Source organism: Hippoglossus stenolepis, chromosome 5, assembly GCF_022539355.2.
Source record: "Hippoglossus stenolepis isolate QCI-W04-F060 chromosome 5, HSTE1.2, whole genome shotgun sequence".
NCBI classification, from domain to species: Eukaryota; Metazoa; Chordata; class Actinopteri; order Pleuronectiformes; family Pleuronectidae; genus Hippoglossus; species Hippoglossus stenolepis.
In genome coordinates, this window is record NC_061487.1 from 24,508,836 (window position 1) to 24,619,494 (window position 110,659).

At 42.1% G+C, this 110,659-nt stretch overlaps 2 protein-coding genes across 9 annotated transcripts in view; both read left to right on the top strand.

Annotated features, from left to right (window-relative positions):
- Positions 1-6,084: 6,084 nt before the first annotated feature.
- LOC118109333 (guanine nucleotide-binding protein G(o) subunit alpha) lies at positions 6,085-85,907 on the top strand. Of its 3 annotated transcripts, none has more exons than XM_035156381.2 (8): positions 6,085-6,862; positions 7,650-7,692; positions 26,078-26,219; positions 60,557-60,717; positions 65,690-65,818; positions 67,696-67,825; positions 73,108-73,261; positions 82,925-85,907. In XM_035156381.2, the coding sequence occupies exons 1-8, from the start codon at positions 6,745-6,747 to the stop codon at positions 83,110-83,112; spliced, it is 1,065 nt and encodes a 354-aa protein (XP_035012272.1). In that variant the 5' UTR covers positions 6,085-6,744; the 3' UTR covers positions 83,113-85,907. The 3 variants fall into 3 exon arrangements, with proteins under 3 accessions (XP_035012272.1, XP_035012271.1, XP_035012270.1); XM_035156380.2 differs by lacking the exon at positions 82,925-85,907 and adding an exon at positions 74,446-80,217; XM_035156379.2 differs by lacking the exon at positions 73,108-73,261 and adding an exon at positions 80,564-80,717 and having other exon boundaries at positions 6,087-6,862.
- Positions 85,908-97,743: 11,836 nt separating this feature from the next.
- cbfb (core-binding factor subunit beta) overlaps positions 97,744-110,659 on the top strand; it is a 27,458-nt gene continuing 14,542 nt past the window's right edge. For 2 of the 6 annotated variants that reach the window (XM_035156970.2, XM_035156971.2), the window contains exons 1-4: positions 97,960-98,492; positions 98,988-99,074; positions 105,437-105,553; positions 106,588-106,617. In XM_035156970.2, coding sequence (XP_035012861.1) covers positions 98,415-98,492; positions 98,988-99,074; positions 105,437-105,553; positions 106,588-106,617 — 312 coding nt within the window. In that variant the 5' untranslated portion in view covers positions 97,960-98,414. Of the gene's footprint in view, positions 97,884-97,955; positions 98,493-98,987; positions 99,075-105,436; positions 105,554-106,587; positions 106,618-110,659 lie in introns of those variants that run through there. The other 4 variants (XM_035156968.2, XM_035156967.2, XM_035156969.2 and 1 more) reach the window with 4 other exon arrangements.

The window sequence follows — 110,659 nt, forward strand, 5'->3', positions numbered from 1 at the left end:
ACTTCCTTCTAATATTCAATCCTTAGTGTATAAATGTTCTGTTTCTCATACTCCCGGGTTTTCAAGTTTCATTTTATAAGCAGGGGAAATGCAGTTATGCTAAATAAACAGTGTCTGTAAACAGTGAGCTGCTTTTCCGTGAGAACATTTTTAACTGCTAACAGATTAAAGAGAAGTACATGAAAGATGGTTATTTAATGATTACGGTAAAAATTTGACATAAAACATAAGCCACCTCAGGGAATTATGGGCATCACAGCGGTGTCACAGTTCGAATCCTGGGGATAAACTGTAAAGATAACGGATGGATGGAAAACATATGCAGATTAGTAATGTTGTTATTGTTTTGTGTCGCCTCAAGGGTAAAAAATGAGCCATTACTTTCTCAACAAATGCAAATCATAGTATTTTTACAGCCCTTGTGCGTTACTCCTTTTGTTATAGAGAAAACATTACATACCTGTTATATAAAGCTAGTTATTTTACATCAATTTTGTGATAAATAAGACAATCAACTGTAAAAATAACAGCCATATACTGTATTTATGGTCATACTCTAACTGTTACTTTAGGTGTTTTGAACGTTACAGTTTTCTAGTTCAACAGTTAAAATCTGGCGACAAGGGTGTGCTGTATTTTTAGACCATGTCATTAAAATTAATATATTCTCTCTCTGTTTAACGTTGCCTGTTCCATTGTTGCTGTGGCTCCGTCACTATAAACAGAAACATACTGTCACTGCTATTTTTATATAATTTTATATTACACAGGCCTGTTTGTTTTTAAAATAAGGTCACACAGGGCATCAAGTAAACAGTAATTTTCAAACCCACGCACTCGGTAACCCCCCCACACAAATGCATTAATCACATAAAATTAACAATAACAGGATTTCACACACATCATTAACAGCTGCAGGGGAATTAAATATTGAATAATCAAAATCAACATCTCTGTATTTCTTATGTAACCCTGAACCAAAAAAAAAAAAAGAATAAAGGAGGGCAAAACACAATCCCCGCTCCAGGGTGGATAGATGTGTTGTTATTCAAAGACGTGTTTGTAACGGTCCCACAACTTTCCAAACCGTCCAGGTCTTATTCAGGAAGCAGGAGTGGGTGTGTTGTTTTGGAAAGGCCCACACAGTGCAGGGCCCTCACGTCAGCCGAGGCTCTGGTGCTTTGTTTGATCGTTTATCGATGTAATAACTGCTCTGCTCTGAAACAAACAGAAAACCCTTCAGAGGAGAGAAGAGTCTGATTTGTCTTCTTATATCTTTAAAATGAAAAGGCCACGTCGGTGCCTGAGGTGGAGACGAGGGGGAGCGGACCCTGATACCTGCGATGACTGGGAAGTAAACAGGAAATGAACCCGAGGGGGCGAATGTTTAAAGTTCCTCAACGTGAAAACACAGCTAATGGAATTTAACTTAAACAGACCAAGAGGGATCTCCCACCACAGTGACATCACGTCTGCCCACTCAAACCTGGTTTGTCCTTATACAACATCTGCAGAAGAGTTTGCCGTATATCAGAGCCTATAAACGGATATGGATATTTAGGGGGTGATGCTAAGATACACCGATATTTATATATACACACTCTTATACGTATATAAATTTGGCAATAATTTGACGATGATTCCAAAGATGTCGTTATCAAACCTTTAGGAGAAAGAAATGTAATTGAGTCTTGATATTTTACAGTTTGACCGTATAACCATTTATTAACTTTAACTATAAATAAAAAGAAAACACAAATACCACCAAATATATAGAGCTTGATTTTACAAAATAAACACAATATGTGCGCAAGATGTAAGCATGAATGTTTTCCTGTGGTCAAACATAATCCTGTTGATACCAATATGTCTATTTAATATGTCTGTTTGAGTCTGTTTGTATTGTGGCTCTGCTTAAGTGACACTTGAGTCTGGAAAGAAGATGAGAACAGCTCTATTTTCCACGTCTGCATTCCCATCCCTCCTTTTTCCATTTTCTACAGTACACCACTCATTGGACCTGTCTCTTCCTTCCCCTCACATCACCCCGTCCCTTTTCATTCATCTCTCTCAATCTGTAGCCGCGTGTCTTTGAACGCTGCAGACGGAGGAATGCAGATTACCTCCCGACACCTCGAGCGAGCCCTCGTCCCAGACACTCTGCATTTTCACTGGCGACGTCAGACCCCTGCTCCTGAGCTCAGACTTTGGAACTAAGATGTAGATGTTGCTCTATCAACATCTGCACACGTTTTAATCAGCATTGGTTCTTGCGTTGTAATATTACAAGCTGTTCCAGCAATAGACCGTTCCCTTTCTCACGCAGCACATATACACCTCACAATGATCAGGGTCAGAGTTTTGAAACAGTGAGGATTTCAGACAGAGGCGTGCAGACCTAAAGCTGGTTTCTCATTTTTTACTGGCAACCCCTTTGCTTTCGCTGGTTGAGATGATTGTCGCTGGCAGATTTTGTGTCTAGATATCTAATTAAACTAATGTTGGCTCCACGAGTGGGTGAGCTCTAATTGGCTGACTTCTTTATATTTCTCCGTCTCTTTTAAAATGAATCATCAAGGGGCGTCTCCAATATGAACTTGGCGGCTACATTCATGATATCATGATAAGACTGAGACTAAACCTAACAGGTCCCTGGTGAAGGTCCTCATCAGCTGAAAAACAAGGAGATATTAGTTGTATCGTACTTAGTGCCAGTTTATTATGGAAAGAGAAATGTAATATAATTGCATCGTTCTAAATTAATTTCTGTTTGACTCCATAATTCATGTTTAGAAACAGTTTCTGTCGGGGGTTACTGGGGTTTTAATGTCCCAAATCCATAAAGTGCAGGGCATTAGTATCCAGGTGTATAGTTAAATGATGGGCTTCTTGGTTTAGTAAGAAATGCTCAAGATGAATTTGTAAACATTTGGGTACTTGTAATATATTTACCTTCAGCTATGTTATCTTTTAATTAACCTTGTTAAACGAGGGTAAAATGTCATCGCAAAATAGTTTCTTCTGTTTTATTTTGTCCCCAATCAGTGGATTCCAGCCTGAGTCTGAGGCAACAGCATCGTTCTTACATACTGCTGGAAAGAATTGCATCATATCAGCGTTGATAGTGTGCGTGTGTGTGTGTGTGCGTGTGTGTGTGTGTGCGTGCGTGCGTGCGTGCGTGCGTGCGTGTGTGTGTGTGTATGTGTGCTGCTTGTGTAACAGCAACCACAGCCTGTGTTTGTTAACGGGCTGACCAGATGTAATAAAGGAAGGAAGGAGAGAAAGAGGCTGCAACCGCATCACTCCCATATTACTGGACATGCAGTGAACATGCAGAGAACATGTCATATGCCACAACCACTGAAACTCACGCTAAACAGCTCATGATCAGGCTGCTTTAACCTTTGAATGAAGCCCTATAAGGCGTTAAGGTGTTTCCAGTCAATAATCTTGAATAATCTAACCATATCCTGTCTCTAGTCTCACATCTACATGAGCAAAACAGTGGGTTGAGCTTTTCACCGAACGCTCAGCTAGGAAACAAAAGTCTGTGTCCAACACTGTGTCGAAATGTTTCTTTCCCACAATCTTGGCCGTGAAAATTATCCTGAACACAAACAACATGTGGTGAAAATGCGCTGTCCGCCCTAATCAGGATTCCACGAAGGTTAAATTTAGTCTGCTCATTCTGAATCGGCAGCTGAGACCACGAACAAGTTCATCTTAACTCGGAGCAGAAAGCAGAAAGTTGAGGTTAGAGCTGAGGTCAGAGCGTGAACTGAAGCTGTCACAGTGACGACAGAAGATGTCACTGCTTCTGCTTTCGTCGGGTTTCTAATGTATGAAAAAATGAGACGAGATAAGATGATACTTCATTCATTTGCACTACGGGGAAATTTGCCATATCACATTAGCAATGTAGATAATAAAATGTAAAATAATAAGCATCTGTAAAAGAAAATGATATATAGACCTTTAATAATTAGTTTTTTATTTTATTTCAATTGTTTATAACACTCTAAAATGTAGCTGCGAGCGGATCAGTGTTTTTATTTATGTTTTTTAATGTACAATTCCTCTTATAGGCCCCATTAGAGTTGAATAGATTCACTATGAATGTAACCAATTGGATCAGGCCTGATCTAAATAGGGCAGAATATAGCATTCGGTTCTGTTTTCACCTTTTAGTTCTGACGTTTCGATGGAATAATGATCGTCTAACACTCACCAGGATGTGGCAGCTATACCAGTTAGCAACTGCTCGATGCTTGACTTCCTGCAACAGCCACTTGTTGTCGTTGGCTCGCTGCCGTTTCACGCTGGGCAGGGTAATGTATACTCAGCGTGTTTGAGGGTGTGTGAGGAAACAGCTGCTGGGGGTGGGGGGGGGGTTCATTAATGGGGACAGATGAGAGCCCTGACTCTGAACCCTATCATCTATGTGCAGCCCACGAAACAATCAGCTGCACAGACCGAGAAGCTCAACAGCCACACATGCACTCTTCTATCCAAAGTGTGAGAAGGATTTGGGGCATTGACTCTACCAGAGCATCTTTGATTCTGATATATTAAATGCAAGTCTTGGCAAAAACCACAACTTAAAATACGTTATGTCGACGACCATAAACTGAGCCAAAATTTGCATTGCTGCAATTTTACTCTTTGGACATGGCAATATATTATATATGAGGAAATGTGCAGTATCATACTCGCAGATGCAGTTTGGACAAATGGGAATATTAAATTCAAACAGTCTATGAATCATTCGTTAGAAAACGTTAACTAAAACTTTTGAATGTTGACTGACATAAATATTTTGCGGCTGAAATTCAACCACCCAACTAAATGAAGGTAGTTCATTTATATGAATTAATTCCTGTTTTTTCAGATTTTGAATTAATAACCAAAGATGGATTAACCACACAGAGCAACTCAGTTTTATCTTGTTTGCTGAGGTGGACAATTGATCTAAATGTGCGTAATATCGGGCTATAACAGAGGGATGGAAGCACCTTTGGGGAATCCAAGAATGTAATAATGAAACCGTGATGATGGAAATGAAACCCTTCAAATACTACAGCTGTCAGTCACACTCCAGATGTTACCAGCAGCAGTTAGCGACCCCTGGGAGAATGTTTCCCTTAAATGGATGAAAGCCAGTGTTCTCATCTTGCGGTTTCTGCCAAAAGATTATTGATCTGTTATATTGGAGGCTTCACTCTCAGGGTAATAGACATATGCACCAATCAAATCTATTATTAAAACTAACATGCTGTTAATATTGTAGCAGATCAGTGTTCATGGACTCACATTAACATGTCGTGGATTAAAATATTCATGCACTGACACAAATCAAAGCCTAACCCCTACATCAGGTTAGATCCTATACAATCTGTTTGTTGTTGGTAGCCTAAGTCGGTTATCACATATTTTTTGTTCATGGATATGGCTTTTAAAAATGAACACGGCCACATCCCGAGGTCCAGGGAACGACCTCTGTGTCAGAGGCCTGTCCGTACCTGGGTCTACGCTTCATTGTTTTTTTTAATTGCTGTTTTGACTCAAAACAGCATCATTTACACCGTGTTTTACACCCTAAAGGTCCTCTGTTGTCCTGCCCCGGAGCCACGTTATGGCCTGGACCACAGAGGACGTTTGGGCTAAGAACTTGGTGTAAATGACCTTGTGTCGAGTCGAATTTGAATGCCGGGCCTTGCGGACACTTGGATGACACCACAGGAGCAGCGTGGAGGCCTGTTTGGATTCGTTTCTGTTGTTTTCATACGTTTGAAGAAGTGGTCACCATTTACTTCTATTGTACTGGATTTGGCTGCAACGCTGTTTAACCCCTGAAGTGTTTTATGAACTCAAACACGTCATGAACATAGTGCTGAGTAGATAATGAGTGAACTTTCATTTTTCAGTGAACTAACCCTTTAATACGATCTATCACAGAAGGTGTAGTTGCACAGTTCCCGCCAGGCTGCGCCACTGGTACCACCTCTCTCTCTCTCTCTCTCTCTCTCTCTCTCTCTCTCCCCCTTCCACACTTTTTCTTCCAGCCCCCACCCCCTCCGCCCCCACCCCGTTTTGACGTCAGCAGCCCGCAATTGAGCGACAGAAAGCGAGGAAGGACCGAGCCCCTCTCCGCCGGAGCTGTTACCGGGAGGCAGTAGCGTCACACGCCGAGAGAGCGAGTCCCAGCCGCCGCCGCCGCCGCCCCGGAGAGAGAGACAGCGAGGAGCCGAGGGAAGGTCCGCCGTGAGCCGCCGCGAGAACCGAGCGATGCCCGCGCTGCTCACCGACGCCCAGTGACACACGCACACACACACACGAGTACCCGTCGACGAGCGGAGAGAGAGAGAGAGAGAGAGCGAGAGAGAGGAAGAGAACCGTGATTTTTTTTTGTTTTAAAAGAAAAAGCTGAACACACGCGCGCGCACACGGGGACGAACAGACGCGAACGCACGCCGCTCAGCTCCGGAGGCTCCACCGCGTCGCGCCCCGCGGACCAACCCGAGCGGACCGTTGGGTTCCTTTCAATGCTTTAACGGCGCCGTGTCTCCCCCGCACACCCCCGGTTCGAGTAAGCGAGAGCCACACGGGAGGAAACTAACCGAGCTGCCAGAAGAAGAAGAAGAAGACATTTTTTTGGGGGGGCTTGTTTTGGGCTTGTTTTAAATTTTGTAATCTGCTCCGTGGATCCTGGTTCCCGGTACCGCCATCAAGCTGTGTTCTCTAACCATGGGATGTACTCTGAGCGCGGAGGAGCGGGCGGCTCTGGACCGGAGCAAAGCCATCGAGAAGAACCTGAAGGAGGACGGGGTCACCGCGGCCAAGGATGTCAAGCTGCTGCTGCTGGGTAAGACTACCCCGGGGGGGGGGGGCCTGGAGAGCCCCGGCTGCTGCTGCTACTGGTGGTACTGGTGGTGGTGGTGTTAGTGGTGGGAAAAGGTGTGGTAGTCATGGTGGGCGTCTGGTAAGAAAATCCTCATCTGAAGGTGTGAAGGAATAAATCATCTTCACCACCAGCTGACGAGGAGCAGATTTTTGCTCTGATTTCCTAAAAACCCATCCTCCATCCTCCCAGTAGCCTGACAACCAGTAAAGACCAGCAGGTGAAGGTTGCTCTCCACCCTGTTGAGGCTTTTAACTCCACATCTCAGATGGTAACTGCAGATGGAGGCTGGACAGAAAAGGAAAAACATGGCAGTAGCTCTGCAGCAGGGCAGGGAGGGCCCCCCCCCGGCTCCTTCAGCTGGTTCTCTGGGTTCTTTAGGGGGTTCTGGGTGATTGATGCATTGGTTTCTTCATGGTGGGGGAATTATCTTGTGTGTTAGGTCCATAGTGGGAAGATGGAGGATGTAAGGAAAGGAAAGGAAAGGGGGTGAAAGAGTGAAGAAAGGATGTTGAGGAACAAAGGGTGCAGCAACTTTTCTGCATCTCCACCCCACTGCTGCTGTCCTTATTCACTTAGCTTTTTAACAGGCTCAATCTCTTCCTTCCTTTCTGTCTCTCTCTCTCTTTCTGTCTCCCCCACCCCTCCTCCTCTCTCTCAGTCTGTCTCCATCTTGCTGTCTTACACACACACACACACACACTCACACATGCACCCTGTTTACATTGTCTTCTTGTCTCTTATCCCTCAGGGGCTGGAGAGTCAGGGAAAAGCACCATCGTCAAACAGATGAAGTAAGTCTTTAATAAGCACGGTCTAATAACCCTATAGTGTGTATGTGGCGTCCCTTTATCACTTTTTCTGTTATGTGTCTGTCCCTCACACACACTCTCTCACACACACTCACACACACACACATATGAGTGTGTGGCTGTAGCCTTCAGCACCTTGATTCTTACATGTATTTCCCAGAGGATTAAGAGCATCTCTGTCGACCCCGCTCTACCCCTGACCTCAACCCAAGCTGTGATCGGTCTCGATAACGCATCTGAAATCCAATCGTCACTCGCTCTCAGCCCTTGTCAAGCAGCTGATGTCGCCCTGTGTGGGTGGGAGCATGATGCAGATGCACTGATTTGCTGTGTATACATGTGTTGTTTGAACATGTTGCGGAAATACATCAAGTCGCCTCTCGTATATAAAATGTTAAGTCCAATACTTCCTCTAGCGAAGCTTTTACTGAGCTTTGGAATTGTTTCAGTTTTCATCGCAAGCCTGCATCAGTGAAAGGGCTGAGGTGTGGCCCTGTCACCAGACCTCACTGGTGACGCCGGAATAAAAATGGTAATTCTCATGCAAACTTGGAACACGCATGTTCTAATCAATTTGATCTTTTAGTCACACACACACGAATCATGTTAGTAATAGTATCTGGAAAGGGAGGGGGGGGTCTTTAATTGATATTGCATAGTCTAAGTATATGGATGCCAAGGGGTCTGACAGGAAACAGTCAAACTATTGTTTCAGACATTTTATTTTTCTAATAAATTCCGCTGATTGATTGGTTCCAGCTTCTTCAATGTGAGGATTTTGTACTTGTTTTTGTATTAATGGAAATAGAATATCTGTTCGTCACGCAAAATAATTATGAGTTGAGAACGATCCTTTGTCGCAGCCATGTGTTGTTTTTAGCTCAAAATATGAACAGGCTACTTTTGGAATATGAGTTGCCACCGGCTGTTGTGGTTGGTTGTCGCCCACTGGCTGTGTCCGTCTCTTTGGCTCCATCCATACTATACTTTTGTTTTGAAACTCAATTGATCCCCGCCCACATGAGTGTTTTAGCCCTGTATCAGTATTAATCCCATATTAGTCCATATTAACGCACCTGAAAACACAGATTCAGAGACGATTCACGTACACTGGGCTGGTACATGACGGTGTAGACAGGAGGCAGATTGTATACTGTGCAGGAGACAACAGAGAAACGAGAAATGACAGCTGTGAGAAGTAGGACGAGGGATTTCTTGGACCTATGACGAGGTGGAACTTTCAGTATTTTGCGTTCATCACTGGAAGTCCAGTCTTGACTAATACGAACCAATCAGGAAGCACCGGTGACTGCGTCATCGTTTCCCAACGTCTCAGAGTTTGCTCATCTCGACTCTGCCCATTTTCACACCAAACAGCACCAGATGTGTTTCTAAACGTCTCCGTCTTAGACACTCGAACACAGCGGAGTTTAGAAACAGGAAACTCTTGCACCAGTCGTGCTCAGCTGTGAATTTAGTGGCTGAATTAGATTCTGTCAGATTTTTTATTGTCTCCTATGGCATCATGATGTGCTCCTGTTGTGACTCCTATCGGGACTTATTTGTATTATTTCCTCTTGGATTTTTTCCAGCTGCAGGGGAAGGATTTGCCTCTGCATAATGTATTTAACATAGACACTGTACTTAATGGAGAGTTAACTCTAATAGTACATGTATTTACTGTTTCACTGCAATAATTCTGTGTTATGTTGATGTTTGAGAGTTTATCTAAATCAGTGGTAATTCCTATAACACTCAAACCCTGCCCCCCCGTCCCATATAATTTTCTCTGTAATCCACTCATGACATATGGTTTTCCTTCAATCTCCTCGGCTGGGCCCTTTCACAGGCAGCTGAGTGTGTTTTAGCCGATAATAGGCTTTGGCTGTGGTCGTACACTGACACGTCACAACGACATGATCCAGTGGATCCAGATGAGCCGCTCTCTCAGCTGTTAATGGTCATTCCAGCAGCACAGCACATGGTGCACTCTGACTGGCCGACGCTCGCAGAGGGGTTCATTGAATGTACATACAGTTTAGTAGTCCATAACTCCAAGATCATCCGAAGGCACTGACGGCACTGAAGCATCGTAAATCACACATTTATATGACTTGGAGTGACACAAATGCATATGAGGTGGCTGCGTTAGTCCATATAGAAGCTGTTATGGTGTTGGTACAGATGTCAGGTGTGCTGCTTTATTGCTTTGAATTGCAACTGTTTAATGAATTTAGCAGGATTTCTTGTGAGGAGAGAGCAAATTGTCTTGTTCATCTGGTTTGCGTCACGCTCACATCTTTCAGTCATTCCAGTCATGCCACCTCCGTGTGTCTGTTGTCTCGCTGCAAGCTGTTCTCGGTCATTCTTGAGATGATGAAACTGGATCTTGTGAGACGGTGTTGTCTTGTAATTACTTAGAAATTTCAGGTTTTATGTTTATCCACCCTGTTTGCATCTCAGGGGGACGTCTTATTTGTGAATAGGAAGCAAATTAATACAACGTGCAACAGCAAATTCTCTTCCTAATAAAGAGTGCTGATAACAACGTTGTTGTTGTGGCCATTTCAGAAGCTTAAGTCAGACATTTTCAAAGTGCTAGAAGGTGTAACTACAAAACCAATAGAAAAGACACCTTTCTGTTGGAAACTTCCAAGCTGGAATAAGTTTTGAGCCGAGCTATTTGAAGGCTGGATTTATTTATTTTTTTGACAATGAATTCCAGTGTTTGTGTGTCTTCACAAAGAGCCTGTGATATTATAGAGGGAGTGAAGCAGCTTTTCAAGTGGCGGACAGCGCCCTGCCAGGGAAGCCTTTGCGTTCCTGTTCAGAGATGCTCAGCTATTTCCGGAACCGCATCAGAGGCTCGGAAAGCACTCGCTGCATTTTCTTTCACAGCGCTTTGAACATCTGGGGCGTGCTCAAGTGACCAGTTGTGTGTGTGTGTGTGTGTGTGTGTGTGTGTGTGTGCGTGTGTGTGCCTGCTTTCTTCAGAGACAGACGGAGACGCACAGGGAGGAGTGGATTAGATTTAGATTTTATGGTGTATATGTTGAAGTGTGTGACACAGCTGTGCATGTGAGCTCAGTGAGTGGAAGTGCATCACCTCAATGAGCACTATGCACACAGTGGAGAAGAATTGAAACTATGAGGAAGGCGTTTTGGGTCTTTATGGTGGGTTCTTCATGGAAATGGGCTCTTGAAGTTTCCTCTTTCTTAGTTTTGTTTCTGACAAAACTGCCTATTCTTTTTTTTTTTTTTAAGCCAGATTTTTGCTTTCTAAGATTATGCAATTTCTCGGTGGCAGTAGTCGGGGCTCCACGGAAATGTGCTGCTAATTTTAACCAGATTTACAGAAAATTGACAAAAGAATATGCAAATTCATGTGCGTTTCTTACCGCGACATTTGAGGAATTGAAATGAGTCAGTTGAAATGATAAATAATAGCAGAAGAAGAGGACGCAACATTAATAAGATTGGAAGCGTTGTTTGTTTGTTGAATTGATTGAAGTAATGTTGCCGTCTCCATGTTTTCATCCCTTCTGGAGCAGAAGCTTGATTGACATTTAAAGGCTCATTTATGCAAAAATGTCGTTAACGTTAGCATGGTTGTTAAGTAATACATCCACTAGAGGGCAGTGTAGAGTTGAGAGTTTCGGACAACAATAAACATGGCGACGTGGAGGAGCTTGTGATGATGTACCTCTTAAGAAAGAAAATAGCATTGGTCCAACTTACAACTCGCTACCAAGTCTCTCCTCAACTTGTTCTGCCATTGTTGAAATTTCATCCTCGTGTCCTACGATTGTCTCACTTGAACTCGTGGCTACACTGCCCCCCACGATTTTCTTGTGGTACTACTCCAATTTGCCTTTTTCATATGAATCCGTAAGCTTTCAGAAAGCATGCACAATTACAGATGAATTAAACGCTGAGTATTGACAGAAGGCTCCGTCTCCAGCCATGTACGTATCTAACCATGAGGCATAAGTCGTGATTCTGGTACAACATCATGTATTTGCTAAATCTGTTTCCACTGCACCTGAAAGCATTCACCCTGTATCAATACACCTACTTTTGCACCTCTCCCAAGCTTTTTTTGGCGATATTTAATATAACTCTTGCCGTATCCATAAATTGAAAATATGCATTAAAACAGATGCACGGAAACACACCTGATAACTCGAGGTACTGATAAGATCTCTGTGGTGAGCAGAAGTTTGCTGTGTGTGAGAGAGAGAGAGAGCGAGAGAGAGGGAGTAGTATAGATGAGTGAATCATCAAAGTGTGAAGCCACGACACGGTTTCATGTACGTCTACGTTTGTACGGCAAGAGTAAAATATACGACTGTGCAAGAAACTTGTTGGAGAAACTGTGAATTCATACGTGTATCATGTGATCTTCTATCATTGAGTTTAATATTTTGGCCTGCAACCCAAGGGGATCTGGTCATGTGTGAAGAACATATCTCTACCTTGTGCAGAGAGCTTGCCGTGTGTGTGTGTGTGTGTGTGTGTGTGTGTGTGTGTGTGTGTGTGTGTGTGTGTGTGTGTGTGTGTGTGTGTGTGTGTGTGTGTGTGTGTGTGTGTGTGTGTGTGTGTGTGTGTGTGTGTGTGTGTGAGACACCATCTGTTTATGAAGCCTGTGTGTGTTTAGACGTGTGCAAAGGTTTCTCTCGCTGGCAAACTGACCTCCACAGCAGGGCTCAACGTGTGTGTGAGAGAAATAAATAATGTTGTAATACTTTTATATAATCGAACAGGATGCCACTACTGGCCACGTAAAAAGCTTCTAACCTCTGGTGGGTTCAAGTGTAGCCCCTCCCCCCCTCCCCTTTCAAAGTTTCTTCGGTGACGGCAAACTTCAGAAATGGATGTAAATGTACCAGGAGAGGAATTAATCAATCCTGGTTAACTTGCTCGGTAGACATGAGATATTTTGAATGGTTTAATCCATCAGCAAGCAACTATTACAAGTATGAAGTGTGACTAAACTAGCAATATTACAGAAAGTTGGATTGCAATGGTTTTAAAGGTCTAAAAGTTTTTACCTTCACCAAAGAGGATATATTTGTTTGTTGGGTGCTTTTTCTTCATTTTTGCAAAGGGAGTAAGAGACATTTCCTGTGACAGAGCAAGAACAATGAAACTGTGAAAATGTCAAGAGGATGTGAGTTGTCGTGTTTCCATTCAAATGTGCTGAAAATTTCCACAAAATTTGTCAGAACAATTTCCAAAACAAAATGCTAATTTATGCAAGTTCCATCTTCTGTTCGGCAAAGATAAAAAGTTGTTTCGCCGAGACAAAAAGCACCCAACAAACAAACATATCCTCTTCGGTGAAGGTAAAAACGTTTAGACCTTTTAACACCATTGCAATTCCCCTAACCCCCATGTTGTCATGTATTGGCTGAATCTGTTTGAGTTAAGCAGATACGATGTGGCATCAAAGTTTAGCCGTTAGAGTCAACACTAGGGTTATGATGTCATAAACTAATAGGAAAATAGAGAGACTAGTTTAGATTTGGGAAATTTACTCTTTGTGTTGATAGTTCACTCAGTGGTGTAAACCAGCTGCCGTGAGGTCTAGACACCTTGGAAAAAATAAGCCCAGTGACTCCTCCTGACTTCTCTTAGTCACATGAGGACTTGTGACATGTTTTCATTCCTGATAAACCCTCCAAGTAATTTCTCTCTAAATCATTTACAGAGAATGACCCATATAAGACTATATAAACTGTGGACAGAAGACAGGACAGGTGCTGAACGGCATCAGTAGACATGTCTCCTATAGCTCTCACATCAATGCTGATCTGTAGTTTACAAACCAAAAGTAATTTATATCCAAAGGCTTTACAATGTTTTCACCCTTCTATTCTTTTATTTTGAAAGTTTCTTACAATGGAACATTTACTAGAACTTATGTTTCAGCCATTTTTACCCTCAAAGATAAAAAGGGGTGGATTTGCTCAAAGTTGCTATTACATTGCTGCACTGTGTCAAACATCAGCCTCATTCAGTCAGACGCTGCTTGAGTGTATAACATACAGTGCTTCTCATTTTCTTTCTCCATCTTCGTGTGTGTGTGTGTGTGTGTGTGTGTGTGTGTGTGTGTGTGTGTGTGTGTGTGTGTGTGTGTGTGTGTGTGTGTGTGTGTGTGTGTGTGTGTGTGTGTGTGTGTGTGTGTGTGTGTGTGTGTGTTTGGCTTTTTGACATGATCAGAGGCGACCGGCCCAAAGGGAGAACAAACGCTGCCCGTCCCTCACGGCTGCACTGCTTCCCACAGGCTGTTCCCACCGTGTTTGTGAGTGTGTGTGTGTGTGTGAGAGTGTGTGGGAGGGGGGTTCTCTAGAACAGGAGATAATTAGGTTTAAGCCTCAGAAGAGGAGAATAAAAGGGGGAAGGGGAGGAGGACAGAGGGAGAAAAAAGGTGGCGGTGTTCTGTGCAGAAAGGGAGAGTGGGAGAGTGGGAGACATGGAGGGAGACAGAGAGGGAGTTTTAATGAAGGGGACTAAGTGCCCAGTGCATTGAATGAAAGACAGAAAGACAGAGAGTGGTGGAAGTGAGGATGAAAAGAGAAGGAGTGGAGGAATATTGGGACGGATGAGGAGAGAGAAGTGAAAATCCTCAGTGACAGCGACACCCAGCAAAAGCAACCGGGGGAGAGAGATTCAATTTTTGCGGGAGTGTGAAAAGAAACAGGAGAGGAGAGAAGAGGGTGAAGTAAGATAGAAGGAGGGAGGACGAGTGCAAATGAAGCCGGGGAGGGAAGAGAGCGCGGCGAAGCCATTTTGAGCAAGAGAGGAGAGACATTGGCAAGTGAAAGAACATGTTCTCACTTATTGAGCAAGTTGGAGGAAGCGACAAAGAAAGACAGGTTGCCAGGGCCACGGTGCAAAGTGCGCTCCTCTCCTGGACTCTGGTCTCTTTGATAATTATTAGCCTCCTTTTCCTGGGATGGTTCCACACAAGGACAGAAAACAGAGCAAAAAGAGAGAGAGAGAGAGAGAGAGAGGGGGGGTTAAAGGGGAACTCGTGTTGGCACCAACCCAAGTCTTGCATGAAGAGACAGTCTGTAACTGGTCATCTGAAGCAGTCTGTCAGCCAGATACTCACCCTTCATTGGTTAAATATAGCCCTGGGTGTGCTCATCTCTAGGATGATTTGATTGGCTGCCTCAGTGAGCTTTGAAATAACAGGCATCATGATAGCTGTGTTTGCATGTGGGCTCGTGTTTGCATGTGTGCGTGTGATCGCCGACGCGTCCGAGCAGCCTTCAGTGCAAGTGTGCGTTTAGTGTCTGAGTCCCTTTTGCATTTTGTACATAGGAAGGTGAACGTCTTTATATTTAATATCAAGTACCACAACCTTATCGAGGCATATACACACCCACCTTTTAAAATGTGGGGTTGCAGCTGTGTACTACTCTCATGGTAAACCAGGTATAATGAATAGAGAATTGCACCTGTGGGTGTGCACCTCCGTCTCCTCTTGACAGCCTGTCAGTGACACACACAGTCAGCAGGGACAAGCAAGGCTGATATCGCCAATTGCCTTCCTGCGACAAATACACGACAATAAGCAGTTTTGGATTTCCTTGGATAAGTCTTATTTTGGGTCTTATGGAGGATGGACGTCCAGTTTGTTGTGGCCGACGCATCTCCACTTCCTCCCACTGTCCAGAAACTAAGCCAAAATATCCAGTATATTAACGCTGCCATCTACAGCTAATTGTGCCAAGTCAATAAACTGCTCTACAATGAACTACAGTTAAATGCTCATTATCAGGTTTTTTAGTATCTCTGCAAAGTATGAAATGAAAAATATTGAGTGAAGTACAAGTATCCTTTATGTAAATACTGCACTAGAATAAATATACTGAGTTACTTTCCACCCTTGAACCTGTCACCTGTTTCCATGCCATCTACTTACTGTCTTTACTGGAAACTACCTCTGCTTTCTCTTGGTCAGAGTTACTGTGTGTGTGGTCCGCACGCTAATCAGGAAGTCTTATAAAAAACAAAGGTCTTTTGTGGGAGGAAACTTTGTGTGAGTGTGTGTCTGTCAGTGTGTGTACAGCACTTATACACAGTCGACAGTGTGTGTTTTTTTTGGGGTCTATGCTTTTGTCTTTGTGCATATGTTGATGTGGTTGTGAGAGTGAGTGGTTTTTTGTGTAAGACCTATTTGGCAGATTTCATGTCAGTTCAGCACACCACAAGACAATGGAGTCTTGTTACAGTGGCCGTGCTCAGCTGATAGAGAGTCAGCTGATGGGGACTGTGGCCGGGTTTATAGCTGGAAGAGTGTTTGAATGTTGTATCACACCTTAGTGTGGAATCAAATGTTATACAATCTATTCAGTAGTGTTTTCACACTGCTGTTTTTTCACTCCTTCGTAAAGTGGAGTTGGTTTAATGTAATGATATTTTAGCAGCTACATGTCTATGATGTTAGTTTGTTTGTGTTCTAATTTAAATAATGAACTTAACATCACACATCCACTTGATCAATACAGGAGATACATTTATAGATTAGTATCATTATCAGTATTATTATAGACAAAAAGTATCTGTCCTATTGAATATATAACATTTGCAAACTAGGACTAAACACCAGGTTCTGCTGAGGCTGTATGAAGATGGCACAATTCTGGGGAGGGGTAGGGCATGACCCAAGCAAGAACACATTCAATTTTGGAGGTTTCAAATTAAGCGGGTGGATCCAGGACTTATTTTTCTTAACTTTCTAGTTGTTGAGTTTTTTCAGTCTAAATCAAAGTGGTGGACCAACATTTAGTTTGCTGTGCTAGGGCTCCAGGCCAGAGCCATCTATCTGTCTGTCCATCAATCTACTAGTGAGTCAAATTGCCGGCGACAGGACACACGGTCTGATGCTATCAGCTGCTCCTGGAAACAATTAATTTCCCTAATTGTGCTGACAACTGGAAATGCAGAACAAGAGTCACTGTTTCTTTTCCATCGCGTGATGCTAAAACGACGTCACCTCTAAACAGTTTTTACTTGTTTATAGTTGCTGATCTTCTGAATTACACAAATATAATTTGTTGAATTACATTTGCTCGGACATATTTATGTATTCTCCTTAGTGTGCTGCCAACTAAGATTACATAATATGGCTGCAGCCAAGATTTCAGGTTCCTTAGATGCAGTGAATATAAAACAGTGATAGATCTTGAGACAGTAAATGGCCTAGATTCAATTGAAAGTTTCAAGAAACTCCCAAGAAAAGCTGAACAGAGAAAAACATTGATGGGAAACTACCCCACTGTGGTCAACTGTAGCTGGTTAGCGGGAAACAGTGGCGCTCACAGCTTGTCTTTCTCTTAAAGTGAGACATGAATGTAGGTATTCTTGTGTGTGTAGAAGTTATGCAAAGTTGAAAACCCCAAAGTTTCCCCGTGAGTAGTTTGACCGATACTGCCTGGTCATCGTGATATCATGTGACATCACAATGCCCATATTTGCGTATTACACACCCAGCACAGCTAGTCGGACACGTCCCGTAACAAAGCCACGTAATAATAATACTAATAATAACGCAAATTAAACTTATCCACCTGAATGTAAGCACAATGTGTCTGCTTAATATCATTATTGTGGTTGTACCACATTCTGATTAGTTTCTTTACCGTTACTTTTAAGGGGATCTCTTGCAGATCAGCAGTTACAGATGCCAAGATTCAACCTAAAATGTGCACACCACAGCTAAAACGGCTTCGCTGTGATTGGATGAGGCAGCGAGCCAATGCTGCAAAGCCTCAGACCTCGGCAGCTGTATCGCTATAGCCAGCCAACAATAATATTGGGTAGATATTTACATTTTATTCACTCATGATTACTGATTTCTGGTCAGAGTATCTACCAAGGAACTGAGCATTTATCAGGCTTAGTCCTGAGTAAACAGTGGAGAGACGAATGCTCATCCAAAAATAAAAACCCACAATTAAATTAAAACTTCATTACAAGACATGAATGCAAAGTTTTGGGTGTGGCTGTTTCTACCTAACTGTTAATTAGGCAACAGTTATGGTTATCCACTCAAGTCACACTGAGCTTTACCAGATGAGCACCTGTGTGTGTTTCCCTGTAGAAATCAGTGACTGGGGAGGGACAAAGCTGGGCCCTTCATCTACACTGTGTTTTTTTTAATTAATAGTTAATTGCAAATGGAGAAAGGGAAGGGAGCAAGAGGAGAGCAGCACAAAGAAAAGAGGAATAAATGATTAAGAACGAGGAGTGAGAAGCGATGGAAGAACAACAGACTGACGGAGAACAAGTGTGATGTGTTCGGTAAAATGTACAGAGATGGAGAGAGAGAGTGATGGAGAGAGAGGACAGAGGAATAACAGGGGATGAAAGAAGGCCTGGCAGAGGAGAGCGGCAGATAGAGATAACATGTGACAGTGAAACAGAGAGATAATGGCAGACAGATTTAATGAGGTCTTCCTAGATGTAATAGTGAACTGTAATTATTCTGCTCTCCTGTCTGCCTGGATTTATACGCATGTGTGTGCAGCTTCTAACATCCCTGCTGAACCGGAGTGAAGCAGACTGTGTCCCTTGGCACGAGGAACCCTCCATCAGCACATGACCGAACCTGGAGCCAGGACGACTCCTCTGCATTAGGGGAGACATTGTTAGCACGAGAAAAAAAAACTCTGCAAAGGAGGAAACCCCTAATCAACCTGTAACTGTGGAAATCCTGTCTTTTAGTAGAGGGGACACGGGGGTCAAAGACATTAACTGTTTCTCGTGGGAGTTTTCTGTTTTCTGCCTTGCTTTGAACAGTTGAAGATAAGAGTTGTGAGATAAAAAAGGGATGCAAGTAAGGCATGAAGTGCAAAGATTGAGTTTGTTTATGTATTATTCATAGAGAATTGCCAGTTGTCTGGAAATAGCCTGGGACAAGAGGAAAAAAGCTTCTAGACATAATAGTCTGTGCCCCAGGTTTTTTATATATTAGAGAAGTAGATGTATGTACCAGTAAATTAGGGTTGTCTTGTAATCCCAAGAAGGAAAAGGCCAAATGCATTGACACATTTATAACAAAAATATGTGCATTTATATAGTGATGGCAACTGGAGTTGATTATTGATACTTGAATATGTTTCACAACTCATTCATCCAACTCTTTCTGGAGTTAAAAATGGGTTTTGCCTCCACCAAGGAGGTTTGTTTTAGCCTCCATCAGCTTGTTTGTCATCAGGTTAACGCAAAAACAACCTGGGCATGGATTTAGACAATTATCACAGATTTCCCAGGGAATGTTATTAGACCTTCATAAAATAAATCAGACATATTTAGGGAACTGATATCAATGAGTGACTGTTGGGCCTCGGTGGAGGTATGTGCTCTGCTGAGTGACACCTTTTTTAATAGGTTCTCATTACACATGTTATACAAATAGTGCAGTGTCAAAATGTGCCCGCCTGTAGGAACTGATTGCTTGCGTCTTTATTTTTAAAAAGGTCTACACTCCACACTGCGCTTCCATGGGCCCTGAGCAATACAGCAGCCTTGACATAGTTGTGTTCCCCTTTTTGCTCCTAAAGTGTGTCAGTGAAGTCGTATTCCAACCTTCTTAAAACACTACAATGTGCAAAATGAAAAAAATATCTGGGTGCCACCCGGCCCTCGTGGCGTTGATCCGCCCATTTCTCAGTGAAGTAACAGGAAGAAAAGTGAAGCTGTCGTGAGAAACACTCAAAACCAATCTAAACTATCTAAATACAGACGAACAGAGGTTCCTCCATTAGAAGCTAGTTTTCTGCACATGTTCGTTTCATGTATAAATAATGTCCTCAACACTCCTCACAGATGTGATGTTTTTAACTGCTGCAATATTTAGTCTCTTCAGTGGAGCAGAGGCCTCTTTGGATATTTAAGTCATATTCTTATTTAACTTCCAAGTAGCAACTGTTCTACAGTCCTTCAGTTATTTATTTTTCTCCATGTTTTAGCATTTATACTCTGACTTTTAATGTACAAAATAGAACATTTTGATAAAAACATGTTTGGAAACACACTTGATGTTTAACTGAAAACCAGACCAGGTTAATAACTCTGTGGTGGCACAGTAGAGAAATTGGAAGATTCATCCTCTGGACGCCATCAATATCCATATTACATTTCATGGTAATAATAACTGGTAGACTGACCGAGCGACTGACCGAGCGACTGACCGAGCAACTGACCATCCCTAGAGCCAGGCCACTGTCAGAATTAAATAATTGATTATATGTGTTCTGAAGAAAAAGCAGATAGAGAGCTGATGGTGTGGGAGTGTGTGTGTGTGCGAGAGTATGTGCTCAGGATGCTGCTGCTTGACCTCAAGGTGCGATGGCAAGCGAGTGGAGCCAGATGACAGAGCAGCTGATGCCTCCATCTCACTTATTGTGTGTGTGTGTGTGTCAGTCATTGTGGGTGCTGTGTTACCGACACCTCCAGTTATTTATAGCTTCTTTTTCCTGATTATCTCCCTCTTCTTTCATGCTCTCTTTCATACCCATTATCAGCCATCACATTGTTTTCCCCTCTCTCTCCTTCACCCGTTGCACTTGCTCCATCACTCACAAACACACACATATACACACACACACACACACACACACAGGTTGTGTTAGTTACTCTGTCCAGCAGTGCTGACAGGAGTTAGTCAGTTTACACTTTATCACAACTAAGAGCTCTGTCTACAAAGACCACGAAGTAAGTGTATGTACAGCATATCAATAAGAACTCATCCAAGGGTCTTGTGTGTGTGTGTGTACGTGTGTGTGTGTGTGTGTGTCAGGACAAACAGTGGTAGCTAGCAACAATGCAAAACAAAGATAAAGACCTAATTGCACAGCGCAGTGTGTAGGCTTTGTGTTCACATGAGTAGGTGTGAGGATAAAAATATGAGTGTGGGGGTAATGGGAGACAGAAAGAAGAAGAGGCTAACATGTGTGTGTGTGTGTGTGTGTGTGTGTGTGTGTGTGTGTGTGTGTGTGTGTGTGTGTGTGTGTGTGTGTGTGTGTGTGTGTGTGTGTGTGTGTGTGTGTGTGTGTGTGTGTGTGTGTGTGTTCGTTCTAATTCTCTGAGAATGATTATTATTCACTTGATGATGTTGACAGGAGTCACCTTGACATTATAGTCACTTGATTTCAGGTGTTTTTTTTGTTTTTATGTTTTCATCAGCCTTTGTTTGTCTGTTTGCTTGTTAACAGGGTTACTTAAGAACTACTGAATCAATTTCCATGAAATGTTGTCGAGGGGCAGATCCATGATTTCCCCCCTTCTTTAACGTGGCCAGATAGAGCATTAGCCTTGGCTGGAGGTGTGCCTGCTCTGAGTGCTTTTCAAGTTATGGATACATCTTTATTATAAAACCCACAGACAATTTGCTTTGTGGCCTTTCTTTGTCCCGGAGTGTAAAAGCAACGTGGACACCTGAGAGGAGGTTTTGAAGGTCGGCCTGATGCACTCCAGGTCCCAAAGGAACTGGTACCAAAGCGTAGTTGTCGTTACTTAATTGCCTATAAACTGTCCAATTGGCGTGGCTGGTTTAGCTCGCAGGCTGATGCTAATATCTGCTGATGTGGACATCGTTTTCTAACACAGTGCACCGCTCAAAGGCGGATGCACTGCTGAACAAACAGATCTGCTGAAATAGCCCATTTCAAAGAGAAGAGGCTTTCCTCCTTACTCATCATCTTAGAAAGAAAACGATGCCTTGGACCATTTAGGTTATTTACACTGCTCTTCTTCTTGTGTGATAAATGTTTCACTGTCTTTGTTAGATATTGGAACCAGAAATCTCAAAGCACAGTTGTGTCATACATTTGTTTTACACACTAATCATCAGCAGGTTTTTGACTCTATGTTCACACAGGTAAAATGCCAAAATATACCAATCCTAGAGTAGTGTGTGTATTCAATGTGGCCATTATTTTAAAATGTGCCATTGATGGACTCAAATTTCCCACAATGCAATGCAGAACAGAACTAGAGGAGCAGCTCACAGCAGGGAACATTTAAAAAAGATTACATTTAATATTGAGGCACCTCGAGAAAGATCCTGGTAATGTTCATGATTCACTTTACACTGATTTAAGTATGTCCATCTTTTTGTTTTGTGACTTTGTGGAGTTCATAACTGGAACATACCACCTGACTGGAGTTGAGGTGGGTTGAGCTTATGCAAGTCAACTGTCAGTCAACTGCCATCACAGCTCATTTGCTGCACCACGATTGAGCAGCAATGTACAGTCGAAGTGTCAAGAGCAATTGAGACTTTTTAAAGATAAACTACCAATGTTAAATAATGGCCCATAAATAAATTATCAGATTAGTTTCACACAACCAAGAAATTAAATCTAAAATTGACAAATTATAATTTGTCATGTCAAACCGCAAATATTGATAATGTTTGACTGCTTGCTGACGTCGGTCATTACACTGAACATCTGCTATTTGGCCACCAAAATGGCAGCCGTACAACAATATCATGCAATAATATCATTGTTAAATTGCCCATATGTCTGTCCCTCTGTCCATCTGTCTGCCTCAGTGTGAAACTAAACTATGTTTCAGGTCACCGTACAGATTGTGCCAAAGCTACGGGAAATTACACGCAACACACACACACACACACACACACACACACACACACACACACACACACACACACACACACACACACACACAGTGCTCTCTCTTTGCTGACAGAAGGGCTTGGAGAGTGGGTAATGAGAAAAGGTTCTCTTGCATGGACGCTCACGTCAGCACTCCTGCCAGCTCGACACACACACACACTCACACAAAAAAGCTGCGACACTGCAATACACCTTTAACAAACACTTGCCAAAACACTAATCTTAAATTTCTCCTCCTTTTATAATGTAATCTCTATATTTTGTAACTGTTCTTGTTTTTCTTGCTTGATCCCTCTGCGGCTGAATAAACCTTCTACCAAGACCAAAATTATTTATTTCATAAACACCCCACATTGAGTTCTACTAAAACTTGTTAAAGTTCATTTATCAGTTGAGTTTTTAAAAATCTGTGTTTCTTTCATCATATTTTAAAATTGCACACACATGTTTTTGTCATTACTTTAGCTCAGGTTGATATTTCATGTTGTTTCATTGCCGAGCTCCCTGGTTCCACTTTAAAGGTTATTGTTTCAAAGCCCGAAGCAGGGAGACTGTCCCCTTGTTGAAAACGACCCCGTAGGTCATGTGACCTTATTGTGACTTAATTATGTTTAATTGTTCGACAGCCTCCAGGGGCTTTAGTAATTCTGACAGAAACGAAATGAGGAAGTCAGGTGACGTAGTTCAAAGAGCTATAAAGTGTGTGACGGGAGGAGGTCGGTGTGGACGGACGGATCAATAAAACATAGAACTTTCACTCGGGAGATCCACTTCTCTTAATTGGATGCTTGTCCTTTTTTCACCTTTGTGGTGCCGAGAAAGATGGAAGGAAAAGTGTCAGGTTGGCAGGTCATTAAAACTGAGTGAGACGAGGGAGAGAAGACTAAAAGTCTGGGCGGCATATTTAGAGGTGCAGAAAAGATGTGGGATCGTTTTTGATGCTGTGATGCAGGTTACGTCCATGCAGGGTCATACTTGAGCCCTGTGTAGAATTCTGTCGGACATGTCAGCTGATGTGCACATGGTACAGATACATTAGGGATATACTTATATATATATATATCCTAGTTCCAGTGTATAGATCTGTCCTTTGGCCCTGTGTGTGAAAGTCACCGATGTAAATAGAAGCCTGGTGTATTTATATAGAACTGGCACGCTGCCTGATTGATCTGAAACGTTACACTGCCCAACAATCTTCTGTCCATGAGACCACAAATACACACACACACACACACACACACACTTGCATACAGGTGTATAGTGGCACGTGTTTTCCAGTTGTCAAGACACGCGCTCAGAAAGACTCAGATGTGTACGAACTACACAGCAGCTGAGGTGCTATGGATACAGAGAGCTGTGTGTGTGTGTGTGTGTGTGAAAATCCTTCTGTTCCCACTATTTCAAAAATGCCATCTTGTTTCCATGTAAGATAATATCATTTTCTTTAGAGATATTTATTTCAGTTTTTAAATGTATTTGTAATTGTGACCGAGAAGCATATAACCAGCTAAAAAGGACAAATTACACAACTTTGGTTTTTGTACGTGTAGATTTAAGAAATAAGAGTCAGTTCTGTGATTTGTTAACTAGAGACCAACCCAGATGGATTTTTAGGAGCCAATGCGATAACAATATTAGGACGTAAAGAAAATACTCTCTGCTGATTTATATATAAAATAACATTTGCCACTGTTTCCCTGAAACGCTGTCAACAAATCCTCAATCCTCCATCCTGACAAAGAAATGTACGGCTTCATATTTCACAGTTTAAACATAAACCTAAATAATAATAATGGTCAAATTACTGTGGATTAAAAGAAAACACAAATGCAACCAAATATATTCAACAACATTTTTTTTTTTTTTTTTACTACAAAAAATAGGAACCACATGTTCTGCCTTGTTGTTTGTGTGGAATAAATGTTTTCATTCTTAAACATAATCGTTGTTGCCAGTAAGTCTGTGAAAGTCTGATACCAGCCAATATTCACTAAATCGATCCGTCACACTTCACCCCCCCCCCCCCCCCCCCACCCCCCACCCCCAACCACCACCACCATCATTACAGCTGAATTTCTCAAGTATGTCATGAATTAATTGGTTAAATCTCCATGCTTCTGATTTGTGTTGGTAAAAAAAATGTCCTTTGTAATTTCTCAAAGGACAGAAAATTCTGATTATTTTTAAACGGTTGCTCTGGGGCTCAGCAGTGCTGCACATGTGGGCCGGCTACAAGGGCTGCATTTGTTCCTTTCAGTTGTATTAGTTTAATTTTAGTTTCTTTTGGTTTCCTGGGTTTTGTACTTGGCCTTTTGCTTCTTCTTGAGCAACACTTGTGTCCTAAAACGCTCTGTGAATTTTTATTATTTTTCCAAAGACTTTGAATTTGTGACACCCGAGCTTTGTTCGAAAGCACGGCTGGGTGTCGTGGTACTTGTATCCGTCCTGACACTAGCTCATTAGCATCCCGTCAGTCAGCTCGCTTGTTTTGAGATGTGGACGGGTTATCGGCTGCCTGGCTGACATCTAATAGGCAGGTGACCAAAACAGTATTTCTTTCACCATAGAGATTAGTGGGTGGTGTGCCCATCGGCTAATCTATGTGCTGTGTCAGGCGGTTTCAGGAGGGCAGAGCCACAATAATAGTCATTTATAGCAGAGGATGGTGAGCGAGCCAGCACTGCAAGTGTGATGGAGCTATTTGGAGTTGTGTTTGATCGTCAGTCCAGCACTTGTTCACCCTGATTAATGTGTGTGTGGGGGTTGTTGTTGCATCATCATGGTCCCCAACCCATATCTGTCCGTCTGTATCAGAGGATTGTTTTCTGGTGTCCTGTATATTGTCCTCTCTCGTTTCTCTCCCACTTTGTCCATCTGTCCGTCTGACTCTGTTTCTGTGGGTCGGCCTCTCGGTGGGTCCTTAGCTGCAGTAAAAGATAGCATGACATTTAAAACAGCAGGATAGGCTGCTGCTGGGCACTGTGTGCCTAAATGTCAGCTTAGCCTACTGTTTATGGACCCTCCCCTGCCTCCCCCCAACCTCCCCCTGTCCTGCTCTCTTGCCTTTGTGTTTTTGTTGTAACCCTCCTCCTTCAACCACCTGTGCTTCTGTGCAACCTCCCACCTCCATTCTCCCAAACCCTTTATTCATCTAACCTTTCTAATATACCTCCACCTACCTTATTTTCAGGCTAGCACACTTTCTGTCTACTGATAATTGAGAGTCTGGTTTAGTAATATTACTGGATTTATTGGTTATTATTGGCTGATATGAGACCAATGTACAGACATATTAGGGTTTATGTTTGCAGATACAAACGTATGTGACAGAATATATAACGTGGAGAAGATTTGCATTTATGTTTATATTTGACTGAAAAAGTGTTTGTTTTCTTAATTCAAGGTTTATATTTGGTTGTATATGTGTATTTGTGTTTTCTATTTATTTGTAATGAAGTTTGAACTGTCAAATTTCAAGTCTCAATTACATTTCTCTGTCATTAGGGTTTGATAATGACATCTTTTTTATATATTCATTGGTAAATATATCGGTATTGTAACTGTTTTACTCCCTAATATCGGCTGAGCTCCTCAATAATCCATATCGGTCAGGATCTGTTTGTTACAGTGTCACTGTTAATGTGTACAACAGCACAGTTCAAAGTCTGTGACCCACTGACTAATGTGTGCGTGTGTTTCTGTGCATTCAGGATCATCCACGAGGACGGCTTCTCTGGTGATGACGTTAAGCAGTACAAGCCTGTCGTTTACAGCAACACCATCCAATCCCTGGCTGCCATCGTCCGTGCCATGGACACACTGGGGCTGGAGTACGGAGACAAAGAACGCAAGGTCAGCACTCGTTGAGTCCTCTTTCCAGTCACGTCTACCATGCACACACACAATGGAATCACACACACGCACAATGATGACTACAGCAAACTTAATTTCCCACATTTATGGTGTTTAATGACGTGCAGCCACAAGGAAATCATCACAGATTGTTGATATTCTCCAAATGTCCTGAGCTGTGAACTGAACAAAGCTGATTGAAGAAGTCAACATGGACGACTGAGCTGAGGCTCCAAATGCTCAGCTTCCCGTCCTGAATGCAGCAAGTAGCCACTGGACGGGTGCCATAAGAACTGATGGAGTTCAGGGAGAGGGCACTGTGTGCTTTATACAGAGTTACTGTCTTTCATACAAAGTACCCGGAGTCCAGCTCTTGTATTTGCCCTGGTAACATATCTCTGAGCCAGACACCAATCTCTTCCAGCACCGGGTCCTTGCTACGACCTCTTGGAAAGTGATATGTCACATAATGTTGATTGGATCAGTTTAATAGTGCTTCTGTCACTGCCGAAGCAGAAAGATGCTGGAGTTAAAACACAAATTAGCTTGTCCCTATGTGCAGTGGCAATGGGTATGGTACATGTATACAGTACGCACGCAGTGACCTGTAGGTGGAAGGTGTTGTTAATGTTACAGTACTTTGTTATGGAGAGATGAAGGATGGTGTTAGATCCTCACAACATTACTGTTTCTTCATCACCCAGACTGAAATGTTTTTCTGCAACAGAAGTTACTTTGAAGTTCTCATTTTCTATTAGTATTTAGTGATAGTAATAGTAACAGTAATAAGAAAAATGTTGTCTGTGTCATTAAAGTTAACCTGAGACAACAGACATAAAAAAGTGGGTTTGGAAAAACAGCATATTGTCAATTTATACTTTTCACTATTGATTTGAGACCAACCAATTTTATAAGAAGATATTGTCATTACACAGATACATCGGTATTGGTCTATATGTTGTTTGATTTACACTGATATGAAAAGAAATGAGATGTTTCACACCATGTTAAGCTAGTTTGTTGTCCCTTGGCAGGAAAACAGAAACAATATAAACCAGAGCAACAACTTCTCTCTTAAATCAGTATCGGCATCATCCCCAGAAATCTGTTATCTGATGATGGTGGTTGCAGAGAAAGTCATGCCATTTTGAAAATATTACCTAATCCTATGCTTTTACGTCACATTTTAAAGGTCACTACAGTCTTTCCCTCTTGCTGGACTTGAGCATGAGCAGCTAACTGTGGCCTTGACTTCATTATTGAGTGTCAGCTCTTCCTCATCAGCCAGAGTCTTTCATTTATTAATCTGTCTACATCAGCACTGATACAGAAGTTAATGGGACCGGCTGCCAACCAACCTTGTCCTCCTTGTGCCAAAATTCCTTCATTCTAAGTTAGCTGTGCCTCTAAGTCCTCTAAATCCCAAAGCACACAAGTTCAGTGTACGTATGATACGCTAATTGAGGATTATGAGTGTAATCCACCGAAGAGCATCAGTTGTATCTCAACACAGAGCAATAGAAAGAGGTTAATTAGGTGTGTAAGGGTCATGGAGACGCAGTGTTGCATTACAGCGCCGCTGTCCCTGGGTTCCTGTACCACACGCCACTAGAGTCTTCAAGACATTCATTTAGTGTACGAGTGAGAAGGGACGTTTAAAATGGATCGCAGTTTTTTTAATGCATAGACTATGTTTTTGCAGCTCACATTTATAAACTTGTCTGAAAACTAAAGATTAACTTTTATGTATGAAGAGGCACATTCAAATGCATTCATGTGTAGTATGCGACTTCTTTAATCATGTTCATATAATAGTATGTAAAGGAAGTGTTGGATGATAGAGAGCTTATAACTATAACATGAAAACCTCCTTCCTATGGGAAATACTCAATTATATCAACAAACAATGTACTGTATATAACACCGTTTTATTTTATTTAAAGCAACATGATATATGTATATTCTGTTTGTCCTCTCTGGATTGATGGACCGATTTTTCACACACTCACATCCGGCCTTCATTGGCCTTAACCTTATCCAAAGGCACAGTATATTTTTAATCACAATGAAGCTATTGATACTGAGAGTAGAGGGCTGAAATAACAGTACACCTATTGATTAGGAAATGGTGTGTGTGCGTGTGTGTGTGCGTGTGTGTTTAATATCTCGGTATTGTATTTCTACACTGAGATGCAGCAGTGGATCTAAGGCTGATGAATCCATCCATACTAATGCCTTTTATCTTTAAAGCCTTTATAAGTTCAACGCCCCTAAAACGCTGCTGAAACAGCAGAATAGATTGTGGCGAACGCTGGTGGTTGTGTCATTAAAGTTTCTGCCAATTCAGATACAATACAACGCTGCATTAAGAAGCTGTGTGATATTGTATATTCTACACAGGGGAGTTCTGCTCTATTGTTTTTCATCACTCTTGCTAAAGATATTGTTAAAACCTTGAAATCTTGGACAGAAACCTAATAACCTGTTTACCTGCTAATATAATGGAGATTATGGTCCAAGGAGAAGCAAGTATTTTGATTTCATTCATCATATTTCCCTGTTCTGATACGTATTACAATTTTTTTATGTTAGTGATTACAGTTAATAGTATTCTGTTGAGTCACACAACAAAATAAAAAAACAACTAGTGTTCTAACTAGTTACTGCACTAAGCATAAAGGTGAAGGATGACAGAAAAATGTCGGACAAAAATAAAAGCAAGTGCTAAAGGAGAGAGACGTATTGTGTTGGATATCAAAGCCAGGAGGAATCGCAGGGAACGAGGAAAGAAAGCTGATTATTTACGAGAGAATGGAGAGAATGTGACAGCGGACGAGAAGCAGACAGAGACCAGCCTGAGCCGTGTTTAAACTTCGCTCTACGTTTGACTTCCCCTTAAAGTAACCAGGAGACGTCGAGACATCCTCCTCACACCAAGAAAAGATGCAGAGTATAGACGCCTACTAAATTCATAAAAATCCAGATCTTTTCAGATGTTGTACGTTTGTTCAAATTTGTGAAAATATTCCTCAATTTCTTCTTGCAGTTCCCTTCCTCCCACTTCAGTTTCCAGTCTCTCTCTAACTATCTTCCTCACCCTTTCTTTTCTCTCTTCCAATATTATTCAACTCCATCTGTCCCACCTTTTTTTTTTTCTCTTGCTTGCTTTCACCTCGTCTCATGATAGCACCCACCACCACCCCACCCCCATCTGTTTCCCCCGGTCTTGGCTAGTTGCTGTGGCAACCCAGTGTTTTGCCTTCCTTTCAACACATTCCGCAAGCCCATGTCCAAGGGCGGTGTGACACATACTGTAGAGACACACACGCGGTGATATCAGGCTTGAAACAGGATGCTTGTTGTCGCCGATGTTTGAATCTTTGAAGCAATTTTTACTCAGTTGTCATAGAAGAAGTTCCTCCAGCCATTTTTGACTAATTGTTAAAGTCTCATCATGTCTCGTGCACTGTGACGATATACTCACTGATGAATTGAGTCGTATATCCTGGAGAAATCCTTCATTTTTATTAGTGGTCGCACTGTGGGACCTGCAAAATAACACGTGTTATTGGGAACAAGAGTTATTGGGAACGACTTTTAACTTTATCATCCTCTCACCGTGGTCTGACAACACAACAGCGTTCGGCTGCTTTATGTGAACATTTGTACCGTTGGACGTCTGTAGGCAGCGAACAAGTCACAAGTGCCTCTAACCCTCGTTCCTCCGACAGAATTATGCAGTTCACATTTTGTCTTTTTAACTTTGGTGATTGTTTTTTTTTTTTACTCGAGTTTCAGTATCCTAACTGTCAATTTAAAACCTGGAGTCAGACACAATACACAAAAAATAGGGGACACATATAAATTGAAATAAATCAGCCTATTGTACATTTTATCCATTAATTATTACATTTAATGTTGACAAATTTGCATATTTTCTTAATTCAAATTCTATATATTTGTTTGTATTTGTGTTTAGCTGTAAAAAAAATCAAGTCTTGATTACATTTTTATGTCATAAGGGTCTTTGCCATATAGGCTGATGTATCAGTGTCACACTTTATCTATATTGGCCCCCAAATCGGCCCCATATCAGATGTCTGTACAGTGGTGCCTAATTAATTTGAGAGCTCTCTTTCACCTCGACTGTACTGGTTGTACAGGACTGCAGTTTAATCGTCTGTACTTCGAATCCTCTGAATAGCATCAGTGGACTGTAAGAATGAGCCGAGGGCAAAATCTAGCTTTTATTTATTTATTTTCCTGTTTGTGTGCCATCACTGCCGCATTGGCCTCAGGCGTCATTTTCTGTTGGAATGTTTCAATGCTCCCTCACAATTCACCAGCCTTACATTATGTGTTCACATATACACTCAGCCTCATTTGTTCAAGGTCGGTAGACCTACTTGTAGAAATACATGAAGTCAGCGGTAGACACACACACACACACACACAAACTGCACAAACTTGAGTTCAGGATCAACTACATATTGTTGCTGCGTCAAGAAAACACATTCTTTCATTAATATCTGTATCATTTTGTCACATCAGCTTTTCCGGTGCTGTCTGGCAACACGACAGAAATAATGGGGGACAAATTGTTTGCAGTATAATTTGCTCCTACCACTCGTTTCTGTCCTCGTCATTACAAGGGCTATTGTGGCATCTGGTACACAATTGTAAGATTGGAAGACTGATGAAGAGTAGGATGCAGCTGCGGGATTCACACACACACACACACACACACACACACACACACACACACACACACACACACACACACACACACACACACACACACACACACACACACACACACACACACTGATAACAGAAAAACACTTTGTGTCTCAATGGACTCATGAAGGGAGAGAGGGGGAAGCAGACAGGAGGGAGATGGAATGAACAGAGGGTGGAGATGAAGTGGCAGAAGAAGCAGACGAGAGACAGTCAGAGACAACGGGAGGGAGGGAGGGACAGAGCGAGCTGGCAGACAGGTTGCTGCCTGTTGTTGTGGAAACCAACTAGTTATCCTCATGGGTTGGTCTGTGTGTGTGTGTGTGTGTGTGTGTGTGTGTGTGTGTGTGTGTGTGTGTGTGTGTGTGTGTGTGTGTGTGTGTGTGTGTGTGTGTGTGTGTGTGTGTGTGTGTGTGTGTGTGTGTGTGTGTGTGTGTGTGTGTGTGTGTGAATGGTAAGGTGGGGGTATGGGAACAACGCCCCTCTGATGACAATGTTCCCTCTGCTCGTTATCAACCTGCACATGAACACACTTTAGTGTTGTTTAAAGTGGAGGTAAGTGTGACAGGTTTACTGCCTCCTGTGTTTTAGCTGAAACACAAACATTTACCAAGATTCAGTCATTTATCTCTGTATCAACCGAACAGCAGCTCGACAATAACAAACATAATCAACACACCGCACAATTAACAACAGCAATCAACACAAGTTACTACAAAAACAGGGGTTAGGGATTGGGTTACAATACCAATATTAATGCAGTTGGTTCAACTATAAACTCCGTGCCTTTTAAGTGCCAGATTAAAGTGGTTGAGTGAAGCCTTAAGGATTGCAGATTGCTTCTGTGAAAATCAAATGTTCTCACTTACCAATATTTTAATGACTCAATAGAGAGTTTGCCTGGTTTAAGAAGTCCTTCAAATTTCCCAGACCATTTTCTTTAGTATAAACTCCTGATGAGGTGTGTGTTGTGCCACATATTGCAGTGCAAGTCATGTTTCTACGGATTATAAAGACTGAATACAAACCAACCAACCCACATCCATTATCCATTCATCCATTAACAACAACCTCAAAGTGCTTAAAATTATAAGAATAAAATCATAAATCTAGAACCATTTGCTGCCTTACCAATATACAGTTAGAGAAAATGCTTATTATTGAGCGAAAGAGACACTTTTTTCATTTTTCCATTACACTGATTTTTAAAAGTGGATATTTCCAAGTGCCATAATTGTAAGGAACAAACACGACATTCATACAAGCTGTGTATAGATTTAAAAGGTTAAAGATGAACATTGATTAGGCAGCATGTGACTTCTGCTCTCAGCACAGCCTCGTCATCATAACAGAGCACGAGCGTACTGCTGTACACCAGGCTCAATGCCTTGTGTGTGTGTGTGTGTGTGTGTGTGTGTGTGTGTGTGTGTGTGTGTGTGTGTGTGTGTGTGTGTGTGTGTGTGTGTGTGTGTGTGTGTGTGTGTGTGTGTGTGTGTGTGTGTGTGTGTGTGTGTGTGTGTACTTAAACCAATGACACACACATTTTTGGTTATTGATTAGTGCATGTGAAGCTTTGAATCACCTTGTGCTGCATGTGTGTCACTATAGATTCCTTCCCGCTAGGTTAAGAAGGTCATTGTATGGACAGAGCTTCCACTCACCCCCTTTCAGATGTTGGACCTTTTTGTGTGTTTGCATGTGTTTGAAGTGTGCATCAGTCTGCCTACCTTCCTGCAGTGCCGAGCACGCTTTGATTTTCCCTGATCCTCTCTCTCTCTCTCTCTCTCTCTCTCTCTCTCTCTCTCTCTCTCTCTCTCTCTCTCTCCCTCCCCCTCCTTTTGTTATTTTCAGCTTCCTCCTTTTGTCTTTCCCCACTTCACTTCTTCTCACCTTCCTTCATTCCTCTCTTCCCCTTTTTCTCATCTTATTTCTTCTCTCTCTTTATCTCACTTCCCTCCTCATATCCCCATGTCACCTTTTTCCCCTCTTGTCCCGCACATCTCAATCTCCCTCCTCTCTCATATTACATCTATCTCTTGTCATTTTTCCCTCTCTCTCTACATCGTCTCTCAATTCACACACACACACACACACACACACACAAGCACAAACGTGTGTGTGAACAGAGAGATTGGGAGAACAAAGATTCTGCATCTAGAAAGTGAGATCGTCGTGGCTGAGAAATGAACCGTATCCTAGCAACAGAAAGGACCATGATCCCATACCTGAGATTTGGGGGGGGGTTTGTTTCTTTAATTATTTCAGTGTGTTTTAATACAAAGTTTCCTTCCCGGTTAGAGATTCCGATACCTGGACAACTTCGGTTAATACCAAGTACAGATGTGATTTGCATTTGAAAAAATAACAGCTCGCTTTAGCAGCTGTAATCATTATTGTTTGGCCTAGCTCAGGTAAACACCCTTTGGAAAACAAAAATCATAGAACTCCTTTTATCATCTAGTTTGACAGTCATAACTGTAACAAAGTGCTTTTTGAGATTGCTCGTGTTGTAGTTTGCGACACTGGGGCCACTCCTCGAAACTGATGTCTTGCATACGCTGCATGTCGCCGTTGTGGGACTTCCCATTGTGAAATAACTCTGGCTAAAGCAACATTACCAGAAATCTCCTTTTCTTCACTGCTCTAACTTACTTACATAGATTTGCATCCTCACCCATGTCAGCCCAGCATTTCAGTACAGTATCGTACACATATCATTTTAGTGTTCACAGAAGAAGAGATGGCTGTTTTTGGCTCAATGGCAATCTACTTCCATTCCAGTTCAGATAAACAGCTTAGAGAGTGGAAGCTGCCTCTCTGTGCTGAAGCATCATGGCTTGCTTCATTGGCTTGTCTCTGTCTGGCTGGAACCTTCTTGTGTACAGTTGGCATCTTCCATTGTCCAAAGACATGCAGATTTGGTGAGCTGACCACTCTGAATTGCCTGTAGGTGTGAACGAGAGTGTAAATAAGTCTTTTTGTGTGTGCCAGCCCCTGTGATAGACTGGCAACCATTGAATTCTGGGATAAAATCCAGCATCCTGTGACCTTGAACAGGCTAAGCGGTTTAGAAAATGGTTGCACGTCTGACTCAGTAACATCTCAGTGACACTGCCTGAGGAGAAACCAAGCACTAAACATTCCACCGAGTGTGTGAGTTATTCAAATGTTATGTCCGGTGACCTGTTGAGCATCTGATTTCGTTTTACTTCAGTTTGGACACACTGGATGCGGTTAGTTACTGCATTGATTGCAATTAGTCATGCTCGCAGAGTGGATTGCCATGTAATCTTCTACACTGTCAGTGATGATCCCCAGATGGTGAATCCTAATGACGTGAGTGGTCCTCTGACTTTTCTTCTGGCTTCTAGAATTGTGAGCATGTTTGTATGCTAATGTTAGCATTTAGCACATAGACACAGCGCACAGCCTCACTGAGGTATTTGCACGGCTGTAGACTCATAGTGTGGTTGAGTGTTTCTCGCGTTTCAATCTTGTTATTCACTCAGTGGGCAAAATGCATCCATCCATTATCTGGATTCGATCCCAGCTGACTTTGGCCGAGAGGCAGGGTGCACCGTGGACAGGTCGCCAGCGTATCGCAGGGCTGACACATGGAGACAAACAACCACTCACTCTCACATTCACGCCTACAGGCAGTTTACAGTCTCCAATTAACCTGCATGTCTTCGGACTGTGGGAGGAAGCTTGAGTGCTCAGAGAAAAAACCCACACAGACAAAGGGCAACAACTCCACATAGAAGGTCCCTGGTCGGCCGACAGTTTCGAACCCAGAACCCTCTTGCTGTTCTGCAGTGCCAATCATTGCTCACTGTTCCGCCCCAGGCCAAAGCCAAGAATTTAATATTACTTATTCCAGAGAAAAGCATGAAAAATGCACATTGCACAGTCTGGAAGACATGTATTTTGATTTCTGTTTTTAAAATTATTTTGACTATTTAATTAATGAAGTAATCAGTTCTACACAATGTATATTAGAGGGGGAGTCTTATTAAATTGCTACAGTGCGTTCAGGTTTGATGTGAGACAGAGTTAAACTATGGAAGTCAGGAAAAGTTCCTAAGACAGAATTGTGCTTCTTATTCCTGCTGTTATCAACCATGGAGGGCAAGACTAGTTCTGAGAAGAAACACATGGTGTGTATGTGTGTGTGTGTATGTGTGTGTTGTGTTGTAACCCCACTTACTGTAGCTACAGCCTCTCATTGCTTTGCCCCCGTATCTTCCCTATGTGTGTGTCTCTGTGAACCTACAGTGCCTTTTAGATGAAGTCTGCGAAATATGTCAGAGTGAATAACATCAGACATGCTCAGAGAAGGCCCTTTAGGGGAGGCAACATATACACACTCACAAGCACACACCGCTAGTTCTCTACCAGACCTTCATAAATTACCCTGTAGCTCTCTGAAACCACAGATACACTCTCACACACACACATTTAGCACAAACCCTCTTTCCCACTAACCTCCTCACTGTGTTTCCAGACTGGTGCTGCCAGCATCATATGACAGGCACATGGACCTGTCTCACCTCGCCAAGCCACAACACTGCGCTGCTGAGAACAGGAGCTAAGAAATGAACTTCTGTTCATTTATAAAATCTCTCTTTCTCTTAGCTAACATGAATGAGCTGTAAATAGGAACAGGAATCATCCGAATACCTGAGTCATCTTTGGTCTTTGAACTATAGGGATGTTCCTAATGACAGATTTACTCGTTGATTAAAAGAAAATGCCATTGGAGCAGAGTATACTTACTTGAATACTTCCAAACTGCCCTGGTTTTACAAAACGTCATCAGCCCCACATTTTCCCCCTCGCTGCTTTGAAAGATCTGGGCATTAGCGCGGGCAGAGGAGGGCTGCAGCCCCAGCTGGTGTCGATTGGCTGTGTAGCATCTCAGACGCAAAAGTTAACCAGTGTAAAATAATATTTAGTTTTCCTGACTATTATATCTGGTGCTTACTAGCACATCCCTAATATCCACTGACTTAATACTGTGATTTAAACTGAAAACCTTCTCAATAGATACGCCGACTTCTAGAGGGGAATTTAAAGTTTTAGCTAAACTCAGATTAAGGACATGAAGAGAAAAAGGTGTTAGATTAAGTATATAAATATATCTGTTATCATTTGCTGTCTTTCTGACGACCCTATCAACAGAACACAACATAATTGTTTGGAAGGTTTATTCAATGTATAATACATTGCTTATTGGCTTGTGATTAGTCAGTCATGAGCTGGCATTTACTTATGTGTGCGTCCTGTAGTAGAGTTTTCTCCGGGGATGAGTGTAAGTGACCTCAGGGATTCGGATCTCAGGTGCTGAGAGAGACAGAACATGGACCCTACTCCCCTGAGAGGGAGAGGTGGGGGGGGGAGAGAGAGAAAGAAGAAGCTGAAATGGTTTCCCTCAGGTGTAAAGCCTGATGAATAGAGTGACGGAAAAGAGCACAGGGAGGGAGGGAGGGAGCAAGGGAGATGCTCCTGAGGGGTTAGCACAATGCCACACCATGATGCCACTATGTCTGTGTGTGTGTGTGTGTGTGTGTGCGTGTGCGTGTGTGTGCGTGCCTACGCAGAGTGGATTTGGTTGATCAAGCAACCTGCATTGATGTCATCACATTTCCATTCCTCTGCAAAACAGCCAAATGTCATTATTTGCTGCCTCAGTTCAGATACAGTGTACTGCTCCGTATACATTAGACGCTGTTTGCAAACACACACTGACACACACACACACACACACACACACACACACTCTGGGTTTGAGCGGTGGGATGATAAATGCCATGAGGTGAAACACAATTATCAGCTGATAGCTTTTGACTTACTCTCAATACCAAGCTAGCTACGGCTTTAGTCGCTCAGGTCGTTTGAGGCCATTGTGAGCAGGGTTTTACTGCATTTTAATCAATGTAATGAGTCCACTGGATTTCTCCGATTGAATTCACTGGATTACGTGAAAGCACATAATGTTCCCCATGTGGAGAATTCATACTGTAACCCTCTTTTTAGTATTTGAAATATTTTATTTTCGCATTTCTTTCATTTCCGTTATGTACTGTATACTGTATATGTGCGTATTGACAATTTGGAACAAGAATTTTAGGGTAAGCAAAAAATGAAGTAGAGTGTATGTTACACTTCTTGTATTTCATACAGTTATGAACCAACATTCTTCTGTGTTGTTGTGACTGAATTCTTCTCTGTTCTGTGTTCAATGTGTCGGCCAACTGCTGGTGCAGCTAATTAGGCCAGGCTAAAAATAGACACCTGCTTATAAGATATATCATCTCTGTCATACAAAGCCTCGGAAGTGTAGATCTCCTGCCTCCTGGCTGGTCAGTACTTATAGCGAGTGGCTAACCACATCGCCTCTTTTTGAATTGATTTGTTTAAATATATAATCAAAATAAAATGAGAAAATACGGATTTTTTTGTATCATGTATGTAAGTTTTGACAAAGTGAATTAGCAGATAGTATGGCACTCAGTAGGGTGAATACCACCACCAAGGCCCAATAGACCCCAATCAAGTTGCATACGCTCATTGTTCTCCAAATATTCCTGTTATTTTTCATCCAGATCTGTGCAATATTCCCTCGGGAATCTGTGAAAATGTCAAAAAACACAATGTTAAAGAAAGAAAGTAGGTTTCCTGGATCCAGTCCAAACTTTAATTGATTGTTATGAAGCCCAGAATCCTTCCACCAAATTTTGTGGAAATTAGTTTTTGCGTAACGCTGCTGATAAACAAACAAACAAACCAACAAAGAAACGATCAGACAGGGGTGAACACATAACCACCTTGACAGTGGTAAAAATATCCATCCATGGCAACTTTAATATACTTGAGTGTGCGCTAGCAGTTTCCCTTAAATAGCCCCATACTGTTAAGAACCAAGTTAGCCAGTTAATTATACCTGTCTCAATATAAACCCTAATGTAATTAAAGTATGGTGCTGTGGCAGCTCAGTGCTTTCTGCTCTGATGGCTCAAAATGGCTAAAGCAGGTACACACGAGGAAATGCTGAACAACTGACGGCTCTGTGAGGCTTTACCTTCGCACACCTGTGGTTTAAGCTCTATGCTAACGCTAGCAATGCGTAAATGCAATGACAATGCTAACATGTTGATGTTAAGTCAGTATAATGTTCACCATGTTAGTTAAGTGTGCTAGAATGCTAACATTTGCTTAATGTTAAATAAATTTGGGCCCGGTGGGAATGTTAGTTTTGAAGGTATTTCTGAATCAAGCGAAGCGTTTGAGAAATACTCACTTTGATTAAATGGTGGCGCTAGAGGTCAATTCAAGTGACTACCTGTGTAATTATAATGCATCCGGAGGGAGACATTATGTTATCATATTCCATGCATAGATATAGATATAAAAATGATGTTTCTGTACTTTCCTCTGTTGTGTCCTAGTTTTGCTGCCTGGTGACGTAAATATTTCCCTGTACACACAATGTACACATACACACATACAGTGCATACACTGAGGGCAATGGAAGTGTGGGTAAGTGTGTGTGTGTGTGTGTGTGTGTGTGTGTTTGCCTGCTGTGTCTTGTAGATGTAAATTATGCAGGACATTTGAATCTATATTTGATGAAAGCCTCTTATTTGGAAACCAGGCATTTGGCAGAGTGCGGTGGCTACTGTGTGTGTGTGTGTGTGTGCGTGTGCGTGCGTGCGTGCGTGCACATAAATGGTCCTGTGTGCCATTTCATGTGTATGAGTGTATGTACGTGTCTGTTTATAGGAAGTTAGGTAGTAAAAGGTAACAGCTGTTGAATTTATCACTCGTTGTTGTGTATTTTTGTGTTGTGAGGTCACCACAGAGACTTGTTTGGTCATGCAGGCACCAAATGGAGATATTTTCTTTTTAGTAGTGAAGGACTTTGCAGTGAAACCCGGCACAACCAAGTTTCAGTTGTAAATATAAAATAGAGTTTCAACTGTTGATTAGCTACTTTACGAAGTCCAGCTTCTGTGGTCAATCACCAATCAAATCAAAGGTTTAGACATGAAAAGCTGAAGTAGGACCTGCCTCTGCCGGGGGAGTTGTGAAACTCTGGGGGACAGAGGGGTGAGGCAGGGGCCCTGTAACACCAGGAATCTACTTTCTTCTCTGAGTTGCTGTAAGTCAGAACTGAACTTCTGGTGACCTTGATGGCCTTATCACTCTCGGCTGCCCAGGAAGGAGAGAGCTATTCTCTGCTTCTGTCTTCATTATCTGCAAGAAGGCTGAAGATTTCTAACTGTCCTCGGCTTGGCCAGTAAAGCTGGTGTAGTGAGGTGGACTGCATGTCCAGGGCCAGAGGTGAGTATTCTCATCTGCTTCTCAGACGACTGTAGGGGCACGAGGAGCTTGATCCATGAGCTGATTGTGGACAAGCTGACACTGAGAATGTGGTGGCTTGTTTTCCTGGGGACTGGAGTATGGATTTTGTGGCCTGGCCGCAGATTTGTGTTGGAGGCTGCTTTGGAAATTGTCTTTTAGTCGTTTGTTTCTGGATCATGTGGCGATCATGAGAGTCTCAGCCTGGGATATGGTTGACCTCAAGAGACTGAACTAATTATTTGGATAATTATTGTTTGGAAGGTCTCGACCTGCCTCGGGATAATGTATGCTATGGTTTCTATTCAAATAATATTGAATTAAGACACGCGACAAGAATACACTTGATGAGGCTAAATTTGAACTGGTGTAACAGGCTACGGTCACAGTAGCTGAGTGAGTGACTTAAAACTGATTAATATAGAGGACAATGTGAACTATAATAATTCTTATGATCCAGCTGTTACAGAGAAAAAGCACAGGACAAAAGCAGGAAGAGAAACTTCATAATTCAAAACATTAAATGACTTATTTGCAACATTTCTTTATTTTCTCAAAGCTTAAAAACTAAGTCCATCTTTCTGTTCATCACATACGTTAAGTTATGAATTAAATTGGTTGTTGAAGTTTTTGCCATCTCTGAAGTTTAGTCTGCTGTTAGAAAACTGACCAATAAACTATGTGTGTGTGTCAGGCAGCATAATGTATGTGCTTGGTCTTGGCTCTGTCTCTCTGTCACGTAATGAAACTCTGACTCAGTTGTTTTCCAGCGAGGCTCTGTCTACCCTGATCTATGGCCACACACACACACACACACACACACACACACACACACACACACACACACACACACACACACACACACACACAGAGAGGCTTGCACGCGCTGACAAAGTGATTCACTCAAATTTACACCCAATGTCAGAGGTGACATAGTAACATACACAAGGACAGGCACATAACTGTACAGGACATGTAATGTTGATGTACTGCTACAGGCTTACACATGCTTCCAGCCAGATTTACACCCAGTTTACCTCTTCATTCATGCACAGACACACGGTAACACAGTCAGCATGCTATTAATTCTGTTTGTCGAAAGCCACATTCTTTCTCTTCCAGGGTAAAAGCCAGACAGATGGAGAGCTTGAGAGGATAGAAGCTATAGAGAAAGATAACAAAAGATGGAGGACGGCGGTGATAAAGATGTTGAGACAGTGAGAGGCGGCTGGAGGCAAACAAAGCAAAGCAGACCAGACATGTGACGTGTCTTATACCTGCAAAATCTATAGAGTTAATGTGAAGTCAGTAAAGCTAAGATATGTTCCTCTCTGAGGAGTGTGATTCACAAAGACATTTAGTTTTATGGTCAAGTTGAGATTCCCAATTGGACAACTGTCTTCATTATAATCTAAACTAAAGATGCTCAGGCACTCATTTTGAATTTTCAGTATAATGCAATGGTCAGAGGTTTCCCAAGCAGCACACAGGTTAAAAAAAGTAATTTATTTTTGAAGAATAGTCAGTGATATTTTTAAAGAGAGCAATTTGAGTGCAGTAGCATGTCATGCAGCTTCATTGAATTCTGTCCAAAAGATTTGAATTGTTCAGCACAATTCATTTTCCTAGTCCTTGGAAATGGAAATCGGGAGGGCGATGTGATTAACTCATAGAGGAAAGGTCCAGCATAAACAAATTCAGAATAAAGAACAGCCTTCAGAGTAGACTGTGTCAGAAAGAGGTGTTAAAGATTTATCTGATATTAAAAAGCATTGCGTTATTCACGAGCAGACAGAAGCAGGAAGTGACATATTAACTGCTCTGCGGATATCACATGATTTTCCTGACAACACACAGACACCGGTGTCAGCTCGTATCATCACAAACTCTCTACACATCTCTGTCGGTGTCTTCTACGTGTGTGTCACCGCTTTGTCACCAGCAGATTTTAGTTTTCTCGAGTATGTCGCACGTTGGAAGCATCAACACTCGCTCGCGGTGAATCCAGCGGGGGTCCCCTGCTGTGTTCACACATCAGATCTTCCTGGACATTATACTTGGAGCCCAGGTGGGGAACGTCTGCAGAGACTGAGGAGCGTCTCACTCAGACACTCATGCGTTCACACATGCGCCTCCTCCAGAGAAAATATGGTGGAACTGCGGCGTCCAGTGCACGTCTGGAAGCAGCTTATGCTTGTCATGCAATATTGATGCACTATGTGGGGACTTGTATTGTGGCTACAAGCTAAAAGAGAATCGATTCTTATTTTTTAACCTCATTTCGTCAATTGTGTCCATGAACATCTAATTCCCTATGCATTCATCTGTACCTGCGCACGAGTGTGAGTGTTTGCACACTGCTCTGGCATTTAGAGGCTAATCAATGCCCTGCTGACTACCGCTGCTAATTGAAGGTTAGCAGATACCATCAGCATGAGCCCCCTCTCTCTATTTCCCTCTCTCTCTCTCTCTCTCTCTCTCTCTCTCTCTCTCTCGCTCTCTCTCTCTCTCTCTTTGCCGTATCCCTCTCTATTTCTCTCTCTCCCTTCTCCCCCCTCTCAGTCTCTTTCTGCCCTTCTCTCTTCCTGTCTTTGGTCGATAGAGCTGTTTGTCCATCTCAAGAGCCACATTATCCAACTGCGAGCACACACATGCTCACAAACACTCACATAGTGACGCACAACACTTTAGCTTGCTATTAGGGACACATCTTTCTTTCTACAAACTGGACGTACCGGTGTCACACGCACTGTCCTCAATCGGTAGCATCACACTGTTGGTTGTGCTTCTCCTCCACAGAGGCACTTCACTGCCACAGCACTGAGTGTTATGTGTTAATACATGAACATCTCCATCAGCTGGAAATTCCACTGGGGTTTGGTCGACAGCAGCGTGATGCAACTGTAGCGTTACTCTGCCCTTTCACATTTCACACATCGCTGATTAGTCCCGTTTGTTTTTCAAATAAATGTGATAACCATCAAGTAAATGTTCCACAGCGATTTAATGACGTAAACCCTCTTTACATGGTGACGTTTAAATGTGAAATATTATAAGTTAATGGGTCCAAACGGCTGAGACCACTTTTCCATTTGGTTTGTTTTTACGACTCAGTGCGTGTGTATGTGCGTCTTCACCGTGGCTGCGAGAGAACAGAGCACTCTAGGTGATGGGTGAGTAATTCTGATGTCTGCTGTTGCCATGGTACCAAGGACACCTGAGAGAGGGAGAGAGAGAGAGAGGCTGGAGAGAAGATGAAGATGACCAATGTTGATGTGGAAAAAATGAAGAGGGAGGTCAAGGGACAGAGAGATAGATGAGAACTGAAACATACCCTAATCCCACCTGACATTAAAATACGTTCCCTGTGATTGTGATGCATACAAAACACATTGAGGATTTATTTTTGATCCCATCAGCCAAATAACCCCCAGAAGAAATCGTGTCATCGATTGATATTCAACAACTATGTGGCCCAATATTTTTTAACACGGCTGTTTCAGATTGTTTCAGATTTTGCAGCCAGCAAAACCCACAAAGCAGTCCTCTCCCCAGCCCTAAACGGTGGACATTATTCAAGACACTCGTAGACAAGAAGCTGGCAAACAGAATTATGCAGCTTCATGGATACGATCATCTTCTATCCTCCTTCTAGTATCTATTTTTGTATTTCAAACCCATACAAACAAGAAGAACATGTGACGTGAGCTGGACGCAGCAATCAGATTTCGATCACATCTCAATGTTGACTCAAAATAAAACGGGTTGTAAATGTAATCAGGTCAAAATCGTATCAAGATACTAGATCTGGACATGAGACGCTTTTTAATTCCAGGTGTCCATGCACACGCATAGATGAGGGAAGGAGGCCAGTCCTCCATTTTGATTTGATTTAATGTAAACTGCTCTGTGAAAAATAGCATCTCTACTTCCTCCCCCCCCACCCCTCTTCGTCTCCCCCTTCTTCCCCCATGTTCTCTCCAGTCCTTCCCCTTTTCCTTCCCCAACCCTCTAATTCATATTTCTTCAATTATTAACATCATAAAAAGCAGCATCTGTCTATTCATAAATAATTTAGCCTTAAATGGGGTGTCCCGTGTGTATGTGTGTGAGAGAGAGAGAGAGAAAGAGAGAGAAAGAGAGAGAAATATAAGACTTGGTCCCTTGTGAACATGTGAGCTAGAAAACATCCATCTGTGTCTCTGCCCTGTCCATCTATCAATCCGTTGATGTATCTGTGTATCTCTCCCTCTATCCAGCCGTCCATCTGTCTAAGAAATGCTCTGTATTGTGTCTAAATGGACACTGATATTCGAATATCATTGAGTACGTGGTATGTGTGCACACACTGCCGACTGCAAATGAGGATTTAAGTGGCACTTACTGTTGGATCAGTTCTAATTCTTCCCCAAAAGCCTCCCTTACTCTCCCTCCAGCTCTTTTTGTGCTGCAATCTTAAGTGCTGCTTCTATTGATCAGCTCGGGGGGGAAAGGCTCAAGGGTTTGTGTGGGTATTTGAGTTTGTGTGTGTACGTGTGTTAGGAAATCACATAACAAGGGCCCCAACGTGTCTGGACTTTTAATGGATACCTCTCTACCGCCATTGGTTGCTTCCCTCTTCCCCTCTGTCTCAGTCTGCCTCCCCCCTTCTTTCTCCCTCTCCTTCATCATCTGTCCTCTCTTCTCTCCTCCTCTTTTTTTAGTCCTCCTTCAAACTTCCCTCTCCAATCAGAGAGTTGGCTTTGGAATTCAATCTGTGCCAGGATTGCTTTTTTTTACTGTCATATACACAACCTTACCTGCTCCCTGACCCTCCCGGCTGAGGGTTAACATTCAGTTAGCCACATTGGTTGTCTCCACCATTTTCTGCTAATTAGTAGAGCAGTAGTTGTATTGATTTCAGGTTGTCTTTGTCCTCATCGTCCAGGGTTTCCCATTAGATTGGATCTGTGGCAGTAAAGTGGCGACTGGGGTCAGGCTGATGAGAGTATATGATTGTTATTGGCCAGTGATTACTCACGCAATGTGCTGTCATGTGAACTCAAATGACAGGTACACAGAGAGGGCAGGAGTTTCAAGCGCGTCACAGGAACATGCACAGTGTTCTCTGTGATTTCCCAGTATTTTAAATGGAACAATTTTGCAGTAATATCTCATTTCCGTGGAATGAGTACATTCACATGCACGGGTGACACACATTTTTCATTTGACAGATAGCGAGACATCTTGACAGATCTAACCTTTGAGGGAACGAAGAGCAGGAGGGTCCGAAATGGAGGAAGCTGTCATGACTTATTCAAACAATCCTGAGACAAAAATGGCAGTTGGGAATAAATGGTGCAGAATCCAGAGAAAACAGAAAGAGGAGCTGTCGTGTCTGACTAGTGCTAGCATGCTCCCCAGCTGACAACATGCTGGCAGTTGGTAGTTTACCCACAAGTCCTGCAAGCTGTCACTTTGTCATCCAGCTTCTGCAGCCAAATATTTCCGATACACAGACGGATTTCACTGCGCCACTTCCTGGAGTTACGAAGTCTGTACTGTGTCATACTCTGTTCCTGCTTTCACTAACAGTGTTCATGTATGTGTTTGTGCTCCCGACTTTTGACCTCGTCTTTCATATCAGCTCAGATGAATAATTTATGCATCTTTTAGTGTTTCTATTTCAGTTTTATACTTTGTGCATTGTTATTTCCCTGCACATTTATATTAACGCACTCACAGGGCTTGTGACAGCCGCTGTACAGCTGAGGGCCGTGGTGTGGGAGATAAAGGCTGAAGTGATGAAGAAAGTGACACAAAGAGGAAGTGAGAAGAGGGAAGAAAGAGAGAGAGAGCGAAGACTTAACGTCTGTATGGTCTGATGTGTTCTTTGTGAGTTCACCGCTATTATGAGTACTGTGTGAGTTCTGTCATGCACATAGTAATTCGCCTCAGCGCTCCCCCTCTCTCTCTGTCCATAGCTGCTTCTCTTCACCATTCTTCTGCCTTCTTACAGAGAGAGGGGGGGCAGGGGGTCGCTTGAATAGAGCAGAGTAATGGGCTGAGTGGAGAGAGAGAGAGAGAGAGAGAGAGAGAGAGAGAGAGAGAGAGAGAGAGAGAGAGAGAGAGAGAGAGAGAGAGAGAGAGAGAGAGAGAGAGAGAGAGAGAGAGAGAGAGAGAGAGAGAGGTGTGGAAGATGTGTGAATTTGTGTCTGTGGGTGAGAGCGTGTGGAGTTTGCATCCAGTTGGGCAAGCAGCAAGTGCATCACTGCTGCTTTCTAGTCTTGTTCTGCAGAAAGTTACCCACAGGGTGCTGACACACACACACGCATGCATGCACACACGCACTAGCACAACACAGTTTTATCATGTTAGGTTGAGTGTTACAGCACCAGACGAGTGTCAGCATTTTTATGATGTTGCACATAGGCTGTCACACACTCCTCATTAGGCGTCCGCAACCCCTGACCGCACGCACGCACGCACACACACACAGACACACACGCACGCAGGGTTAACTTTAGTCTTAAACCTGTTGAAAGAAAGTACGATTAACCTTCATGTGTCATAGATGCGACTGCTGAAAAACCTTCCTCATTAAGGCCCAGCCACATGAGAATGTAAGATGTGACAAAGCCGTGCATTTCTCGGGAGCAGAGATTAATCTGCATGAATCTTCTCGACTTGACGGTTGAATTCAATGCAGGTGAAATGTGACACACGATTTTTTAGCCATTGATCGAAGGCAAATCTTCTTGACAGCGCTGACCTTTGGTTTCTGTCAGAGTCTAAACTGCTCCACAAAAGAGGAATGTCAAGAGTCAGTGGTACAAATACAGGTCATGAATAAACTATGTGAACTTGTTCTTTTTTGAGGGACGTAAGCTCATGAGCTCGCTCACTGTTTGATAGCAAGTCTCCAAGAACAATCAATAGACAAGAAAAGCAATATATGTAAATTATAGATTATTATGACAAGACTGACAGTGGCAATGGTGTTGCTGTTTAAAGTGACAAGCCATTACACAGGAAATTAACCCCACAACAAGTCGAACATATATCAACTGTCACCTCTCATCAAGCTTGAATTCTCAGGTTGGGGTCCTGGTATAACTCTGGTCTTAGAGAACAGGGCAATTTCCCAAAGCAATAATTCATATATCCACAATTTTGAAACAATATGCATGAATGCAATTCGATTGTCTCCTACTACAAACAAAGCAAAGAAAAAGAACTTCAAAGCAACTTCAAAGCATTGACCTCATCCAATTTTAAAGGGATTGAGAAGAAGTTGAAGCCTCCAACGTTTACTTGTGAGGGCTGCGTTACTTTGCATTCCTGTTTTTATTTTTTTATCATATTAATGTTAAACATGAGGAATTGTCCAAAGTGATATAGTCCAAATAAGGCCCCATAAAATGATTTTTATCCTGTTTCCCTGTGATAATCATTCATTCATCTCTTTTCATACAGAAAATATATATCAAAGCATCAACCACTGGCGACTTCGGATCTCGGCTTGAAAATATATGGCCTCACTCAAAAAAAAAAGTTTGATCAATGCTATTGGCTATTGTAAAACGTCAATCAATACCCGTGACAGTTCCCCTCCATAGCTCCAGTTTTTACTGGAAACATGTAAATGTGCAGTATCAAATGACATCTGCTTGATGAGAACCGTCTGCACAGATGACACGCTCAGAGTTTGGGGCCTCATATTGAAACTCCACTCCTAATAAGACTCCTAAGAGCTGCTATTAAAAGTTTTCTAAGGGGCGAACAGCACTTCACAGATGTAGAAGGATGAGGTGACACCAACACACCTCTAGTCTCTGACAGATGATTCACAGACATGCACAGGAATATCTAGGCTGGGCTCATCAGGCATTCTTCTATTTGAGTGTGTGTGTGTGTGTGTGTGTGTGTGGACTGTCATTATTTATAGTTCAATGAAGTATTGGCTGACTGACTGTGGCAGAACTGGCTGTGCTTTTCTCTAATTTGTTTGTGTAGCTGTGAAAATAAGATAATCTGGTTCAATAGCTCTTATCTCCGGAGGCCAGATACCTTTTAAATGTGTATACACACACACACACACACACACACACACACACACACACACACACACACACACACACACACACACACACACACACACACACACACACTGATATATGTTATGTGTGTTCTTGTCTAAATTCTAAAAAGATTTGAGATATGGGATGTGGTTTCTTCTTCTTTTCCATCTCTCTCTCTCTCTCTCTCTCTCTCTCTCTCTCTCTCTCTCTCTCTCTCTTTTTCTGGGTGTCTTACCATTTAGTTTCCTATAAGCCCCTTTGCTAGTATCTAGGATACCAACCAGTTACCGTAGCAACCAGGCTAGCCGGCCACCTCCATGGAACATGCAGCCATGTCGTCACCTGACCACCTATCTTTCACATGATTGGATGCTAGGTTTTGGCCACGTCTGCTCACATCCTATTGGTTGAAATGAGGGGCCCCAACAAATCCACCCCCCTTGTCATTTTTATACCCTTACTCTATTTTCTCCTCCGTCTCTCCATCGCTCCGTCACCTCCCCCCCCCCTCTCTTTCTGTCTTGCTCTCTCTCGCTCAGCAAACACAGAGATTGTATTACATCAGCTTACTGCTACAGTCGGTGGATGGATTCACGATTGATACTTCTGCTTGGATGGGCTGTAAGGAAAACAAATGTGCTGTAACATTGGGATTCAACTCAGTGGCATTAACTGAAAAGGCTAAAACCTTTGACAATAATTATTTATGTACAATAAATAGAGTTTTTTCCATTTTAATCACAATTCCTCCTGTATTTTCCATGAGCACAGATCCGCCTGAATGTGTTGTCTCAGGTCGTTCGAACACTGGAACACAATTGCAGATAAAGTAATCTACTTTGTTCAAGCCCTCAAATGACAGATAATCTTGTGACTCTTTGATGTTCATGACCTTAAGGTTGGTAACAGCTGAGTTGCCATCAGACACCGAACAAGTCTTCACATTTAAAAAAGTCTATTTTATGTAAATCTAGATTTTGTATTCATTAAATTATATATCTATTTATCTTTTACAATATTCCTTTATTTTCTAGGTATTTTTCTCTGTACTTTATTTTATCAGATGTGGTCCAGTACTTCTCCTACAGTGTGCCATGGACTTCTTCTGGATTATGTTTAGAGTTGTTCGATACAGAAATATAAATATAAAGGGCAAACTTAACCTCAGCCACCTCAGCTAGCTGGAGGATTGGTGTATTTTTGTACTTTCTTCATCTTGAATTACAAAACTCCTAAGTGACTCTTGACTTGACTCACCTAAGAATAAAAACGTGAGCCATTTTCAGACATGAACGGTATTTATATAATATATGTATGTATATAGGCTCTTATTGCCCAAAGCTCTCAAATCTAATTGTTTTTCAAAGTTGACAGCTTCGTCTTCTACATATATTTTTGTAGTTTAGCATCGGTCACGTGTTAGAAACGCTGTTGACATGCCTGCATGCGTGCATTTTCCCACTGTATTCTCACATGGGCTCACTCAGACATTTTCCCCTTCTTATTTCAGATAAAGTTCAGACTTTATTGCAGGTCTGAAATCAGCTAGAAAGTTGTTGTCTCATCTCAGTCGGAGCTCATCCTTTTCCCGGAGACGCTCGCAGCCTGAGAGCTCAGTTTCTAATCCACACTCAATTCTCATGACCCTCAGCTGTGACAGTAGAGAAATGAAATCAGAGATCTGTGTCCGATGAAGCCAAAATTACATCTCCCCTCAAACAGCAGACATGCCTGGTTATTGTCACAAACACTCTTTGGATGTTGGCTTGAAACCCATAAATATCAAAAATAGAAGCATCCCATTAATTACTGACAAAGGCAAACATTTTCCATTTTTTCCAGAGCTGCAGGAAGTGCACAGGAACCAAATGGCTGGCAGCACTGCCAAACCTTGGCACAACGCAGATTATAAACAAAGAATATAATTTAAGAGTCCACGCTGCTGATGGTTGGCATTGATGACAGTAGGGCACAAGTACAAACAGGGGCAGCAATACACACATCTATAATGTGTATAATTAGCCTGCGAAACTGCCATAGAGCCAACACCCAAACATAGGAAGTACTTGTTATCTTAGAGGTGTGCTATTTGTGTTATTTAGTATTCTGTGTGTGTCTGTGTGTGTGTGAGTGTGTGTGTGTGGATGAGGTATGTTGGAAAGAGGGGGGTGGCAGCTCACTGCTGGATCTAAGTATAGATGATGTGTGAGAAGAAACAGACAGTGAGTGACAGAGAGGCAGATTGGACGAGAGAGTGATACTCCAAAGACACAACAAGAGAGAGACTGGGAAAGAGAGAGATGGGAAAGAGAGAGAGAGAGAGAGAGAGAGAGGAGAGAGAGGAGAGAGAGGGAGAGAGAGGGCTCAGAGCGATAGAGGAAGAGGAGTTTGCTTGAAAAAGATAAAATCTCAGTCGGGAAAAACAAAGAAAAATGTCTGGAGACAGTCTCCAGATTTATTGATCTCTCCGGGGAAATCAGCTTGTTTCGCAGAGGAAGTAAAAGTTTGAAAATAATCGCATTATAGTGGAAGGATACAAAACAGGATTATAAAACAGTTTTAAAGGTATAATAATGAAAATCATTTTTCAACACTTTAAACACTTTACATGAATAATGCCGAACAATGTTGGTCTTTATTGTTGGCTGTGCTTTAAAAAAATGTCATTTGTCATACATGTCTCCAAACCTTTATAATAAGCATTCAAAAGAAAAAACCCTCGACATTTAGAAAGAGACTCAGAGAGACGGAGGGAGATGGCTGCTGTGTGTGTGTGTGTGTGTGTGTGTGTGTGTGTGTGTGTGTGTGTGTGTGTGTGTGTGTGTGTGTGTGTGTGTGTGTGTGTGTGTGTGTGTGTGTGTGTGTGTGTGTGTGTGTGTGTGTGTGTGTGTGTGTGTTTGCAGGAAGATAATTTATGCCATCCAGGTGTCTTTGACTGACATACATATGACCCATTTTTATACTGTAATCTAATAATTAAACTGGGAGGCAAGAGTGTTTGTCATAAGTGTTTAACTTAAATGGTTTATTTAATAATCTTAGTTATCTTAGTCTGTGTGTGTGAATACCCAGCAGACGTACTGTGTTTGGTTGATGTTTCCTTGTCTTTATTATTGTGTTTAAATATGATTAATTGTAAGATATCTGTCTCTCTAATCTGATTTTAACCATTGGGTTTTACTTTGAAATATTCTTCTTTTTATGTGCTGTAAATTGTCCTTAGGTGTTTAGAAAGGCGCCATCAAATAACGTTAATTATTGTTGTGTCTGGTATCTAAGTTGTGTCATGGTGAGCATGTGATGTGCACATGGACAAACAAGAAATGCTCCTGACCTCATTGTCAGGCCTCTTCTCTCAAGCCTTCATTGTTGTTAGTTTACAAAACTGTCTTTTCTGCACTCACCTGCCATCCTGACAGCCGTGGAGACATCACTCTACGAATAGATCATAGTAACCCTTCAGTAAAAGAACTTAAATAACTGCTTGTCAGAGACAGACGGAATCAGTTTATCCTCGTCCCGGGTCCTGCCCCTTCTGGATTTTGACGAGTTAATGTTAATGTTAACGAGCATGGCTGTGTTCCAAGACATTAATTGTTTACAACCGTTTAGAAAGTGTCACAAGTGCAGCAAGAAAAACCCAGCTGTACACTGAGGACATTGCTCAGAGGATGTGGAGTTCTCTGAAGTTTCTGAACTAAATGTCAAATTAACGCTATTTTGTTTGCTACCACCGTTAAACCTTCAATTGACTTTTTGAAGAATAAGACTTGGTTTTTGGGTTATGGTTAGAACATGATTAGGATTGGAGCCAGGCAATCAGTTGTGATGGTTAGGGTTACTGGTGCTAGGGAATGCATCATGTCAATGACTCACAACTGTAGAAGGACAAACCTGTGTCTGTGTTAGTGCGCAAGTAATGGTGTGAGAAAATAAAGTGGAACATCATCTTTCCATAGCAACGTAACCCTATTAGCCTCGCTCTTAGAAATCTTTGCTGTGGTTACCTGTGTGTGAGAACCAGAACAGATGAAACAGTGGTGATAAATATTTAAGCTCAATACATTCAACCAAATTCCGTGTTCATATTCCATTGCAAATTCAGAAAATGTGATTTTCGAGCATTAAATGTGTCATTTCGTATTTGTCGTTCAAACTATATGAAGACATTTTGGAAAAGTAATCGTTTTAATCTGGATATATTACCCCACATCTGAGCTGTCCACATTAGCTCTGACTCTCTTTAAAACCGCTATGAAATGTCTAGTAAAACATGATCACTTTCATAATCTGTGACATCTAAATGACGTGCTCATAAACCTCAGTGCACATCCTCCATTTTCTGCTTCTGCAAAGTTCCTGCAGAGACGATATCCTCATGAATCTGCTGCTCTGCATCGTCTTTGCATACATAATGTTTTGTAACACGCTCACACACAAGCTTACGTTTACGTGCACGAAGCACTTGTGCTTTTTATGTCTCTCTATCTCCGGTGTCTTTGGGGTTCAGGTGGGGACAGTAGGCTTGATCTGCCCCTGCGCTGCTGTGCTGCTATTGACTCAGTGTATTTTATTGATCCACTCATATAACAGCACATACTGTACATGCCGCATATCCTCCGCCTCCTTCCTACGTGTGTGTGTGTTTGTGTGTGTGAGAGTGTGATGTATTGGGTGTGGTTGCAGGGTGCCATGTGCGGGTGGCAGCAGAAGCTCCACTGGAGCAAAGCATGGACCACAAACAGACACACACACACACACACAGACACACACACACACACACACACACACACACATAAATACTGTATAAAGTATACGTGTGTCTGTGTTTGTGTGTGTTAGGATCCATTGGGGCAGTCTGCAGGAGGGCTGAACAACAGTTAAATATTTCATCACTTCCATTATTCAGCAACTGCTTCAGAGAGGGAGGGAGGGAGGCAGCGGCAGAGACCAAGGCAGAGATGGGGAGGGGGTGTGTGTACTCCGAGATGCTTTGGCAGTACATCTGACATTTATATCAGTGACATGAGTTGAATTGAGCCAAAGAGGTGATGCAGGAAAAAACTATTTATCCTGTCAATATTGTGAACTATATATTTAGAGGGAAAGGAGGAGGAGGGAAGGAGGGAGGAAAAGGGGGTAAGGAGAGGAAAATTAAAGGGGAGGAAGGGATTGCTGGAGGAAAGCGAAGGATGATGCTGAGGGAGGAGAAGAAGGAGGAGGAGGGTGCAGCAGAAAGGAAGGGCAGTGAAAGAGAGAGAGAATCAGAGACACGATTGCATTCCTGGGAAATGAGGATGGTCACCATGGCAACTGCAGCTGAGAGTCACATGATGCGGAGGAGTGTGTGAGAGAGAGAGAGAGAGAGAGAGGACGGTGAGAGAGAGTGAAAAAAGAGAGAGAGAGCTCAGTAGGGTGGGGTGTGCCAGTGGACGACAGTGGAGGAGAGAAGGGAAAAAAGATGGTAATGAGGTGAAGTAATAAAATGGAGGGATAGATAGATAGAGTGCGGAGCGGTGGAGAGATAAACGATAGTGTATGTAAAGTGTGTGTTTGTTGTTTCTTTGGTCGTTGGGGTTTGTGGGCCACTGGATCACAGTGACATCACGTGAGACTCGAGAAGCAACGAGAAAGGTTAGACCGTGAGAGACAAAAGGGGGTGATTGACAAGCAGAATAAGGCGAATCAGTTAACGAGTGAAAATGTGTCCATAAATGGAAGCGAGAAGAGGAGAGGGGGGGTGAAAGGGAAAATGATCCAGAGAAAAGACTGTTGTCATGTTTTTTTTTTGTTTCTCCCATTATCTGATTGGCTGATGCTCACTGTGACGTCAACAAACACAATCTCACTTGTTCATTTAACTGTTTTTTCAAGCATTGTTCTCTCATTCATGTCAGCCTAATAACAAACATGTTGTTTTCAACATCACAGGCAGCACATTGATCTTATCTCGACCGTTTCCCGTCACTCATCTGGTTATCACCACTTTCCTGTAGTAACTTCATTTGCAAAACAAGACGTGACGAAGAAGCCTGTCGCACTTCATGGGGTCGAGGGATTTACAGAAACCCTTTTACTACCACTACCATTTGTTCAAGACGTGATTTTTTATTTTGTGTCACCTTACGAGACGACTTGTATTTTAGGCTTTTCATCTATCACCATCGTGAAGTAAAAGAAACTTTTACTCAAAGTATATTCATGTTTATATCACAGATCGAGGCATGTATCCCTTGGATAAGAGTGGTACGTTTCCATGACAACTGCAGGTCAACACTATGTATGTGTAGATGGGAACAAAGGTGGCTGCATAGGAAAATACAGAGCATTTCAACTGTGCTTGGTTTAACAGTATATTCCTATAGAGAGACACACACACACACACACACACACACACACACACACACACACACACACACACACATATATACTAAGTGTGTCTTTCAAAATGTCTGTTTAGACTGTGTCCCTGTCTTTGGCTGTGGGTTTAAAGTGTGTCTGTGGCCCACTGCCCAGCACTCAAACTGTGACACACACTGTCTGGACACACACATACACACAGAATTCCGGCTCAGTCCTTCTTGAACTGTCCCTTCATTCATATTACCCACACACCCAGACACACACACTCTCTCCACGTTCCTTATCAGGCATTGTGTAGCTGCTGACAGAGACACACAGCAGCAGCAGCAGCAGCAGAGAGGAAGCCGGTACCGAGCTTAAGTCTTTGCTGAAACACATTCACTTCAAATCCAATCCCTCCAAGTGGGATCGACACCTCGCAGAGGACAACAGGCGGAGAGAGCTCCTGCTTAACGTCAGACAGAGATGCTGTTCTGAGTTCCACGGTGTCCCAGCAGGCCAAGGATCAGACCTGGGTTTTAAATGTGGCTCCTGGACTTTGTTACTGCCATAGGTTGTTTTTCAAAGACGGCGGAAGAGGGCAAGTTACTGAAGTGAAAATCCTTTCATGCTGATTTCATCAGGCTGAATTTTATAACTATGAATGAGACAGTTCAAATGCAATTGATGTCCTCTCCTTCACACACCCTCACACATTGAAGACTGGAGACTAAAAGCTTCTTCTCTGCTTTCATGAAACCCATTTGTAAGACCTGGCATTTCCTCTCTTTTCTCAGAAGAGTCAGTTTATGAGCTGTTGATTAGAACAGAGCAGGAGATGGAGGATGAGGGGCTGATAAAAACATATTTGATGCCGTAATAAGTTGGCACTTTGTGGGGACGGGTATAGACATGTACACAGGGTGAAAGCAGACGGGAGGAGAGGAAGTGATCGGGGGAGTCTGGGCCAGCCAAACTAATCCAAATCAGAAATTAACTCATGCAGCAGATCTGTGAGAACTCGACCACCAGACCTCCGTCCTCAAAACAAACCAACCAGCAGGTGGTCGGACGACTGATTCTCCAAGACAGAGTGAGAGCTTCTTCATCTCCAAAGACAGGAAGACAATGGAGGAGTAAATCACAGTGACTGTTAATGGCAGCAGAAAGCAGTACTCTCACAAAACAACTTCCCAAATTATTTAAACAACATAAATATATGTGTTTTATCCGTTTTTTTTATTTTGGTTTATTGGAGAGGAAGGGCTTTAACACAAATAGATCCTCTATTTTCTCTCAAAATACAAAATAAAAGGGAACCTAGTTGGTTTAGGCAGATGGATGTGTGTTGGACTTGCAGATGGGCGATTTGCTATAGTTCTGGACAATGAGAGAGAAGTGGACGGTCCTACAGTACGTACGTGCTTTGATTGCCTATTGAATACAGAGACAGAGAGGAACAGGAGAAAGGAACAGATGCAGAGGATGAAGCATGATGATGATGATGAGGACGGAGGAGATTTGATGAATGTGACAATTGGCTATTCAGTGTCCAGGCAGGGACGTAGAGCAGTTAAATAGAGTTAGTGTGTTTGTGTAGTGTTTCATCAGAGTGGAAAGACAAGAACACTCACACACATGTACAGTATATTCAGAAAAAGGATGTCACCATCAACATGGAGGAAAACTATGACAAAAACTAGGTTTTGCAAAATCGTAAATAAATGCACAACTCTTTGAGGGAAGTTAAATGCAAGAAACCTTTTGACTGAATGCTCAAACTCTGAAAAAACATTCTTGAACTCAGTTATTTACTATCTTACTGAATCTGTCTACATGTGGTCGAGAAAAGGTCCCGCACTTGCATCTTGCATGGACAGAACCTTATATTGGAGAAGGAAATGTGATATATTGTGTATATTTACACTAGATTTATAAAAACATATACACAAAAATAAATCTAAATCAAATGTGTGGAACAACTGTAGATTACAAACTCTAGTGCGCATGTTCTTACAGTCGCACCTTGGTGATAGAGTTAAAAATGGTTCATTACAACACAGGAGAGTGAAGCTGGTGTCAGTGTCACAGAGGTGAGAGAAGGAGGAGTGGAGCCAGATGAGAGAGAGCAGGAGGGGATGTAGAACTACTGAGAGGGAAAAAGAGATGTCTGATGGAGAGGGAGACGATTGGGAGGGAGGGGAAGATGAGAGGCACAGATGGAGCAAGCGAAAAGTGTCAAAGGACAGCGAGATAGAGAAGAATAAAAGAGGGAGGGCTGGTGTGAAGAATAGGAGACGACAGGATTGACAGACACACCTGGTCACGAGCACAGATGGAAGGAGATGTGAAGGACAGACATGGAAAAACACTTTAGAGCGATGTGTGCAGATACAGGTGAGATAATGAGGATGTAGGGATGGTTACTGGCTCAAAGACAGATTGGATGACTGGAGGAGGTCGGAGTGGTGACACGCTGAGGTGCAGGAAGGAGAAAATTGCCTGCAATAAGAGATTAGAGAAATAATAAAAAAATGAAAGGGCCTGGCTGAGGTTTTATCGACCAGTGACTCAGTTCACATTATTATGATCTGTTGTTATTTACGGGGAACGGCAACTGACTCGAGGTGCTTTCATTCCCGTAGCTCTGGTTCATCTTACATTGTGATAAACAGATACAAACAAGGACAGAAACAGAAGCATTTCAGAGAGGGAAGTTATTATTGTTTATAGAGATGGTTTGACAGCAATTTACTGAATCTGAATTTAGTTCCAAATACTATAAATGAATTAAAATCCTTCAGAATACGCCGATTGAGAATGAAGACATCTCTGTCTTTATGCACTGTTCACTCATTACACCCAAACCATGAAGTTTCGACTGTGCAGAAAGGATGTCGGACTCTCACCGCACATTTCGTCACAGCCTGGTGATATTCATTAACCCCGTCCTGACCCACTTCTCTCTTAGCTGCGAGGGGAAACAGCTGACATTTCACTGGGGGGGCTGTTCTACACCTGCATAATTCAAAAACAAAACAGTGGAAATGATGATTCTTTATTATTCAGTCAACAGCTGAATAAAAACGATTTCTTTCTGTGTCTACGATGCACTTAATCTTAGCTGAAGGCACAATTTTTGCACAACAACAGATCACAGAATTTTAGGGGGTTACAAAAAAACAGTGGTGGTAGTCTGCGGCATTGCTCTCATTCTTTTCGTGTTCTCACAAAGATTATTTACTGTATGGACATGACGGCTTAGAAGACTAATGTCTCCGCTTCAGGATGTCCCAGCCGACAAACGTCTTGTTCTCGGGAGTTCGATACCTCAAAACCACCTTAAGCTGAATTCCCTGTGAGTTCCCTTGGAGATTGCAAACATATTTCCTTTAATTTTAATAGTTTGGCAAAGGCGTAGAACCGTGACGCTGTTATTCTAGTTTGTTTTTTAATTAGCTGGAAGTGTCAGAAAGAGGCAAAAGAGAGTTATTTGGGCTGCTGAGCTTAATGAGTCTTTTTTGTCAACTTGGAAGGAGTCCAGAGAACACATCCCTAACGTTGTGATCACAACATTACATTTTTTGGACTTGCTTTGTATTGCACACAAGCTCAACACAGCATCGCTCCCCGTCTGCTGGTGAAGGCTTTGTTGACACCATTAGCTTTCTGAACTTTCCAAGAGGACGCAGGATTAAACCTGGCACCGGTGCCTCGTGACTTCCTCCACCAGATTAAATGAGCCTGTGCTGCGGCTGCATTGGCAACTCCCAGGTGTGTGTGTGTGTGTGTGTGTGTGTGTGTGTGTGTGTGTGTGTGTGTGTGTGTGTGTGTGTGTGTGTGTGTGTGTGTGTGTGTGTGTGTGTGTGTGTGTGTGTGTGTGTGTGTGTGTGTGTGTGTGTGTGTGTGTGTGTGTGTGTGTGTGTGTGTGTGTGTGTGTGTCTGGGTGAGTTTTAATCAGGTTGATGCTTGAGGAGCATACGTGTCCTCTGTCAAATCTCCAAACTCTTCTAATCTGTTATTATCTCGCCCTGATTGCTTCGCACTCTGTTCATTTCTGGGGGAAATGTGGAAACTCAAACACGTTGTGCCTTCACTTATTGTGATTTCAGCCTGAGTGCCATGAAATCTAATTATAATGTCTGGATAAAATTACAGTACAGGGAACAGCAACACTCCTCCTGATCTCAGACTGTTTCATTGGTTGAAAAAAAAAAGAAAAAGTAATACAAAGCCTGATGATATATTGTTCCAGTGAAGGTGTTAGCCTGCTGTAAAGTTATATTGATTTCAGTGCTGTTCAGTTGCATAAATATTTAACTGAGTTATATATTTTCATTTTGCTGATTCAGCAATATGCTGGTAAGTGCTTCATGTATCACATTTATAGAAATAGGTTGGACCTGTGCATGCTGATGAATTATATTCATGAGATATACTGTAACATTGGTCATACTCAGAGGATATTGTGCCGTCGTGTTAGGTCCAAAGTTTGTGATTGTATTTCTGGATAAATTTGACATAATCATCCGTAGAAAGAAGAAATTTGAATTAGAACTTTGGAGCATTGCACCTTTTGTGTCACACAACTATAAATGTTTGGCATCTCTGGAATCTTAATTGGATTTTACTCTCTTTTTAATGTGGTGCCATTAGAGTACAGTACTGTAGTAGTTCTATTAGCAGACGTCTTGTAAATTTTCTTATGTAATTTATGATCTCACCGGAGAAATAATATACTCATGTAAACTTTCTGCAGTTTGATTAAATAAAGTAATTTAAATGTCCCCTTAGGAAGTTAAATGTTAATTCTAATGGATCTATTTATTTGTGTAAATGAATCAACACAAACAAGCATTTAAGAACTTAAGTGGGATAATAACATGTCACCTAGAGGGAAATCTTTTTCGGGATATATGATTAGATAGAAAATAAGAGAAATCGCTGTAATACAATATAAATTGTTGATGTCAAAAATAAATACACGTTTTTTTTTAAGCAGACAGTCACAATAATTTCTTATTGCCTCAGTTTTGGACAATTATACAATAATTTTCAATAACATCCTTGAACAGTAGTTAATCTTATTCTCTTAATGGTTAAATGTAAAAAAAATCATTCCCTGATTACAAATGTGTTTCATTTAAAAAATTAAGTTTATATTACAGTATTAAAATTTTACTACTTTAAATTACTGTATTTCTTATCACTTGTTTGTTCATTTTTTTACTGTATTGAGCATTTACATTTTTGTTGCTGTTGTGTACAGTTTGCGTGCAGTGGAGAAAAAGAAAAGGCCATCAAGCGCACAAGGTGAAAAAAGGTCAAGGCCTTACTGACCCATAAATATTACCATAGATGCAAGAATAATGATGTAGGCGGAGTGAAGTGCTGTGAAGAGAAATCAATAACAGCAAAGAGCAGGGGAGAGCAGGGGGAAATCAACGAGGATTCAGACGAGATGCTGGTAATGGCGGAGGCATCTAAGTAGCATGAGTAAACCTCACACATAAGTGGTCAGAGTGATTTTCCATAAACAAAGGATGACGTGTTCAAATATATATGGAAATGAACAATAGTATATAATCTTTCCAAAAAAACATCTTGTAACGCAGGGTTTTGCAACTTGTTGATTTCATTATAAAATATATATCTTTACAAAAAAAACTGATAATCCTAAATGATACAAATTAAATTCCACCAAATTCATCTCTGTGAATGATTGTTATTTTTTGTTATGCAACATTCAGTTTTACAATATGAACTAAATGGTTATAAACAGTGAATCTATCTAATTTATCTACTAATTCCAGAAATGTCTGTCCGTCTTTATGTGACTCACAAATCCCGGGAACCGTTCATCTGATCAGCTTCACACAATACACATCGGGTGTATTGTTCGGCCCTAATTAATCTCAGGGTTGGACTTGGTGCATTTTGGACAAATGATTTGATCGATGTTGATAAACTCTGCAGCAGTGGCGACTGGAACTCATTTACATTGGTGACGTTGTCCAAACAGGCAGGTTTACAGCGGCCACTGCTCTAGTCTTTGTCTTTATGTTCCCGGTGTTTACAGCTTGACTGACTGACCTCTTGCCGTCATATGACCTGCATTGCTTTGGCTTTTAAGACACTGACTCCTTTGCAGTTGTGTCAGTTAGCAGCAGCTAATCTATCTGGCTCTTTGTGTGGAGGGAGCTGAGTGTCTCTGCCACTGAGGGAGGAAGGATCACTGCTGCATGACGACAGCCCCCTCTCTGGCCTCCTGCAGCCGAAGACTAAATAAGAGGTTTACCTTTGTCCGAACCCATTGTTTGAAACAGTTTGTCGAGCTTTTTTCTTGAAGGTGCATGATGACCTTAAACAATCAGGTCCATAAACCACAGTGGCTTTGAGATGATGAATTGTGTATCTGCACTTACTCAGGGTCTGTAAATGACACTTTCTGCAGTGAAGGCTTTTCACTGAGAAAATGGACCACAAAAGTTTCATTCTAACCCCTTTTCCTCTGTCATCTTCAGAAATCATCTTCTGTAGTTGTTGTTACCACCTCTGTCTTCCTCTTCTCTCCTTTTCATCCTCTATCTGTGTTAACGCACCTTCTCTGGTTCACACGTTGTGTCTGATAGTTCTACTTTTAAATATGTCAAACTACAGGCAGCACTTCTCCTACCGTTGGGTTCAGAATGAATTTCCCCTTGTGGCAGTATCTCTGTGATGCTTGTACTGTCTCATCATTTATGAGCTGACATTTGGATAATGTTACAGCATTTCAGCAGCTGTTAGAGTGAAGAATACTAACCTGCTCTTTCTTCCCTTTTGTTTCACCTGCAGGCGGACGCTAAGATGGTGTGTGACGTCGTCAGTCGTATGGAAGACACGGAGCCTTACTCTGCTGAGCTGCTCTCCGCCATGATTCGTCTGTGGTCCGACTCCGGTATCCAGGAGTGCTTCAGCCGCGCCCGAGAGTACCAGCTCAACGATTCAGCGCAGTAGTACGTACACATGGTCACTTGTGTGTGTGTGTGTGTGTGTGTGTGTGTGTGTGTGTGTGTGTGTGTGTGTGTGTGTGTGTGTGTGTGTGTGTGTGTGTGTGTGTGTGTGTGTGTGTGTGTGTGTGTGTGTGTGTGTCTGTCAAGTCTGTCCATCTCTACGTCAGTCCCATTATCGTGAAGGCAGCATCTCAAGAGCGCCACAAGGAAAGGTCTTCACAAACATGAACATGAACAGCTGAGATTTTATTCTTCCAAAGTCTTCACTGCATCCCTAGAGCACACAACAGACATGGGTGAAAACCGTAACCGCCAGGGACATAATGTCAGTTTATTATGCGTGTGTCAGTGTGTGTGTGTGTGTGTGTGTGTGTTACAACTACCCAGCTGATTCCTAATTTCCTAAGTCGAAATCAATAGATCACTCATTAGCCCCCCCACAGTCAACTCACTCACTATGAAACCACACACACACACACACCCACACACTCCACCCTAATCCTATAAATGCGATCATACTCTACGCTGTTAAGACACACAGTCAATCACCATTACGACTACCGGCCCTGATTTATGCTCGGTGCCTGTGTGTGGGTGGAGAAAGAGCGAGACACAGCAGGAAAAACACAGAGAGAGAGAGAGAGAGAGAGAGAGCGCGTGGCGGTGAGCGAGGCATTTCTCTAAAGTGCTATGTTTGTGCGTGTAGCTGTAATTTAATTGTGCTCCGTACATGTTAGTGAGTGACGTAAAGCAGAGCTGCAGTAGAATGATGGATGTAGTCACTGATAGAGACACCTCTCTTGCGCAGCGGGCTCTAACCACGGATGTTGTGAAGGTAGCTTATAATATCAAAGGGATATAAACATATGACAGCAGGGCCGTATATAGGGAAACCACAAGTAATGAGAAATCTTCATACAACAAGTTTTAACAATGGCACATTAATCGCTGGGGGTTTGATAAAATCGCGTCAGACGTGGCTCAGGTCAACAGTTCAGCCAGTTTGAACCATAGCAATGTGACTTCTGCTTCGTGCTCTGATGCAACAAAACCCAAGCAGACTTTCAACTGGCTGCAAATGGAATTTTAAATTAGGAGCTAATTTCAAAAATGTGTTCAATGGCAAGAGACTCTATTAAAACTTTGCATACTAAAGCTTTTCCTCCATCTTAGGATATCATTTAGTTCAAGGTTCTGTTGTGGTTTCAAAAAGTTGAATCTATAACATGATAACTGGATTAAATAAGTGGAAATCACATAGGAGAACACAGCATGTGCACATTTCTAGGATCAGAATCTAACAATTTGAATAAATGTGTGGAAAAGAGGTTGATGCAAACATAGAGGAAACAAAAGGTGTCATAAACAAATCTGCAGAGAAGACGAGAAGAGACAGGATGTAGTGATTAAGTGAAAGTTAAAGACCACAACTGCAAAGAAAACACAAGAAGGTGATTGAATGATACAATGTGTGAAACAAATGGGACAAAAAAAGGAAAGGAAGGGGTGAGTCAGTACAAAACTGACGAAAGAGTTAGAAAGAGAATGAAAAGAGAGAGAGAGAGAGGAAGTGAAAGAGAGAGAGAGTCATTCCTCATCACGGCAGACATCTTGAAAGGAGAGCAAACATAGTCCTGTCAGCATTTACATATGGTCAATTAACTCAAACAACATCCGCTCTGTTTGTGTGTGTGTGTGCGTGTGTTTGTGTGTTTGTGTGCGTGCGCGTGTGTGTGATTTAAATGTCACATTAAAGATTGATGCACACTTCCTATTATGTTGTGGCCTGTGGAGCAGAACAAACCCACCAACCAATGAGCTGATGGGACAGATACCACGTGATCTGACCACACTCAGTTTGACCGTGTTTGTGTATGTTTTTGTGAGTGTGTGTGTGTGTGTTGTGTAGGTATTACTCATGATGTAGGGACTTTAATCTACAAAGTAACACAGTTTGGGTACAAGTCACCACAATGACGTAAATCATTACATTCGTCTAAACGTGTGTGTGCGTGTGCGTGTGCGTGTGTGTGTGCGTGTGCGTGCGCGTGCGCGTGTGTGTGTGTGTGTGTTACTTAACAGTAACAGAAAGTTGAGGATGTTTCTCCAGATTAAGAGATTTTTGTGTTTTGGGTTCCGACCTTCAGATGTAAGCTGTCAGGTATTTAGGTAAAAAGGTCATAATTCCACTGGATATTAGTGTGGGATTCTTTTAGGAATCGCACGTGCATCTGATGTGTTTTTTATTACATAGAAAGCAGAAAGCTTTGTTCTCCCTGAAGCCGCTGCTCTCTCTCTCTCTCTCTCTCTGTCTCTCTCTCTCTCTCTCTCTCTCTCTCTCTCTCTCTCTCTCTCTTTTCTTGTGCAATTTAAGCACTACATGCACTGACCTATTTACCATAGTACACATACTCTCTGTATATGATTTACATCCCCTGCCTTCGTGACACTGGGGCATGTCCAGACTCGGCTTCATAAAAAAAAAAAAATAATAATAATACAATGACATCCTTCATACACACACATATTAAAATGTCAGGTAAAGTTGTTAAATAGACACTGAGCATGAACATGGCCTTGCAGCGCTGGTTTATTGCATTACATTACTGCTGTATTGAATTGCATTCAAGTGCATATTGTCTGCTAATGGCAGCCAATCTGAGTGTACCTGTTTAGAGCTGACGCTTAAAATAAGATAACTCTGGTTTATTTTCACACAGTTATTGATTCTGGATCTTGCTTTGCCTTCGATTAGCTGCGTTTGTATTGTTAGTGTGAAATTCCCTGTTTTATCTTCTTCTCTCTGCCAAGTAATGACAGAGCTCGTTGCTCTTTTCACGTTCCCTCTCCTGTGAATATCGCAGCTCGTCAGCAGCTCTACAGCTTTCTACACTGGAAACACACACACAAACACACACATGCATTCGTCTTTGTCATTATCACATCTCTTTACAGATGTCTCTCTTTTGTGCCTAATACTCTTTTAGAGAAAGAACCGTAATACTGCACGTCACCAGGGAAATGAGGGAAAGAATACTCTGGGCTCTGGTGGTAATCGACTTAGGAAAAAGCCAAATGCGGAGGTGGTCCACAGTTTATATGGAACTGGGCTGCCCGACTGTAAATCCACAGGGGACAGCAGTTCTGTGCATGAAACAATGTTCGTGTTTGTGTTAGCGTGAGTTCACTATTTTTGTCCTAATCTGTGCAGTAGTTTTTTTGTAATCTTGATAACAAGAAAAATTGATCAAGGTCCAGTAGATCATTACTACCCCTCCCCCATCTACTTCCTCTCCAAACCCTTATCAAACCCATGTCCCTTTTCTGTGTTATCAGTAGTTTTTATCACTCAAGCTGTGTGTCTGTATCCGTGTGTGTGTGTGTGTGTGTGTGTGTGTGTGTGTGTGTGTACTCCCGATCTATAAATACAAACCTCCATTACACTCGATGGATGCATGATGTGGACATACAGTAGATTCCCTCTCTGTTGTGTCAGTGTTGATCTGTTACTGACCTTTTGCCTTCCAGGTAGAGGAAAGCAACTGCAGTCAGTAGATTAAAAAAAAAAAACCGGAGTCAATACAGGAAAAGGAAGTGGAGTCAATAGAGTAGCACATTTTCTTTCATTATTAATGACATCAATCCAGTGGGTTTCTCATTGTACTTGTTGTGTAATGTAAACTCTGAGGCCCACCTGAGCCGTAACATACATCATTAGCTTTACGGTGCAATGCAAATGCATCTATTTTATTATACTCCTCCTCAGTGAGTGTGATCAGAAAACTCTCTGGTCTAAGTGAGACCAAGCTGCACGGAGCTACTGATCGATCTGAGGCGGACTTCACAAAGACAGCCTGAGGGCCAATGAAAACAGAGCCATCAATCATTTCTCAAAGGATCAACCCAGCTTTAGAACTGAGTGTGTGCTTTATAACCCTCACCCTTCAAGAGTGGGTGGAAAATGACTGATTTTTATTATTATCTGCTCAGTGATTAGTTTTAAAACAAGAATTGTGATGAGTCAAACACGATGTTGTGAACGTTGCATGTCCCAGGCGAGAAATCAGCATCTTCTCCAGCTAATGAATAAAGGTTCCAAGTATGAGGACTGTTATAACTGCTCGTGCTTGACCAACACATCTTGTGTAAATTGTTGGAGTTGCACAAGTTTAAACTTCTGCAAATCTACTGAACAGTTGGAGAGAAGCTGCTACAGCTTCACTCACATAGGATTCAGGCTTAAACACAGCAGAGAAGTGCTACATAGAGTATTAGAGCAATAACAGTATTAGGGGGGGGGAATCGCAGAGTAACTCATGATACAATATAATATGATTCGAAATGCATGGCCCACAATAACAATAACGTCACGATACAGCAATTCTGCAATGATCAATATATTCCTAGACGATCATATAAGGATTTATCATGATATCTGTCGAACGGAATATTACAAAATGCCTCTAAAAAGGTAAAGTGCAGGATGTGTGTATTTAATTACTGCAATTCGGTGTCAGTTTCACAGAGATTGACAAAAACTGAGATGGAACAATGTGCAAAGTTTACACAGTGCCTTGCCAATGTATAAAATATCCATATTTGGTTCCATAATATTGATAATCATATAGGATGACGATATATTGCCGCATCAGTATGTTGTCCCATCTCAGAATGCTAATTATGTCACAAGTTAAATGTTTTTCTCCTTTATCTTGTACCTTTCAGTTATTTGTGGAGGAAGTGAACCAGTTAGCCAGAGGTGCTAACAAGTGCAGCTGACATTAGAGCAGATTAACAGTCTAACCCATTCATTGGGTTTTCCTCACATGCTTTTGGCTTTGAAAAAGGCTATTAACAGCCCCATGCACATGCCTCAGACTGTGAAGAAATCCAAAGCCCGACAGGCCTGACTCGCCTTTTTGCATTAGATATTCCTGCTGATTTACAATCTGGGTTTTTTTCTGTGTGTGTGCAGCTACCTAGACAGCCTAGATCGGATTGGTGCGCCAGACTACCAGCCGACAGAGCAGGACATCCTGAGGACCCGAGTGAAGACCACAGGCATCGTCGAGACACACTTTACCTTCAAAAACCTCCACTTCAGGTCAGTATGAACTCTTACCGCTGATGCTTGTAGTCTTCTCGTTCTTCTACCGTCACCAGCATCCAACCATCAGCCTGCTCCTCTACCCATGCATACAGTTGGAACTCCAGTCTGTAATTAAATACTTTGAACACGTGTCCATATTTATGAATGTCTGCCTTTTTAATGAGATCTGATTCAATTAGAGCGAGGAGCTATGGGAACGATGACAGAGAGGAGGAGAGGCGTTATGGGAGGATTGCAGGGAAAGGAGAGAGAAAGCAAGGAGAAAAGACGGGAGGGGTCTTGTTCCGACCTCTAATTTAATTAACATATATCTGCCGCTGGTGTGTGCGTGTGCGTACAGAACGGCACGCTGAGCGGGGAGATTAATCAAATGTAGACACGATTCCTCTGCATGGATGCACCATTGCACTTTGCAACTGATATTTGTTTCACTTTTCCTCTCATTTTTTTGTGTCTTTCTCGTTCATACAAACATTTCATCTTAAACATGCAGAAATACAGATGTTAGTTCTACTAAATGGTGCTTTCCACTGTTACGCTCGCAGGTGAGTAGGCAGGGAGCTGGGTGTGTTTTGTGTAAAAGTCTAAATATTCTCAGCTCAGTTGCTATTACTGGCAGTGAGGCCGTGTGTGGGAGACTACAGTGAACCTGTGCTGTAGCAGCACCATCTGTTCTACGCACCACAAGAATACACATTTTACTGGAGGAAGACGTCAGATGAATTCAAAGGGAAAAGTCAAATCTAGCCTCAGACAGTTTATCTTGACGGTTTCCGCTCTCCTGTTTTCCTTGGATGGTCACAGGTCGAGCTTTGAGCGTCACCACCAGCTGATCTCTAGCTCGTCCCGTCAGAGGAGACATGCAGTGTTTCCATCAGTCTCTCCTTGGGAATTGTTGTGCTAACGATATATAGGAAAGTCAGAAATGCCTCATTTACACTCGTTGTTTTCAGAGCTCTCTTATCCAGATTAAAACACAATGAGAATTAAGACATTTTGATATTTTTAAAGTCACAACTCTGAGGCTCTGTTTGCCAGATCACACATCTGACTGCGGCCCATCCTGTTTTTTATTTTTTTTGCTCTTCTGCGCTTCATGCTAATGCACCAAATATTAATTTGTGCATCTAATCAGTTCCATTACAACAATAACAGCTTTAACTACCCGGATGCTCTCATTAACCACACAGATCATTCAGTGACTTGACAGATCAGAGTTTAGATGAATGCTACGGCAGCTTGTTTTCCCACATGAATGAATCAGTGTGATTAAAACTGAGATTTCAAACTACCTTGAAAACTTTACACATTGATTTTTTTTAATACTTGATCGCTATTTTGTTAGACTGGGTGGGACACAGGTGAGGACTCAGACTCAGACACAAGATATATAAAGAGAGTCTTTACTGAAGACTTTGGCGAAGGGACAAGGTCAAAAAACAAAACCTGCTAATACACTTACAATAGATTACTTGTGTTGTGCCTGTCGGAGGAGGACAGTGAGAAAAGCTTGATTTTCTGACGGCCCACTGGGTCATCAATGCAGCAGGCTGGCTGCTACATCAGAGATCTTTTGCAAATAGTTTTTTGGGATCATTACGAAACTGTGGCGAGACAAATCTGACTGTGGTCGTGCAGCACAGTTTAGTTAATTAATGGGACATGCTTCTGTCTCATTCCATGAATTAATGAGCACATACACAAGGGAGAGGAAATGTCTCATAAACACCCCGGTGATGCTCCACATCAAAATGCTTCAACTGCTCGTGCATCTCAAGTATCAAGTATGATCGGATTGAAACTGACGGTGTCTAGGTAAAGGAAATGTTCATGTCTGTATGAATTCATGTGTGTGTCTGTGTGTCCATCAGGCTGTTTGATGTGGGAGGTCAGAGGTCAGAGAGGAAGAAGTGGATCCACTGTTTTGAGGATGTCACAGCTATCATTTTCTGTGTGGCGCTCAGCGGCTACGACCAGGTGCTGCATGAGGACGAGACCACGGTAAGGACATGTCTCCACACGTATGTTCTCTCTCCCTCTGTAGCTCTGTGTTCCTCTCACTGATGCTCTTTCTCTGTCGCTGTGTGGCCAAATGACCCATTTACACTCTAAATATTGGAACGCACCTTTTAAAAGACACTGAGTCAGAGTTGTACCGTATCCAGGGCTCTTGTAGGCTTCAGGATGTGGGACAACATCAGCAAATACACCCTCAATACGTTTTGACACAGGATTTATAAAACAATAGTAATGAATAAAGACAGTTTATGCTTGTTTTATATGAAGAAGGAACATGTAGCCTCCTGTAAACTAACATTAAATACATGGTCTGTGTAAAAGCTTGAGACATGAGGAAAGAAATCTCCGGTGCTCTGATGAGTTGCTAAATAAATGAAGGCATGAAAATGTTTATATTTATATTTATGTTTTACTCTATATAATGTTTTAAGAGGGACAAAACTTAAAGGCCAACTTATATGCTTTCTGTCTTTCTTATTTTACATCTGTCTGATTATCTGGTGTTATTTAACAATGCTGCCACGTCAGCATGTCGTTTATTTCATAAATCCACGGTCTTCCCTCTCGGTGTTTCCTATAATACAAGGGATTATTGTATCTGTGAGTTATTTTTCTTTATGCAAAGCATTCGTCCCCGTATTGACGATGCAAACAAAGCTACCTTCGTGGCGAAGCCTGCTTTACATAATGGAAAGGACAGTTACAGTAACTTGTATATTAGGTTGCACGAAAAGGCAAATTACGTAGACTGGGACACGCAGTGGGTGTAAAAATCAATAATAGAGTATTTAAGGTATTTTTTTACTGAACTTAAAAGAGACATTAGCATTAAATATGCTTATAAAGATCACTGAATAAACATTTATATCTTTTTAGTGGTTTAATTTTTTGCATATTGAATAACAGGCAGTGTGTGAGTGCCATAAGGGTGGTGGAGAGGATAAAATGAAAATGCGTCCCTGTTTGATATTTGGTTCAAATACATGTCTAGGAAATGTAAAACAGTTACCACGGAGTAGCTTGGTGTTTCCTCAACAAAAGGCCACGACCTGCCGTGAGGCTTCAACAATGATGATGCCATGTAGTCGGGAAAAAAACAAATAAGCTGATTTGAATGCACGGTGCTCGCTGCTATTTATCAGCCTGGAGTGTTTCCTCTGAGGATTGCAGGCTGGGAAAACGTGTCCACTAGCTGCTCTATTTATGCAGATGTCTTCGAGCTTCCCTCTGTGCTGGGAGCAGCAGTGGAACGTCAGAAAAGGCGAGGAAATATCCTTATACAACACACACACACACACACACACACACACACACACACACACACACACACACACACACACACACACACACACACACACACACACACACACACACACACACATAAACAGCCTCTAGTATTATGTGTGTTCCGTACACAGATGCCGCAACAAATCAGCCTGCACTGTAATGATAAATCCAGTTTTAATTAAGTGGCCAATTTAACATGGTAATATGATTTCAATCAGAAGAGACTCGTAAGTGGAATGAAGAGAAAATTTGAAGTAAGATTACATTTATTGTGCTTCAGTGGAAGTGGATCACATGAAGTGGGTGCTTCAACATGAAGGATCCCCCTGAGCCCAGACACGGGTGATGGTGGTGGTGGTGAGGAGGAATGGAGCGCTATACTGGGAGGTCTCCATGGGAGGGACATTTCTGATGAGAGAGTTTGATGGAGATGCCAGGCATCCACAGCTGAGGTGTTCAAAACACTCCACGGCACTGAAATACCAGCTGAATGTCAGGAGAGGGACGACTTTTAAAGTTTGATGTTTGATGGCTAAACACATCAGGTTATGATTGGGTGAAGAGGAACGAGCTATTGGAGCTTAGAGATTCTCCTCTCCTCTAAATCCTCAACACAACACAGCTAAAATACAACTGCAGGTCCAATCAAAGTTTCTTATTTCTTCAACGTTTTGATAGTAACTTGTTTAAGCTGCTTCCTCTCCAAACAGCCTAGTGAAGAGATAAGCTCCTCTGTGTTTCTACTGTGGAATTATTCATGTCTTTCAGCAAATCTTTTTGAATTTTCTCATCCAGCCACGCTGCCATTACACAACAACTCCATGGTTACAATGTTTTTTTTACCAGTGATCCAAGCGACGAGGGAAGAGAAAGTCCAGAAATCAGTGTGATAGAGGAGGATTAATAAGTCACGTCTCTCTCTCTTATCCTCACGGGCCGCCTGAGATCACTGGACAATAACAGAGACAAGCTAGTGGCCCCTAGTGAGGGATCAAGGGGCCGTGAGTGAAGTGTCGTGTGAGAGACTCCAGATCCCATTGCTTCTGACACGCTCAGACATTGAACTGTTTAGCAGTGAGGCTACGTCCCTGTGTGCATTTATACTTTAATACGTCCTTTTTACCAACTGCCATGATTCCCTCCGAGCATCAAAACAGTGTCTCTGATTCTGATTCTGATTCTGATCGTGTGTGCACCCGGAAAAGAAACATTTCAACAAACAAACAAAATGTAACACGAATCTCGTAAACGTCACGGATCTGTTGATTACATCATTAGCAGATCTGGTATTTTTTACTGTGTTTTGATCAACATTATGTGTTATTATTGCTAAAGAGTGTGGGAGTTAAATCAGCAGGCAAATAACCAAATGTTTTTCAGTGAGCTCCCACGTTCCACCGTCGGTTCTACTACCAGACACATCCATGGCGAGTGATTCAGAAATTACAGCCACAGAAATATTCCACAGTCAGACACCCTCTCTCTAATGGGGGGGTGATAAAGTCTCACATATATCCCTTTTGGGCAGGTCATTAAAGTCACTGATACGCCGTGAATTTAATTAGAATGAAAACTTTTTCCCATAATACTAATCCTGTCTCGACAAGTGCTTGAAAAATGTAACGGTAGATTTTTATTTCTATTGCAGCTCGAAATGTCCTCGCTCACAAGATGCTACACATAAAGTTCACAGTGCTGTTTAATGATCAAGTCGAATTCTAGGACACAGTTGTCTCTGAACAGCTGAAGAACAACAGTTCCTTAACATTTCAAGATTTTTAAAATATATTCCATGGCCCTTTTTTTTTTTTGGTGAAAAATAATTGAAATGCTTCTATGACTTGTAAAGATGAAACAGAAACCCTGTCAGATTTTAAAAGGAGCCACAAAGAGGAGGCAGTGTTTTTGTGGATTTCTGTTGTCCTCATCTCGACGGGACAATAAAGAAATAAAAGACCACTTCACTGGTCCTATGCCAAAGGATTTATCTACATATACAGTACACCCGTGTGCTGTATGAAAACAATCCAGTGCCACACACCTGCCCTTCTCTCTATTCGTGAACTGCTTGCAATGTGTGTTTCTCTGGCTGTCCTCCTCTTGTTTCCCTCAATACACACTCGTGAACGCGCACACACACACACACACACACACACACACACACGCGCGCACACGCGCACACTCACGCAGACTCCTCTCTGAAATGATAACTGCGCTCGGTGAACACTGTCTTCCTGCCTCCTTGGGGGTGAGTGGGCGATCTGGGTGGGTGGGCCCTCCTCCCCCTTGCATTTTCGGTTCCTGCTCTAAGCTCCGCCCTGCAGCATCTCTGGCTCCTTCTGCTCCTCCTGTCACTCTCGCCATCGACTGTCCTCTCTAACCAATCAGCAGTCAGATCTTCTGCAGATGCTCCGCGCACAGACAGGTATGAAACCTCCTGATAGGTTGATACACTCACTGAGAGTTGAAAGCAGTGACTCACTGTGTTAGTGAAGCAAAGATTTGTATCAGTGTGTGTGTGTGTGCGCGCTTTGTTGTCAATCTTATTCATGGTTATTTCTATCTGTCTTCTATACACTATTTAAAACCTGTAAATTACTGTTAACTCTTCAAACCTCCTGTCTTCTTTCTTTTGAGAGACTGTTTTTCTTCAATGTGCGGTGATTTGCTTCAATCGTATTTTCTCACTAATCCGATTGGTTGATGGCCCCATCAATCCTCTATTCTGCACCAGGGCTCATGACCAGTGAGAAACTGCTTTCAACTCGTTCTTTAAACAAATCTATTGTCTTCACCTGGCGCCTTATGTACTATGACCAGGTTTCTTGATTGATGTGGGGTTTCCTTTTGCATGAGCATTAAAAACTAATGTGAACCACTAGAAGTGGTTATAACCCACAACAGGTTTCATGAGCAAACACAAGAAGTGGAATGATTTACAAAGCCCCCTGTGAACAAAGCACTGTAGTAGTCCTAACAGTTTAATCTAGAAAACCAGGAGTTTAGTGGAAAAACATGATCTAAAGACATGAATAAGGGCCTTATGATGCAAAATATGAACTACTAAATTTCATTAGATTTTTAATATAATAATAATGATGCTTTGTAACAATTTTGGCTGCAGAATTCAACAAATATAATCAATTATGTGCCTTATATTTTATTTTATTATTGTATTTATTCTTAAACAACTCTGTGGAGTTTTTTGTAAACTGTACTTTTTAAATCTTATAAACATTGTGTGTATCTGGCCAAAAAATGAGTTTAGTTCAATTTCCAACCTTAGAGAGAAACTTTAAATTTGAACGTGCATTACTGACACAAGGTTTCGTCTTTTTCTTTTCCTCCTTTATTGGCGCCCTGCTGCCTCTGCAGTGCTTTACTTCCACAGATTGTTGCTGCCTTCTGCAGTTGGTGAAACAAACATTTGTTTCATCATTCCCTTGTGCATATGCTGCTTGACCATGGGATACAAACCATGTGACTCAAACAATACAAGGAACTTCTCTTCCAAACGTTGCTCTGCAGTGCCCCCTGTGGTGAAATAACTCCACACGGTACCCTTAAGTGAGCACTTACTCGGTGTACCACAGTTAGCAAACAGTAGCTAACAAGCGAAACGTGCATGGCTTTGTTTAACTGATCGGCTGCAAGAAGCTTTCTAATGATTTCTGTTACTGATGTGATCGTAGACACACACACACATACATAAATGCACACACACACACACACACACACACACACTTAATGCACAGCAGCAAACCACCATAGACAAGAGGAACTCCTCAGTACCTCTGTTCTGCTTTTCTTGTTTTTATTTTTCACACTTCCTCTTTGTGTTTCGATGACGTGTGTATGTGGTTTGTGTGTTCTCGACTGCCTCTGAACACATTTACATTTCATTCAAATGCAAATCTATTTATTGACGTGTCCCACTATGTCTGCCCATTGAACTGGAGCTAATGTCTCTCCCACAGAACCGCATGCATGAGTCTCTGAAGCTGTTTGATTCCATCTGTAACAACAAGTGGTTTAACGACACGTCCATCATCCTCTTCCTGAACAAGAAGGACATCTTTGAAAGCAAGATCACCAAGTCGCCACTGTCCATCTGCTTCCCTGAATACAGTGGTATGTATCTATGTACTTCATTCATATATACTGTAAATTGAAATGAACACTAGGAGGCACTGTGGCCACTGAGGTGAAGCACGTTCAACCCAGTATTATGGAGAAATCACAAAGTTAAAACTTGCACCTTATCAAAGAGTAATTGATGTATATCTTTATTTCTAAAACCAGCTCCTGGAAAGTTATGGTTACTTCCAGAGATTATCTCTGTGACCTGTGGATAGAACTGAACAATACACACTTTAAGATACCTTATAATAAACCAGTGGGTTAAATGAACTGGGTACATGGTGACTTTCATTCATTTATTAAGTCTTCATTTATCCAGCTTTGGGTCATCCTGTCCTTTATCTTAGCTGAACAGTTCTCTCTCATTTTAAAGTAAAATTCTCCTCATCAACTTAGTGAACAAGTCATTCAAACAGTTCAAACTGAGATTAAATGGAGGCCACTACAAAGAGACTGGATAGTAACCAGAAGATTAAAAGGCTGAGCAGATTCAGGATGAGACTGTGGAACAAAACGAAGATGAGAGTCAAACAATTAAAAGTGAAAGGGTGAATGAAATCAGGGCTGTAACCAGGGGTCCAGGACGACACACAAAGACGAGTGTGAGAGAGACAAGAGCAACTGAGAGACACTGGAAAAAATATATAAACAGCTCATAACTGCTAGATGGTGAGAGACCAAAACAGCAAGAGTGTGAGAAAAGCAAAATGAGAATTCAGAGCCTGTTTCCTCTCATCCGCTCGTCCGCTCTTCATCCTTTTTTACGCAGCTCTCACTGTTCAGATTCTTCCAAAACAAAGGATTTTTTAATACAATATAAATGAATCAATTAAATGTGAAACAGTTTATTTTTTCTATCATATTAATAGAATCACAGAACACCAATTAGAGTTTGTGAAAATGCAAATGATTACTTCATTTCCCTTTTTCATTTTACTGAAATGCCACATCCTGCTATTGTGGAGGTACATTATTTTAGTATATTATATTTCACTCCCTATCTGCTTCCATAACGTTGCCCATGTTTTATGCTTTGAAAGCTTGGCGAGCGGTGAGCGCACCTCAGCAGATTGTGTGCTGAGCTTGAAAGTCAAAGGTTGTGTTTTTTAGAAAAATATCAGAAGCAGCGTTCCAGCCTGAACCTAACTCCCGCTCTCTGTCTTCTCTGTCCTCAGGACCTGACACTTACTTGGAGGGAATAGCCCACATCAAGTCTCAGTACGAGAGCAAGAACAAGTCCACCAGCAAAGACGTCTACTCCCACGTGACCTGCGCCACCGACACCAACAACATCCAGTTTGTCTTTGACGCTGTCACTGATGTCATCATAGCCACTAACCTGCGGGGCTGTGGCCTTTACTGAGGATGCTGTTAAATGTTAGTCACAGGGTGTTGGACGAGTATTTACCCGTGTAGGTGTCACAAGGGTAAATACTTGTGCTGCCTATGTGGTATAGATCATATGGTTATGTGGCCTCAGTCAGTGATGCTATCATGTGACAGGAAGTCAAATATGGGGGTTTTATCGTACAACTTAAACACAAGGCTTTGCTTCAGCTTGACTCTTAATTATTGATTCGACTGGTTGGTTGAGACTTCTTTTAATCTAGTGGTCTTTTTTTTTTTTGATTCCTTGTGTCGGCTCCCAAAGAGGAACCGGCAGCAGCATCCAGGAACACTGTTCTTTGTGTGTTCGTGTGCCTAAATGCCAAATGTGTAGCTCGTGTGCTGCAGCAATCTTACACAACACCTACAGTAAACTCTTGAGGGACACAAGGTTCCTGAGATGAATTTGTACATACACAAACGTGCCTTATTCATAGAAGTGGACTGAATGCAGTTCAAGTGCCTCCCTCTTAGAGTTATCCTCGAAAATGATAAAGTGGGAATCACTCTTCTCCTAGCCTGAAGTATTTCTAATCTTTTTTTTATTAAGCTTGAAGTTATATACACCACAGACACGTGCCTTAGTCCCATGAAAGTCTGATTTAAAACTGCTTCAAACTATGTCGTGCGGTGAGTCCCATTCAAAGTCAAACTGATCCCCAGTTTAGTTCAGAAAGAACTTAGAACTTGATTGTGCCCAGCAAACCAAGAACACTTTCAGATGCTTCGTCATCTCAAACTTCATTTCATGGGACATCCTGCTGGCCTCGTGGTTTTAGATCATATGTTATCACTGCAAAGTCCCCATTTTGATTCCTTTGCCTTTTATTCCCCTCTTGCTCTCTCTCTCTCTCTTCCTGTGTTTCTGGAAAACGTGGACTTGTGCCATGTTGTGATATTTGATATTTATTCTGAGGAAGATCCTGCTCGGTTGTGTAAGACTGTTGCACTTCGCCTTCGCCCTTTAAACCAAGGAACTTCACCTGAATACCTACGTGCAAACATGAATATAAAAGACATTATGAACTCAATTATAATGGATAAATACAGATAAGACAGACAAGTTGTTAATGGACATATTTCAGAATTCTTACGGTAACAGTTCAGTTTACACAATTATTTATCTGCTTTCTAGAAACTACCCAGAGTTTATACAGTAGAAATGAATAGTGTTACTTCCAGTCAGTGTTTTAATCCAGAGCCCATTAGGTTGAACTGTGGATGCATTTCACTGTGAGTGACATTATGCTTTTGATTGAACTTAGAAAACCCAAATGGACATGTTCTCGTTGTTTTGTTGTTGTTGTTGTTTTTTTTACATATCTTCAATTTATTGTTTGCGAGGAAGTTGCTATTCGTGTGAGGAGGAGGAGGAGGAGGAGGCTGCCGTCATCCTTCATCACCTCTGGTCATATTTTAGGATTGACTCTCCAGCCTCTCATTTTGCAGCATGCATGGATCCACTATAAATATCACTTTTTACGAAGAAGTACCAGAGCCAGTGTGCTGACTCAACCAGACAACTCCCAGATATTGCTTCAATGGAAGCATTGATTTTTCGAGGTCCCCAGGGCCAGATCCATTGCGTCGGGCTGCACAGTGTAACATCCCTCTTGTCCACCACGCCGCCCTAATAAGTCAGCAGTGAGCTTTGAAAGATGGTGCTGGTGAGCACATGCAGTCCTGTGGGATCCGAATGTCAAGCTTGTGACTGTAGTTTGAGCCGTGATGTTTCACAGGTTTTGCTGAATGAGTTTCATTTCTGGTGGCGGCCAGAGCTGCCGTAGGATTGAGGTCTGATGTAGCGCCCAGCTTAGGTGAAATGGAAATTGACGGGTGTTATTTTTAGGGACGGTTTGAATTTTGAGCCTTGGTGTTAAAGCCAGAGAGATGCACCTCGAAAACATAATCGGCTCCTCCCTCCTCTCTGTTCTCAGCAGAAGTTTACAGCGTCACATATTAACTGAGCTCGGTTTTCTTTATTTATGAGCAAAGGCATTTATTCCACTCTTCCCTCCAAACTCTGAACAGCGAGATCGTGTCACCTCCCTCCGCTCGGGGCTGCCATCTTTTCTCTAATCAGGTAGATGATGTCATCAGCTCTCCCTCACACATCTGTGCCAACGTTTTCTAACTAGATACAGAGAGCTACCTAAGGCAACATCCTGTGTGTGTGTGTGTGTGTGAGTGTGTGTGTGTGTGTGTGTGTGTGTCTGTTGATTTTAGGAAAGGTACGTGTGCGTGCGTTTATGCTCATGAACATGTGTTGTGTAAGAGACAACATCAGCCCATGGGTGTTGCGCTGGAGTCAGTATCTGTGGATTAATTACCCAGAAGGCACCTGTCTACCCTTTACACACACACACACACAAACACACACACGTGCACACGCAGGCACTGAAGACACAAACACACCCTTGGGACTCTCCAAATGTCACAACACCTTACTTGGCAGCACCAGATAATACCACCGCACTCAGCCAAGGAGCCTCAGATGTTTCTAGGTTCTTTTGCCAAACAAGACGTCTGCTGCCGCTTGTGCTGTGTGTTTAGTTTATCATCATCATCTCCTCTGTCTCATTACATCCACTACGTGTAAAATGATCTTCCTGCTGTTGCTGTTTGATTGTTGATGTCAGGACGACAGGGTGTGAAATATGCATAAAGTGTTTGGCCTGACATTAATGCAGAAAAGATGAAAGCAGTTTCGAGTACTTCACTTTTCACTTCTCACTCCTGTCAGTGGTTTAGAAGCTTCTCTCCTGTTTTAATTTTCTTTGTCACTTGCATAGATTTCAAACAAACATTTCACATGTTTCAACGAGCGTCTGTGAATTGTTTCAAATTGGTAATTGTACTTTAGTAGCGCAGTATAATTACATGATTCAGGATTTGTTGTTGCCTCACGTGTTGGAGGCGAAGATGCTCGTGGAGACGTTTCTGTTGTAATTAAATCAAGACGCTTCATGCCTGAGAGCCTAAAGGGCAGGCAGCAGTAGACACAAGCTGTGGAACAACAGGGCTGGTGAAATTTCCATCCACACCAACTTAGCAGGCTCCTGTTCACATTTAGGTGATTTATTTGCCCTCAGGGTGGAAACAGCCGCTTGCTGCCCGAGCGCTCGGCTTCTTTCTTGCCTGTGTCGACCTCAGAAAGTGCACAGGTCGAGGTGATTCTGCAGCCGTTATTCTGCTGTACAGATTCTTCCGTGGTTTACTCATTCATTCAGAGTAATATCAGATGTGTTTAAAGTAAGAATACCCTTCAATTCAAAATATGTAAGATCACAAATAATATTTCCACTTGAGCAAGGACCTAAACGGCAGTAACTGTGTTATTTCAATCAATTGCTACAAGTTCCATTCGGTAAAAATCAGTTCTGTCTCCATCCTTTCAGCAAGACTTTTTCTCCATTTCACTTTATACAGCGTTGCCGTCACCTTGAAGACATTTAAAGTGCGGTTTTCAGGCATTTCAACACAAAGTGAGCATAATGTGATTTTCTTACCGTTGACAAAAAGTCATTAACATTATGTAAAAATCCAGTCTCTCAATTGTAGATTGAATTTCCGGTGTGGACTGCATCACATCTAGAGAACAATGTTATCACAGCACAGACACGGTGGTGATGTTGCCTAACTCATTTTAACGAACACATTAAAGGCCCAGTCTCCTTAGAAAGTGGTTCGGCGTAATTGATCTGCATCATTCTCAAAGATGTGGCTCAGGAAAGAGATTTATTGACTGTTTGGTTAACTACACATTGACCAGGGAAGAGCATCCATCCAATAACACGTCATCAAGGGGGCAAACAATCAGCACTTAAATCGAGCCGGCTTTCTTATTGCGAGCTACCAATTGTGAGTTTGGTCTCCAACAAAACAGGTAAAGTTATAATAGACGATGTATTCGCCGCCAAGGCCCAAGCGTCCCCTTAAATTCAGTCGAGCTGCACCAAACTGTGTTAAAACATAACCTCCTTGGTGAAGCTACGATAGCTTCCTCCATTTTGGCTCTGCAAGGTCAGCAGTGGCAGGGCGGCGTGCTGTTGGTCAATAAGGTAAAGTTGCACGTCGCAGTTCAACAAGTTTTATTTTAGACAAAACCTCTACTAGGTCTACTAACTATGGCAGATCCATTGGATTGGATTAGTTTTGCAGCAGAGTTTTTGCTTCAACACATAGAAACTGTCACTTGTGAAGTGATACGTGCAAAAACCTTCCCTCCACAATTAACAGTAACAATGAAATGGACTGAAACCAATTTTTAAAAAGTTTATAGGTAGGACTCAAGCACAGAGAAGCGAGTGAAATGTCCTGCTCTGTTTGAGCTTCATCCAACTGAGCTCAGTGATACAAATTAAGACGAGTGAGGTTTGAACCTTCATACGCTAAACATGTCTCATCTCACATGTGATCCTCTGATCTTCTTTGAGTCTTTGTTTCTTAAAAGGAAACGTCCTCACTTTCCCTCCCTGACCCGCTCTGCTCTCCTCCGTCTGCAACACTGACGCTCCAAAGCTATTAGTGGTTTATAGGGTGAAGACAGGATTGATGCTTCCACAGTGTGTGTGTGTGTGTGTGTGTGTGTGCGTGTGTGCGTGTGCTTTTCACAACCCGTCCCTGCTCCTGATGAATGACGAATAAACCCCCAAACAACCAGTGGGAAATCACATCAACAGGCGAGGCCAAGACGATAGTGGGTAATGTAGTTTATGTCTTGCTTCGGCCCCATCAAGAAATCATGGTTTTCCCATATGAAAGGAGAGATTTGTGGGTAATGTAGTCTGAGGCCATGCTACAGAGGGTTTATGGGCAACACAGTTTTTTTTCCCAGTGGCTGCCTGTGGTGTGGATGATAAACCCACAGGTCCTTTCAGGTAACACAGGTCTTGTGATGTTTGTCTGGGCTGCAGCTGCTGTTCCAGAAGAGACGCCTGCACCTGCTAGCTATTAAAAATAAGTTGTGGAAATGTCACAACAGCCCAATGAAGAACTGCTCAGACTGAATAGTTTCATTTTCCCATATTGATTTAAACAAGCTCCTGTCGTGTTTTTTTTTTCTCTGCTGCCGTATTTATGCTTTCAAATTTAGAGATAAGAGTTTCGCCTGCAAATACTTTTGAGTCGTCTTTATAATGTGTTTAGTTCTGAAGCCAACAGATGAAACGAGCACTTAAAGACTCAGCAAAGACTCAGCTCTCCTGCTGGAGGTCAGAACGCCCCGGGCGGCACCCGTCCATAACGAGCCTGGGTAGAATTAAAGAGGCAGAGTCTGAACTGGTAGATGTCTCTCACACTCGTGCTCTCACCGCTGCAGCTCTTTTTAGCTTCTCAACGCTGTTTATCTCATCCGTCCGAAAACCAAACAACACCTGTCTATACTGTACAGATCACCTGAAGCAAAATGTGTTTATTTGTATGTGTCCGAGCAAGTGCTGTATTTTACTGAGCACTGTGAGTTGAAATGTGTCTGCTGTAACTCCGTCACTGCTGTGATAATTTATTGAACGTTGTATTTATACGTAAAATAAACGATAATAAAGGACCACGTGAATAACTCCCTGTGTGCGATTATTTTCCTGTGGCCCAATTATTTTCTGTGCGTGTCTGTGTTTTCATTCGCAGAATATTTGACTGGAAATTGTTTGAACAGCCGTGTTGAGTTGTGAAGATTGAGATTGTTTCTCTTTCTCTTTTCCTCTCGACACAACGACAACAATCTTTTCTTATTCTTCCTGTTCGTCTCTGTCGCACGTTGTAAAGGTTTAAGAATGGTTGTAACTTTTCCTCTTCTTTCCTCCTCTCTTTGTATCATCATCCATCCAATTCATTTTTCTCTGTCTGTTCTTCACCGTTCCTCCCTCTCTTTCATTTCTGTTCACCTCTTCCCATCACCCACGACAGAATCGCATGCACGAGTCCCTGATGCTGTTCGACTCCATCTGCAACAACAAGTTCTTCATCGACACCTCCATCATCCTCTTCCTCAACAAGAAGGATCTGTTTGCAGAGAAGATCAAGAAGTCTGCGCTCAGCATCTGCTTCCCCGAGTACACAGGTGAGAAAATTATACACATGCATTTAATTCTTTACATTTAATTTGGTGACAATAAGCAGCTCTCAAAGCACGTAAACTGGGAGAAAACTTGACAGGTGTAGAAAAAGGGTTTCCTTGGAAACACTGAATCCAATCAGACGCGACCGAACGCACAGCTGATCCGCCACAAACTGCTGATCAAGCAGACAGGCGTGAAATAATGATTAAACTGGTAAATCCATTTTTAACAACATTGTGATAAACTGAGGTTTACTAGATTGTTCAACTTCAGACTAGTGGACCACTTATCACCAAAGTAAGAGTTTAAATGTGTAGTTAATTCAGTTTTAAGGGAATAGTTTTATGTTTTGGGGGAAATTATGTTGTGAAATTTACTTTCAAGTCACTTTGATGAGATGATTGACACCACTGGCATGTCTGTAGCTTAGCGTAGCATAAACAGTGGAAGGTGGGGCGAAATGGATTTATATATCAACAGGTAACAAAATCAGCCTACCAGCAGATCTGAAGGTCGCCAATTAAAATGTAGTATCTCATTTCTATAACAACAATACATTTAAACGTGTAAAAACAACAATTCCCCCCAAAAAATTTCTGATTCTGAGCGACAACGGATCCAACGTGTGGATCTGTCTCAGGCCAACTTGTCCCAGAATTCATTGCACATCAGTGACGAAGCTAACAAGCCAGTCATGCGGGTGGTGGTAAGAGCCGTTCTACTTCTTAAGATGAGTTCTAAAACTGCCTGATAGACAACATCAAGATGCTGAGCTAACACCACACGAGGGGGAGGTAAAGTGAGGACCCCAGTTTAAATTACATCGTTTAAAAGTATGAATGAAGACCCCCTGTCATATCTAAATACGATTCCCAGATGTGAGTAATGTGTGTAAACGCCCTTTCGTGTTTTCGTGGACACTGATTAACCTCGGCTCGATACAGTAGATTCGTTAGTTTGAGCGAGCGCCACATTAACTGTCGCTGAGATATAAACCACACTGAGAAAACGTGGCTCTTTGAATCACAGTTTGTTTACAGCACTAAGTCAGTTTGATTCGTCCGGACAGAGAGAGAAAACTGAAACCCAACAAGCAGCTGTTTGAAATGTTCGCCCCGTGTGAAGAGCGCCTGCCGCTGAGGTGACGCCGCTCAGTCAAATGAGCGACGCGCTGTACATGAAGATTTGCTCCACCGCTTTTAAAAGGCAGAGGAGACGATGATAAACAGGGAGGAGAGAGGGAGGGGAGATGCATGTGTGGCTGTGGGTGGAGGAAAAGAAGGGATAGAAGGGAGGAGGAGAAGAGGAGACGATCACGCTCGGTCAGCCAAGAGGACGAGAGAGAGAGGAGATGCTGTCTCCTGTCGTATCTCTGAGCTGATCCCATTCTCCTCCGTCTCTCATCCTTTACTTCTCTTTAACTGCTTTGATCATCACAGTTGACTTAGTCTCTTCATCCCTCCTTCATCATGTCCTCCGTTACCTTCCCATGTGAAGCATCTTTAAACGTGATGTGTTTAAACCCTCACATCTGTGGAACAGGAGCAAACTAACTAGGATATGGTTTTTTTTGTGTATGTAAAAGATGAAACAGCTCAAAAGTCTGCAGGAAACACTTGAAGCTCCTGAAGCTCCTCCCCCTCATCATATCACATGACACAAAGCCCTACATTTGCATAATATACGTCTAAAGCCAGGGGTACGTTCAATATCAAGAGGTTTTGCACTATTTAGCCAAAGATTGCAAATTTACTCAAAACGGCGTGCTACGGGCTTCGAGGTACATTCTCTCCGGTTTGGTGGGTGTGTCATAGCTGTTGCCCAATCAGCAGCGACATGTATGTAAGCCTCTCCGGATAAAAACGATTCTAATGCTCTCTACAAATGTGTTTGCGTCATTTGAAGATGCTAAAAGCAGCTGTTCCGAACAGCATTGTAAACGGTTGACCAATCAGAACAGAGTGGGTCAGCTGGCCAATCACAGCAGACTAGAGAAGGGTCTTAAAGAGACAGGAGCTAAAACCAAGTGTTTGAGACGGAGGCTGAAAGAGGAGCTGCAGCAAGTTTGAGGAACGTGATGTGTTTTCTGAACATTACGGCATTTGGGCAATAAACCTTTTCAAGTAATATGAATATGATCAAACGAATGAGTGTATTTTTTAATAATTGTGTTGTAAAATCTCTGTTTGTCTCTTTTCTCTCCCTCCAGGACCCAACACCTACGACGATGCAGCAGCTTACATCCAAGCACAGTTCGAGAGCAAGAACCGCTCCCCGAACAAGGAAATCTACTGTCACATGACCTGCGCCACAGATACAGGAAACATCCAGGTGGTGTTTGACGCCGTGACCGACATCATCATCGCCAACAACCTCCGAGGGTGCGGCTTGTACTGAGCACGCCAGCGCTGCCATTGATATCCTCCCTCTTTGTCCCCTCCTCTCCCCCCCGCCTTTCCTGCCCTTCCTCCTCCTCTTCTTCCTCTTCCTCCTTGTTCCTTTGACACTGCGCTGGAAATAATGATGATGGTGATGATGACGATTCTGCTGATTATTTAAAGAAAATAGAACGAAAAATGCAACTAGGTACATATTAATAATGAGGATAATTAAAAAAAAAAAAATAGGCATACGTATATATAAATATATATATATATATAATGTTTTTAGTTCTCGTCTCTTCTCCTCTCCCGCTCCCCCTGATGTTCTTTGGCCTGTCGCCAAGCAAACAAATTTTAGTTTTAGTAGAAAACACGAGACCCTGCAGCCTTGACAACTTCTTGAACAAAGTCGATGAAAGCCTCCGCTCCCTTCCTCCTCCTCCTCCTCCTCCTCTTTCTTTCTCCGCTGTGTCTTTTATCGGTAACAAAACAAAACCTGTGCTTTTTTTTTTCCTTCGCATCTTTTTTATTATTACTATGAATATGACTTCTGTTTTTATTTTTGTTGATCGTGTGTATATTTATTACATGAGTGTCGGTCTGAACACTGATTTTTATTCACATTTTGCCTCACCTGACACCTTTTACTCGTGTGTTATTTTGTTGCCATAGTAGTGATTATATAATAACAAGTTTTGCTGGAATCTGTGAAAATATCGATAGCACTAAAATAAAATACAAAATAAAAAAAAGACACCGGACAGGTCGGCCAAAACCTTAAAAACAACTTGTGAGACCTGCTGGAAACTGACAACGCTGTGTTTTAGTCTTTTGTTTACATACGCCGAGACATTTTAAGACGTTTGCTGTCGATTACTTTCTTTTTTTTAATTTTTGAGTAACTTGTATTATTTTACTTCCTTCTTCCGAGACCCGGTTTTCATCGACAGGAAGTGAGGCTTCCTGTTTCCCGAACCTGGCCTTAGCCACTGGCCGAGCGTCAGCCGAGGCTGATCCTGAAAGCCAATAGGAAATGTGCTAAATGTCCGATCAGTGCCATGTAACAGAGGTACTGTACTGTAGATAGCTACGCTTTTAGAAGCAAGTACACGATGTTATAACTCTACCTTCCTCACTGTTATAACCTTTAGACCCACTAACATTCAACATGTAAGAAAACTCACTCCTGGTTTGATATTGATTGATTAATTTATTAATTTATTTATTGATTGATTGCCTGTCCGACACATGACCGATCTGTCTGCCTTCTCTCTCTCTTCATTTACCCTCCTCCACCTCCACCTCCACGCCTTTACCTCTCCTCACATCCATCCCTTTCAGTTCTGGCCTTCTTTCTGCATGGCACCCTGGCGCCCAGATTTAGGGGTGAAAGGCCCCCCAGCGTTTCTTCCCCGGCCCTTCTCTCCCTCCCCCTCCCTCCCTCCCTCCCTCCCTCCCTCTGCTCCTGCTCCTCCTGAAGCCCCGACACAGACAGCATGAGATACTCAAGCCTTTGTATAAAGAGACCAGTATATGAAAAAACTCAACAAAAAAAAAGCAAGCTCCGATAGCATCGATACTGTTCAGATAATAATTTTAAAAAATCCTTTTAATAAAAATTGCAAAAGATGAATAAAAAAGATGGAAAAAAAAGAACTAAGAATAGCAACTTAACAAATGAGGGGATTGGTTCCTGAATTTAATGGGGGCGGGCTCAATTATAAAAAAAATAAAATTTAAAAAAGAGTCGTAGTTTGGAAGTGTAGAAAAGTTTAGATTTTGGGGATTTTGTGACACGTAGGATTTTAAGTTTATTACTAAAATAATTGATGAAAACCAGTGAACATGTGTATTCACACGGTATCCACGACAACGATCATGCTCCTTTGTTCTTTTTGTCCGTTTCTCTGCTTTTAATTAATTAACACGATGTTTTGACGTCGATCCGATTCGATCTCAGACCCTGTGTTGTTGTAATGCTCTGAACTGTGGCCCCCCCCCCCACCCCCAGCCCCAGCCCCTCTTACCGTTTTGCCTGTTCCCCTGCATTCGAACCATGTCCTCACTTTAGCCTGACTCAGAACGATTAAATATAAAACTATAACAATATCTATTTTTTATCATTTCAGGAGAAGAAAAAAAATAATAATAATAACAAACCACTTTTTTTCGGGGGGGAGAGCACGTTTCTCGCTGCGTTCGCTAGTTAGGGACGCCGCATGTTCACACATCGATGCTGTATAAAGTCATGCTCCTTTCTTCTTCTACTACTTCTTCTTCTTCTTCTCTGTCTCTTTTCAGTTCGACACACGACTTCCAGGTCTACAATGAAAAGCACAGTTCTCTCTCACACACACAAACACACACATACACACACTTGCTCGCACTCACACACATACACACCCAATAAGTAGATTTGGAAATTTGTTATCTACTCATTCCTAATCTATGTTACCCCCTCATCAATCTCTCCATCCATCTATCTATATAAACCACTCTTTCTTGATTTCTAGTTTTTAAAAGAGAAAACAACTGTGTATAATGACATGATATACCTGTTTCTGTTCCTTTGACCTTCATTCTTTTTTATTTCACCTCTAATGTTCTGTTCTCTACCCAGTGAATGCTTTTCTCTGTGCAGCTTTCTCTCTCTCTCTCTCTCTCTCTTATTCTCTCTCTCTCTATCTCTCCCTCTCTACTCCTCTTTAGTGAATGGTTGTTATTTCATGTGGGATGTCCGTGCTGGAAAAACCAATCGAATGTAGTGTTTACATTAAAAAGCCACTGTTTTCATGACTACAAAAAAAACGACCTCTTCTTGTGTCTGAGTCCTTTAGCGTCAGTCGTGTGTCTGTGATTTCACCTTCAAGCTTCAGGTTCAGCTGGATTCAACGTGCAGAGCGTTTCCGGGCAGATGTTTGTGAAAATCTTCCAGTTTTAAAAGAGAGTCTTGAGATATATGATCGTAAATGTTAAAAAAGAGTAAGTTCTCTAGAATGTGAAACTGCCCGGTGTGACGCAAATGCTTTATTTAACTAGAATGTCACTTTAACCTCTGCCAAGGCCCTATGAAATAGAAAATAATAATTTTAAAAAGTCCTGGATCTGCCTCTTTGTCCAGATCCAAACCAAAGTGTATTTATTACCATACAGTGGCTGACAAAAGATGATCTTTACAAAACCACATTTGAATCTGCTAGATATAGATTTTAAATTGGATCGTGAGAAAGTGGTGGAAATGTCGAAATTCCGTGGAAGTCTGTTGTGTAGTTTTTGTGTATCGCAGTTGACAAACAAATACACACAAGGGTGAGAACAAAACCTCGTTGGCAGAAGTCACTACAACATGTGTTACTGTAAATTGCTGTTTCAAAATTAAGTTGAATGGTTCAGTGACTTGGAGAAGAGAGTGTTTCCTCTTTCATTCCCACTCGTCACCCTGACGTCATTAAAACCAGAGTTTATCTCCAATATTCAGCAGGAAACTTTTAAAATATGAAGAATTCTAAACTGAACACATGAGAACAAATAGAATCTGAAATATTTATTTTCCTGCTTTATTCTCACTGGGACATTTTTCTGGACATTTCACTCGGCCGCTGAGCAACTTACTGGGACATTTGCATTCTTACATTTCCGCAAAATTCCAGGAAAATGTCCAGATTCAGTGCAGGTATGAAAACAGCTAATCTGTGACAGTGTGCTGCAAACACGCACACACACACACACACACACACACACACACACACACACACACACACACACACTTCACATTGAGCTGTGTCATTCATAAAGCAGAGGAGTCGTCCAGGGTGTATTTGAACTGTTCTACACACACACACTGTCATGGCAGCTTGAATAGTAAGTGTGAGCTGTGGTGATCAGAGGTTGTGTCAGACAGTTTCCATTCACACAGGGAGAGAGAGGAGGCTTTCATCTTCACTGCTGCTGAGGCCGCGAGGAGGAGACTGGTTCACTGGGTTCAAGCTTCATGCAGAGGGAGGACGAGCAGATGGAGAAACATCAGACAACAGAGGAAACATGGAGGCTGAGCACAGAAGAGCGGTGGAGGAAGGGAAGCTCTGAATCTTATCAACCTGCTCCAGACTAATTGCTTTAAGAAGATTATTCCATCTCCCTCCCTCACCTCCTCCTCCTTCTTCTCTCATAAGTGTATGGTTTTAAATCAGTGATTCTTCTCAGGGTCGACATGAGAGTTTTATAAACAACACACGACACAGAGAAAGTGTTGAGTTCATTAAACATTTATCAATAAACTGCCCGATTATAATATGTACTTATTTCTTTGAGTTACATTTAGCATCATTATGATAATTTCCTCCACCAGGGAGGTTGTGTTTTCACCCTGTTTGTTTGTTTGTTAGCAGGATTATGCAAAAACTTCCAAACCCATTTCAGATCTGATAAAAAAGACCCGGGCTGGTGCAGATATGATCCGTTTTATTATCAACTTTCTTAAATATCGCACCACAGGTTATTCTCTTCAACATTTGTATTAATATCTCAGTGAATAGTGAGCAAAATGATGTATGGTCATTTCACATTAACAGAAACAGGGAGAGATGGAAGAATTGGAATAAAAACAAGACAATGAAGATTGAGGAAGTTTGAGGAAGTTATCAGAAGAAATGAGAAACAGCAGCGTTGTTGTTGTCGTCCTGAACCGACTCTTCCTCTCTGGGTTTCTCTCTTTTAACAAACAACGAGCGGGTGACATGACAACACTCAGTGTTTTATTATCTCCAGTCTCACACGTAGTCATGCAGCGTTTTTGCTGAAGGCAAATGAGAAAAGTGTTGTTTCTTTTTACAAATTTGCTCCGAATGGAAGAAAATGAAGAACTAGTTCTCCTGCATAATTATATCCATCCGTCCCCGTCTCGTCTCCACTGGCGAGTGGAAAATCATTTGCTGTGCATATTTCAGAGCATGATCTCCACTGGAGCAGTCATTTTAATAGCCATGGGTACAGACTAATTCCTGGAACATGATGCTCATTGCCTTCCTGTAAGCCATTGCGATGAATAAAGGAGGATGGAGAATCCCTGTTAGGTTTAATGCAGCGAATACTTTGTGACGGTTTAATTTCCCTTTTGGTTTTTGATTTCTCAGGGTTTTAAAAAGCGCTCACAGGTCCAGACAACAACAGAGCAGCATTGTTTGGACACATGTTTGTTTTTGTGCTGCAGAATATTAGATTTAAACTCATATTTTGTTTCCTTTTCACACCGAATGTTGTATGAATGCAGTAAATCATAGATTCGACCTGAAGCTGACACATCGCTGCGTCATAGTTTCAAAGTTTGGCTTTTGTTTTAGTTTTTTGCTTAGCACAGAAATAACTATAGGTTAGAGAGTAGATTTAAAGAGATGTGTGATGGAGTGACGAAGCAGAGAGGAGAGGTGGAGGAGAGGAGGAGAGGGGGAGGGGAGGAGGGAGAGGTGGAGGAGAGGGGAGGAGTGGAGGAGAGGAGGAGGAGTGGAGGAGAGAGGAGGACACGACAGGGGAGTGAAACATATCACCTGTCACAACCATAGAAACTAAAACTTCCCCCTCTGCTTTATAATCTTGAGTAAATTCAACTTGAAGATGAATTTTGTTTCAAATCAGATGTTAAGACGTAGTCTGACGATGATGATGATGATGACGATGATGATGACGATGACCGATGATGATTGAGTCACAGTTCTGAGAGTATTTTTCAGTGTTCAACCTTCAAGTTCAACATTAAAATACATGTGGTAGCCAATTCAGTTATTTTGCGATATTTATATAGAAAATAAAAGTAAAACGTGCTCTAACATTGAAATAATTTTTAAATAGTTGATCATCAGCACAGATTTCACAGCTGACGAGGAAGACTCAGTTTTGTTCTTCATCCAGAACGTGATCTTTTCTCTGCTGCTGTTTATTCATCAGGTCCTTGATTCAAACAACATTCTTGTGTTTTCCTTCCATTAACGATGAGGCTACTTCACAAAGTGTTTTATAACCCGAGCTCCTTTTACTTCCTTTTAACTTTTACTGTTCACATCGTAAGCTTATAAATATTTACTGTCTAGTTCTAGTTTGTTCATGTTTCGGATAAGATTTGGTTTTAACTAGTTACTTGATGATTCCCCTCCGCTCCACGATTACTACTGTGCAGACTCTGACTCCAAAAGCTCAAGATGGCGGCACCTGTATCTGGGATACTTTGGCTTCATTTTGTACAACATCCATCTTTATATACGCTGTGTGTGTTTTTTTATAGGTTTTTACTTCTACTTACTTTGGTGATTTGATTGAGGCGACTGTCTCTGTGCCTTTAGCTTGTGAAAATTACAGTGGACGCTGTAGTGAGATCTGAATTATTGTTTTGTATGAGTGTAAAGTGCCTTGAGATCATGTGTGTTGTGATTTCCCTCCATCACCTGGACCAGTTTTCCTTGAGCTCTCAGGGGAAGCTGGTTCCAATCCCACCTGACATTGGGCGAGAGGCTGGCTACTTCCTGCTCAGGTCGCCAGTTCATCACAGGACCAGCAATAACCATCCACTCTCTCCTTTACCGGTCACTGTGGAGTCTCCAATCAAACCTAACCTTAGTCTCCATGTCCTGGGCTGGAGAGGGATTCGAACCAGGAACCTTCTTGCTGTGATGCGACAGGACCTGCTCCACCACCGGGGATTTGGCACAAAGCAAATAAAATACAATTTGATTTGATTGACAAGTCTTTATTGCATTTCAGCATTTCTTAACCACAACAAAGACCAGTGGAAAAACAGGATGGTGTGATTGTGATGAGAATAAACGATTCCTGTCTCATTTAAACATCCCCCGAGCAGCAGAACATACAGAGCTGCCCCTGAACATTAAATACCACCAACCTCTCTGCCCCTCCTCTCTCTCTCTCTTTCTCTCTTACCCTGAAGTGGAACAGGTCGCCCGCCTTGTGGCCGGACGGGGGCACTGCACCACCACACCCAGCGATCAAGACAAGAAGACAAACTCCGGAGCATCTGTCTCCATGACGAGGAGATGGAGATGATGCAGTGACACAGAAACTGTTGCTTCCTCTCCTCTCTCCTCTCTCCCTCTCTCTCTCTTTTCTTCTATCTCATCTTTTTTTAATCAAATAGAAAGATAGTGTCCATGCCACACACACACACACACACACACACACACACACACACACACACACACACACACACACACACACACACACACACACACACCAAATAGGATATTTATAGCACTCTAACACCAGCCTGTCTGTTGCTAGGATACCAGCCGGCTCATCTATTCTCAGACATGCACTTTATCTGTGTTTACAAAAATGAGCATGTTCGGTGTGGTTCGTCTCACACGCACGTACACACGCACGCACACACACACACACAGTGAGTCAGAGGAACATTTTGAGGGGATTTTTGACAGTAGCCGTGGAGAACGCGTCTGAAGGAATCACAGAAAAGGAGGAAAGATGCTGACAGAGTTTATTTCCTGACTCTGCTCTGGCTCCTCAGCAGCATCACTTCACTCAGAGGATCCTGATGGTGGAACCGAGGAGCCACAGCGTCCTCTACTGGTCCAGAGGTGAACTTTCCATAGGAGGAGTTTGTATGAATCTTATAAAGGTTCATGAGTGTAGAGGACTGAAACTACCTTAAACTTTAAATCAATCAGTCAATTAATAAATAAACAACTCGATAATATATGAATCAACAAGTAAATAACAATTTAAATACTTAAATACATCAATGAAATATACAGTTTGGTAATAAAATGTGTTTATTTATGTATTTCAAAACATTGTATTCATAGATTTCTACATTTATTTACTTATTCGCTTATTTATTTCTTTATTTGTTTTTACTTTGTCGTTCTCAGTCCTCTGTGTATATGAGGATTCAGTCCTGTAGAAACTATGTTTTTCATCAATGGAAAGTTAGTTTCTAGTGTTTTCTACGGAGGCCGAGAGAGCTCAACGCTCTGCAAATAGAAAAAAACGTGTTTTAACACTTCCACCAGAGGGCACAAATGTTCAAGATTCAAATCCCCCCTGGTTGACTGTTCCCACCTGTGTCCTCACATCTAAACCATAATACTCCAAAAGGGTGAGTATAGTTCCCGTGCTCGTACTCACCTTCTTCTTCAGTTCATCTCCCTGCCTGTTCTCACGGTTACCTATAGAGTGACTGACCTCTGGTGGTGAGTGAGGTGCGTTACAACAAGGAGAGAGTGTGTATTTGTACTGAAAATCAAACCGTCAGCAAGTATAAATACTTTGATAAAACTACAAACCATGATACTGCCCAGGTCGATTACTCCCGTGGAGGTTCTGTCACATAACACAAGAGGATGATGATGATGATGATGATGATGATGATGATGATGATGATGATGATGATGATGATGATGATGATTAGTAGTATTGTTGTTGTTGATGTTGTTGTTAATAATCATCATCATCATCATCATCATCATCATCATCATCATCATCATCATCATCATGTATAAGATTATATATTAATATCTAATAATGTATATATGATATAAGGAAACTAGTGAAAGCAATTTGAATAGCACACAACATTAGAGGACAAATACGATAAGAAAAATATTCCAGATGAGAAAAGAGTAAAAACGAGATCAAATGAAACGTTGATAGTTTGTCAGAACTACAGGAGAAAGAACAGAGATTAGAATTGTTGTATTTTTGCTGATGACTGATGATGATGTGTGAATGTGTTTGTTTCCAGTTACAATTTGTGATGAAAAATTAATAAAACTGTAACACGAAGCAAGTGCTTAAAAATTTAATCCAAAAATTACTAATTTGCTTTCTCACATCAAAGATGTGGCACTGTGGTGTGTGTGTGTGTGTTTTATTTGTTTTAGTCATGAGGAGCAGGAGACTCACTCACTCACTCACACACACACACACACACACACAGACACACACACACACACACACATGCACACACACACACACACACACACACGCACACGCACGCACAAACACACAGCCATCCCCCATCAACTCTCCAGCAGACAGACAGACTGACTGACCGTAACATAACAGATAAACTAAAATACTGCATGCGCCATTCCAAATTCATCTTTCAGCCACGGGATCCCACCGTCTGACCAGGAATAAACACACACACACACACACACACACACACACACACACACACACACACACACACACACACACACACACACACACACACACACACACACACACACACAGGCGTCTCCCTGCTCCATACTGTACGCCTGTGTGTGTGTGTATTGTCTGGGGTGAGGAAGGAGGTTGATTCTCAGTCCCTGATGTAACCGGCCTGGCAGGGTCAGGTCCAAACGAGCCCACGTGCAGCAGCTCTTCTCTTTATGGAGCTGCGGGGGGCTGCCAGTCTGTGGCTGATGGTAACTTAATTCAAAGAGTTGCTCTTCCCTCTCTGTCACTGTGGGTTCACAGACCCTGCTGAACTCCCACTGACCCTCTGCAACCCCTAATAATACACGGGCCAGCTCGGGGCTCTGTTCTGTGTTTACTGCTTCATCAGCTGCACGGGACAGAAACACACAAGTGACAGAAAGACAGGACGACTGTGAGACTGTGAGACTGACAGAGACATATTTAATGTGCTGGATTGAAAAGCTTTTTTGAAATATCCTCCTCATGCATGATGTATTTGCTCCTTTGTCGCTTCAGTTTTGCAGTGAGAGCAGAAATGATTGAGTCAGATGGTAGTTTTCATCCTCTGCTTCTCAGACAGAGTTACAGAGCGGGGGGCTTGCAGTCGTCTTGTTTCTGTGTGTTTCAGCATCGTTAAAGAGGACGAGATGAGACCCAGGTAACCAAACACAGACAGGACGACAGACGACGAGTCACTTTGTTCGTGTTCCTGCTCACGCTCCTTTTCATACATGCATCAAGGAGTTCAGCTGAGAGGGGGCATCTACACACACACACACACACACACACACACACACACACACACACACACACACACACACACACACACACACACACACACTGATTGTCTGCAGTCAGCTGTGTGTCAGTGTAGCATCATTAGCTTTTCTGTGTTCCTGTGTTATTGATGCATTTTAAATATTTATTAGGTCACTTCCACCGCAGCAGCAGCAGCAGCAGCAGCATCTTCTCCTGAGCCGGCAAACAAAGCCGATTTATTTCTGCGTCTGTCCCTGAATAACAATGAGGAGGAACAACGGGGACAAATCTACGTGATACAGGACAAATGTTTTCTTTTCTTTTCAGTCTGGAAAAGGTTCGACTGTTAATAAAATCTGTCGGTGTGACACCAATATGACAATTTGATGTTTAAACCAAAAGGTTCAAGCTACATTCTCTATATGCTATTATTTTCATTATCGAATAATCAATTCATCGTTTTGTGTCAAAGTGGAAAATGATCCATGAATATTTCCCTCATGTATGACAGTTGAACGTGATGCAACAACAAGTGAGCTTATATAAGGGACGGGTTCCACACATGACAGAAACGAGGCCGTCAGTTGATTTGCATGTGTGTCGGTGTCTGTGAGTGCACGTGTGTGTTTCTACAGAGTGAAGGTGAGAGGTCGTACTAAGGTCATTGTGCTAACATGCTAACAGCTGCGTTACCATCGGCCACTGATGTTTAGCATGTTCACAATCTTTAGATCCACGTGTTAAAATGTGAATATTTACTAAATAGTCTGTTATTCAGTCAATTTCAGGCCAAAGTATCAGATTTAACCAAATTTAAAAACTGAAAAGCTCCTGGTCTCGTGAAGTGTTGATCAGTATGAAGTTTTCAGGTCTTCTTATGATCGATGGACTGTACTCAGCTTCACATCCTTTAATAAGCTGCACGGTGTTTGCTCTCCACACTCGGCCGACAATAAATAAAGAGGAAGAGAAAAGTTATCAAGCCAAGAAATTCAGCAGAATATGAACCTGATCATGTGAAGCAAAAATATTCCGGCCACATTATTTTAAGACATGAGATCAGCTGCTTAAACTGAACAGGAGCTGCATCGACTATGTTTTAAAATCTGGAATTCATTAATATATTAAACTGAGGTGACATAACATTTGTATTCATGTAAATGAGCCAGAATCAGAAATCCGTGTGTTCGGTTCACGACCTCCAGCTCAACTCTCAACAGGTCAACAACGACTTGATGGAGAAATTCAATAGCGGTTAAATTCAGAGTGTAAACAAAATCAGTTTATATTTACTATAGCTACTATATTTAAACCAGGCTTAACTGGAGCAGACGGATCAGGACACAAGTTCTACGTGTGATTCTATCGTCTGGGAATTCTCTCTGATGGACTTCAAAGATTCGGTCAGAAATCAATGACACAGCATCATAAAACATTTCAGAACTTGTGCTCCAGCCTGAGGCTTCGTTTCCAGCCCTGTTCGGCTGAGAAGAGGATTACAGCATTTCCCCGTTTGTCCCCTTTGTAAATAAATACACAAATAGATTCATTTGAATTGCTCAATGTGCATCAAATACAAATATATATGTTTGTCTCAGACAGTTTCTTTCATCATATTAATTAACTTGACTCATATTTGACTTACATCAAATCCTTACATTCAATTTAGTTTAAAATGTAAACTAAACCCAAATAAATTAATGTTGGATTAATCTAAAATGATTCTATTGAAATAACTTAATCTGCAGGTCACTTAAGATGAATATGAAAAAACTGAATGTCAAACTCAAACTAACATAAATCCAATTAAAACCAAATAACTGAAATGAATTTGAAGGAAAGAAAACCTTATGAAATCTCGTAAAAAAATTATGGAATGTAATCTGAACTAAATTTAACTTCACACTCGACTTGATAATAAACACGCGAGTAGAGACTTTAAAAGGGAAAAGACATGATGTGAAAGGAGCCGTGCGCAGTGAGCCGAGCGGAGATGAGAGCAGACTGCGTGTCAGAACTCATCGCCATGGCAACCACAGATTATCTGATTAATTAATGAACCTTTTACTGCTTCACGTCACCAGCTACTGTTGTTAATCACTCGCGCACTGTTTGGCCTGCAGCTAGCGCGCACGCACACACACACACACACACACACACACACACACACACACACACACACACACACACACACACACACACACACACACACACACACACACACACAGGCAGGAGCTCTGTGTGTGTCCAGGCTTCGGTGCCTGAATGGGACATGATTTGGTGGAAATCAATGACACGGCATCATAAAAGGATTCGGAGCATATGCTGCAGCCTGAGGCCTCGTTTCCAACCCTGCAACCAACAGAAATGATACAAACACTCATCCTCTCATCCTGCAAAGACGCTTCACAGCTAGGACCAAAATATACAGTATATAAGTTTTATTAACTTTAAAGCAACACTATGTGTCCTTTTACTGAGCAACAGCGCCCCCTGCAGCCACAAGTGGTGGCTAATTCTGTGCCGAAGAAATAACCGACTGATTACCCATGATCCCCGGCTTCCTGAAGCAGAGGAGCTGTGAAGAATCCACCAAACTTCTACAGATTTTCATATTTTCTTCCTATTCAAGTTTCCTCACTGTGGTTTTTAATGAGTTCTGCTATAAAAATAACTTGCATCTTATTTCTACTATTACATGAAAGTTCTAGATGTTAGAAACGGATCACACGTCTTCAGTTCTCCTCTGTTAGCTGGTGTGTGTGTGTGTGTGTGTGTGTGTGTGTGTGTGTGTGTGTGTGTGTGTGTGTGTGTGTGTGTGTGTGTGTGTGTGTGTGTGTGTGTGTGTGTGTGTGTGTGTGTGTGTGTGTGTGTGTGTGTGTGTGTGTGTGTGTGTGTGTGTGTGTCTGTGTGTGTGTCTGTGTGTGTGTGTTTTATTAAACCTTCCTCATATGTGTTTTATTTTTCTCTCTCTTTGTCTCAGGGGATCTTATCTATTCACAAACAGCAACAAAGCAAAACAAACAACTCGTCACGACAGAACTACACTTGCGCGAGAATGCACACACACACAAACACTCACCCAAACACACACACACACACACACAAACACACACACAGACATGCAAACACTTTCAACCTGATGGTTCTTGTTCATAGTTTAATTAAGATCTGTGTTTAGGACTATGAAACTCCCCTTAGATGATAGTCATATTTACTTTGTGTGTGTGTATGTATGTGTGTGTGTGTGTGTGTAGGTAATGTGCTACATTTCAGGGGCGTGTATTTATCTGCCTGTTCATTGAATAATCAAACATTCATTCTTTATTAAGTTGCAAGTGCCAAAACGTCTCAGCTGCGGTAAAAATAAATTATCTGTCACTGAATCTGCGAGTGAAAAAAAACATGTTTTGCTTCGTTACATAATAATATAGATTAACACTTTACTCGACTACACTGTGGGTGTTTGTGATATGATTGTGTTTGTCAGAGCAGAACAAATCTCCATCAACAAAGTCTCAAATGCACGACACATTAATGACAGACAGCTTTCACTACTGTTGATGTACGGGGTGGCCATCTTGGATTTGGAAGTCGTGGGGGGGGGGGGGATGAGGTTCCTTCGACCTTCAGAGTCAAAAGTTCAACTTGAGGTAACGTTCCAGTTGCAACTTCCAGCTCTGAGCTCCGAGGTTTAATGGGAACGCACCAGCAGCCCTTCCCTCTCACGTCCGCCCCACACGGTCCATTCAGAGTCTCAATGAACCGAACCCCAACCTGCGTGTGTTGGGTCCGTGGGAGGAAGATGTCGTACCTGGAGGAAACCCACAGAGAAAACGTACAAACTCCTCACAGAAAGAACCTGGAGCTGCTGCGGATTCGAACCCGGGAACAGTCTGTTAGAGTTCATTGTCCTCGGAGGGATCGTTTCGCTCTGACAAACTGACTTCAGTGAGTAAAGTGAACATTCATGATCCCAGGAGGTTGTTCCGTATCTCACTCAAACATCCAGAAACACTTCCCGAGGATTTAAGGAGTTTTATTTTATCACAGAACCACACACACACACTCTTCCTCCCTGCTGCCTTTTCCTGTTTCCTCCTCCCTCCATACATATGCTTCATCTATGCCTCTCCTCCTCCTCCTCCTCCTCCTCCTCCTCACATAAGGAACCTATAAAGTTCCTGTGGTTCCACACTTTGACGCGTGCGCAGTGGCGGCGCCGAGTAACGCGCGTGTGTGCGTGTAGTAGTATTATTATTGTGAATGGGGGAGGGGAGGGGGAGGAGGGTGAGGAATAGGAGGAGGCGGGGGGGCGGTATTTTGGGTGTACAGTCACAAGAGCGACTCGACGGAGCCAGGAAGTAGACTGTTGATGCCTTCAAGTGCTTCTCCAAAGTGCCGAAATTTTTACTTTTCATCAAAGCCATTGCGCGGAACGAAGAAACAGATCAAAGAGACTTTTGAGAGTGATTCAAAAGATTACAATTTAAAAAAAAAAAAGATACATACAAAATAAAAACAAACATTTAAGAGGTTGTTAACCTTTATGTTGTGTTGTTATTGTTTGTGCCTTTTTTATCCTATGTCTTGTTTACTTTTTAAACTATTTCCTTGTTTGTTTTACGGAACCACGCGTATTTACAAACATAAATGATCATATTTCCTCATTGAACAACCTCTGTGCCAAATACGCACGATTCATGGCTTCGTTATTAAAGCCTCCCTCGTTGGGAGATGCAGCCACTTTCTACCACCGCGATCCTTTGTGCTCCAGACTTTTACGCACAGTCTCGTTCCACGAGGACTTGAAAGTTGCAGGTAGGACGCAGGCGGAGCGCGCGCTCGTTTCTGGCCACTTGCTTTGAGATCACACGCGCGTCAAGGAAGAGAGAGAGAGAGAGAGAGGGAGAGAGAGAGAGAGAGAGGGAGGAGAGAAACACACAGACACACACACACACAGACACACACAAATTGAGCCTCATCTATCGCAGTGGGTCACTTAATCTGAGCCATTTGGAGCCAGAGGCGACCCGGAGCGCACAGGAGCCGCAGCCAAGGATCAGATCATCACAATAAAGATCAGCGGTGATAATCACACAGAGAAGCAGCAGCAGCGGCACATTGCTCCACACAGGGAACACACACACACTAACAGACACACACTGACAGACACACACACACACACACACGCTCAGACACGGAAGAGAGTTGAGTGAGAGAGGAGGCTGAGTGAGCGGAGGACGCACGGAAAAGTTCAACTTCTTCTTGTCACCGGATCGTTTTTTTTAGAGACACGAGCAAACAAGCCAGAGAGGAACGGGAGGTGAAGACCGAACCAGGCTGGAGAAGATGCCGCGGGTAGTTCCGGACCAGAGGAGCAAGTTTGAGAACGAGGAGTTTTTCCGCAAGTTGAGCAGGGAGTGTGAGGTGAGTCTGTCTGCAACACACTGGCTCCATTCACTCACACAGACACACACACACACACACACACTGCGGAAATATAGAGAGAAGAAGCAGAGAAACATGCTTCTTATGTCTCGTGTTTTCTAAGAATTCACTTCATCCACTTTTATTCTAACAGATAAATAAAAACCTAAAAATCAATAATCCAAAATAAAAGTGATAGTTTGATTTGATGATCCCCTGATGAGACACACACCTTTCATTCTGATTCTTTGTTTAATTATTAATATTTTTCTAAAAGCCAATGTGTTTAAATTAAATGAGTTTCCACTAAAAGCACAAAAAGCACAATGATGCCTTTGGCCTGAAACAGGAAAATTCTTGTGGCTCATCTTCAAATTACACACCACAGCATCCACATCACTGTCAAACAGCCTCACACCACAAACACACGTTGTTCACTCTCTCTACACAACTGTGTGTTAAAGTGTTTTTCTTCTTCATGTCTTTTCCATGTAGATTAAATACACTGGGTTCAGAGACAGGCCCCACGAGGAGAGACAAGCTCGCTTCCAGAACGCCTGCAGGGACGGACGGTCAGAAATAGTGAGTCCACTCTTCTTTGTCTTTTTGAAGTTTCCAAAGAGAAGGGGTGGGGGGTGCAACGCTGATCACTGATGCTACTCTGCACAAAGACAGAAGTACAGACATTGTGTGCATGTGTGTGGTTATGAGGATGTGCACACTGACTCAGACAGACTTCACACGTCTGTAGTCTCTCCTGTAGTCGTGGGAACTGTTTGGCTTCTCTCTGCTTTTCTAAACTCTCGACCTTACTATGTCAAGACCATTGAGATAATGCAGGTTGTGATTTGATGCTCTACGAGTGAAATAGAATTGACATTTTTACGAATGGTTCAGATTTATCGATTTATCGGTTGGGCGAAAAAAATCGTCCGATACGAGGTTCTTCACGGACGAATCGGTATCTGTGATTATATTTGCTGATGTGAAAACTTTTATTTTATAGAATAAACAATTCAGAAAAGATGTGACTATATTTTTACATTTCACGTTGAAAAAAAAGTGTTTTATTTTCTTAATTCAATTTCTACATAATCTGTGGTATTTGTGTTTTGTTTAAGGTTAAACTGGAAAATATTATTTCATTTCTCTGTCATAAGGGTTTGATAATGACATTTTAGGAATAATCACCAATTTTTTAAATATATAAATCGGTCAATATATGTGTATTAGGAGTATTTTACTAGGTTGTACTACAGATACGTGTTTTGTGAGATGAAACATCACAATGAAGGAAGATAATGAAAGAAACTTTAAAATCCTCCTCAGTGTCGAGTGTGTATCTCAAGGTTGTTTTCATTTTAACAGACATATGAGCTCGTATCATGAGAACAGAGCAATCGGCTCAGTTTGTGCAGCAGTACAGTGTGTGTCTGTGTATGTGTGTGTGTGTGTGTGTGTGTGTGTGCGTGTGTGTCGGCAGCAGGAAGTAGACGTGTTATCAGACATGCAGACCCACCAGGCTTAACTTCACTCACAGACTCATCACTTCTTCCCTGTAGATTGTGCAGCAGCCGTCGTCATCACCACCCCTTTGTTTTGCAGTAACACACATTAACACGTGTGAAACCGTCTGTGGTGACAACAAACTCTGTCAGAGCTGTAATTTGGGGCCTAAGTTTGTTCACCTGAGGTAAATTCCGCGCGTCATTGTCTAATTTTAGTAACATGACGCAGATGCATTCGGCAAACAAAGGATTTCTACGACGTGAACAGAACCAATAACACAAAACAACACCCCTGCAATAAATACTATCAACTGTCAACACCCTACTTTTCCTCAGCATTAAAAATACTGAACCTTGATGCTGATCAGTCTTTGTCATACGTGATTTATCAGACACTTGATTGACTGATTAATAATCGAGGGAACAACCACCAAACGCCTCCTACTAATTAAAATAATCGTTATTTTGCAGCCAGATTTAAATTTTGGCCGTGAGATGCTTCGGTGTTGACTCAGAGCTGAGGTCTGTGGCCACACGTCGTGTCAACCCACATATGAGGGAGCAGCCATGTTGCAGCAGGAGATAGTTTGTTGTCACGCAGCTGAATCGTCTCCCTCCGGTTCCAAACCACACTCGTGTGCAGCCACGGGTTGTTTTTTTTTTCAAACGCAGCCGCTCGTCCGAGCTCGAGGTGGATGTGAAGAAATTATACTGAGCTTTTTTATGTCCAATAAAAACACGATGGTGTTAAATATATATTCAGGAATTTCTCTGAGGTACTTAAATGATATCAGCAAAATGTACTTAAAGCTGTGTTTGTTATTAGCTCCTGCAGTGAGGTGATCTTTTCATCTGTCAGCAGGATTATACAGAAACTGCAGAACTGATTTATTTGAAACCTGCTGGACGGGTCAGATAAGGACTTATTATCTTTTAATGCGGCTCTGGATCATTTCTTTCTTTTTCTTTAACATGTTGTCTCAGCTAACTAAAGTCACTCTGACCAGCACATAGTTCCACCAACAGTCCCCTCATCAAACCACATTTAAAGTCACCGGATCTGGATCTTTATTTTGCCGAGCACCAATTATCAGTCCCCTAAATATCCCTCTAATGAGGAAACAATGAAAATTTTGGAAAACGCACTTTATTACAATGTTACAGAAGGTGAAAAAGATCCCGTATCTGCCTCCTGATTCGGATCCGCACTTTAGTTTCATGTGTTCTTTCCATGAAAACACGACGTCCTTGGAGCAGATAAAGAAGTCGAGCTCTTTATAAAACATATAAATAAATCAGTGTGGAGGGCTAATATCTATGAACCGGTGAACTTTGGTGCAGATCTGGACGGTGATTCATATTTTGTGACTGAAAATAAGCACTTTTTCATTGGGGGGGATCTTTATTGGAGGTGAAGCTGATTCTTACAAATGTTCTTTCACTTAAGTTTGTTTGATTTTCTGTATAACAGTACATCAAACTGTATTGTATATGATCAATATAGGTTTTTATGACGTGTGTGTGTGTGTGTGTGTGTGTGTGTGTGTGTGTGTGTGTGTGTGTGTGTGTTCCCTGACCTCCCCAAGTGCCACTGAACCTGTTTGAACGTTTTTTTGATTTATTGCAAAAAAAAAAAGAAAAGACGAACAAGCGCTGGGTGCAGTGTTTGCGATGAGCAGTTTATAACTTTAAAGCGAGTCCGTACACATTCATATTATCATCGTGTAATTACTGTGGGCTCATGGTGTTTGTTTGAAACTTCCTAAATCGTGTCCTCGACACAGGGTGAGGCCCGGCCGAGAGGCCTCCGGGCTGCTGGCACCGACGCACACAAACACATGGCAACTTCTGCCGTCTTAGTCACCCGCGAGGTATTTTTCACAAACATGCTGTCATCATCGCTGGGGGGGGGGGCCATATCTAGATTTACCATCTTTTAGTGAGACATGATGCGTGTGTGTGTGTGTCTGTCTGCCTGTCTGTCTGCGTCCATCTGTCTGTCTGTCCTCACTGTATTTATAAGCCTCCCTCTGCTGTGAGAATGGAGATTTTAATGGTTTGACGGCAGCTGTGACATCATGTCGCTGATTTAACCATCGGCCAGACGCCGCCGAAAGACCTCCTGCTATTTTCATGGCCGGCGCGAACAAGTATCAGACACAATGAGACGCGAACACGCTGCTCTCAAGGTTCACTTCTGCTTTTATAGACGAGACAGAGTGACACGGAAACAAACAGGCAGTGAACTGTGGTCGGATTATCGAGTGAACGCTGAATTTATCTGAAGTCGTCCTTCAATCAAAGGAGTTTTCTGTTTGGTAATGAGTCACCCGGACACGTGCAGGGTTCGACACTAACGGGATGTTTGCACATTCAGTTGGTGAAGCCTGAGAGTTTCTCTGTGCTCACCTCGAATCTGACATCACAGCCAGTTTGGAGGAGATTCGAGTTTCAATGATGTCGGGAAGTTCAACTTTTGAAATGAAAAATATTTGCACATTTCGTGATTTCTGGGTTTTTTTATGAGGCCGATGGAGTGAGTGTGAATTCAAAGTAGTGAATTGAATTTTTATTGTGGGGAAAAAAACAATGCAGACACTAATTAGCATGTATTTTTTATATGCAATAAAATAAAACAGGACATCTTTCTTGCCCCATAGACAAAACTTATCAGATTAAAGATTAAAGATGACTAACACATTTTGAATCATACAACTGTAGATTTAGGCTGCTGTCATTTCTTGCATGTAGTAATAGCAGATGTGCAGGTTAAAGAGAAGGAGAAACTGGTTAAGTAAATAAATTAAAGAGCTGTTAAAGAGTCTTTAAACACTTAATACTGTGAAGATATTTATTTTCCATCACTGCAAATTAAAGCAGAAACACTGTGTAAATAGTTGTCTTTACATTGTTTTGCCTTCAATTGTGTTTTTAAGAGATTTATTAACAAAGTAAATGGATGGACTTTACGTCTTTATACTGAACATGTTGCATGTTTATATATTACATGGGATATGTCTTGTTTTAGAATAAATAATATATGTATTAAATATATAAACCTTGAACTACATGTCTTATCCTCTGCATTATATTTTTAAGATGTCGTGTTTGTACTTTATCATGTAAAATGAAAGTATTCGCCAGTTTCTAGGAATCAGAAAACATCACACACACACACACACACACACACACACACACACACACACACACACACACACACGTTTGTGGCTGGAATCACAGGGCGACTCTAAAATGTTCAGGTTCGATTTGATAAATGAGACGATAATTCAAAAATAAATTTCCTTCTGCTCAGCTCATTAGAGATGAGTCACTTTCTAAACTACTATTGATTTTCATGCTGCGCTGTGTCTCTCTCTCTCTCTCTCTCTCTCTCTCTCTCTCTCTCTCTCTCTCTCTCTCTCTCTTTGTCTCTGTCTCTCTTTTTACTTTTATTTCATTTCCTTTGCTCTCTTCTCCTTCGTCTTCTCTTCATCTCACTTCCATGTCCTCTCTCTCTCTACTTTCTTTACATTCATCATGTCGTCTTTGCCGTTCTTTCCCCTGGTCCCTCTTCCTCTTTTTCGTTTCTCTCCGCTTCACTCACTTTTTCTTCCTCCTCCTTTGTCTCTGTGTTTCCCTCCATCTCTCTCTCTCTCTCTCTCTCTCTCTCTCTCTCTCTCTCTCTCTCTCTCTCTCTCTCTCCTCCCTCAGACTCTCCTTCCCTCTCTTTCTTTTCCAGCAGTAGTAGGCAGCAAATTGGTATCAGATGGTTGTAATCCAATACTTCAAATACAGCAGAAACGATGACTCGGGTGTTCTCTGAGCTCTCGTTTCAGTGTGTGTGTGTGTGTGTGTGTGTGTGTGTGTGTGTGTGTGTGTGCATGGGTGTGTGAGACGTTTCTTCTTTGTGTGTCCATGTACACACTTAATAATTTTCAGCTTTCTCCCTCCTTTATTCCTCTCTTCTTCTTCTTCTTCTTCTTCTTCTGCTCGGTGTTGCTCTCTCCTTCATCCAGTGTTTCCCTTTCATGCTCTCTCTCTCTCTGATGAGGAACAGATTTGACAGGGTGCATAATTCATATGCTTCTAGCTTCAGTCGCAGCCCTAATGCCCTTAGTATTGATCTGTCCCAGCAAAGACAACACAGCACACACACGCACACAAAGACACACACACACACACACACACGCACACAAAGACACACACAGAAAGACACACGTGCATTAGAAAAACAGCCATTTCTAACTTGATTTTCTGTCTCTCTGTAATTCATTGCTTTCTGACTGCAATAGAGAAATGCATTCTATTGATTTTAATTTTATTTATGTTTCTCTATGTGTGCGTGCACGGACGCGTGTGTGTGTGTGTGTGTGTGTGTGTGTTTATCTTGAGAGAGTCATTTTACAGAAATCAGAAAACGAGTAAAAGCTACATTATGATGTGATTACATGTGTGTGACGGGAGCCGGGCAGGAGTTCACTCTGAGCTTTTGTTTTAAGAAGAGAGCGGTTAGACCGAGAAGAAACTCTGGGGGGGGGGAAGGGGGGGAAAGGAGACATTTATGTAAACTTTGGCAAATTTAAACCCTTCCAGACCCAAATATGATATTTAATTATTCAAACATTCAGTTAGTTTTGCAACAACCATCTGAAAACGTTTTTTCTTAAACTTCTGCTGCAACTAAACTAAAATATTTTAAAGTGTCTCTCCAGCAGTTCACTATATTATCTCCATAAAGATGGACGACCTCGCGAGACAGAACATTTCTAAAAGGAATTTCCCAGATCGAAGCAACTTGACTTTTAGTGAAGTTTGAGTCAAACTCCCAAAACCACTATGATCCTTCATTAGACCTTTATGAAGCCAAAGTATTCGGTGTGGGTGCTGCCATCTTGTGCTGGTGACGTCATTTAGAGCCGGAGTCTCCACAGTACCGATTGTGGCGTGAAGCCGACATATCAGGGTCCCGCAGATTCGTGGGCTTGACCAATCGTGAGTCAGTCTCAGCTGTCAATCGTGATGTTTCCCCCTGTTTTTAAAGCAACTAATTAAAATCAAACGTACCAGAAAAAATGAACAATCATCAGTGTGATAGGAACTAACTTAAATGACAGAAACCAGCTTCCGGAAATATTTTTTTGACATTTTATTATCTGCCGTTGCCCAGGTGACGTTTGTGAGCTATACTGCAGCCAGCCACCAGGGGGGCGATACATGTATTTTCTGTCTGTTTGATTGTACGTATTATTTTTTTGAGTCACAACAGTTTCCACAAACAATCTCATGTCACGCTTGTGTTTGTTTTGGAATCTTTCTGCCCCCTAGTGGTAATGTGGGGAAAAATATCACTTGAGGCAGCTTTAAGTTTTTTTCATTTTAAGCTTGTCACTCATAACTGACTCCCCCTCTCTCTCCCTCCCCCCCCTCTCTCTCCAGGCCTTTGTAGCTACAGGCACCAACCTCTCTCTCCAGTTCTTTCCAGCCAACGTCCATGGAGATCAGCGACAGGTTCCTACGAGGGAATATGTTGACTTTGAAAGAGAGACAGGAAAGGTAGGACGAGTGCAACACATCCACGCACCCTCTCAAAGACACACACACACACACACACACACGTGACGTACACACACACATGTCTCTCCATTTCCCCTTCACCTGTTGCAAAGGTCACACAGTCCGAGTTGCAGCAGATGGAAGGTGAAAAGAGATATTGTGATTAAAATCCCCAAAACGCCTCTTTAGTCAGTCATGTGACCTTGGTTCATCCCAACTCGATGTTTGACAGAAAATAGAATTTGCAGAAACAAGTCCGTTTCCTCCTACTCTTTTGCTTTCTGTTCCTCTTTCATTTCATGAAATGAAAATGAGTCCAACACAAAGACAAAAAAACACTTTGTGTGAGTTTAAGAGTGACAATGTTAAGCCTCATTCTCCTGATCACACGTGTGAGTCCATCATGAACGTCTCATTAGAGCTCACGGCTCTCGACAGAAGGCAGATTGATGTGGGGCCATGTTAACGTCCACAAAGTCAAAGTAGAGGGAACAATTCATCTTGATCCCCTTCGTACAGCAGCACACGCTGATCCGGTCACACCGGTCAAATCATTGCCGAGCGTCCTGTCGCACAACGGATCAATAAGGAAAAACATTTCAAGTCAAAGTGAAACAACGTAAAGAGCTCAGAGGATGTTAGTTTGCTGCTGTTGTCACAGTGACATCCACAATACAGTGGAGCTGCTGCTGTGTTTATGTGTATGTTAATTGTCTCCCCTGGTGCTAAGTGTGTGTGTGAGTGTGTGTGTGTGTGTGTGTGTGTGTGTGTGTGTGTGTGTGTGTGTGTGTGTGTGTGTGTGTGTGTGGGTGGGTGTGTGTGTGGGTGTATGTGTGTGTGTGTGTCAGAAGGCCCTCCACGGACACTGGCCAGCTGAAATGAATGCCGGCTGGCAGCTCATTAAAAATGCATTCTGGGAGAATCAATAGACCTCCGTGGCCCAAGGCTGACGGACTAATCTCACACACTGTTAATTATTTAACACAAGTGCTCTGATAGTTGGTAAAGGTGTGTGTCTGTGTGTGTGTTTATAGGTGTCAGACAAAGACAAAAAGAATGCGCGTGTGAGTATTTTCGACAACATCATCTTCTTTGTCACCTTGATGCTAGTTTTAATGAGGCTAGCAGTTACACACACACACATACACACACAGACACACACACACACACACACACACACACATCTGAGGATTCTTATAAACATCTCTGTCATGTGCTCTTTTCATCCACAATCATCTATTGAACTGAAAAACAAAAGTCATGCTCCTCACAGTAACTTGTGTTTTTTTCATCCTCCTCCAAACACGAGACACAAGTTTAATGTTTCTCTCGTTCTTCTTTGTGATATTCTTTCATGTCCCTCTTGTATGAAACATGACAGGCGAGTGCAGGATGTGTTTTCACGAGTGCGCTGCACTGTAAAAAGATGTTGAGACAACTTCACTCTGCGGCAGAGGCTTTAATTGTTTGTTTAGTGTATATTTTTAACACACACACACACACACACACACACACACACACTACCACTGCCACCTCTGGACCTCCCTGCAGAATACAACTGTCAGACCAGGGTAGAAATCTTGTGTACGTTGCAACTTCTTCTCTTAATTACTGCACACACACACACACACACACACACACACACACACACACACACACACACACACACACACACACACACACACACACACACACACACACACACACACAGATCTCTGATGCATGGGGGAAAGTTCGAGCTTTCGCAACACAATACAGCTTTTTATTGTTTGGCAAAATATTCCATATCACCTAAAACTGTTTAATACTTTTTCCCCTTTTGAATTGCTTGGCTTCTTTTTTCCCGCGTTTTCGTCGATTTCCTTTCTGCAAGACCAGAAAACCATCGAATGACCAGTTGTCGTTCCCAGTAACAGTGGAGGGAAATCTGATTAAAAGACAAAGACTGAAAGATAAACTGAAGAGGGGCAGAGGAGGATGAGACAGTAGCTCACGAGCTGTGCTTCAGACCCAAACTGCAGCTCCGGCCCCGTCTTTCTTTATTTTTATTACTTTCCCCCACATGTTTTCTCTCTCCCCTGCTCCTTCCTCTGTTTATTTTTCTTGTGGCATTTTATATGCACGTCCATGCTGCACGTCTCTCTCCTCCATCCCTCCCTTCTTCCCTCTTTCCACTCCTTGTGTTTTTCTGCATGCATCCTCGTTCCCACCGTGCATCCCCCTGCTCCCTCCGTCGATCGTCTCCTCCCTCGTCCGCTCGGCGCCCCCCTCCATCCGTCCCTCTCTCCCGCCTTCGTTTTCCAAACACAGACGGTGCCAAACCAAAAGGGTAGCGCAGCCAGGTTGAACTTGGCGGCTAAATATACTGTGTGTGTGTGTGTGTGTGTGTGTGTGGGGAGATGGGGGAGAGTAGAAGCACAGTGCTAATGGGAGCCAGCTGTGGTGGAGGTTAATTTTAGTGCTAGCTGCTAACTTGATAGCAAGCATTAACCCTGTACTGGACATGAGTTGTAGCATCGACGGCCTTAGATTCAACAGACTGCAGTTTGTGTTGTTGTGTGTGTCTGCGACGACCCTTTATTGAGGTCAAAGAACCTCATGTTAACACAATAACACAAACAAACTGAGCGATTGAGGCAGTGAGACCAGCAGCTCTTTGTTCTGTGAAGTAAAACTACTGTTTACCTCAATGGGCTCTGGTGGCTTTTAACTTAGCGATAAAATGGCTGTTTCTGTCTAAAATAGCATTTCTTGCAAAAAGGTCAATTTAGTGTACGTTTAATTTTTCTCCAAATCAAACTGGTGTTTCCCCGTCATTATCGGAACTGTGGCGGCCCGCCATATTCTTATTTGTCCCGCTACATAACAACATACGAGATCTCTGACCTGGTGTTTGAATCAGTTTCTGGATTTTATAGCTGCATGCTCGCACTATCGTCCGTAAAGTTTTTACCATCCACGCAGACGGTCACACCTCGGAGTTTCAAATTGCAGTTGTGCACGTACTCGTTCAGTTCTCCCTCTTAAGTTACTGCACCATTTCAATCTGAATCTGTCAAATGTTTGTTGTGCTTCCTGATAAAAGGCTTTTCACTCCTCCTGTGTCCTGCAGGAAAAAACTGATACTGGTCATTCTCACTCTCTTCAGATGTTAACCGCTGATGCTGCGCCTAATGCGCCACAGCTTTTTGAAAATAGATCCAAGTAAAGTGAAGAGAACTTGAGCGTGGAGCGCTACTGGTGAAACATGTTCAACTGATTAACATGTCAGCAGCTCAGGAGCAGCGACTGCTGATCTTCATTATGCTCCCATTACGTTTTCACTTAAGTGTCGAAGTGAAGGGAACTTAGCCAAGGCGACTGTTCTGGGCACAAACTGTTTTTTCAGTCAGGAAAACACGTCGAGATGTGGTTTGGAAACTGTCTCCGTTACAGATCGTCTGCTGCTGGAAAAGTCATATCTGAGGATGTGACTTTGGACAGTGAGATTAATAATAATAATAATAATACTGGTAACCCGCAGGAATCAGGTTTGGAAGGTAGTCTCTATGCGTATCTGTGTGTGTGTGTGTGTGTGCACAGTGAGTGTGTTTGCAGCACTGCCCCTGCATGCCGATGAGACGCTGGCGCCACACTGACGTATGCAAGTCTACACACAAACATATGAACAGTAAACAAGAGCGAGCAGAGAGAGAAACGAGTGAAAAGAGGCAGAAAGAGACAAAGAGACATTAGTGGTCACGTGGAGGAGGAGTGAATGTGAAGCAGATGACGGTCTTTCAACTTTATGATGGAGGAGGGTGGACTGTGGGGGGGGGAAGTTCAAACGCAGAACCGAGAACAGACACACACGTGTGCAGAGCTTCATTCATTCACATAGGTCGGGATTTACAACATTTATCAGACATCAATATCATCAGCTTTCTTCTATCCAATTAACCGGAGAGAATCCGATCAATAAACGATAATCTGCAAGAACAAAACTTACACACTCACTTTTTATTTGTTCGGCCTTTTGAGGATAAAAGTCTTTGCACAACCAGTACGTATTTTTAATATGAACTTTTTAAATCCGTCATCCAATAAAAAATGTTGATTTATGTCTGAGAACAAACACTAATTTAAAAACAAAACAAAAACTAAAGCTTCAGCCCACAGAAAATCTAAGTAATTCAATCTACTGTTAATATAATTACTTGATAACCATAAAGTATTTCTGTTTCTGTTGCCTTCAAATTAATGCGTCAATTCCCAGCTTTTAGTTTCTACTTAGTTTCTATTTGCTCTCCACATCATATGATTAGATTCCTTTATTGTCCTGGTGGAGGAAATAAGTAGAGTAAGAGAATTGGCAAATATGGACACAGCTGGAAACTGGGTAAATATTTTATTGTACCTTTGCAGACGTGCAGCTCCACACCTAGAACAAACTTTACTCTACAGGTCGGATCAAACACCTCGTACACTATCCATACGGTTTTTAATACTTTAAACCTAAAGTTAATACAAATCTTGATTTATCTATTCAACCACCTGAGAAAGTTCAATCCAATCAATACTAGAACCGGATTGTTCAGTGTTGTTCTGGTTTACAGTCATTAGCAAGTTCTGATGTTCAGTCAGTGTTTAAACATGGCGTCAAAAAGTCAACACGACTGATACCTCCTTCAAATGACTGTCAGCGAAATAGTTCATCTGTGCGTGTGTGTGTGTGTGTGTGTGTGTGTGTGTGTGTGTGTGTGTGTGTGTGTGTGTGTGTGTGTGTGTGTATCCTTTTCTACTTGAGGTTCCTGGGTTTCAGCAAAAAGGCAGAGAGAGAAATTTCTTCATTCTTTATCAATGTAGATTCAAATTCTTCAAAACGTTGACGGCAGTGATATCTCTCTCTCTCTCTCTCTCTCTCTCTCTCTCTCTCTCTCTATCTCTCTCTCTCTCTCTCTCTCTCTCTCTCTCTCCTCTCTCTCTCTCTCTCTCTCTCTCTCTCTCACACACACACAAGCTCTAAAATTATTTCCTATCCGACGCCACTATTACCCTCAAATGTATTCATCAGCTTTAACTCTTCTCCTCTGTCCAACTTCAAGTGTGTGTCTGTGTTAGTGAGTG

Bases quoted from the DNA above. Each gene is read 5' to 3' on its own strand.
- LOC118109333 (XM_035156381.2), top strand. From the start codon at position 6,745: ATGGGATGTACTCTGAGCGCGGAGGAGCGGGCGGCTCTGGACCGGAGC. The intron at 6,863-7,649 runs GTAAGACTACCC...CTTATCCCTCAG, and splicing joins TGTCAAGCTGCTGCTGCTGG to GGGCTGGAGAGTCAGGGAAA. The intron at 7,693-26,077 runs GTAAGTCTTTAA...CTGTGCATTCAG, and splicing joins ACCATCGTCAAACAGATGAA to GATCATCCACGAGGACGGCT.